General features: G+C 40.0%; 1 protein-coding gene across 1 annotated transcript; it reads right to left on the reverse strand.

Moving 5' to 3' along the window:
* Positions 1 to 5,914: 5,914 nt before the first annotated feature.
* On the reverse strand, positions 5,915 to 102,328 carry ALDH1A2 (aldehyde dehydrogenase 1 family member A2). The gene is made up of 13 exons (XM_067748219.1): positions 101,402 to 102,328; positions 65,604 to 65,708; positions 65,281 to 65,421; positions 62,281 to 62,410; positions 47,358 to 47,419; positions 45,240 to 45,368; positions 45,000 to 45,113; positions 19,577 to 19,679; positions 17,736 to 17,920; positions 15,627 to 15,791; positions 14,786 to 14,943; positions 14,400 to 14,474; positions 5,915 to 7,796 (listed from the first exon to the last, which is right to left on the reverse strand). The coding sequence occupies exons 1-13, from the start codon at positions 101,516 to 101,518 to the stop codon at positions 7,724 to 7,726; spliced, it is 1,557 nt and encodes a 518-aa protein (XP_067604320.1). The 5' UTR covers positions 101,519 to 102,328; the 3' UTR covers positions 5,915 to 7,723.
* Between the last annotated feature and the right edge of the window lie 41,851 nt (positions 102,329 to 144,179).

Here is a 144,179-nt window from a genome sequence, read left to right on the forward strand (position 1 = left end):
AACATTTCTGAACAATGTGTTGAATAGACAAGACTAAAACTGTGGTTGAGTTTCCTGAAAAGAATTCCTGACAAGCTTACTTATTACAAAGCCCTTGATGGCTCTGAGCGTTAAGTGGAAAAAAAAAAAAAAAGACAAGTGTTTCCAATATGGATGTGGCTTTGTGCATTAATTTATTTGTTATCTTTGAGAAGGAAAAGAAAAAAAAAGCCAAATCAGAATCCTGGGTCATCATGCCCCAAGCCCAGCCCTTGGGATTGAGTTTCCAGGGTGGTTTTATTTTCCCTAGGTTCTTTAAGGTTATTGATTCTTCTTGTGGGTAAGCCTTGTAACCAGTTTGTAAGAATAACAGTTTCTTGTGGGAATGAAACAGACAAACAGGCAGCAGAAGAATGTGTTCTGGGCGTTTTTCAGGTTTGCTCTCTGTGGCCCTTTAGGCTTAGCTGATTTGATCTAGGTCCCTGCTTGGGACAGGGTTCCTGTTTCCAACATCTGGGCCTGAGCTCCTCTGAAAGGGCCAAGAACTTGCAGAGAGTCATACTTTGTAGCTTCAGGGAAGAGATCTTTCAGATTGTCACTCTTCCATAGGGGTTACCATCCCCTTCCTGAGAATCACTGCTGGGCTTCAATTTATATATTCAAACCAGACAAGTGATTCCCCTCCCAGGCAAAAAAGCCACCATGTTCCTTGAATTAGAGAACAATGACAACAACAATTATAATTTAATAATATTCTATTATTTTGTTACTATATATAATAAAATAATGTCAATACAGCTGACATTTATTCAGCACAAGGTGGTAAAACCCTCTTCTAGGTTAACACTGGCCTCTCTCAACCCTGCTACCTGTGCTTTTAAACAAACGGGAGCCATGATATCCTCTGTGTTAAGAAATCCTTAGATCTAGGTGACTCAGCAAAACTGACTGCGCACCGATGTGATTTTAAATGGTGATTATCCTTCCAGCCTCCCAGCATTCACCAAGATTCCTAGTTCCAATCCCACCATCTAACACAGGTGTCCTCCTGCCTGGCTTCTGCACAAGAACCCAAAGCCCCAATGTGCTAGACCAAGGCCAAGGGAAAGTGAGATTTACACCTTCTTTGGGACTATAGCGCTAGTGAAAACTTACATATTTATTCATTTTTAATAGTTGCTAATTTTTTTTTTTTTTTTTTTTTGCGCTCTTACAATGGGAACTATTCAGCTCTTTACATGTAACTTTCTTTCTTTTTTTGTGGTACGCGGGCCTCTCACTGCTGCGGCCTCTCCCGTTGCGGAGCACAGGCTGCGGACGCGCAGGCTCAGCGGCCATGGCTCACGGGCCCAGCCGCTCCGCGGCATGTGGGATCTTCCCAGACCGGGGCACGAACCCGTGTCCCCTGCCTCGGCAGGCGGACTCTCAACCACTGCGCCACCAGGGAAGCCCCTACATGTACTTTCTTGTTCCACTCTTACAACAACTGTGTGAGGTAGATAATTTTATCACCCCATTTTCCATGTCAGGAAACTGAGGGTTGGGATGGCTAACTGATTTTCCAAGGGCACACAGCTGGTGAGCCGTGGAACACTTTAGGATTCTGCTCCTTTGGGCATTGGAGAAACTCTTCATGTTACTAACAGGCTTCCCTTTCCGGAATTAGTGTGTGAGATCTGAATTTAAAGACTAACACGAGGGCTTCCCTGGTGGCGCAGTGGTTGAGAGTCCGCCTGCCGATGCAGGGGACACGGGTTCGTGCCCCGGTCCGTGAGGATCCCACATGCTGCGCGGAGCGGCTGGGCCCGTGAGCCATGGCCGCTGAGCCTGAGCGTCCGGAGCCTGTGCTCCGCAACGGGAGAGGCCACAACAGTGAGGGGCCCGCGTACCGCAAAAAAAAAAAAATACTGAAGAGCAGGACAAAAGACAGAGGAGGGACTTGTCACCGGCAAAGCCCATTAACCATTCCCAGGAAATAAAAATAGAGTTTGGGTAATAAAATAAAGCCTAACCTTTTTTCTTTTTCTTGGTGTTTAGTCTGGTTGCTCTTGCTTAGACGGGGCCGCGTGCAGAGGCCTCTCACCCGGCCCTTCACACCAGCGCTCCTGGTGCAAAACGGCGGCGCCCCGCACCTCAGCTCAGGGGCGTGCGCTGAAGCGCGACGCGCAACACTGCAATTCAAGATGGCGGCGGCGGTGGGGGCGGGCTGTGCGTAGAGACGCTGCCCCAGGTGCTGAGATCTGGAGCCCTGAACTGCGCCTGCGCCTGCGCCTGCGCCCCACCCCCTCCCAGCTGATAGGATCCCTGTAAAGCAGCCCCAGCCCGCCCATGGCGTGTCGGGGGAGCGCTTGGACTCTAGAGTCGGAGCCCGCACCTTTCCCTTCTCTGATCAAAGAACAGAGTTCCCTTTGCTTCTAAACCGAACTCAGTCTCATTCTGTTGGTTCAGACAACACGGGGCAAGAAGATCCTTGTTGGGGACTGACTTGGGAGGGTCGGTAACAAAACCATGTAGTAAACGAAATTAGTCAACTCGAGCCGGCTTGGCAAATAACATATATTTCGTTTCACGAGAAGGAGGACAGGGACCTGCTCTTGAGAAACAAACCAAAAAAGCAGGGCTAAAAGACCTTGAAACCATTCAGAGGCGTTCTTGCTCCAGCAGTAATGGCGCCTGGGCCGTGCTGGTTTCAAGTTCCTCCTTGCTACATAAATGACCAAAGGAAACATTATCCAAGAGTTCCACATCAAAGGCTAAATGGCAGGCTGATTTTCCCTTTAATCTGTCCAATAACCAAATGAGGATTAGACAATGTACATGTTTAGGAAGAGGACTTCATGCCTTTCCAGAGTGGACTTCCCTGCATTCTCATTCCCAGCTGGTCCCCACTGAGGAGCGGTTGTTGTGTAAAACATTCACGGTGGCACAGACAGTCGGGCCAGAGCTTGGAGGTCTTGTAATCACGCTATAGAATGTCGGAACAATGTACTGAATATACACAACCAAAACCTGGGGAACAGCTGGAGCCGCATTCATCGCCTTACTCCCAGCTGGCTTGAGGAGTTCAGATGAGGTCCACCTTTGGGAAAGGAGGCCTCCTGGAAACCACAGGAAACCCATCCTAAAGAGTCAGGTTCTACATGATGGCCTCAACACTGGATGAGAAATGATGGATTCTAATGTCCTATGGACTGAGCAGCAAAGCAACAGAGTCATTTTGTTTGCACTTTTTGTAGTTGTTTAGAGTTGAATGTGTGCAGCATGACGTCTCAGACCAACAGAAGAGATACATCATCCATGATGTTGTTTAATCCTCACACAACGTTGTGAGGTAGGCAGGGCGGGAATGATCATCTGGATCCTACAGAGGAGGAAGTGGAGGCCCATGAAAGTCAAGTGACTTACGCAAAGACACACACTTGCAAATGGCCAATAAGGGACTTCAGGTGAGGACTTCTGATCACTTCCCTGACCCTCTGATGCTTTTCACTCTGCGATGTTGCTAATCGGCTGTTTCTGTGTGCAAAGTTGTCACTCTGGATTACCAAGAGGACCTGGAAAAGGTTCTACATTATCCTACCATAAATTGAATGTATGTGCCTGGCAAGGAGTAACAGCGAGATAGCAAAGCAAACTACCAACTCTTGGCTCTGAGTTGCCATATGAGACCATGAGCTTCACGAGGGCAGTAGCCATGCCTGGCCCGCTCTGCATCCCAGCACCTGTGTCAGCATCTGGCATAGTAAACATTTGTGGAGGTAGGGAAGGGGAGAGTACAGGAGGGAGGAAGGGAGGTTAATTTCTTAGGATCACTGGCCTGCGGTGTTGGCTCTTCTCTCACTAGATTATCAGATTCCCCTAAGACGAGTGATGATAGGACTTTGTAGAATGTGTATTTTCTGGTCTCATTTTGGCTGCATTCGTTTCTCACCGTGGTTTTGTTTTTTCCTTTACTCTTGCTTTTTAATTCATGTGATTTTGTTGTTTTCATTTTTTCTGTTATACTTTAAGCATTGTTGTTGCTGACTAAATATTTCTGGGATATTAGTCAACCAAAAAAAAAAACCAACAACAAAAAAAACCCCTAGAAAAGTGAATAAATAGCTATATAAACACATGTAAGTAACAATGGGCATTTCTGTTCTATTTGTGCCCCTCCCCCTGCCAAGAATGCAGCCCATGTGACATTAACAAATTCTGTGGGGAGATTTTTTTTCCCAGCAGTCTTGCTATCCCTCCTCTTCATACCTTTCCAAATTCTACTCACTCTTTAACATCTACTACACGGACAGTTTCCTCCTCCCTGACCTCAGCTAGCTAAATACAGCTCTAGTTTCTTCTAACTGAATGTAGCATGTGCTACTTGTGAGCTCCGAGGAGCTCTGAGGCTGGCAGGAGCATGGGGCAGGGCAGTGCCATGGAACTCTCTGGCCGACCCCCATCTGACCAAGTTATGGCACGTGGTACCTGCTCTTGCTGGTCCATCCCCTATCACAAAAGCATGCCTTGGCCTCCCTCACCTCTGTGCCTCTGCAGGTTACTCCTTTGAGCAGGATTGCCTTCTTCTTGCTCCCTTGCCTACTGAAATTACATTCCTTCCTCAAGCCTTGTTCAAAACCCACCTCTTCCATTCACTTGTCTCTGACTGTCCTCTTTTCTTGGGTGCCTTCCTGTTTTAACGACACACTCCAGTAGAGTCCCTGTTCCTTTCTGTTCTTTACTCCCTACATTGCAATATTTTTGTCTTTTATTATCTAAAATGTCATTTAAAAGAACGACACTGTCAATATGAATGCACTGAGGGTGTTTCGGAGGAAAAGGTACAATGAAGATCTCAGGGGTTAACAAAAAGACTGTAATTATGTAGGGCTGATGACAAATCACCAGTTGGTGTCTCCGTGTTGGTTTCATTAATGACACCTCTCTTCATTAATGCCCTCTCTCTTCATTTTCCTTTATGTCAGCATCATAAATGGATGAGGTCTGAGGGACTTTATGCTCTGAAGAACCATCAAATTATGCCTTACCTTATTCCGGATTCCTGCTATCTATAACATCTACTTGGCACCTAACAAAGGACTTTTACATGATTACTCTGTGTCCATCTTGTTCTCATTTTCTCTCCGATGCCCAAAATATTGAACACGAGGTAAATTCGCAGAAAGCCTACAGCCTACGTTTCAGAGTTCACCCCATGCCCCAGGGACAGCATTCTCCGACGCCCAGTTTGTTCCTCTGAGGAACAAGATACCAGCAGTCAGAGCAAGGAATCCCAGTCCAGAGCAACATGTCTCTCCCTGGGTCTCACTTCCTTTGTGTCTAAGTCATCAGTTTTTGTTTTTGCTTCGCTTGACCAGGACTTGGGTGGGGAAGCACGGTTGGAAGGAGGGGATGTGCAGGTCTAAAGGGTGGAAACCGCTCTCCAAAAGCACAACCCTGAGAACACACAGAAAGCAAACAAGCTCTGGCTGGTCCTATAGTCACCATTTACAGCTTCCTTTCTACAGCTGCAAAAATATTACATCAGGTTGTCAGTTTTTGACTTTGTTCCACTTCGGTAAATAAAAATAAAGCTACCGATAGATGCCATTAGCGAATGTGAGCTCTCATCACGTGGTCCATGTTTGTGAGAACAGGCCTGAAGACTCCTCTACATGTTAGCTTTCACAGAGGCTCCTTTGGATGAAAATTGTCATTTCATATGTTTCATACATGGTTATACTTGTTTGCCACACAGAACTGTATGTATGCCTGGATTTTAAACAGTGTCAGAAATAAGGGTCTTGTTTACCTTATGGCAAGAATACCCTCCAAATTCTGCTCAGTATCCAGAGGCAGCAACATACCTGAAAAGCCCAGCGGCTGAGAGAAGGACCTAGATGGACTCGGTGTGACACAAAGACACTGATAAACACAGCCAAATGATCCCGAGGAGTACACAATATAAATGCTTTATTGCTAGCACAGAGGTTTCTTTTTTAAGTAAATTAAACGAAATAAATCTTCATTTTCACATTCTATATTGCAGTTCAAAGGTAACTAGCTGGTTAATGGATATGTTCACTGGGACACAGGCTATAGGAGGAGAGCATGACATTCACACGAAAGAACTCAGAAATGTGGCATCTCTCAAGGCATCTGGCCACTGTCCTTTGTCAATAACAGCAAGGAGAGGTTTCTTTAAAACATCATGAATAGTCAAGGGTTATAAATAGAAAACCGGTATGGTTAGAAAGCAGAAAACCGTTAAATACAGAAGGCTATATATGTGTTGCCCATATTTCATATATTCTAGGTTATGTTTGGTACTTTTAAATAAATGATCTTCATCTAGGTTAGAGAACGAATTGGATTTGGCAGCTGGAAAGAGGGAAAAAGGAAAGGAAGCTGACACTGCCCATGTCAGAGATGGAGCCTTCAGTGGAAAGCAGAAGAGGAACGTGTGGCTGGAGGAAAGGGAGCCAGCCTGCTTCATGCTTCCCCCTTGGGAGGCCAAGAGCAAGAGTGGTGTGTGGACGAGCCACGGGCGTGACAAGTGGAGATCTGGTGCAGCGTGGCAGTCGTGGCACACCGGAACTCTACAAATGGAGAAGGAAACCTCTGAGCCTGGCCAGATTTTCCAAGGTTACTGCCAGTTGACCTAGGGCATGGGAAGCTGAAGTCACACCCACAGCACTGGGACTGGGAGGTGGCGTGCACCAGGGACAGGGACGGGGTGGGGGTGGGAGGCGGAAGAAGCTATAGATTCCAACTGCAGAGATAATTCATTTAGTATGAATTGTCAGCAGTATTGGAAATGGAATTATTTCTACAAGGCACCCAGCATTACCTTTTTCCAAATTCTCAAGCCTGCTCAGATCAGTTTTTGGTTGATTTTAAAGACAAGCTTTGGAAAAGATCAATCCATGAAAAACAACCCACCCCGACTTATTCCAGAATACTCAAGAAGGAATTAAATGCACAGATGCGCGCGCGAACGCGCACACACACACCCCCCCCGTCTCTCTTACCCCCTCAAACCATGCGGTGATGAGCTCCGAGGCTGTGAACTACACATGATGATCGCTGGAGCTCCATCTCCTGATCTTTCACTCCTGTTATATGTGGATGTAAGAAAGCCAGACTGGGTCAGGAATATCCCAAGTTCTTTCTCATTAGGACATCTGCAGTGTACCAGCTCCTGGCATTTTCAGTCTGGTCTGGCTCTAACTAAAACCATTTCATGTTTTGCTTTGAAGAAATGGATGACATGAAACGGTAATTTGGCTGCAAAACCTTGGAAAATTGTTCCCGGCCCAAACATCTGCCCCAGATGAGCTCAGCTGAGATCTCCTTGGAGGAGCGGGAGGGGTGCGTGAGCAGGGAGAGCCTGGAAGGGGGAAATGAAGACAATGGAAAGGCTACCTTTGCTCACAAGCAAAGTCCTTTGTGACAGAAGGCATCAAATAATACAGCTCCCTCACCCCAGAAAGAAATACTGGGTATGCCCCACAGCTACTCCTCGTGCCTTTGTCCCACGTTCCCCAATGTTTGGTACTGTTAAGGTGATCCCTCACAGGGTGCCAAGAAACCACGCCCAACTGGTTTGCTTTCTTTACGCAGCGAATGGCCTGGCCTACCTGCTGTCATTTAAATCTTAAGTAAGGACTGAGTATCAAGTTTGGGTTCCTGAGAGCTGGGCCCCACAGGGAAAGCAGAGGGGGAGAGTCGTGCAGGCTGGCCTTCACCTTCCTTCTTGGCCATCTTAAGAGTTCTTCTGGGGGATCTTTACTGTCACGGTCTTAACTTCGGAGTATTCTCGCAAACCAAATTCTCCCCTGAAAAACAGAAACGGGCTGTATCAGGTACCAGAGGCCCAGGCAGCTCAGCATGGGCTTTCCTCTTCAAAAACCCTGTTCCAACCACTGGACGCCCAGGATGTGCCTGTGCTCTAATGGCTCTCCTCGAGACCCAGTCCACTTTACCTGAAAGAAAACCACGAGGGTCCTCTCGGCTTGATGTTCTACATTCCTTCTCACTGGTCCTTCGGTTTAATAAGCGGCAACAATACCCAAAGGCCCACCACAGAAGAGTACAGATCACACGCAATGCCTTAAAGACAGAACCCTGAACAAATACCATCTGCGGCCTCCACAGAGTCAGGGGAAAGAGGAAATCAAAACCACGGACGGGAAAGGAATTGGGAAGTGTGAGTCAGCTGTCTCCCGCGACCTGCCCTCGGCCACTTCCCCTCCTGGCTCATGGCACCCTCTGGGGCCTTGATCAGGGATTTCTGTCATCAGGCAAACGAACGTTTATTGCACTGTTACTATGGGGCAGCACCGTGCTGGGCCGGGTGCAGGAGAAACCAGATAATCGGCCCGGCCTCTGAGGGGCCTGTAGGTGGCCGGGCCTGAGAGGGGGGAGGGGGAGCCAGGTCACCTGCCTCAGCGGCCCTAGGAGAAACAGCCCCTCCGACCACTGCCTGAAGGGCGCTGGCACGTGGAAAAGCCTCACTGCTACGGTGCAGTGAGGTGCTCCTTTCCTTCACGTCTCTTCTCTCGTTCCTTCTTATTCCTACCTCTCTTTGTCTTTCTTTCTTTTCTCGATTTCATTGTCACATCAAGCATGTTCCCTTAATTATTTTCTGCAAAATACTTGACATTTTCTTCTTCTTTTCTTTTCAAAGTCACTCCTCTGTGAAGCTTCTCCTCAAGTTCTCAGCAGAAGGAGTGCCCCTCCTGCTCTGTGTTCAGAGCACCTTGTACCCACCTCTACCACCTCTAGCCCTGTAATACCAGGAGGGAGGGCGGGGGTACTCTGTCTCGCCCACCGATCTGCATCTTCCTGATCTTGCTTTCTGTCCTCCCCCAAACCTAGCATGCGGCCCACAGCATCAGGCTGAAAGAAAGCACTTGATAACTGTGGGAGCGAGGAAGGGGGGGCAGGCTTCTTCCTACCCCCTCTTCCCCAGTTCTACCCTGCTGACTGACCATCTCTGCCAGAAAAAAACATGAAAGAACGCTTAGAGATATATTTGAATAAGAAAGGATTAAGACAGGCCGTTTTTAAAAACAGTCTTATATAAAAGGTATAAAGTTACTGCAACTGGGCTTTACAGCGAAGGCCCACTGTAAAGGATTCATTCTGCTTCCCTGGCCCGACACAGAGCTGCCCTTGCTGTGCCAGCAGCTCCTCTGAGCACCAGGGCACCTGAGTGGTCGCGCCCCCCTCCTCCCCCACAGCCCCCAGAACATCAGCGACTCAGGCAGCATGCTGCTCTCTCGTCTGCACTGGCCGTTCTGCTTGCAGGAATGGGAAGAATAAGCTTGGGATTGCCCCACTCAGTATGTGGCTCCCTCACCGGCTCTGTCCAGGCTGTCTCTTTATTACCAGCTCAGCTCTGGCTCTCGCTGGCCTTTCTCCTGCCCTTGGGCAGCTGTGCATGTGTCTCTTCATCACGGACATCATCTGCCTCCTGTGTGAAGTGTGGCTACTCCCTTCTTGTTCCCTCGCTTGTGCACACACGTGGGGCAGACCCTGAACCACTTTCCTCCCACTCAGATCTCTAACTAAGTTGTGAGGGATGTAAGAAAGTCTACAGAGCTAGAAACCTTGCTTTCGAGTGTGACTGCCGGATCCCAAATCTCTGGGTGCTCAAAGCAATGGAAAATTCTGGACTGGAGGTGCTCCTCTCTCGGGTCCCAGGCGGCCATCTGCTGCATGGCCGGCACACAGCCTGCTCCGAGATGTTGGAGTGGACTCACATCTGCCATGAAAGGAAAGACTGCCCATGGGCCCAGGCCTCAAGGAAAGCCAATGAGAAGTCTCAGGGCAGCGCGTGGAGCAGAACACTGAGGGTGGGGATCGGCAGACAGGAGTGCCAACTCAGCTCTGCATTAAACTGGCTGTATGACTCCAGCTGACTCTCTCCCTCCTCTTGGCACCCAGTCGTCTCTCTGACATCAGTTCCTGAACCTTATTATACACATACCACCCATGAAGCTTGCTTAAACTGTAGGTTCCTGACCATCTCCCACCAAAGATTCTGTTCCAGTAGGTCTAGGGAGGAGCCCAAGAGACCATGAGATGGGTGGCTACTGGACCCACTCTTTGAGCAACACTGCTATAAGGTCTCTGAATCCAATCCCTAACATGGGGATTCTTCAGCTATTTCGCCATCTCATTCTAGGGTCTTTCTCTCAAATCTACTAAAATTTTTCTCAATCCAGTTAAATTCTGTGGCACATAGTTCCATAGTTAAGGAAGAAGTCCACTACTGCACAAAAGGCAGACGTATTGTTATTGACATGCCCCAATCTCTTTGTATAGTCACCTCTCCAGCGGGGCCATGTGTCAGGGCACAGCACATTTAGAAGCCTGTATTCCTGCTTCTTGGCCAGACTAGGTTATATTCCCAAAGATGAACCAAACTCGGCATACGTAAAGGTAAGGTAAGACGTTAGATCTGGGTGTCTCTCAGCCAGCCATTTTAGGAAGTCACTCAGACTCACGCATAAAACAAATAGGGATTTCTGCTTAGGGTGTATATTTCCCTGCCCTTTTCTTTGACTTACAGCAGCATTTCTCAGAGCAGCATCCCCAGACCACCTGCACGAGAATCATTCCAGAAGCTTGTTAAGAATCTAGGTCCTGGGCCCTAGCCCAGATCTACTAAATCAGAATCTCTGAGAGTGGATCGCCAGATAGGCAGGGTTAGAAAGCCCCTCTCCCAGCCTACAGGTGACTTTCTGTGCATACGCAATGCTGTGCACACACACACTGACTCAGAGCATCTGAACAACACTTCTCGTCTTCAAAGCGTGTGTCCTTAGTTTTTAAAATGCTGAGGTTCACAGCGTTCTTTCCATCCCCTAGGTTTGTGATACATATTTTATAGCTTGGACTCTATGACCCCTTGTCTCAGGAGAGCTTAAATGAGACGGAAAAGGATGGGAAGGCTGAAATAGATGGAATTAGCTGGACAAGCAGAACGGAGAGAAACCCAGCCCAAGTCTCTGACCCTGGGAATTAGAGGCCAGCCCATCAGATAACCTGTAGAGGGCAGCCCTCTCCACAGCTCTCTGTGGGGTGGCACTCAGGGGCTCCAACAGCCTTCCTTGGAGCTCATTTCCAGAAAATGCTACTTCCCTTCCCTGTTCCTCTTAGAGGTAGGCAAAGAGATGTCAGGGACCAAAGCTGCATGGAGCCTGCAGGCCGTGAGATAAACAATTCTGTCCAAGTGGAAGGCTAAGCAGAGTTTCCAGGACTGTATTAAATGAGAAGAAGAGTGGGGAACCAGGACAGGGCAGGTTCTTTTATCTGAAGCATTTCCTACCACTCCAGGTCATTTAAGGAAGAGAAAACATGTTTTGGGGGCAAACAGGAACAAAGACTCATATAATTTAGATAAGATGAAGTGAGTCTCATCAAAGAGCACTGCTTCCTAATTATTTTTTAACTGCACTGGGAAGACCAAATCACTACTGTTCCCATGAGACGAGTCGAGAAAGGCCACTGTTCTGTGTGGTTCTGACACAGCCAAACTGTCTCTTGGACCTTCTTTCTAGGCGAGGGCAATGTTTCTGACAGGAAGAGACTGCGCCTGAACAATGTCCCAAGCCCGAATCCTGGTAGGAGGTTTGCCTGTGATGAGAGTCCAGGGCTAGCCTGAGATGAGAAACCATCAACCAGCAATTAGTTATTTCAAGTGTATTTTATGCCCATGATGCACCCTGTTAATGATCTGTAACAGTCAATGTGAGCAGCATTCCCAGAGCCGGCGATGGCCCCAACATTTCAGAGGCTGGGAGAGCACAAACACAGGGGCAGGAAATGAAAGAAGTTGAATGCATCTTCAAAAGTGGAAGCAGAAAGTTAAGGCCATGTGCAAGTTAAGAAGAGATACTTAGAGTACATGAAGACTTTATAAAAGCTGAAGGAATACTAATAACTTAGCAAATAGGATCCAGACTGGGTATGGGTTCTGGCTATAAAGCAAGTGGGAGGTACTGAAGGCCAGAAGCAAAGGTTCAAGCAAGAGCAGTTTCTCCCTTTCTTAATACATTTATTAAGAAAAAGAAGGACTGCCTACGTAACAGTCATCTACTTGATCAATAATGATGATAGTAGCTCACATTTTCTGAAGGTTTGCCAGATACCTTGCTGGATGTTTGGCATACATGATTCTAACATTTAATCCTAACAGCAACTCTGTAGGGTAAGTACTATCTATAATTATTCCCATTTTATAGATGAGGAAACTGAGGCTCGGTGAGATTAAATAGTTTGTCCAAGGCTGCACAGGTATTAAGCAGTAGAGCCAGGGTACATATCTGTGCAGTGTGATTCTAGAAACTCTGCTCTTAGCCTCAAAGCTGTATCTACTTCATGGTTTAATGGCTCGGGACTAGAGATTACCAGCTACAGTATCTGAAGATGTAAATCCCCTGTGCTAGTCATGGGTTCACTGCACTTCCCCCCAAATACCATACTTATTTCTCCCACAATGCCTCTGCTAACTCTTCCCCCACTGCTATCCTGTTTTGCCCACCAACCATGAAAAACTATTCCTCTCTCCTCATCTACTCAAATGTTCCTCTCCTTTAAAGGCCAATTCAAATCAGTATAAGAGATCACATCTAATGGTTTCCTGGACTTCTCCAGCTCACAACGATCTCTATCACCCCTGCATTCCTCTACCACTCCACAGGCTTTTCTGGAATTCTTTTGATTCTTTCAATGTTGTATATTTCATTTATCCAACAAAATTTCAAGTAATTTAATGAGCTGCACCTTCCCCTACAGACCAAGCATCATGCTTTGCACAAAGTATGAATGTGCTCAATACTTTTTAGCAGATTGATTGCGAACTAAGCATTTGTTCAAAAAAGTATGCATTCAGTAATGCCCGAGGGAACAGGCATGGAAGATGTTTCCTCTTATGAGTCACAGGATTTAGAAAACATGGATCTAGCTCCTTTCGAAATGAGGGAAAATGAAAGTTTTTTGGGACGAGGGGAGATGTCAGCTCAGGAAGACCCTAGCTACCATTCATTCTCCGAAAGCAATTCTAAAAATCCATTCGTATGTGAAGTTGCAAATGCAATCACTCTAGTTTTCCTCTGCCACAGTCCCATTTTTCAGGTCCTCAGCATCACAAGAGGGCAGCCCAGCTCTGATTCTGACCCGGAAGACTCCTTATACCTGGTTCCCATGCTTCCTTGGCCAGACATCACAGAAACTAAGCCACTAAAATTTAGGTTCAAAGCTCAGATCTGCCACTTACTGGCTGTGAGACTTGGGCAAGCTACTTAACCACTCCAACCCTTAGTTCCTCATCTGAACCATCCGTAAGATAAAGATAAATGTATCTATCCCATAGAATCACTGTGAAAAGCAAATGAGACAATGTTAGGTAAGAAGGCAGAATAAAGCCATATGCAGAGCAGGCATTTAATTAATACCTATTATTGCAAAATCCTTGTAATGGGTCATCTTCCTGTGATCTCTGCCAAAACATCCTCTATACACCAAGAATGTTGGCCATAAGAACGTTGGTATCCCCTCAGCTCCCACAGTATGCCCTTTAAAAACCCTTTGAGATTGGGTTTAAAGCAACCTCTCCACTTGTATCTTCAGCAAGTCTCCTCCATGCATCCTGTGCCCTAGGCTCTGCAGTCTCAGACTCAAAGATCCTATAGGCACTGAGCAGGTGACAGTGAGTGAATTGGGTATGTGTAAAACTAACACAGCCAATATTCAGTTCCCAGAAGCAGGCATGATGGGGAATAGGGAAAACTGCAGAGCTCACAGCTGCAGCAATTTTGCTTTGGGGAATGAAAATAAGCAAGAAATCTAGGTTTTTATGGAAAGTCTCCTCATTTTGAATGTCAGGTAAAGGTTTTTAAATGTTACAAGGAAAAAAAAAAAACAAAACATTTCTCTAAGCCAGATTTGTCCCTGGGTGGGCAGTTGGTGACGTCTGTTTTAAACATGCCAAACTCTGTTTTGTGTCTGGACTATTCTGTAGTTGCTATGCCTTCATGCCTTTGTTCTTGCTATTCCCTCTACCTGGAATGCCTGCTCCTAAGAAACTGAAATGTTATTTCCTCTGTAAAGTCTTCTGTGACCTCATCAGGCAAAATTGATTGATTTTTCCTCTCTACTTAACAAGATATTTGACATACTTGCATAATAGCACCTATTACATGGAATTATTGGTACATGAATTTTTCTCCATTCCCACTTAAGGTAAGGGTATTATTGTGTTTTATTCATCTTTGTAATGTGTGCTTTGCTTATACATTTATGTGTTCAACCAAGTGTTTGTTTAGTGAATGGATGAGAGTAAGAGAATTCACTGATGCTGTTGAGTGCCCCTCTATGCTGCTATTCGCAACCCTGTTTCTCTTCAGGCACCAGCAACTTTGGACACTTACATTTCTCTCCCATTTCCAGACATCTTGAATCCCCCAAAGGGACTCTGGGCATTTAAGGCATTGTAACAATTGATCCTGAAAGAAGAAAACATGGTACTGTTAGTGTGTATTCTGCTTACACAGAAACAATAGCACTGGCATGATATTTCTTTTATAAGTTCTATTTTTTAATTCCTTTTTCCCCACATGAAAGTTTTATAATTTAAGATTGACTTTGACTTCCTGATCTACCAATAGGAAGTATCCCTTCTCAGGGTGAAGTCTTCGGTCTCCCCCATCCTTCCAGAGCATATGCTTTTATTTCACGCAGGGTCTGGAGAATTACAAGCCCCCTCCCACCCTCATGGAATGTGTTATGGCCAGAACGAGACTGACTCTGGTCTTACCAAACAGTCCCAGCTTGCATTGCAGAAGACACCGTGAGGGCCTTGTTGATGTCATTAGTAAAGACAGCTGCTACAAGTCCAAAGTCTGAGTTATTGGCTCTTTCAATAACTTCATCCATAGTCTTAAACCTCAAAATTTCCTGAACGGGCCCAAAGATCTGCAATAAAATAGGTTGACCCAACATGGTTGCTTCGCCATCCTTTCACCTGTTTTCTATGTTTCAAGGCAAGTTTATTCTGCCTTCATCATTTAAATGATGTTTAAGTTTAGCGAAACCTAACTGTAAAAATATCCCAAACTTTCCCAGAATAAGATTACATAAGTCCACCCTTAGAGTGTAACTCCTCCGCTCCCCCACCCTGCCTGGCAGCACTTGATTCCACAGTGTGTTCTAAAGCTGTGTTCTCCATGATCCCCCAGGCACTGCTCCAGAACTGAGAACTACCGCTCAGGAGAGGTGGCTGATCTGCAACTGGTCCTCTCCTGCAGAAGCGCGAGGATGCTTGGGTGCTTTCTATTTCCTGATTAACAGCCTAATGACCCATATTTGGGGGAACTGAACTGTTGGCAATGTATCACTGAGACCAGTGATTGGCTTTTATGATGGTTCTGTTGGCTAATAACAATTGAGATCATAAAGCACATCACCTGGCCTCCGTCTAGCTTGCTTGCCTCTTTGTCTAACTTCTTTCTTGAAACTGGGGATTTTCATAGCCATGTTTATTGCTATTGTACAATGTATATAAAATACAAAGAACTAAACCTCTAATATTGTCTACTAGAAATGCCCTGGAAACCATCCCAAGGAAGATGTGGCTGCTGTTAAAATCTATGTGATACCTCCTCCTTGGCGATCCGCATGTCGTCAGTGACGTTGGAAAACACCGTGGGCTCGATGAAAAACCCCTTTCGGCCCAGCCCTTTGCCTCCACACTCCAGCTTGGCGCCTTCGGCCACACCACTCTGGATGAGTTCCAGGATCCTGTTGTACTGTTTCTTATCAATCTACAGAAGAAAGTGCCTGATGACTCCAAGTAAAATCTTCTATGAAAATGGAAATAAGCATGTGCTCAAGAATCTCTCTCATTTGTGATTTTTGGCCAAAGCTTCATTATACCTAGTCAAATCATATGGAACTGCTGTTAATTAACCATTTTTGACCTATGAAAAAGGGTAATTTTGTATGGTTCAACCTAATACATCAAGAATTCCAGTGAATGCACTGCTCTGATGATACTGACAAGTCATAAGTACCAGTTCAAGAGTTAAGCAATATTTCTAGATGATGGAGATACTGGCTAATTGATTATTCACTGTTTACATAAGTAAAAATTAACCTTATAGACAAATGAATATCGGGGTATATTTTTATGGAACTACTGTTATACCGTCAGAGGAAAGGATTAAGTTTAAAGAGTGAGAGCTAGCATCCTAGTCCATAAAATAAGGTCATTCTCGCCCCCCGCAAGCCCCCAAGTTATAGACTTATCACTCAATTATTATGGTAAATAAAAAAGAAACCTACATTCACCTGAGTTTGAACTGCTGTTACAACTTCAATCTTCTCTCAAATGGTCCCAAAACTAAGGAGATATTGCTTCTTATCAGGAAAACCCATGCTCTAGTGATCCAGATGAGATCTGGTCTACATATTCCTTTAAAAATTCTCAGTTCAAAACCAGAGTTCTAACTGGAAATATACCTTGATGACCACGGAGAACCTGCAGAGCTCAAGAGTGCAGCCAGCAGGGACCTTTGTGGCCCTCCTCATCCACCACAGTGCATGAAGCATTCAGAGTAAGAGAGAACTATATGGCAGAAGAGAGAGCAGACAGCTCTCCATTCCCTACACAATTACAAACCGCACGTGGTCATCCCAGAGTAGGTCAGGTTGGTGGAGAGAATCCTTGGCAGCTGGTAAAAGTATAAATGGGTTTCTGGGAATGAGAGATACCTGCCCTCCTTGACTGTGGCACCTGTGGGGATGTCTTGACTCCAGCAGTTAAGGACTGGGACTGGGTTCTAGTCAAGATCCATCTTGCCATGCCTGGGTCCTTTTTTGGAGCTGAGAGACTCCAACCTACCCCCAAAGTTCAAGATATCCTTAAGGCAATCCTAATCTCTCGGTTTTTCAAGGATAAAATTTAGAAACAGAAAGAGAAGCACAAGACGTAAGCAAGCAATGCCTCACTGGCTACATTTCCAGCCATGAAGGCAGATGAGGAAGAAGAGTAAGGGGTCAGCAGAAGAAGGAAGATGATGCTTTGTCGGGTTCCACCAGGGTGTCTGGTTTCTGTGTTCATAAGAGATTAAGTAAAGAAAGGGCATGTCCAGGACATGGAAGCAACCTAAGTGTCCATCGACAGATGAATGGATAAAGAAGATGTGGCACATACATGCAATGGAATATTACTCAGACATAAAAAGAAACGAAATTGAGTTATTTGTAGTGAGGTGGATGGACCTAGAGTCCATCATACAGAGTGAAGTAAGTCAGAAAGAGAAAAACAAATACCGTATGCTAACACATATGTATGGAATCTAAAGAAAGAAAACAGGTTCCGAAGAACCTAGGGGCAGGACAGGAATAAAGACACAGACGTAGAGAATGGACTTGAGGACACGGGGAGGGGGAAGGGTAAGCTGGGACGAACTGAGAGAGTGGCATGGACATATATACACTACCAAATGTAAAATAGATAGCTAGTGGGAAGTAGCCGCATGGCACAGGGAGATCAGATCGGTGCTTTGTGACCACCTAGAGGGGTGGGAAAGGGAAGGTGGGAGGGAGGGAGACACAAGAGGGAGGAGATATGGGGATATAAGTACATGTATAGCCGATTCACTTTGTTATACAGCAGAAACTAACACACCACTGTAAAGCAATGATACTCCAATAAAGATGTTTAAAAAAAAAAAAAAGAACGGGCATGTCTGTGATTTCTCTACCTGGGGTCCCTGCTCGGTGGTGGGGTCAAAGGGGCTGCCCACTATGCGCCTCTTAGCCCGCTCCACGCTTCTTCTCACAAACTCTTCATAGATGGACTCCTCCACAAAGATGCGAGATCCTGCAGTGCAGCACTGGCCTTGGTTGAAGAACACACCCTGGTGAGCCTGCTCCACGGCATAGTCCACTACAAGAGGAAACAGCCATGCTCTCAACACTGCTTTGCCTGTGGAGGGGCCTAAGGGACCGACCCTCTTCCCTCCCCAAAGCCCCAGGTGTAATGTCATGCTCACCACAGAGCAGAACTGTGAGCAGCCCAGTGAAAAGCACTGGATTGAGAACACAACTTGGTTCTAGTTCTAACCAGACCCTGACGTTATTGGCTGTGTTAACTTGGACGTCTTCACTTCTTGGAAAACCTTTCTTCTGTAAAAAGAGGGATTAGACCACGTTATCTATAACAGGAGTCTCAAACCCCAATAACCAAAGGGGCTGTGTAGATAATAGTAAAGCAATGTGACAGAGACTCAGAAGGAAAGTACTACCTTTGGCTGTTGCTATGCATAAACATAGCCCAGGGTTGCCAGATTGCCAGTTTTAAGAAAAAAACGGAAATCAATATTTTGTGTAATACTTAGAAGTAAACATAGCCATACCTTGCATCTGGCCTATAGACTGCCAATTTGCAATCCCTAATCTATAGGACCTTGCAGCTCTACTTTTAATTAGTATTTTGGCAAATTAAACTGTGACAGCAATGATCGTCTTTGAAGACGCTCAATTTCCTCTATATTTACATGGAATTGTATAGTAGCACATGGTAACTCGTCTTCATCTCATGTGAAAATGAGAGATACTAAATAATACTCAATATAGTATTAATAAATCTGGTGTCTGCTAGTTGCTAAATGACGCACTGACTGAATGAATCAATGTACTGTCAGTGGAGCGCCTACACCTTAATAGGAATTTAGGTACAGAATCCTGATCCTCTTGACAACTAGTACAAAGCTGAAGCTAAACTTGCAAATTCCAAGCTGGGGCTGAGATTCAGGCAATCTGCTTGCTGTTCTCTGATCTCTCTAGTAGTGAAATTGAGGAAGCAGTGCTGCCTGGCAGGATGTGAAGAAGAAAAAGGATGACTGAAAGAGGTTTTGTAATTTCATTCCCTGGCAAGTTTTTCCAAACATGAGGAGCACACCCGTGCAGAGTGGACTAGAGAGCATCCTGCCTGGAGACATGGGGTTTCTAGGTTATAGCTCTAGGCCTCTGTATAGTCCTACTGCCAAGGTGTAATCACCTCCAATTTAGGTCTATTCATACAGAACTGACCATAGTGTGTTGTCATCCTGACTAAAAGCCATGGGGGCAACAGAAAGGCATGGGGATGGCTAAACAGAGAAGGGGGTGTGGGTTTGGGACAACGTTGGTAGAGCTAGTGAACTAAAAATTTTTAATGATCTACAAAGCCACCAGGCATACATGAGACGTTTCAGGTTTCTCGAATCTAGGCAGAGGTTACATTTCCAGTGTTCAGAGGCTTAGACCACTGCTCTTTCCACTATACAATACCAACCAGGCCTTCACCTCTTCTACCCTATTTTACAACAACACAGAGTCAAAATGGCTTATTATGTCTAGAAAACAAACTCTGATTGTCAACTGATAAGTGGTCTTTACCAATATTATTTTGTCCTTAAAAGGAAGGGTCTAGATTTTTCTCCTTGAATGCCACTTAGCTTCAAAGACCTTTTTCTTAGTGTCCTGTTGAAAGTGGAGATAATAAAAGTGAGCACCGCAGGCCAGTATGCCAGGGCATGTAAGAGATCTGTGGTTGACTTACAATCAGCATCTGCAAAAATAATATTGGGACTTTTCCCTCCAAGTTCCAGAGTTACTCGTTTCAAATTACTTCTTCCAGCTGCTTCTTGGATAAGCTTTCCAACCTGAAAGAAGGGAAATGGAGAAAGGTTTTGCGCACCTTGCAGTTGAGACCGTCAGTGGCCAGAGCCAGCTGTGGGCAACAGTGGGACACAGCAGTAATGGATCCTGCAGGGCAAAGCACCCACCGGATACACAGGAACGAATCTGTGGTCAACTCGCGTGGACAAGAAATAAGTCAGTTGGGATGCAGGTTAATGTCTGTTCTGAAGTGAGCTGGAAGACTGCTTTAGTATCATGATGGAAGGAGCAAGGAAAAGGGAGTTAAACCTGGAATCTTAATCACTGAAAGATTTCTCTAAAAGACAACTAGCAAGTAAAATGTAACTAGAGATTTTCCATCACTGCATTGTGGCTTTTAGCTTTGGACTCTGGCCTCCAGAAAAAAGCCAACTGGCTCCACTTGAAAGACATGATGAGCGTAAAACAAACTCTTTAAGTGCCTCCAAAAATGCCAGGTATGACTTTAATCACATGGTCCAAATATATATATTGATGTGATACCTTTGCTTCTGCCTAGGGCTATAGTAAAAGGATTCCAGAAAGCTGAGGATCTGTCTTTATTTGTGCAGTGCCTATTTATCTAGAATCCAAGCAAATAGAGGCTGAGTTTGAAGAAAGCATTTCCCATTGTGTAGACTCACAATGCTAATAAAATTGAAAGCGTCAAGATGGAAACACGGATGCAGCGCCTAGAGCCCCCTTTCAAGGAAGAACGCGCTGCCTCAGTGCCAAGGAATGCTGTCAGCTCCTTCAGAGTCACCTCAGCTGAAAAGAGCTTCCTTGCCCAAGGGGACGCCCTCCTTCAGGTGTCCCACATCCACCGCCGGATGGTGGCGGTGGTACCACCAGGCAGCTCTGAGAGACCACGTCTGCTCCACCACAGCCAGGTGCTTGGCTGAGGCCATCAGGCCTGCACTGCAGCTCAACTTCCCGTCGTGTCAACTGCCCTTTGGCTGGGACCCCTAATAAATAACCTGCATGGCAAACTCCATCTCAGAAACCCCTTGCAGGGCACCTGGCCTGTGACAGGGTGCTGCCCTATTGGAGGGCAGAGGTCACTCTACGGAGAGTGCTGGGCCACCCTATAGCTCTTATAGGCAGTTTGCCCTTGTTGAGATGAAGACTGCTACTTATGCCTGGAATCCTACTGAAAATAAAGTATTTTAAAAAGCTGGGGAAGAAAAATGCTAAATACATGCTGGACCCCTCTGGTCCCTGCCTGCGATCCTCAGGAAGGACGGGTAACTCCTCAAGCAGTGTAGCAGAGCAGTGGTTAAGAGAAAAGGCTCTGGAGCCTGGGTGTTTTTTTTTTATTGATTATATCACTTAATGACTGTTTGACCTTGGGAAATTTTTTATCTTCTCTGAGCCTCCGTCCCCTCCTCTGTAAATGGAGCTAGAAACAGTATCCACCTCAGAACTTAGGTGTCCTGAGGATGAAGTGATTTAGGGTCGACGGCCCTCAGAACCCAGACTGGCTCGCAGTAAGCGCCTGCACCAGTTAGCCGCGCGCAGGTATGAGAGGCCAGGGCCCCTTCTTCCACGCTGGGCGCAGAGAAATGGAGGTGGCTGTAGGGGGCAGAACCTTCCAAAGCAGGTCTCCTCCCAGGGCCCCTCCACTCTCTGTGCGTGTCAATTACCTCAGGAAAACCCCGAGGAAGCCCTCTGACTTGCCACCAGTCTCTAGTATTGCTCATTAGCTGGGCTAAATGCTTTACATGTTTTTATTGTTACTCTACCTCGTGCCAAAACATTTTTAGAAAATATACTCTCGTTCTGAGGAAATCTAACTTTGGTGAAAAAGTAGTGATGTCTCTGAAAGAGGTAAAATTAGAGTCTCTTAGATGCAGAACACTGTTACTCATCAAAGGTTTAACAAACACCAACATCTGGCCCTAAGGATTAATGGGCAGACATCAGCCCACAGCCAGACGGCCCTTCCCCACCGGGCCGGCTTGTCTCTCTTCGACCTCAAGGTAAACCCCCTAGGAAGATGGGCTAATAAAGGCCCCGTTCTCAGGCAAACATGCTCTCCTGCAAGAGGAAAGTATGGATACACAAAGGAAACGAGAATCTGGCCCTCCATCCTGGCAAGAGAACAGCAGTCAGGTAAGATTAGGACTGAAGCCTGAGACCCTAGCAGAGGGGAACCCACACGAGGGCAGCAGGGCAGTAACACCATGGGGCGTCCCTGAGGAGGCTGTCGCCTGCAGCTGCCTGTTCTGAGCAATTCTACTGTGCTTGTCTCTCTCTGCCCTGAGGAATCCATATCAACTGAAGGGGACTCATTTCAAAGTCCAGGAAGATAAAGAGACAAGTGCTTTCTCAAAGAAGATAATCACTGGACATCATGAACATTATTATTAATTATATTTAAAAAACTAGCATTTATTGAGTTGGTTTATATCAGACATTTACATGTATTCATGCATTTAAGCCTCTCAAAAACCCTACGAAGTAGGTATTATCTCATTTTAAAGAATATTAAACTCAGGTTAGAAGTCAATGGATGTTACCAGGTTACCTGGCAGTTACACGCAGAGTCTGCTGGACTCTGTGCAGGTTGACTCCAGGGCCCAAGTGTGGATCACTTCCTCTCCTTCCCGTAACCTCCTCCCAGCACTCTGCCTTCCCTTCTATACTTACTGAGCACCTAATGCATGCCACATACCACCAAAACCTTATCCCTGAAACTCCAAATTAATTTAAAAGTGAGGAGGAATATCACTTTTTATAGACACAAATAATGATCACAGTTCATCAGTTACAAAAGGTATATTCTGCCTTCAGACTGACATTTGAAAAACAAACAAAAGCAAGGAGAAATCACGGATTTTACACATAGGAAGATGCTGAATAAACGTGTGGAGTTGGTAAAGAGAGTGCCGACTCACTAGCATTACATTTCTGTTAGCTCTGCTCCCTGACATTCATCAAAGTGCTCTATGGGTTAATATTTGTTGCATTAGGAATGTTGTCCAATGATTAGTATTTTCATGGCTACAGTAACTATACAAAAATCTTGCTCAGTCTATGGTCATCAGAGAAGAATACCTAAAGAATAATTTTTCCTGCATGAATGCTTTGCCATTTTTTCCTTAGAAACCAAATTCGTGCTAAACACCGAAAGGCAAATCTCAGATGAATAATGATTTTCCTTTTCATCTTTGGAAGAAGGTCAAGTTGCAGCCCAACCTCAAGAAAGAACTGGATGTGTTATGCTACAGGAGAACCACTTCCATCTGCAGTGGCCTCAGGACAGGATACTCTGAAAAACCCCAGTTGTTCACCAATCCCCTTCATTCAACACTTATTCCTGGTTCTCCTACTATGTGCCAAGTGCAATGCTAGGCACAGTTCCTCATCCACAAGGAGCTCACAGCTAAGAGGATTCCCATGTAAACCTAACAGGTGTTCAATAAGTACAGAAAAATCTGGGCCTGATTTAATATTAGATCTGAACAGTGAAATTATGGTTGTGCAGCATTTTGTTATAACCCAGAGTCAGGCTCCTCTGGGCCTCACCCACAGAAGTGGGCTAGGTGTAAAAATCTTCATTAATTATGTGATTGGGTATCATCATCTGCCTTCCCATAATACTCTCAGTTTGCAGGTCAGACTCTCTTTGGAGAACACATTACTACTCATGAATTCTCCCTGCGCGTGGAATGAGGTTAAGTGACCCTGAAGGGAGGCACTCCTCACTGTTATTACCATGAGGGGGAAAGAGACAATAGGAAGAATAGATGCAACTCCAAAGCAGGGAATTCTTAACAGGAAAGAGTAATGTTTAAAAATAAAGAGCTCATGTGAGAGCCAACTCTTACAAAATATGATAGGTCCTGTGCAAACCAACCTAAAATATTACTTGTACAAATCCCATGCAAAGGTTTCCAAAGTTAAAATCTATGGGGTAGGAAAGTCCAGGAAAGAATGAAGTACAGACATGAAAGAAAGGCCTGGGATTAAGTGACCCATCTTAGATAGAAAAGTAGTAAGTTCCGCGGGGATATGTATGTGCTACGCCAGTCATATTTATACACGACTACAAGGTGGGAGCATGCGGTGAGATAAATGAGGCTGCCAGGATGCACAGGTCTTCTGAGTGGTTCAAGTCAACAGGGGTGGACTTCGTAACACCAAGCCCTATTCTGATAAATAGGCAACCTGTGAGATAAAACAGAGAAATACACAGTTTGAGAAATTAAATCTTGTATGTGAACACAGATTAAATAGAATAAAGCACAGAGAACAAATTTTGACCAAGTTCATCATTATCTTTTTTTTCAAATCAGAAAAGATTTCACAATATACTCTTATTATATACATCCTGTCCTATCTCTGACAACCTAGCTAATTATAATCATAACCAGGTTTATGGATGACAGTTCGGCCCACAGGAGGGAGAAGACCTAGTTACTATAGGTTCTGGCTTGGCCTCTAACTAACCTTTGATTTGGGGAAGCCACTTCACCTCCTTGGGCCTCGGTTTCTCCAACTGATGAACGAAGACACAAACCAAGCAGTTACGCTGGCCCTTACTACCCCAGTTAGTTGGAAGAGTTAAAAAAGACTCAGGGCCCCTGCTCATTCTGAGAGTCTGTCCAGAAGAATCCAATTCTTCTGGATTCTTCTTGTCTTACTAAGCAGACCTCGCTTTTCATAGAGGCACCACAGCTGCACTGAATGGTAGATAAACCTGATCTTTTTCGGTTTCCCACAAAGAGCTCATTATGAAAGAGTAAGTGATAATGTTCCTATCATGGGGTGTCTTAACTTGGCACTCCCTGCAGAGTCTCTCAGCTGTATCTGTGTACCTCAAACAGGCAAGGGCGAGGAACCAGGGGCTCGCCCACACATAATGGAACTGGGCTAATTCTCAGCAGGAATGTTGGCACAAATCAACTCTGACTCCCATCCTCATTCTGAATAGTCTTCACGATTGATATCAGGAGTATCCCTGGAAGAGCCACAATGTACCAGAATCATGCTCACAGCAATGCAGCAGGGTAGGAAATGCAATTTGGAGCTTTGCATGGAAAATAATTAGTTATACAGGACAAAAAAGACCATGGAAGGCTTTCCGTGCCCTCTTTATTCAAGGCTGTTGCTCCCTGAATAGAGTTTCTAAAGTCTGGTAAAATTTTTCTTTTTATTCATTAGTTAATTACCCATATTTCTAGGATGGGCTTCTTCTCAGAGATATTTCTTTTTCTTGATCAGTTAAGTATACATATTGGGGTGGATTCCTTCTCAGAGATATGCCACCTTTTTTAAAAGATGGAAAACTCTCTAGTAGAGATCTCAGTAAACAGGTTGAAGATGAATGCTTTTTCCAATATATTTTCCTTTCTTAAACCCCAAACAGATTGACTCTGTGCTTCTTTCCTCCTCTCCTTTCTTGATTTTCATTGTGCTACTGGTTCTATGATAGAAATAGAAATGCCCAAAATATGTATAATTGGACATTTCTTGTCTTTCTGAAATATCCAGAAATAATAGACCAAATCAGTCTTCGCAGATCTGCACCAGAAAGTCACAGGACCAAGGCATCTAAGCAGTTCCTTTAATTTAAGGGATAATAGCAATTTCAAAACTTTGTGAAATTCAGATTGTGAAAAACAATGCAGCCTCTGACTATGCTTCCAGCCCCTCTCCTCCACCACCATCCTCACCACCACACACTCATCACTACAGCACATGAAACCACTTGACCTTCCTGGAATATGACCGTGTCTCTGTATTAGCTGTTTCCTCTGCCTGAAATGTCTTTCCTCTCCTTGCTTACTCATTTTTCAGCCCTACCTTTGCCACGTCCTCTGAGAAGCTAGCTTTCTAGATCCACCCTGGCTATAGGGTTTGGTTTTCCCACTTTTCTGATCCTACATAACTCTCATACTGCTCTTGCTTAATTAGCTGTCTTCCCTACCAGATTGACCGTCAGCAGAGGGACTCCTGTGCACGCACATGCACGCGCACACACACACACAGATTGTCAGCAACATTTGATGAGCCAATGGGCCAGAACAGGACACCTGCTCTTGAAGTCTCTGGAAATCAGAGACTATGAAGTCTTCAAGGAAACAGAGGTGAGTGATTAGAACACAGAATGCCTATGTCCAAGGCTTTTGCCTTGACACCACTGGCAGAATGATTTTGAGCTTTCCTCTTCTTACTTATCTTTGGCTGAAATTTCCACATCTTTAATGAAGGGGATGGCTTCATGGTTCTGACATGACTGCACGTTGGAGCTCCCGGAGCACTTAAAATCGTTTTCTTTGTCTGGGCTCTGCCCCCAGAGATTCCGATCATCTTCGTCTGCAGTGGAGCCCGTGGGCATGGGTAGTTTAATGTGCTGCTAGGGTTAAGAACCGTGGAATTAAAGAATCCTTAAGGGCGTTTCTCTCATACTGTCTCTAACCTTTCATCGTTGGTTCTGTTTTCCAATGGTCGAACATTATCATTTATTGAGCACCTATTTTGTGCTGCTTGTTCTCACAAACATTATTTAATCCTCATAGTGATCCTGTGAGGTAAGAATTATTACCCCATTTTAGAGTTGAAAAAAAGCATGACTCAGGTCAAGAAATGACTTGCTGACAGGCACCCACTGAGTGGCAGAGCCAGGACTGCTTCTCTTCTCCAGATGTTCTCCTGGGGTTATATACCCTCTGCTATGAGCAGAATTCTGATGGCTAAACACACCATCCACAGCTAACACATATTCCAGAGCGACTGCCCTGTACCCTTAGCCCTCCTTCTGTTACATAAGACTCTCCCTTTTAATCTCAAATAAATTTTAAAAAATCAAGATTTTGATTTTGGGGGAGGGGCTCTGCTTTGATGGGAAGAAGCCTGGAATCCTCAAGTCAAAGGTACTACATGTCCCACTAACCAGGTGGACTAAACGGATGGGCTTCTTAGGATCGGTTCATTCTCAGCCTGAGCTCTGAGGAGATAAATCTACTGCAGAATGAATCAAAGAATCTCAGCTAGCAGGCAAAGACTACAGCATACTGTTTCCTATTCTTCAGCACTCAAGGTTTTATTTAAGTATTAAACAAGAAAAGGAAGAAAGCACATAATTTAAAACCTGTAAACCACAACAAACTGGTATTTTTCATTCAAATGCTGGATAGTTTACTAATGGACTCATACAACCTTAGAAAGAGGCTTATAAGTTGTTTTAAAAAAAAATAACAGAAAAACTCTAGCAGGCCACTTCTCCCCACCTACAAAGAGGGGTGAGGCTACCCAGAGGGGAGAGCTGACCTGATTCATTACTCAAGCAGCAGAGAGGGTGTCTGTATCATGTAAGATGACATTCATCTCACTTAGGAAATGAAAGGAGAACCCTGGCTGCGTAAATTAGAATCAGTGATAATACAGCTGTTAGCTACAAACATTTGTTTGGCACAGATCAATCCGGACTCTCCTGTAGTTTGCTTTGATGGTCCCTCTACTATCTTGTTGACTAATGATGAAATCATGGTTTGTTAATTTAACTGAATAAAGAAAACATCATACCAAGCAAAATGCAAACTGTTTTCCTGTACTTTATTGAGGTTGTTTATTTACTCTGTGCTTATAAGAGCCCTTTTATATTCACTTATCAAATATTTACATTCATTGCTTATGTATTTAGCTGCATAAGGAGAAATTAATCCTATCTTTGAGTAACTTTGTTTTCTTTTTAAAGGTCTTTTGCTAAAGTAAAATGGAAAGCAGCCACCTCAAATAAGCTTCTTGTTGCTGACTGTTCCAGACATTTTGTGATGTATAAACAGGTCCCCTCTACTAGGATAATCATTACTGGAGCCACATTCAAATCCATATTTAAGTGGCATGTACCCTCTGGAAGAACCTATACGGTTTCCCAAGTAACCTACAAAATTAAGAGAGGGTAGATAAATAAAGAAGTAAAGAACTACAAGCTGTAAAGGGGTTTGGTGATTACATGATCATTAGATTTGCCTGTGAAAGTTCTCCACCTGCCACCATTAATATAATTATAAGGTGGCTTTTGTAGTCTAGTCAAATACTTCTCCCTCTGGTCCTCTGTTATCTGTCAATGCTATCATCCTAGAGAAGAAACTTGGAGATACTCAAGATGCCACAGGATTTGTTTCCCTCCTAGTGAACGTAAACCCCTCTAGAGAGAGAAATATCAATAGACTCCACCAGAAAACTTTAGGTGAAACTTGCTCTATGCACACTGCTATAAGCTATCTCACTGTGTGAATGTTCCTAACAGCAAAATACTTCATGGGGCCACCTTCCGTCTTATTCTCTTTCCCCAACTCTCCCTTCTCTCTCAGCTCCCCCATTGGATATCTGCATTGTTGAAGATAACATATTTAGTTGTTAATATTCTTCCTGTGAAGATAAAGAATTTCCTGTGTTATATAAAGCAACAGTGAGATAGCACTATACCCCTATTAGAATGGCTAAAATTATAAAGACTGACCATACCAAATGCTGCTGAGGATGTGAAGGAGCTAGAAGTCTAATACATTGCTGGTAAGATGATACACCCACCTTGGAAAACAATTTAGTAGTTTCTGAACCTAATAAGATCCAGCCATTCCACTGCTAGGCATTTACCCAAGAGAAAAAAAGAATCAATCAATCTATCTAACTATCCACCTACATGCGCACGCGCGCGCGCACACACACACACACACACACACACACACACACACACACACACACACGGACTGGAACATAAAATGTTCACAGGAGCTTTTATGTATAGTAGTTCCAAACTGGAAACAACCTAAATGTCCATCAACAGGCAGATGAACAAACTGTGATGTATCCATAAAATCGAACACTACTCAGCAATAAAGAGGAATTAATTTTTGATATATATGCAAAAATGTGCATGGATCTGAAAATAATTGTGCTGAGTAAAAACAGTCAGACAAAACAGTACATACTGTATGTTTCTATTTACATAAAATTCTAGAAAATGCAAATGACCTACAGTGGCATAAAGCAGATCAGTGCCTGGGAATGGGAATGGGGGGAGGAGCAGAGCGAAAGACGCAAGCGAGATTACAAAGGCGCAGTAGGAAACGTTTGAGGCTGATGGATGTATGTACTATGTGAACTGTGGTGATGGTTTCACAGGTGGATACATATGTCAAAACTTACCAAACTGTACACTTTATGTGAAATTTATTGTATATCAATTATACCTCAATAAAGCTGTTAATAAAGATATATTAAGCAATAAAAATGTTACTTTATTAGAGTAATTATGCCACACTTCTTTTTGTTGACCTTTGTGAATTATTGGTGGGGAAATGATATTGAATCCACATGACTATTTAAAATATGATTTAATGGTTTTAATTAAAGTTAAATGCATTAGAATAGGTTAATTAAATTTTAAAATAATTAAAGCCTGAAAGGGAAAGAGAACAAGTGAAGAGGAAAAAAAACTAAACTTAAGGGAAAGCAAAAGGTGGTGAAAACAAAGAACAGATTAGAAGCCAATAAAAGAAATTATTGGAAGTAAAAGGGTGGTACAATTTGAGATCATCAATCTAAATAAGAATAAAGCATCATACTCATTATAGAAATTGACCAGTTCTCAGTTATCTGCACAGATAGAACAAAATCGTTCAGCTAAGATCTCATTGGGTAGACAAGGGAAGGGTGGTCATTTTTGTCAGAAGAAATGACATGTGCAAAGTCACAGAACTGTGGGGACTTCCCTGGCATTGCAGTGGTTAAAAATCCACCTGCCAATTCAGGGGACACGGGTTCAATCCCTGGTCCGGGAAGATCCCACATGCCACGGAGCAACTCAGCCCGTGAGCCACACTACTGAGCCTGTGCTCTACAGCCCTCAAGCCACAACTACTGAGCCCATGTGCTGCAACTACTGAAGCCCACGTGCCCTAGGGCCCACGTGCCGCAACTACTGAGCCCACGTGCCCCAACTACTGAAGCCCATGCGTCTAGAGCCCATGCTCCGCAACGAGAGGCCACCACAATGAGAAGCCCATGCACCACAAGGAAGAGTAGCCCCACTCACCACAACCAGAGAAAGCCCATGCACAACAATGAAGACCCAATGCAGCCAAAAAAAAAAAATTAAAAATCAGTTTATTCAAGCAAGCACCCAGGCAATCTTCCAAAAAAGTGAAATAGAAAAGCAAAGCAAAACAAAAATAAACATTTATTAGAAGACAAAAATATTTGTAAAATATTTATAAAAGTCATAAAACAAAAGGAAAGTAAAATTTCTAGAGGAAAGCAGGAATTAGTTTTCAACAGACATAGCCTTTGCAAATAGATTCAACTAGAATCAATCAGATTCAACTAATATTCACTGAATTCTTACAATGTGACAGCAATAGGACTGGAACTTTCAAATACACTATCTCCATTAATCCACAAGTAAACATGTAAGCAGTTCTTCATAACCCCTCTTAACAGATGAAGAAATGAGAGATCAGAAAGACTAAATAATATGCCAAAGAGAGCTGGGATCTGATCCAAGCTTGGTTGAACCCAGCCCCCTTCTATATTACACCACATTTTCCCAAGACTACATTGTTATACAAATCTCATTTAACAATAAATAGAAAACAGTAACAGCTACTATTTATTGACACTTTGCTAAGGGCCAGGCCCTGTGCTGAATACTTTAGATACACTAGCTTACTTCCTCCTCACACTCGATGAGTCAGGTACAGTCATCCCTTATCTACAGACGGAATCTGAGGGTGGGAAAGATTACATATTAACATGTACTGTGAACAAATGCACACTACCACAAGAGAGGTTTAAATTATGTCTAGTTTTCTCATCTAGATCTGATATTTGATCTTGATTGCTTTTAGTATGATTTGAAGACTATGCTTGGCATTTCTTACTGAAAAAATACCTTCCTCTAGTTTTTTTAGAGGTAGTGTGATGCAGCATTCTTTCAAGCTTTCATTTTAGCAGAGCCATGAGGAGTACTTTATTTTTCTTTCAGAGACTCTAAATAAAGGATTGAAAGAAATAAACTCAAGGTGAACTTCATTAAAGCTCTAAACTCCCTAATATAAAATTCTGTGAGGAGGTCTTTGTTGATTGTGAGATGAATCAGATTGACTATTAACCCTTCAGCTCAGTTATTACCTTTGCTTACCATAAACCACTGGATAGTTTTGTAGATGGAAATTAACTTGGCCTGAATGTAGGTGAGAGTAATATAATCTGAGCATTAGAAAGATGATTTATGGAAAATGGGTATACGGGAAAACCTAATATTTTTCCTAGCTTTTGCACACTTGTGTGTCCCTTAAATATAAAAATACTTCCACCAGAACACTGGAGTTATGTGTTTAGCAGTCACTGACTGAACATCTGGTGTCCAGCACTAGATCACTCTACCAAGTGTTCGGGGCACGAGGAAATCAGACACCCACTAACTCCTCAACAAGTCCCATCTGTTGTGATTTAGATTCATAGGGCTATTTTTTCCCCCATCTCTATTAGGCTTTTCACTTTAGAAGAGATTTTAAGGATATACTGAATTAGTATAAAATCCACAGCTCTGGAGTTAAAATGCCTGTTAAAAGCAGAGCTGACTAAAATGCAAAAAACAAAAACTGCATTTGCTATTGAGAGGCAACAGTGAAACCTAACATCCCATTTTACATTCCAGCAAAATATGTATCAAGCCTTTTGAAAGTGCTGGACTATCAGGCATGGGAAATGATTCTGAGAATTGAATGATACCAGTGTTTGATGATTCTTCGCCAATATCAAGCAATACATTACTCACAAGGGTCCCCACAGCTGGGGTTCCTTTCCCACAAGTCCTTTTCGTACTTTGGCTCCCATACCATACCACCATAATTTCATTTTCTCCAAAGAGAAAAGGAAGATATTTCCCACAGTTGTGAGTACTAACAACTGTGGAATTAAGATGTAGAATTATCTTTTTCTTAAATGGTGTTACCTTTGAATGAAATAGCTTTTCGTTTGAATTTAAGCATCTTGAATAAATTATATTTCTCCTTAATGCACAGATATAGATACATTTGAAAACCATGTTGAGCAAAAGAATTTTAGTTCTAGCCTTGGTCTTAGAAGGCATCTTCAATAAGGAAGTATTAAGAGAAATGGTGCAGAATTCTTCTTCTCTTTCTCCATGCTCCCATACACATCACACTATACTAGTTACATATTCGCAGACTATCACTGGGTTAGACTGAATTGCACAATTTCTCTAAGGTCTAACATTGTAGCTGATATTTAGTAAGTGCTCAATAAATATTTGCGGAGTGGACAAGACAGCTTAGGTTTAAAACTGTAAGTTCTATGCCAGAGATCATCCACTGGAAGCCCTATAATGTATCGAATAAGATTTCAAGAGGCTAAAGATGCGATTTTAAAGTAAATTTTAGAAAAAAGGAAAAAAAGTTGAGCTAGCATAGTGTCTATGACCTTTCAGAATTACATACGTTTGACCATGCTTTGAACAGAATATGTTCCACTGATATTATCCTTCCTAAGTATCCCCTTTGATATGTCATTCCTGATTTTAATGGCTCCCTCCTTCTATGGTACCGAGTACAGCCCCTTAGCAGCATAGCACTGTCATTTGAAGTATAAGCTCTGGGTATGATTCTCAGACCCACAACTTACAAGCACGTGACTACGGGCAGGTAATTTAACCTCTCCTAGCCACACTTGCTCAACTGTGTATCTCCTAGAGCTACTGTAAAGATGTAGTGAGATGATATATGCAAAGCACTTAGCAGGTATCTGGCATACAGTAAGTGCTCAATCGATGTTGGCTATTAATATCCACAATTTTAAGCCTTATATACTTCTTTAAAAACATCCATTTTTAACAGCTTTATTGAGATATAATTCATATACCATAAAATCTACCTTTTGAACTTTAAAATTCAATTTTAGTATATTCAGACAATTGTGCAATCATCTCAATGATTACTAGTATCTAATTCCAGAACATTTCATATCTATTAGTAGTCATTCCCCATTCTCCCCTTTTTCCTGCCCCTGGAAACTACTAATCTACTTTCTGTCTATAGATCTGCCTATACTTGAGACTTCATAGAAATAGGATCGCATGACATGTGGCCTTTTGTGACTGGCTTCTTTCATTTAGCATGTTTTTAAGGTTCACCCATGTCGGCCTCTATTAGTACTTCCTTCTTTTCTGTGACTGAATAATATTCCACTGTATGGATATGGGTACACCCACATTTTGCTTATCAACTCATCATTTGATGGCTATCTTGATTGTTTCCACTTTTTGGGAATTAGGAATAATATTTCTGTATGTTTCTGTGTGGTGTTTGATTTTGTCAAATGCTTTTTTCCATGTCTATGGAGATGATGGTTTGGTTTTGTCCTTTATTCTATCCATATGGAATATTACATTGACTGATTTTTTGGATATTAAACTAACCTTCCATTCCTGGGATAAATCCCACTTGGTCATGGTATATAATCCTTTAAGTTGCTGATTTCTGTTTGCTAGTATTTTGTTGAGGATTCTTGCATCTATATTCATAAAGGATACTGGTGTAGAGTTTCCATGGGATGTCTTTGTCTGAAAGGTCTTCTACTATCTGGCCTCAATTTTTAAACTGAGAATTATTTTCAATGGCTTGATTTGCAGAATATTACTTTCTAGTTCATCTGCCTCCCAACCTTTCTCTCCAACCCCTTCCCTATCCCTGTTCTACTCCACTAAGACTTTCTGTACACTCCAGCTTCTAGTTGTTGACTAATTCTACTTCTTCTCCGTTCACTCTACTTACCCATATCTTACAAAACCTGTATCAAATCCCTCTTTCTCTTGAAGCCTTGACAGATCATCCAACTCACAGAGCTCTCTCATTTTTTAGAATGCTAATGACATATTACAAACTAACATTTGCTTGTTGCTTACAACTTATAAAACTCATTGTGCATTTAATTCTCACAACCCTGAGAAATGTGTGCTTACTATTAAGCAAATTTTGTACAGAATTAAGTGGTCCATAATTATATAGCTACAAAGTAAAAAACATTAAACCCTAAGCTATTAGTGACATTTTGAAGAAAGTGTTCCACTGATATATCACCTTCTAGCTCTGAGATTAAGCTTTTATTTCTCAAATTCAGTCTTTCCTCCTTCGTGTACCTAATAAATACTTATAATTCATGCTGACTACACATCAGATGCTACACGGGGTAGTGAGAAGAATGACTAAAGGATGGAGTCCAAAGAGAATGCAAACCACCACTACCCCAAAATCGGTATGTTTGACCAGAAACTGTAATCTTCAAAAATTAATGCTAAAAAATCACCACTAAACTGATAAGCAAATTATCTCACCCCAAAAGATTAGAAATTAGTGTTTTATAGGCAAATCTTGCATAGAAATGTTATCATTTGTATAATAAATAAAATTAAAATAATTTTTTTAAAAGATTAGAAATTAGTCATTTATGGGATTAAAATACTTTAAAAATATTCTACACTGAAGAAACCAATGACTTTTAAATCCAAACATCGTTAGGGTTGTATTCTTAAGACTTTAGTTGTATCAACAGAAGTATATAAATTTGTAACCTCATTGAGTATAATATATTCAATTTGAGACAATGATAAACTATGATAATCGGTGACCTACCTGACACCTACCTAACCAAAGGCAATTTAGAATATCAATGGTGATTATAGGAAACTTTTGAAATCCTCAAACTTACACAGCTCTAAAATTTCCCAAACTGAATGGAGCACCTATTTCAATTGGTAATTTGATGCTTCCAAACATTAACAGAGCTTACTTTCAGGAGACCCAAAGAGCTGTGGGAAATAGAGACTCCACTCTTAAAGGGCACACACAACACATGTTCTGAGACCAAAGGCAGCAGCAGTAATTTGAAAAGGAGCCTGGGTCATACCCACCTGCTGATCTTAGAGAGCCTACCAGAGAGGAAGGGGACAACTGGGGCTCACCCTGGGGACACCAACGCTGGCAACAACCATTTTGGGGAGCTCATTCTACCACGAGGGCACTGCTATTGGCAACTGTCATTTTGGAATTCACCCTCTAGCTTATTAGCACCAAGACCTGGCCCTGCCCATCAACCAGTAACCACCAGTCCTGGGACACCCCAGTCCTAGCACATAGTGGTGCAGGGACACAGTCCCACCTACTAGCAGGGCTGTTGCCATAGGACACCCTGAGCCCCAAGATGCCCTGGAACTGGCCCCAGCCACCAGAGGGCCCAGGGCCCTGCTATACCCACCAGTGGGCCAGCACTAGCCCCAGGCCCCCAGGACCTTGCAGCCAGCTGTCGGGACTGGCCCAATCCATCAGTGGGCTGGCACTAGCCCCAGGACCCAGCCTCACTCACCAGTGGGTGAGTACCAAGCTCTGGGATCCCTTGGGCCCAGCCACACCCAGCACTGGTCAAGACCCAGACCACTCACCAGCAGGCTGACACTAGCTCCGAGACTCCTGCCCCTGCAACCTGCCACCCCCTCCCCTGGGACCCAGCTCTGCCCACCAGTGGTCCAGCACTAGCCCCAGAACCTCTGAAGCTCTGCAACAAGGTGCCCTGTGACCCAGTCCTGCCCACCAATGGGCCAGCACCAGGACCACAAATCCCAGGCCCTGTGTAGCCAGTTATTCCAGGACCTCACCCTGCCCACCAGCAGCCAGCAGCCTCCACATTAGGCAGAGCCTATCAACCAATCAGGCCAGGGGCCAGCCATGCCTACAAGTAGGCTAGCAGTAGTCAGCTCGCCACAACAGAAGGGCCCACAAAACCCACACAGAGGGCCCCCTAGGGCAGGTAGCTCTGCTGAACAAAGGGGAATGTGCTGCTGGGTCCCATAGGATGTCTCCTACATAAGGCCACTTTGCCAAGATCAGGAAACATAACCAACATACCAAATACATAGAAATAGAAAATTAGGCAAAATGACGTGACAAAGGAATATGTTCCAAATGAAAGAACAAGATAAAACACCAGAAGAACTAAGTGAACTGGAGGTAAGCAATCTACCCAATAAAGAGTTCAAGGTAATAATCATAAAGATGCTCAAAGAACTTAGAAGAAGAACAGATGAACACAATGAGAATTTTGACAAAGAGTTAGAAAATATAAAGAGGAACCAAACAGAGCTGAAGAATACAATAACTGAAATAAAAAATACACTGGAAGGCATCAACAGTAGATTGTATGATACAGAGGAACAGATCAGTGAACTAGAAGACAGAGGAGGGGATATCACCCAAGCAAAAAAAGAAAAAAGACTTTTTAAAAATAAGGACAGTTTAAGAGACCTCTGGGACAACATCAAATGTGCCGGTGGTCCCAGAAAAATAAAGAGAGAAAGGGGCAGAGAACATATTTGAAGACGTAATAGCTGAAAACTCCCCTAACCTGGGAAAGGAAGCACAGAGAGTCTCATACAGGATTAATGCAAAGAGGAACATACCAAGGCACATTGTAATTAAAATGACAAAAATTGAAGATAAAGAGAGAATATTAAAAACAGCAAAGGAAAAACAACTAGTTATATACAAGGGAATTCCCGTAAGGCTATGAGCTGACTTTTCAGCACAAACTCTGCAGACCAGAAGGGAGTGGCATGATATGTTTAAAATGATGAAAGGAAAAAACCAAGAATACCCAGCAAGACTATCATTCATAGTTGAAGGGGAGATCAAGAGTCTTACCGACAAGTAAAAGCTAAAAGTGTTCAGTGGCACAAAACAGGCTTTATAAGAAATGTTAAAGGGACTTCTCTAAGCAGAAAAGAAAAGGCCACAATTGGAAATATGAAAAGTATGAGAGGGAAAAACCTCATTGGAAAAGACAAATATACGATAAAGAGAGCAGATCAACCACTTATAAAGCTAGTAGGAAAATTAAAAGACAAAAGTAGTAAAATCATCTATATCTACAATAAGTAGTTAAGGGATACACAAAACAAAACTTATCAACCTGGTTTCTCTGATTCATCTCTGCTAGTTCATATGCTTGCTGGTGACGGCTAGGCCCAGCATTGGAATGAAAGCTGCTAATTGGGAAAATCCTGAAAGGTCTCTAGAGTTAAAGCTAGAGACCAGCCCGCTAAGTTATGTGATCAGGCTCAGGCAACTGGTAGACAACTTCATCAAGCAATTCCTAGGACTTTCCAAAGCCTGTTGACTGGGACAAAATTCAAGCTTGCACGCAAATCTGATGAATCTGTTCATGACTATTACAATTAACTCCAGATTGTTAAGGAAAATTCTGGTCTTCCTTCAAATGTTGATCCCACCTGGGGAGCCTCTAATTTTATGTTTATCAATAGGCTGAACCGGGACCTTTCCCTTCTGGTAAAAAGGACCAGGATGGAATGGGAAACTATGTCCACTTCAGATTTAGGTAATCTGGTAAACCAGCTCTCTCGCACTCCAGAGCAGTCACCTAAAAGGAAGACCAACAAAATTCTTAATCTTCAACTCCAGCAAATGAAGGTCCCTAAATGAAACCAAAACGCTCCTAAGTTTCTGCTACCTTTGCAAAACAGCCGGGACACTGGAAAAGAGATTGTTATAAATTCGAGCACTTCCGGCACCTTGAGGCCTCTAACCAGTTTTTCCATTGCTCTCCCAGTCCTCAAGGAAGTGGCTCTGAGGAACTACAAGGGATCTTCCCAATCCTCCCTCTTAACCATCTTAGGGAAATGTTTCTCCAGATTGGGGCTGAATCTCCTCCAGTCCTAACTGACACCAAAGCCAACACACCCGGTGCTCAACTCTGCTACTATAAAGCAGCCCCTGCCTTGGAGTACTGAACAGTTCGAATATCAGGGATCTCTACTGAACCACAAGAGGTTCCTGTCTTTGAACCTATACCCTTTTCTTTAGACCCTTTGAGAAATACATACTCTTTTCTCCTTAGTTCCTCACCCCTATCCATTTTTAGCTAAGACTTCTTAGGGAAGTATCATGCCAGAATTTCTTTCTCCCAAAACAGGAGAAAAATTCATTACTGCCACTGCCCGTTTGGTGAAAGCCACCAAGAAAACTATTATGGGATCCCCTTTAACCATTTTTGTACCTCATGCAGTAAAAGCTCACCTGAATTCTCATCATATTCAACAATTCTCAGTCAGCTGCCTCACCTCCTCTGAAGTCTTTTTGTTAACTGCTCCTCACATCACTCTTTTACAGAGTGACGGTAACCCTGCTACTCTTCTCCCCTCTGTCACTGATGAAGTCCCTCATGACTGCTTAACGCTGATAGATCACCTCGCGACTCCTTGAGATGATCTGCAGGGAAATGCTTTGGGTAACACTGATTTCTCATGGTTCACTGATGGTTTCTATTTAAAAAGTGACAATGACAAATATTGTGCTGGACATGCTATTACAACTCCTTTTAATGTTGTTGAAGCAGCATCTTTACTTATGGCTACTTTGGCGTAACAGGCTGAATTATGTGCTCTTACACAGGCTTGTACTTCAGCCAAGGACAAAAGTGCCACTGATAGTAGATGTGCTTTCAGAGTAGCTCATACTTTTGGAATGTTGTGGAAGCAGTATGGCTTCCTTACTTGTAGTGGAAATAAAATTTAAAATGGCCCTTATATTCAGGAATTGCTAGATGCAATACTTTCATCTGCTGCTTTAGCTATTATTAAGATTCTAAAGTTGACTTTCTGGAAGCTAAAAGAAATCACCTTGTTGACATTTCCACAAGGAATGCTGTCCTTAAAGGAACCAACAACAGCCAAACCTCTGGCATGGTCCAAAGAGATATTTCCCCAAATTATAACTTAGAAAAACTGGTTAGAGAAGCTGAACACAATTGGCCTCAGAGAAGGAAAAACAAGACTGGAAGTTCAACAATTCTTGGTTTGACAAAAAGAGAAAGCTCTGGTTTGGACCAAATAACAACTCAGTCCTAGCAGTGATTCTAGAATTCCCAATCCTAACCACTGTACATACATTAAACCATTGGTCTACTGACATAATGATAGCATTCATGAATCAATATTGGTGAAGAAACATTAAGAAGGCTGCAAGAAGTTCCTACCTCACTTATCCCACGCGTCTGAAATATAACCCAGAGAAGCCTGTTTGCACTGCTCCCGGACATTTCAAACTGCCTAATAACCATTTGAGGTCTGGAAAAAGCATTTCATACAACTTCCTCTGTCTCATGAATATAAATATGTTTTAGTCCTGGTCTGTCTGTTTTCACACTGGGCTGAAGGCATCTCTTGCAGACAGGCTACTGCCTCTTCTGTGGCTGAAGTCCCTTTGAAAAAGATTATCCTTACCTGGGTAACTCCTCTTGAACTTCATAGTGATCAAGGAACTCATCTTACTAGTCAGTACTTTGACAACTGTGCACTGTTTGGCCAGTTTTACAACGCTTTCACCATGTGTACCACTGTTAACCCTCTAGTTTAGTCAAATGCACTAATGATATTATTAAGACTCAAACGGCAAATTTGTAGAGTCCCTAAAAACACCTTGGCCAAAAGCATTGCCATAGGTCCTTCTAAATCTTAGATCCATCCCTTTTGGAACTCATAAACTCTCATACTTTGAAACAGTCATAGAATACCCAATGAACTTGGCTCCTGCCCCTTTTGACTCACTGATAAGAGAGATACTGCAATATTGCAAAGGCCTAATTGCTTCTATTAAAAATAACCATGTTTTGTTAGAGCAATCTTTTTTACAGTGTGCTCTTGGGAGACAAAGACGTTCAGCATCACACCTTACACCCTGGAGATTTTATCTAATTGGAAAAGACCTCCAGAAAGACTTTCTCCAACCTTGCTGGAAAGATCCCCTATCTGGTACTGCTAACCAACCCCTGTGCCACTGAACTCCAGGGAATAGACTTTTGGATTCACGTGATACACTAAAAGAAAGCACCAAACCCTGACTGGACCTGCATATCATCTGGGGTCCTGAAAGTAAAAATTTTCTAGAATTGAAGCAGACAACACCTGATGAGATAGCTTTCTCAAGATAATCTGGACCAGCCCTGTTGGAAGCTTGCCTGCCAGACCTTTAATGATGACATAACACTTCAGAAGATCTCCTATGTCTACGATCTTGATAACACATGGATTTTACACAAAAAGTGCCTGAGAGTTCTCCCTCCTATCCCTCCTTGTTACTAGAATGCGACCTCAATAGGTTTTCAATCTGTGTACTTTCCCTCTGACATGGGAAACTACACCCAAGGTCCTTCCGTGCATTGAGAGACAAAAAGCTGCTGAAACCAGAAAACTGGACTCTTGATCAGCAATGCTTTCAGAGAAAGCTCTTGATCAAAAGGGGGAAGTGTAAAAATTAAGAAACAGAAACCTCAATTAAGATAGAGTTGGGAGACCAGAAAGGGGAGCTCTAACACCTATGACAAGAGTAGAGCCTAACAGGAAAAAGAAAGACTTCCTCTTCTTGCCTGGCAAGAGTTCATCCAATTAGAGGAGACTGTCACAACCTCAGCCAATGAAAAGCCACTATACTTCAAACTGTCAATTTCTCCAACGGACTCTGTTTACTATAGCCCTCAAATTTCCCTTTCCCTTCTTTAAGAGTCCTCTCCTTGCTGTGGAAGGACTTGCATGTGGTTTGCCATGGTTGCAGACCCCAAACTGCAATTCTTTGCTGATTCTGAATAAACCCATTTTGGCTGTAGGAATAACTGGCAGTCTATTTGTCAAAAACTGTCACTGGACTTGCCCTCTCATGGTAAACTAGAAAGGTACAAGGAATTGCTTTCTTTAAATGAGATATCAGGCAGTATGGGACTGTGATTCTAGAGATAAAAGAAACAAACAAGGGAAGACCTTTCTGCCAAAAGACTTTCTAGATTGCAGCATGGGATGGGGAGACCAAAGTAGAACACGGTGGTCTCACTGAATTGATGAAATAGATCAGAGTTTAGAGAGAATAAGGTGGTTAAAATGTGAGGGGCTTAGTACCAGAGGGAGACAATGCAGTCAAGAAACCTTATGGGGGTCCCACCAAGTCTTTGGCTGAAGGCTAAACTGGGTATACATATGGTGAAACTCCACAAGACTGGATAAAGAACAAAGACCAGGTAATTTGTATGCTGAATAATCCCCAGAGCTCATACAGAGTTGGGGACATTTGAGTTCTGACTAGCCAGAGTGGAAAGACCTAGCTGAACACTGAGAACATTCAGCAGAAACTCCAGAAGGATCCCAACTTAGTAATCTTAATAAAGTTTAGTATCTTAGTAAAAGATAAGCTAGTACTTAACAAAGCTTAAAATTAAGTGTCAAAAGGGTCAAGCTGTACTGCAAGCGACTTAACCACTTTACAGAAGAAAGTCCAGCACTCTTTAAAGAAAGAAAACAAAATCCACATGTTCAATAAGGTAATGGTCACAATGTTCAGCATTCTTTCAAAAATTAACAGACATGAAAAAAGCATATATATTTGAAAAATAACTGCCAAAGTTTTCCAAATTTGATGAAAATATAAACTCATAGATCCAAGAATTTCCAATGAACCTCAAATGGGAAGAAAAACAAAGAAAACTACACAGAAGCACATCATAATCAAATTGTTGAAAATCAGTAAAAAGAAAACATTTTTAAAGCCCCCAGAGAAAAAAAGTTATATACAGTAAAACAAAGATAAGAATGACTGCTAACTTCTTATCAGAAACAGAGCAAGTCATAAAAAAACAGAATGACATCTTTCAAGTGTTGAAAGTAAAATAAAATAAAATAAAAACTGTTGAATCAGAATTTTATATTCAGGAAAAAGTCATAAAAAATGAAAACAAAATAAAGACATTTTCAGACAAACAGAAGCTGAGAGAATTTTTCACTAACGGACCGGCACTATAAGAAATGCTAAAGAAAGATCTTTATATAGAAGGAAAATGATATCAGAAAGAAACATGGACCAAACCCCCCCCCAAAAAAAAAGAAGAGGGTCAGAAAAGGCAAGTATGTGAGTAAATGTAAAATAATTTTGTTTTCTCATTTAAAAATTTTTTTGAAAAGATAGTTGACTTTTTAAAACAGAAAGTGTAGCAATGTACTATGGGCTATATAACATACATCAGTAGTGAATTATAGAACAACAGTAGCATGAAGGATGGAATGAGAAATATAAGAATTCTGTTGTACTGTTATTACATTATATATGAAATAACATAATACTTTTAAATAATAGACTGTGATTAAGATGCATGTTGTAATTACTAAAGCAAGCACTTTAAAAAGAGGCTTAGCTGGGGCACCCCTGGTGGCGCAGTGGTTGGGAATCCGTCTGCCAATGCAGGGGACAGGTTCGAGCCCTGGTCCGGGGAGATTCCACATGCCGCAAAGCAACTAAGCCTGTGAGCCACAACTACTGAGCCTGCACTCTAGAGCCCACAAGCCACAACTACTGAGCCTATGCACCACAACTACTCAGCCTGTGCTCTGGAGCCCGTGAGCCACAACTACTGAGCCCGCATGCCACAACTACTGAGGTCCACACACCTAGAGCCTGTGCTCCACAACAAGAGAAGCTACTGCAATGAGAAGCCTGCGCACTGCAGCAAAGAGTGGCACCCACTCACCGCAACTAGAGAAAAGCCTGCACACAGCAACAAAGACACAACACAGCCAAAAATAAAACTAAATAAAATAAATAAATTTATATAAAAAAGAGGCTTAGCTAATAATCCAAAATAAAAGATAAAATGGAGTACTAAATTCATCCAAAATAAGGCAGAAAAAGAGGAGAAAAAGAACAAAAAGCAAATGGGACAAGTAGAAAATAAAATCAAAATGGGAGATTCAAACCCAATCATATCAAAAATTCGTTAAATACTGAACAACAACCCCCTCACCAAAAAAAAAAATCAGGCACAGGAGAGTACATATTGTATCAGTCCATTTATGTGAACTAATAGAATAAGAAAAATTAATAAAAAGGGTCAGTGGTTGCCTGGGGCCAAAGGTATGACAAAGCTTTTTAGGGTATGGAAATATTCTATATCTTAATTTGAGTGATGGTTACATGACTGTGTACATTTGGTACTTAAATGGGTGCATTTTACTGTGTGTAAATTATACTTCAATAAAGTCTTTTTAAAAGTTTAAAAAACTTTTTAAATGGCAAAACAGAGATTTAAACCCAGGCAACTTGGCAACAAGCACTTATGTTCTTATTGATTCACTATGTCACTTCTTGTCTGGCCTAAAAGATTAAGTCATCATTTCAATATAACTTTCCAATACATGGTACTGTGACTTAAAAAAAAAAGTGCTCAGTTTTTAAACTGAAATATCCTTGGAACAAAAAGTTAAATCCCCAGAAATTAATTTATCAAGAAAAGCCTAACACGTAAATGATGATATCAGTGATGAACATTATAGGACAAATAAATGAAGAGATTTATATTATGTTCCTAGATGAGAAGTCAATCTTCTAGAGAGAGCACTTATCCCTCAATTTAATATAGACAGGTAATATGACACCAATCAAAATTCCAATGAGAGTTTTGTAGAGGAAGGTAAGATACTTGGAAAACTAATTTGATATTTTATCTGAAAGAATGGGAAAGAATAGCCAAAAGGTTCTGAAAAATAAAGAGGGCATCTTGCCTACCATATTACAACACATCTTTTAAAACCTAATAATGAAAGCAACCTGGTACTAGTGAAAATACTGAGGACTGATGTTACAAAGATGGCAACATAGGTTGTTCCAGACTTTGCTTCCCTTCACGAGAAGCATAACTAACAACTATTAAAAACAACAAGACATCACTGAGAGAATCCTAGAACACAAGGTTAAGCCTGAAGCACTCCCCTGCACCATAGAGACCCAGACAGACTCCATTAGGAGGGTTATGAAAAGCGGCCTACACTGTGACCGCATTGCCCCTCCCCCAGGCCATTGCAGCACCATGTGAAGAGATCTCTCTTGACCCTCTGGTTCCTCCAGTGGGAAAAGAGAAGCCAGAATTGTGAGTTAATTTGTGGGAGCCACTACTCTGATCTCGTACCACAGGGATCGCAGGGGACTCTGCGGACCTCAAGCGCTGGGAACGTGACTGTGACAGTGAAGCGGGTAGGGGCTTGCAGCACACAAATCTTGGCAGGCTGAATTCCTACCTGCGGTGACCAGGCAGTAATCCCAACCAGTGGCTTTGCTCATCTGCAGAACCAAACTGGGGGCACACTCTGATCAGGGAACACAGAGGGTGGCAGATCTGCCTGATTCAGCTACTCAAATAAGGACTTTTGCTAGCCCTAGAGCCCAGTTTGCCCTGCCCAGACAAGGAGCTGAATCACGGCACCACCCACTGTAGAGTGTCTTCCGGCCCCATGTGACCAGAAGGGCTGATAACTCGTGAAAGCTGTGTGGCTCGGTAGTGCTTGAGCCAAGAGGCAGGCAAGCAGAGCTGACTGCCCCCAGAGCAAAGCCAGCACAGGACATGAAGTGCTGGCCTGTAGCCTTGTTCAGCTTATACATTACCTATGGCTACTTCGTGCTCCAGGGGCAGAGTTAAATAGTTGCAGCAGAGACCATATTGCCGGCAAAGTCTACAATATTTGCCATCTGGCCTTTTACAGAAAAAGTTTGCTGACCTCTACTCTATATCACCCCTTATGGCTCATGGCCATAGTAAGCTGCAAACTGCATCTACAGGATTTGGTGATATAATAAGACCAGAGATTAATTTAGATCTCCAGTTCTTTATATTTTTTTTAAAGATTTTTTTGATGTGGACCATTTTTAAAGTCTTTATTGAATTTGTTACAATTCTGCTTCTATTTTATGTCCGCGAGGCATGTGGGATCTCAGCTCCCCAACCAGGGATCAAACCCGCACCCCCCTGCATTGGAAGGTGAAGTCTTAACCACTGGACCGCCAGGGAAGTCCTTAGATCTCCAGTTCTTATCTTATGATCTTGATTTAAGAAAGTGTTCAGAATCCCAGATTCTGGGACACTTTTGTGGGACAGTTTGTTAGTTTGTTTTTGCCTCTGATATGTGTTCCTTTTATTTCAAAATATAATAGGGTTTTGTTTGTTTTTCTGGGACTGGTCTCAGTCCCACACATGGCATACCAAAAAACCTCAGAGATCTGTGGCATCAAATAGTCAACGTACACCTTTACTTTGACATTCATCAGTCTTCTAGCTATGATACCAACACTGCTCCTTGAGACCTTGGGCATTCACTGCTCTTTAGGTGTTCAGCCTATGGGTGACATTTTCAATTTTCTCTTAAACCCTCTACTCATTTGCAGAACTGTTCTTCAAGCTATGGTTTCTCAGGCACCTACCTCAGTAGACCCTGTGAACGCAATCTTGTCTATGCCAACGTGAGAAGCTATTGCTGCCCCGGCCGTTGGCCCGTATCCTGGCAAAATATTGATGACTCCCGGTGGAAAGCCAGCCTAACAAAACAGAATTGGAGGAAACGTGGCTTGTGAAAGCTGATGAAGCACGTTAAATCGGATATGCTCCAGTAGGCCCCAACTGTAAGGAGAGTGGGAGCCGCTCCTGAAGTCAGTTTCTCTTACCTCCTTGATGAGGGCTCCCATGTAGAGTGCGCTGAGTGGTGTTTGTTCTGCTGGTTTAATAACTACTGTATTGCCACAGCACAGAGCTGGAGCAATTTTCCAGGCAAACATCAGCAGGGGGAAGTTCCACTGAAAGGCAAAAACTCCAGGTTGATAGATGCACAATATTCCTCCATTACTTTGTTTTCAAGCTGTGACTTCTCAGATGTCTCAGACTAGTCCTCAACATCAATCTTGTCCCACCAGAGTATAGATGTTTGGATTTTTTAATTACTTCATTAAGAACAGAATAGGATTAACCGTGAAAATCTCTCCTGTTCTCTCTGGTCAGCAAATTACTATTTCCAGCTACCCACAAAAAGAAATCTCATGGTAAAAAGGGAGTCTTTGTTTTGTTTTGGTTTTTCATTCGTGTTACTTTATATGTTTTTAAAATTAGCCTTTGGTTCCAGTGAGTTCTTGTGTATGAAAACTTTTTCTTGCATTTGTGATTTTTACACCAGGATTTCAGGCTGGTATGAAAGCTCTTCAGTGAGGAAGAACTAGAAGTCAGTGTATATTTCCAGGCAGCACCTTTTTCTTTACCTACATGTATTGTCACAAAACAAATGATTACAAAAAATAAAGTGCATCTACTGATGAGTATGCAAAAGTTTTAGTTTGTCTCTTTGACACTGCAAAAAAAAGCTAATGGAGACTAAAAAATATATTGTGAGTATCTGAGTCTGCAGCCTAAAATGGTTTAAACTGATTTTAAAAGGATATTAAGCTTGTATTGTTATAAGTGCAGGCAAGAGCCTCAGTACTATCAGGTGTCGTTGATAATTTCATTAAGAAAGAAAACAAAAATCCTGGTCCCCTGGCTTCAGCCCCTGACCACAATGTGTTTCTGCCTGAAGCATCTCAGCTGCCATCCCTGAAAGATTCTCACTGGCCCTGGCAAGCTTGCAAAAATATACAAGTGTCTTGCCTTCACCAAACACCCAATTTCTTTTCCCCTTAGTTGTTTATAAACTTGGGAGTACACAGTGATGTTTTAATTCCATCTACAGTATATAAATCTTGGAGTGCAGTAATTGAGCCGAGCTGGCTGACAAGCGGCTCTTGTCCTGTCAGTGAAAGCTGTAGCTCCAAGAGTCTGGGGAAGGGCAGGAAAAGCAGGTTTGAGTTCCTGCAATTAAGGTGACAGACCTCAACCCTGCTCTGAGCTGAGTAGGATTTCCCTGGGTGGTTTAGGAGCAGAAGAAGTTAAACCAAATCTCTCATCTTCCCTTTTCATTCTCTAATAAATCTCACAGTAACCTAGAGCTTATGGACCACTAAAATAATATATTAATACTCCTCAAAAATCTGTGGTTTCCAAAGCCAAAGATTATCTTGAATTGTTCTCCTATATTTTGAGAAGAGAAAACTTCTTGTCTATACTGTAAGAATTTAAATTGAGCCTTCCCTGAAACCCTTGCCAGAACGATTAGCTAGAATCTTCTGTTGGCAGATTCGATGATGTTTTGTATAGTGCCAAGGCTGTGTATGAGACAGAGAGAAAAAAAAATGTTTAATGTTCCAATCCAAACACTAAGCACTACATATATTTCCCTGTACAAGATACACAACAGCCCGGCATGGTTTCAATTATGACTGTGACGTTAATTGTACTGCTGTGTCTTCTGTAGAGTCTTCTATCTAGATTCTTATGAAAAGAAACAGTGGGAAAGAATGGGATTAAAAGATCATATAAAACAATATGCCTGGAAAAATGGTGAGTCACAGTTCTAAAAAATAAACAAGCAAATATAACAAAGTATTAATTTTCCATAAGCAGAATGGACATCCATAACCAAGGGCAGGTTATTAATACACTAGACTTTGCTTTGCTTATTTTAATCATGAGAATTCCATGACTTGAGAACTCAACTCCTGGTAACAAAGCTGAAACCCTATTAACCTGTTCAAATAAGCATTTGCAGGGAGGCTGTTAAAGATATGTCAACAACATGAACTCAGTTTTTTTTTCCCCCAGTAATGGAAAACACACATTGCTGAGGTCCATGTTTTATGTATCTTTAAAAGAACTGGTTCAAATGAAAATAAATACGAGGCGTGAGGAGATACACTCACTGGGATGATCTGTCCACACACTCCAACAGGTTCGTGTCTTGTAAAGGTAAAATAGTCTCCATCTGAAAGAAATGAGCACCGTCACTACCACAGAGTTCAGACTAGAAGAAAAACTGCAGAGGGAGAACTTGGGTGGCAGCAAAAAAGCAGAAATAAAGTTGAGAAAACTTTTTTTTCCATGGTTCCTACTCAACTGTGTATGAAAGCTGGTAGAAGAGCTGTCACTTGGCAAAGGGTTTCTCCAGATATGGTCCCCAGACACCCAAACAGAGTACTGGTAAGAGGCCCTCAAAATAAAAGACAAGTTTATGACACTAGATGCAGTCCTGGGGGTGAAGGGTGGGGCAGGGACGGGGGCAGGCGGGCCAGGGAACTGGAAAATATTAAATATTATATTAAATATTAAAATGAAATTTATATATAGAACAGTTGAGTTAAAAACTGAGGTACCTCAAAATTTTAAATAGTTTTCTGAAAGTACTAAAAAAAAAGAAACTAAGTAAAATGCTATTGGATAAATTTAAAATGCTAGGTAACTGGAAAAGGTGAGGTGTAAAAGTAGGATCTATTTCATAACTCAATCCTGGTGTCCAAATGCACTTCCAGGCACTGGGGGAACCCAGGGACGTCTAGGTCTATTTCAAGAAGGCAAAAGTTCACTTCAAAGAAGATTACATCAGTAACCCAAAGCCTTCCCCCTCAAACCAGCCATGGAAATGAGGACAATTTAATAACCTTGTTTTCCCTATAGGAGCAATGGGAAATTGGAATAAATACCCAGGAAATCCAAACCAAATTCTTCTTTAGGAAAATACCATTATGTTTATCTGAATTATTTTAAGTGGCTAATTGAGCCACTTAAACAAGCCAAAGAATGGCTTGTTTTTCTTAGCGTAAAGCTTTTCATTTCTGATATTGGGTCTTTGTTTTTCCCTCAGTTGCCAACCCTTTTGGCTGCTTCACTGATACTTGTTTTCTCTCTCAAAAGCCATTCACTAGGGAAAGTGAAGACCCTCAGTTAATACTCAGGAAGAGCATTACTATTAGGGATGGGAATGAAAGTGGGGACAGGAGGAGATGCTAATTCTTCCTAGAATTAACAGCTATCTGTTGCTGGTACATCTTTTCAAAGAACTTTTTCTTCCCACATACATTAGCATCCTTTTATCCCCTCTCTTTTTTAAAAAAAAAATACAAATGGGGTCATATTATTCACAGTCTTCTATACTTTGGTTTTTCCCACTTTTTTCATATAAATCTAACACATTTTTTAAGCTGCTGAATGTTATTCCACTGGCTCAATAAATAATGGTACCACTGTACTGTCCTGAAGGACGACAGAGGTTGCTTTCAGTTCAAGCTATTATAAATAATGCTGTAACACTATCATTTTATATCTCTCCGTGTATCTGTGAAATTTCATGGTCAGAGTGTACATGCATTTCACATTTTGATCAATATTGCCAAATCACTCCAGAAAAATTACACAATTCATAATTCCAAAACAACATGTTTTTTCCCCTACCCTTTAACACTGGGGTTTCTCAAACATTTTAATTTTGGTCAACCTGATAGGTAAGAAAATGACAACCTATTTTGATGATATACGGATTGAATATTTTTTCATGTTTAATGGTCATTTAAAATTTTTTCTTCAGGTTTTTATCCTTTCTCATTTTTCTACTAGGTTATTCTTTTTTAATCATTTACAGAACTCTGTGTATATTAAGAAAATTAGGCCTTTGTCATGTGTATATGCGAAGTCTTACCCTAGTCTGCTACTTGTCTCCTAATTTTGTTTCATGTATATTACTTTAAATGGAAGAACTTAGGAAGTAGGTAAGCTCAGCAACTGTAGGAAGAAAATTATTTTAGAATGTATCTCCACTACAACAAAAAAAATAGCCAAAATGTGGAAACTGTCCACAGGATGACAATAAGAAGTCTGAGTAATATTTTAAAAATCAAGTTTAACTATCTCAGCTTTGTATGCAGACAATTCAAGAACTTTCATAGATATCTTTGTTTACAATAGTGCAAGTTACCACCCTTCTTCAATTTATAAATCTCTGAAAAAGTTTTTTCCTATTAATACGTTTTAATGTTTCACATTTTTTCCCCAGAAGATATAAATGCAATATTAGGCTCCTCTTCCTGGGAAGGTTTTTCACGGGGAGCAAAAACACTGATCAACAGGCTAGAGAGTTTCATTTGCAAGGAAATCCTTCTCAAGTAAACTCCGTAATCTGGCTAAGGTGATGGATTCGGGTATTAATCAAAGACCATAGAAAGAGAGTGTAATGTCAAGATGGAGTACAAATGACCTGAGAAAAAAAATGGGAATATGAACTGAAGAACCACACAGGTGTTTATTTTAGCAGCACTAGAATGGTTCAGAGAGAATTCACAGGGCACTTGCACAAGCACAGCATGAAGCGTTTCCCCCCTCTACATTCTAAATGCTGAAGAATTTAGTTGTATTACTTTTATAATTTTGAAAGTTACTGAAGGAATGAAAGAGAAGAAAAAATATAGGAAAATCTTAAAAAGCTGACCTCATAAGGAATTGAACTCGACTCCATAATTGATCCCAAGAGAAACTTGAGTTATGGGGAATGAAAACTTTCTTGGATAAACTGTTCACAGATTTGACAATGGCTGGCACAGTGAAAGAAATCGAAGAATCTTCCATCTAAGTTCCTCTAAGCAGTAGATAAATAAAGGGTATTTTGGTGCTTGAGCTCTTCCCAAAACACCACTGAGTGAAAGAGATAAAGAAAGGGTCCCAGACCTTGTACTCAGTCCGTATTCTCATCTGGTTAGTGGAAGAGGATTCTGAACACCCCTAGTCTGAACAGGGTGCCCTGAACACACGAGAACTATACCTCCTACGTGCACCCTTGGCCAGGACTGGAGGCACCTCAGAGGTCCCACACAGCTACTATGACCCTGCTCTGGATCTCACCAAGCTTCTAGGCTAAGGTTACCCAAAGGCCAATCACTCAAGAGCCACCTTCTTAATTTTTGCCATGTTCAAGTATCACTTACCCTATTACTTATAATTTCTTAAATTAACTCGTCTTTTAAAAGCTATTTGTCAGCTATTTGTTAGCCTCACCTTAGGGAAAATCTATGAAATAACAGATTTCATGAGCTAGCAATACTTTCTTCTAATATTCTTCAAACCTAATGATTAAAATAAAACATGCTTACTGCATTACTGTAAAGAATCATCTTTAATTTTTATTTTTTATTGAAGTATAGTTGATTTATGTTTCAGGTATACAGCAAAGTGATTCAGTTATAAATATATATATATTCTTTTTGAGATTCTTTCCCATTATAGGTTATTACAAGATATTGAATATAGTTCCCTGTGCTATACAGTAGATCCTTGTTGTTTGTCTATTTTATATATAGTAATCTGTATCTGTTAATCCCAAATTCCAAATTTATCCCTCCCCCACCTTTCCCCTTTGGTATGTTTTCTATGTCTGTGAGTCTATTTCTGTTTTGTAAATAAGTTCATTTGTATCATTTTTTTAAGATTCTACATATAAGTGATATCATATGATATTTGCCTTTCTCTGTCTGATTTACTTCACTTAGTATGATAATCTCTAGGCCCATCCACATTGGTGCAAATGGCATTCTTTCTTTCTTTATATGGCTGAGTAATATTCCATTGTGTATATACACACACACATGTGTGTATATGTGTGTGTGTGTGTGTATATATATATATATATATATATATATATCACATCTTCTTTATCCATTCATCTGTCGATGGACATTCAGATTGCTTACATATCTTGGCTATTGTGGATAGGGCTGCTATGAACACTGGGTGCATGATTCTTTCTGAGTTAGAGTTTCCTCCGGACCTATGCCCAGCAGTAAGATTGCTGGATCATATGATAGCTCTATTTTTAGTTTTCTGAGGAACCTCCATACTGTTCTCCATAGTGGCTGCACCAATTTACATTGCCACCAACAGTGCAGGAGGATTCCCTTTTCTCCACACCCTCTCCAGCATTTATTGTTTGTAGACTTTTTGATGATGGCCATTCTGACCGGGGTGAGGTGATACCTCATTGTGGTTCCGATTTGCATTTCTATAGAATCATCTTGCAGGCTACTGGTGCCACATGTTATGCCATATTGTGCTTCTCAAATTTAAATGTGTACACAAAGCACCTAGAGTTCTTGTTAAAATGCAGATTATGAATCTGTAAATCTAGGGTGGGACCTAAGAGTTGGCATTTCTATAAGCTCCCAGATTATGCCAATGCTTCTGATCCACAGACCACGCTCCAAGTAGTGAGGTTCAGAGGAACCAAGCAGGTAAAGGGTAGTCCATGTGTATTGTGATGACCTACAGCTGCTGACTTCATTTCTATTTACTTTTTGCCTCTCTGATAACTAATTTGCCCGAAAGGAGTTTGAAGTGTAGGAGAATCTAAACAATGTTTTTAACACTTTTAAAATAGGAAGATAAGAACAAAAACATATATACTTCTACAGAACCTTACAAAATATTTTTACATTCTTGCCTCATTTCATGGTCAAAACAACACTATGGAAAATTAGGGCAAGTACTATTATTAGAAATTTACAATTAGAGAAAATATGGTACAGAGAGGTTAAGTCTAAAGTGATATCACTGGTTAAGTTGTGGCTCCTGCACTTGAATCTGCATCATCAGACTTCAAATTCACTTCCCTTAGAAACATATTAAAGGCTCTTTTGTGAAAAAGGTATTGGATTTAGGTGGCTATCACAAACCATAGAATCAGAGTGTAACGTCAAGGAGTGCAAATGGGGGGAAAAAGACAACCCTTTTACGAAGGGTGAAGATGATTCTTTGAGGATGTGGTGTGTGCACAGAGAACTCACATAGACTCTTGTATCTAAAGTTATAAAGGGAACGCTACAGAGCAACAGCCCTCTCCTCAGGTGGGGAAGCCGAAGGCTGAGCACCTCTCTGCATCTGGGGTGAGTCGACTCCAAGAGGGTGTGGAGTGTTACTTCTCCCTCTCTTCTACACCTAAGATGATGTATAATGAGTACTGCTCTCTGCCTAGAAGAAAAATTGCAGCCCATTTTTTCCCATCTTTTACATTAATAACGCTCTCTAAATATGGCAAGATGATTAAAAAGATTGTTCCCTTCATTTCTCTACCTTTGTGCTATAAATCAGCCTGACACAGAAAAAAATCTCCATCCAAACTCTGATACTCCATTTGAGGTTATGATGATCTTAGGTCTTCTTACGAAATATGAGGCATTACACAGAGAGTTCAGACTCAGCAAGAAAGGACTGCATGTGATGAAAATACTAAATAAATGTTCTGAATATCACATTCTGAGACAACAAGTTAGCATATATAACTATGGTAGAGAAAACGAAAGAAGTGATGACACACCAAAACAGAGATACTAATTCACGTTTAGAACGTTTTATCTCTCAGCCTCTTTTCCATTTCACTCAAGTAAAATATACTGTTCTTAAAAGGAGTTTATTTTAAGACACACCCAGAGACAACTTCTCTTATGTGTTTTCATACCTGAATGTTATACCCTTTATGAAGAATATAAAAATCTTACAATTAAAAACTCTATTTTACCATGAATTTGGTTGAACTATGGATCAAATTTTACTGAGTATGTATAGATTGAGCCATTTCTAGAATTAAACTAAGAAGAGTCTTTGTCTCTAGAGATGAGTAATAGAAAAACCTCTTCCACATTTGTGAATGTCGAGGCACGATTCTATGTTCTTTGATGGGGGCTCATTAAATTACACAAGCAATATAGCAATTACTTAGTTATTTAGAACAATTTAAATATTTGGATTATTCCTTCAGGGTAAACATGACTTCTTAAAGCAGATTTTACAGTTGTTTGAAAAAAAAATTTGACAGAATTATTATTCTCATAAGAATATCTGGCATTGACATAATCTACCTATAAACTAGACAGAGTATGATAAGGTAATACCTATGGTCAATGAAATCAGAAGAATCTGAAATGTGCCAGAAATTGAGAAGAAATTTATCAAATATGGACCCCAAGAAATGGCTCCCAGGAATGCATGGATTCTTCAATATACGCAAATCAATCAATGTGATACACCATATTAACAAATTGAAGGATACCATATGATCATCTCAATAGATGCAGAAAAAGCTTTCAACAAAACTCAACACCAATTTATGATAAAAGCCCTCCAGAAAGTAGGCAAAGAGGGAACTTAACTCAACATAGTAATGGCCATATATGACAAACCCACAGCTAGCATCAGTCGCAGTGGTGAAACACTGAAACCATTTCCACTAAGATCAGGAATAAGACAAGGTTGCCCACTCTCACCACTCTTATTCAACACAGTTTTGCAAGTTTTACCCACAGCAATCAGAGAAGAAAAGGAAATAAAAGGATTCCAAATTGGAAAAGAAGAAGTAAAGCTGTCACTGATTGCAGATGACATGATACTATACATAGAGAATCCTAAAGATGCTACCGGAAAACTACTAGAGCTAATCAAAGAATTGGGTAAAGTAGCAGGATACAAAATTAATGCACAGAAATCTCTTGCATTCCTATACACAATGTTACTGTGCATTCCAGCTAGGCCAAGGAAAGGGGGTGGTTGTAATGGGGAAAAAAATTAAAGACAGAGACTTTTTTTTTTTTTCTATTTTACCAAGTTTTCCCTTTTTGGAGCTATTTACTTAGTCCTCTTCCCATTTTACTTCCTCATATCATTTACTCAGCAATGCAGAAGTATTTTCATAGAACTGATGAAATTTTGCCAAAGTTCTCATCAAAGTTTAGGGTTCACTTACTCTGAATTGCTATTTGATTTCTGATGCAAGCTCTCAGGACTTTGTTTGGGCCATCTAAATGTGAAATCTTTCATTTTTTAAATGAATGGCTCCAAGATAAAGGTAAACATTAACTATTAAATGCTACCAAATAGTTCTTCCATTAAGGATAATGTATTATGATCTATATAGTAAAACTCTGGCCAGCTAAAGTGAACACACTTAGGGCCATTTGTGGGCCTAATGATGGAAAATCTGAAAGAGAAATTAAGGAAACACTCCTATTTACCATTGCAACAAAAAGAATAAAATACCTAGGAATAAACCTACCTAAGGAGACAAAAGACCTGTATGCAGAAAACTATAAGACACTGATGAAGGAAATTAAAAGATGATACAAACAGATGGAGAGATATACCATGTTCTTGGATTGGAAGAATCAACATTGTGAAAATGACTATACTACCCAAAGCAATCTACAGATTCAATGCAATCCCTGTCAAACTACCAATGGCATTTTTCACAGAACTAGAACTAAAAATTTCACAATTTGTATGGAAACACAGAAGACCCCAAATAGCCAAAGCAATCTTGAGAAAGAAAAACGGAGTTGGAGGAATCAGGCTCCCAGACTTCAGACTATACTACAAATCTACAGTAATCAAGAGAGTATGGTACTGGCACAAAAAAAGAAATCTAGATCAATCGAACAGGATAGAAAGTGCAGAGATAAATCCACGCACTTATAGTCACCTTATCTTTGATTAAGGAGGCAATAATATACAATGGAGAAAAGACAGCCTTTTCAATAACTGGTGCTGGGAAAACTGGACAGCTACATGTAAAAGAATGAAGTTAGAACACTTCCTAACACCATACACAAAAATACACTCAAAATGGATTAAAGATCTAAATGTAAGGCCAGACACTATAAAACTCTTTAGAGGAAAACATAGGCAGAACACTCTATGACATAAATCAGCAAGATCCTTTTTGACCCACCTCCTAGAGAAATGGAAATTAAAACAAAAATAAACAATGGGACCTAATGAAACTTCAAAGCTTTTGCACAGGAAAGGAAACCATAATCAAGACGAAAAGACAGGCCTCAGAATGGCAGAAAATATTTGCAAACGAAGCAACTGACAAAGGATTAATCTCCAAAATATACAACTGGCTCATGCTGCTCAGTATCAAAAAAACAAACAACCCAATCCAAAAATGGGCGAAAGACCTAAATAGACATTTCTCCAAAGAAGATATACAGATTGCCAACAAACACATGAAAGGATGCTCAACATCACTAATCATTAGAGAAACGCAAATCAAAACTACAATGAGGTATCACTTCACACCGGTCAGAATGGCCATCATCAAAAAGTCTACACAAAACAAACAAACAAAAAACCCCCCAAAAAACCCCATAAAAAACCAATAGGGGCTTCCCTGATGGCGCGGTGGTTGAGAGTCCGCCTGCAGATGCAGGGGACACGGGTTCGTGCCCCGGTCCGGGAGGATCCCACATGCTGTGGAGCGGCTGGGCCTGTGAGCCATGGCCGCTGAGCCTGCGTGTCCGGAGCCTGTGCTCCACAACAGGAGAGGCCACAACAGTGAGAGGCCCACATACTGCAAAAAACAAACAAACAAAAAAAGTCTACAAACAATAAATGCTGGAGAAGGTGTGGAGAAAAGGGAACACTCTTGCACTGTTGGTGGGAATGTAAATTGATACAGTCACTATGGAGAACAGTATGGAGGTTCCTTAAAAAAACTAAAAATAGAACTACCATATGACCCAGCCATCCCACTACTGGGCATATACCCTGAGAAAATCATAATTCAAAAAGAGTCATATACCACAATGTTCATTGCAGCTCTATTTACAATAGCCAGGACATGGAAGCAACCTAAGTGTCCATCGACAGATGAATGGATAAAGAAGATGTGGCACATATATACAATGGAATATTACTCAGCTGTAAAAAGAAACGAAACTGAGTTATTTGTAGTGAGGTGGATGGATAGAGTCTGTCATACAGAGTCAAGTAACCGTATGCTAACACATATATATGGAATCTAAAAAAAAAAAAATGGTTCTGAAGAACCTGGGGGCAGGACAGGAATAAAGACGCAGATGTAGAGAATGGACTTGAGGACACAGGGAGGGGGAAAAGTAAGCTGGGACGAAGTGAGGGTGTGGCATGGACATATATACACTACCAAATGTGAAAGAGATAGCTAGTGGGAAGCACCCGCATGGCACAGGGAGATCAGCCTAGTGCTGTGTGTCCACCTAGAGGGGTGGGATAGGGAGGGTAGGAGGGAGACGCAAGAGGGAGGGGACATGGGGATATATGTATATGTACAGCTGATTCACTTTGTTATACAGCAGAAAGTAACACATTATTGTAAAGCAATTATACTCCAATAAAGATGTTAAAAAAAAAACAAAGAAATGGCTCCTAACTACAATATGAAGAATATTTCAAGAATTGCTACAAATCTTATGTATCGGGTAACACTAAAAATGAGTTTACTTAACAGCATCAAAATCTGTTACAGAATTCAATGAACGGATGGCCATCTTCTAATCTCTAATTTGTATACAGAATTACCTTTCAAGGAGCTAGCAACCCTTTTGGTGACCCCAGTATTAAACAATTAGACCAACTACATTGAACTAGTTCATTTTGTCCTCTAGCAGATTCCTATGTATTCTGAGACTGAACAGACCTCACTGAACATTTTACAGCTATAAGGATAAACTCTATAAATGCTTATACAGACACGGGAGACGACATTAGCATACAGTGGTGCTAACACTATTTCTCCCAAGAGGCTGCTGGTAGCATCTCAGAAGTTAAACTACATGCTCCTGAGTCAATTATGAAGATATCTTAGCTCTACTACTACTCCATTACATCATCTTGGAAAGTTACTTTACTTCTCCGGACCTCAGTTTCTCTCTCTGAAAAATGAGGAGACTGGTCTTAGTGATCCCTGAGTTCTTCTTCAGCCTTAACCTCTCAAAGAGGTTACATGTGAAGCAGACTTTGCGATCTCCTGTCACCACCAATTCAGGTAACCACCTACCCTGGGTTCTTAGGTGGGCACAGCAAATAGCTCCTCATTCTCATTCTGAGTGAACAGTAAGATCTCACCATATGGGTTATCTGCTGACAACGCTAAATTAGATCGAGCTGTTAAAGGCAAAACCTTAGGATATGAGTCAATTTCCGCACATTTTTAGCCTATTTAGTTCAACAGGTGAAACTGAAAGGAGGTGAAGTAGATAAATAATTACAGATGGCCTGAGTAGCTTTTTAAACTTTTCTATACGCTAATGTATCATAAGGTCATTTTTATGTCAGAATTCAGCTTAAAGCTGGATCACATTTTCTCTGCTTACGTATCACAAAATAAATAAAATCAATACTGTTAAAGAGAAAAATCTAAGTAATGTAAATCAATTATCCTCTATTTTTCCTTCAGTGAACTAAAAACAATCTTTGTTTGTGGCCATGAGAGGTTAAAAATAATCAAAATGGGGATAAAACTACTTCCCCTGGAGGGCTTCTATGAGATTAGAGATATTGTAATGGGCACAAAGAAGGTGTACAATAGATCATAATAGTAATTATTTATCATCATAATTAGCAGATGTTATTACAGAAGGGTCAAAGCACAGGATTTATGGTCAGAAAGAATGGCTCCATCGAGTACCATGGCAGGAAATAATAGACAATGTTGTAAAGGGAAGAACGTCAAGACCCTTGTGAATCCAACTAATACTGCATGATTCTGTGATAACATCCAACTGTGGGCCTTGAGGGGGATGTGACAGAAAGAGATGGCAGGATCTTTCAATTCAGAGGGAGAAACAGCTGTCCAGTGGATGGCTCAAAAGTGGTCAGGCCATAACCCTTTTCTCCTCCTCCCAAATATTCTAGAGGGAGGCTACCCTTCAGGGGGAGGGGAAAAAGTAGATACTTGCTCTCTCCAACTGATTATCCATTATGTAATCAAAATCTCTTTCTAAAACATAATTCTGATCAATGCATTCATTTACTTAAAATAATTCAGTGACTCACCATTACTGTGGCATAAAACTTGCAGCACGGTTTCCCCAGGCCCAGAGCCCCTCTGTCTTGTAAATCTGGCTATACTTTCAGATCCACTAGCACACTGTACTCTCCTCTCTCCATACGTCGCACAGGTTATTATCACTGCTGGTGATGGCCCTATCTCCATCTTCACTTACCTGCCCTTGTACAGGCATCACCTTGTACATCCCACTTCCTTCTCCAGGTAGCCTTAATACTGGGTGAGATGCCTTTTCTATGGAGTACCATTGTACTTTGTACTTCCATATGTGAATAAGCCACTCTGTATTGCATTTGGCTGTCTACCTGTTTGTTTTCTTTACTATACTATGGACATCTTACTTGTCCACCTTTGCAACTCCAGTGCTTAACACAGGTGCTCAAAAAAAAAAAACTCTGCTGAATGAATGAATGTATGAAGGAATGAGGGGATGCCTGAGAGACCGAGGTTGAAGCCTGGTAGAGCAGGTGAAGGAAGAGCTCTTCCCATTACAAGGCAGAACGCCCAGGCTTCCTAAATGGGAAGGGGTCCAAGAGACAATAGCATAATTCTTCCCACTCTTTCTGGTTCTTATCCTTTAGTGTCAGGGATACTAAGCTGGATGAACTATGGAGTACGATTCAATGTAACAAAGCAGCCTTATATTAAAAAAAAACCTTTCAGGTTTATTTTTATGGGTGACCAGGCAGAACTGTGCTTTCCGTCCTTGTATTTCTCCTAGGAGCAATGGTTCAGTATTTACTAACCCAGTGTCCACACCAACTTCATAGAACATAACTACCATGAATAATGAGAATCAACTGGATGTTAATCTAAAAATCGGAAGAGGGTGACTGGCCTCTTCCTTTTTCCGCCCTGCTGTACAGGTCTCCACAAGAGGGTCTACAATGGCTTAGGCAGAAAGAGACTTGGGTTTAAATCTCAGGCCTGCCACTTACTCACATGTGACCTTGTTCAAGACACTAAACCCTCGCCGTCTCATTTTCTCACCTGCAAAATGGGTACAATACCTTTTAAAATCTGACCCGTTTCACAGGATCATACACAGAATCACATAGATCCTGTATGTGAAGGAAACTTTTACATGCTCAAGTGCTTTGCAAACATAAAGTACATTATCCCTTTATATTATAATTTCAAACAAAATTAGGGTGCTTCACAGGGAAATGTATGTAACACAATAAAGACCTCATGGTTAAAGGCTAACGGCTTTCCTATATTCCAGATTTCATTGAAAAAAGCCAAGAACACAGAGACAAAAATCAAGCTGATGTTAAATTATAAAGTTACAAATGACAAATAAAGCACAAATGGATTGACTGAACAAATTTGAGAGTAAATAAGTAAATAATAATGACGCTCCCTTTCCCTGATCCTCACTATCACCCCTCTGGCTTAGCCAACTAGATTCCCTAAGCACTGAACTAGCCAAAGGGGTTGTGAGATGAATTCTCAGGAACCTACAGGTATGTCCAAATGTATCTAAAACTGCAACAGAAGGGAAAGCGGCCAAGTTCACGTTTGCTGTCATCCTTCCTTTCAACTGCTTGAGACACCACAGCAAAAAGGTCTTACATCCCAGACCCTCAGCTTTCTAGGAGCTCTGCTTAATGACCTGAATCCCTGGAGAGTCCCTCATCCTGGTATCCCTCTAAACGCACTTTAGGAAAAACTGGGGAAACAAAAATTACTTGCCATTTAAGGGAATTCCTCACTTTTTTTCCTTCACAGGCTGGACACCAGTTTATGAGTAAAGGTGGGAGAGACTACTGTGAAAGACTTTTCTAAGCCCTGTATTTCTAACTCAGAATCCCCAAAGAGCATCAGATGAAAACAGTGAGACTTATAGACCAACCACCTCTGCCAGATAAAGTTACAGTGAAGTATCAAACATTATCAGGAACTCTAATAAATCTTTATCTAATCAATCAAGGTCTTCTCTCCTAAGGAGGCAAAAGAAAACCAAGATACTGTTAGGTGAAATACCAGGTCAAATGTGTACAGCCTTCTGTTTCGCCTTATTTCTGAGATATCTCTAAATCATTTGAAAAGATGTTTAAATACCTGAAACATATTTGTTGTCTTAGTGAAATGGCAGGTGGGGTGGGGTGCAAAACAACCAGGGCCTTTGATCCTGATAATTTCCTTTCTGCACTGAAACAGAAGAGGTCAACCTGAAAAGGCTGGCGCATGTCCTGCTCTTGACAACGGTTTTCGTTCCCAGGCCCTCCCACAGGTATGCTTATGCCAGGCAATGACTCTGCCTCACTTAGGCCATTCCTCATTCCTACAAATGAGGCCAGAGAACAGTGGTCTGCAATATCCCAGAGGCAGGAGTGAAGTAAGATTCTGATGTTCCTTAAGAACAGTCTTCTCCATCCTTCTGAGTCTGCTGAACGTGGGAAACTTCTGGACGGCAGGGAAGAGTCCCTATAGCCAGAAACACGTTTTCTAAAGACTAACATTCCACGTGTCACCATCATTCACGGAGGTAATTTTAAAATAGTCCTTTGAAGCCTCATCTCTGTCCCTTCTCCCGTCTCACTGTGACTTCTTCTCTTCTTGCTAAATGAGGCATCGCAATGGCCACATGGTTGGTGCTGGTCTCTGTATTGTCTCCTCACTACGCAAGGCAGAGAACCCGGCAGCATAGGCATCACCAGGCAGCTTGTTAGGAATACAGAATCTCAGGCCCTGTCCTAGACCTGCACTTGAAGAAGATTCCAGGTGACACATATGCACATTCAAGTTTGAGAAGCACTGCTCTAAGTCAGCTACAGTATCAGCCAATCACCCCCTTGTCTGGTAAACCAATCCTTCTGAGCCTAGGAAGGCCCGAACTGGGCACTCCAGAGCCCCCAGCATCACCTTCCACTCTTCCTAGTGTGTACATGGAAAGCAGGCTGTTTTCCAGAGAACACAGGTAGAGTACCTGGCACGTGACTCAGCAGCATCCAGAAGCCACTCAAAGACATGTATTTTCTTTCTTTATATGTATTCACCACTGCCAATATCATCCTATCTCTTCCAGTTGGTCCCTTTCCTGTCGTGATATCTCTTCTACCCAGTATCTAAAATGGATCTTCTAGTGAAGTGATTCACCAGGCTCTAACGTCAAAGTTTCAGCTCTACAATTTATTTGCTGGGTGAATCAGGAAAACTCACCTTTCTAGGCCTCAGTTTTCTCCTCTGTCAATGAAGATGTTAATAATAACAGTGCCTTCCCCTTGGGGCTGCTGTGAAAGCATTTCATTTGACCTTAGCTACAGCTCGTATTCATGCTCAGACCGAGACCTTTCCCCCAACGTAGTTTGGATACTTTCCCTCTCCTTTAAAGGGCTACAGCACTGACGGGCCAAGCCACACGACTTAGCGCCTAACTGTAACTCTCCTGTAGAGATCTTTGTTTTGTGTTACTGGTTTTGTCTCCAAACCTGGATCTTAAAACAAAGTGTCAGGATGGTGGTTGTTTTTACAGACTGTGAAAGTAACTTATAGGAAATACAGAAAATATAGAAAAATATGAATAATAAATAATCCATAATCTCATCACTAAGAAAAAACAACTGTTAACATTTTAGAGGATTTCCTTCCAAACAAGATCTTAGTTTCAGGAGAGCAAGGGCCAAGTCTTAATCTTCTCAGAATCCTCCCTGGCTTCCCCACACCTAGCGCCTCTCCACACTCCCAGCACCTAACCTACCACAGTGCTAAGCACTTTGCAGCTGAAAAACACAGGCCTGTTCCTTAGCTGAGAGACGTACTGATGTGGCTTGCCCCCACACCTGTGTGTGGACTGTCTGCATACTGAAATAAGGACACTGTCAGAATTAGTGACATAATCTGTTTAGTTCTTTGTTCGGTTCAAGCTGCTGTAAAAGTGTGCTCAGATCTGTACTCCATGTGACTGCTGTTTGTGTTTGGTGGTGAAAGTGTGTTTCTGGTGAAGCCTCATGTTTCCCTTTTCAACATACTCAGATTACACATACCTACAGGAATGGTCATCCCGTGAATTTTATCAGCCCAGCCTGCGTAATACCGAAGGGTTTTGATGACTCCTTGCAAATCGACGTAAAAAGCTTGCATGAACGGTTTGCCACCATTTAGGGATTCCATGGTCTGTAGGAAAAGAAATGGAGAGAACTTTCCAATGATACACTAAGTAACTTCTACAGCAGAAGAAAACAGGAATAGAGAGAATACAAATGAATCTGAACAATGATGCATACCTGGTCAACTCTGATTTCCCAAATGAAAAGATTTTTAGGACCATCTGTTTAGTTTAGTTTCCAGTAAAAACCACAATGAACTTATATGTGTGTGTTCTTGTGCCTGTGTGTTTCCAGTAACCACTATCCCAATATATAAACACAACTGGTGATAAAGAAGTGTTCTGCTTGTCAAACCAGCTTCTGTTGTATTAATGATCAGAGCTGCGTGGGGATTTTTCGGAGTCTACACCAGTATTCTCAATCCAAAATGAGGGGCAGGGACATGGGCTTTTATGCAGTTGATGAGACTATAAAACGTTCTCCACACTGCCAAGACCCCTGCTGAGAAATGGAATAGCCACGGTGTACAGCGAGTTTATTTATTACCACCAAGTAAACAAGATCTCCTCTAGGGAAGCTCATACTATAACAACTTGAGGGCTGTTTTTTCATAAATATTTATGTTAATAACCATTATCTATTAAGAGAGAAGTATCTGGTCCATTTAATAAAAATAGAGTTAGAGTTATTAAGCAGTTTTAGATGATAAATGTTATTATTTTAATGACACATTCCTAAATAGGGTAAATCTGTAACATAAAAAATTACAAATGAACACAATGAAATGAGAAGAGTATTTCGACCTGAGAAATAGTAAAGGTGTTACATATTTAACAAATAAAATAAAAAAAACATGTTTGTAATCTCATGTCCTTCTCTTCAAGGACATTTTACAACACATACTGGTACGAAAATTATTTGAGTGCTGACAAAACTAAAATTGAAATATTTTCCATTCAATGACATGAAAATATTATCTACAGTGCAATTTTTCCACTTACCATGTGTATAAGATGGAACTCATTTTAAAATATCATGTGACCTATTCAGTGTATATTGGCTCACCTTTATTAAAGGAAATCAAGTTATTTCCCAGTTCTTGTTAGAATATTTATACGTCTGTGAGATGAGCATTACATTCTCCACACAGCAGGCAGAGAGCCAAGGTCCTGACAGCATAGACTGAAGTAGAGTCAATAACCAGAACTGGGCCACCTAAATGGTCCATCCCTATGAGTTGTTGACACCAGCTAAACTTACCTGAGAGTTGCCAGCCCTAAGTTTATTTTCAATTGTGTTTACCTGGGTGCAGTATTAACTTCAGTATTCTGGTCAGGAGCTCCCCCAATATTCGAGAGGCTACCTCTTAACAAAAGTCACTCCCCTCATGGCTTGGGAGTGTTTAAAAGTAGAAATCACATTTAAGTGTGATGGGAAAAAGGACTTGACCACAGTGAGACATATGTCAGAAACAGGATGGCATATGAATTTTATGACATGAAAATATAACAGCAGAAATTAACTATATCATCATCTAGTAAGTACTGCTAATCTAATGTTATAAATATTGTATGGATTTAACTCAATTAAACAGATACTTACAGACCACCAATGTGCCCCCATTCACCGTTTATGTGTCACAAACTATGCTAGGATTACAAAAAATGGAGTAAAATATAATTTTCACTCTCAAAGAAATCATAATCCAGCAAAGAGGCAGCATATAGACCAGCATTCCCCCAAGGTACTCCAAAGAATTCTGTTTTGTACGATATTGACAGGTTAGCCAGAAAAATAGTGTTGAGGCTCCGACAGGTTTGAGAAACACTGAGTAGGGCTTGTCAGAATCTTTAATATGCTAAGTGTCTTATGAATTTCCATGGAACACCTTTTCCCAATATATATAAACACCTCATTGGAAACAGTATTCCTTGAAGTACCAAACTAGAAAGTATTTTTATAGATAAATAAATGTTATATATAGCAAGAGTTCTAAACCATCTCCATAAAGGATTCATTTTTGTTTCCACACTATGAACAGACGCATGAAAGGGACGGTAGGAGGGAGAGCCATGGTAGAAACGACACTGAGGAAGAGTACTAATGCTTCCCTCTCCCAAAGCGAACCCAATAGTGATCTGATTTCCCAAGCAGAGGGTAGAATATAGTATTCATGGCTTTAATGCCCTGACTCAACGAGGATGCCCTAAATATTAAACGATCAACTATGGGTCATGCAGGTGGAGATCCCTGAAAGACAGGTATACTGCACAGGCATTCCTAAATGGTTCCAATTTCCAAAAAAGTTGGTATTCTCTAAGAAACTGACTTTTATTTTTAAAATAGCAACAACAATAACAACAATAAACCACTAGGAGAGGGGACATTCCTTATGTGAGAAAATGATTGTTTTAGTGAAAGAAAGTTGCTGTCTCCTTCTGTCTCTCCTATTAGTTCTAAAAGAACAAAGGGAGCAGAAGGATATGAGAGGTCCATATCATGCTCTCTGCTTCTGAAGGATTCTCTTTAGCCAAGAGGGGCTAACTCTGGAGAGGTAAAACTCTTTTGACTGTCAACAGTAATTTGGTATTGGTTTCCTGCAAGGAGCATGGTGACTCTCCTGTTGCTTGACTGTTTTTGTTCTTTTTGTTGAGGGTGGGAGGAAGGGGGACGAGGAAAGCAGGAAGGTCCTTACCAGTCATGGGAAGCTATGGTTTTGTTCTTCAAAATTCAATAAGAAGAGACACTCAGCTGGTCCTCCACTTCCCCATCTGATCCCAAAAGCCAAACCTCTCCCATTTTTCATGTGTATTACGTACTCCTTAGCTTGTTCCCCAGGTCTGCTTCACATCATACTTTCAGAAAGACTGAGGAATCTAACTTTCAATGGAATGGTAAATTTGGGGTAAAGACGTGATGCTTTCTTAGGTCACTTACTGCAAGGACTGCCCTGTCTCGTTCCACCAAGTCTGCAAGCTTATCCAACAGACGTCCTCTTTCTGAAGCATCCATCCTTCTCCACACTGAGCCAAGAGAGAAAGCCAGGCGGGCTGCCTGCACTGCTTTGTCTATATCTGCCTGTTAGAGAGGAAGAGGCACAAGTGAAGAGAGGGATCGCTACAAATAAAGGAAGAACCATCTGCTTTCATAAAAAAGGTGATGAATGAATGTCAGTGGTGATGTCTGGAGAGCATAAGTTTATTGCTTTGTTGCCTGAAGGTAGTTATTTCATACGAAATTTTTTTCTAAGACAAACATACCTTGTCTGCTTCTTGAACTTCACACACCTGTTCTCCTGTGGCTGGATTATAGACAGGGAACACTCTCCCACTCTCCGAGTTCTGCCACTCGTTGTTAATAAAAATCTAAGGGAGTAGACAACAGAATGGGATCCATGAGACAGGTGACAGGAAGTCAGTCAATGGTGCCGTATTATATGGAAGTACCATAGTAGTAATACTGGCTCTGTGTGCTTGCTGCTATATAATTAAAGTATAGAATTTGAAGTGTTACAAGAAACCCTAGACCATTATGCAGTCCAGCCTCACCCCCAATTCAGAAATTTCCTTTGTGATATTTTTAACTCAACATCAGCCAAAGATTAAATATAATTCTTACCTTTAGTGAACCTGTCAACTACTCAGAGAGTCAAACAAGGAAGGAAGGATAGACCGTCTCACATACCTACAAACCACACACTGAGATTGAGAAAGTATTTATTATAATCCAAGCTCTGGCCAATATCCCAAAAGGGTAGATTGTGGATCAAACTGACAGTCATCTGGCCTTAGCTACTAGTTTCTCTGTCAGAGAAATAAGTGACTTCACAGGGAAATCTGAAGGGTGCTGGAATAAGCATTTGCCTAATTTATAGTCAGATCCTGAACTGAGCAATGACTCTGACCAAACCAACTGGTGAGTTAAACAACTTACATGTGTAAATCCAAGTTAGATTTCTTTCCTTTTGCTGGGTAGGCTATGTGGCTCAGCAAAGGGAAAAGGCCTATAACTTTCAAATGGGTCTCTCTAGGATTTCTTAAGAGCCTTGGTTTCTTTATATAGAAAATAAAGATTATATTAAAATGGCAGAGAAATGGTTTAAGAAATTATTCAAGTCAATTTCTCAGAAGATTTGTAAGATATGCATTAACAAAGGAGGGAAAATATAGGCAAAAACATTTAAAAAATTTTATTGATATTAAGAGAGAAATCCAAACTAATATTTTTGGACTATGAAAGCCCAAAGAATACACAAAGATATTTTACCCTATAAAATTTATGGGGCTTCCCTGGTGGCACAGTGGTTGAGAGTCCGCCTGCCAATGCAGGGGACACGGGTTCGTGCCCCGGTCCGGGAAGATCCCACATGCTGCGGAGCGGCTGGGCCCGGGAGCCATGACCGCTGAGCCTGAGCGTCCGGAGCCTGTGCTCCGCAACAGGAGAAGCCACAACAGTGAGAGGCCCGCGTACCGCAAAAATAATAATAATAATAAAATAAAAAATAAAAAAATTATGGCACAACAGTGAAAATTTCTGAACCTATGAACCATTCAGTAGTCAGTCAGTTTAGAACAAACACAATGATAAACTGATTTGCTACTGCCTGGCATTTTAATAATCACAGACGAGGCTGAGTGTAGATCTACAATTTTAAAAATTAAGTTCTAGATTATGCCAAAGCTTTGCTTATTCCTTGATTTGATAAAACAATGAGTCTGTGTTGAAGGAGTCTTCTTTTCCTGAAGGCTTTTTAAGATAAAGGCGGGGCGGGGGGGAAGACCTTAAACCTGTAAAAGCACTTAATACAAATGTATTGAGCACAAACACAGTGACCTTGTAATTGAGTAACGATTTTTTAAAGTTTTTACTATGAATGTCTAAACATGCTTAACATACTGTATTCATTTGTATAATGTATTCAATAAATGCATAGATATTTCTAGACACAGGAGAGGCAAAGATGATTAAGAGTTCCAGCCTTCCAGGGTCAACAGTCTCTAGTAGTTCATTAAATACTCACAACAACCCTAATGGCAGGATTTTATTATCTCAACTGAAGATGAAAAAATTGAGAGGTTAAAAGTCCTAAGAAGCAGGTTCTCATCGTGGCTCTGATTCAAAGTCTGCTGCTCTTTCCACTACACCGTGGTTTCCAGGACTGCTCAGCCCAAAGAAACACAACTAGTTATGTCCAAGCCTAAATTAGATCTATAGTTCTTGGACTCCTGATCTAGTTCTCTTTTCACTCCATTTAACAAATTTCCTATCATTTCACAGCTCATCAAATCTGCACACTCCTTTGAAATACAATATGATCTCAAAGGTAGCAAAAGAAAAAAATTAAGAGGTTAGTTTCATTAAAGATTCACTTCTAGAGATTATCAGGTTTAAAGGAGAATGGGTCTTGCCAATATTCCTTATTCCTTTTATTCACTATTTGACTGAAACTTCTTAACCCTTGGAACATCATCAGATCCAATTATAGTTTTAAGCTTCTTTGTTGAACAGTTCTAAATGTATGTAAGGATTGATATTTCATGACTTTTATTGTTTCTTAGAGGTCTTCCAAAGATCAAAGAGAAAAATTACTTATTTTTTAATAGAATAAAATTCATTCTCTTACTGTTATCATTTAAGTACACTGATCATTTTATCAATCTAAAATACCTTATGGGATCTTAGTGAGCTTTTCCTGTGTCTTGAAACATATTGCTAATTTCATCATTCTCGGAATTATTTCATCACTCATCAATTATTTCCAAGTATGCTTAAAAAAACCCTAAAATAATAAGGAAACAAAAACATTATGGAACTGTCTAGAAATGAAAAAATAAACACATCCCCACTATTTCATCATCCTTTGGTTTTATTATTGTACTATCCAAAATAATGCATTATGTCTCAAAAGGGTATAAATAAAGAAGTGTGGAGACACCATCTTTGTCATATTCTTTTTACCTTTCACTGAACACAGTTAAGAATTCAGAATTTTTCATTTCTGTCCATAATGAGAAAGAGAAGAAAACTAATAGAAAAAGACATTTCATAACCGTTAGATGAGTCAGAAGCTGAAGGCAAAGAGACAGAAACACTAGAGACTGCTGATGAGGGTGAAATTGACTGTATAAGCAAAATCTTGGACTATGAGTCTTTAGGATAAATAAATGCATTTTCTCCAAATTAATAATCAGAGAGCAAACAAGATACTTATCAACACAAAAAGGAAATATGACAGTCTAATCCAACTAGTCATTAATAGGAAGGACTTAATAATTTAAAACCATCCTGTTTTGATAAGAGAACATGTAAGAATTCTTTTATCTTTCATGATATTTGTGGGTAAAAATTTACTTGATGTGATTCAAAAATGGACAAATGCTGAAGGTAGGTGTATACACCAAGGTGACTGGAGTACAGACATTATGTAGAAATAAAAAAGTTCATTGGATTGATCAATCTAATTTACATTTATAAAACTAAAAATGAAAATGCTTTTGTAATTATGGAGCAAAAATGGCCATGCTCCCTTTACAAAATTATGAGCCTTCAAACTTTTCAACAGTATTACATTATGATAATGCAAATGCAAGAAGAACCAGAGGTAACAGTAAGATATAACCTATAAGAGATGTGTTTAAAATCTGCAATCAGTATTTATGGCATAAATATTTCCAGTTTCAAACATGATGGCTGATGAGTAGTTAGTTGTATTCAAAGGCCATTGCTCACTTCATGTACATATACCTCCAATACCAGGAAAATATGGAAGAAAAATTGGTTTTGTTATGTTTAAATTCTTGTTCTGTTGTTTTCACTGTCTCTTTACTTTTACTTTTCTAAATTTTTCATAAAATAACTTAATTTTAAAACTTTATAGCCTCCATTGGACCCAGATGGTAAATGTGATGACTATTTTTCCTGGTATGCCAAACATTAAAATATTTGATAGTTTTACTATACTATTATTTCTTAAAGACCTAGCCTTATGACACTTAAAAAACAAAGGAAAGCAAATTCCTCCAAAATACTTGAAGGTTTTCATCTTCTCTGAGCAATTTCAAAAGTTTTGAATGCTGTCTAAAGTGTTCTTCTCTGACCAGGGCTCCTTAAAAAACAATATATCTCAAGGCTCTAGAGGGAAAGGACAAGATGATCCTGGAATACTTTGGTGCCAGAAATCAAGTACATGCTCAGAAACTGATGGGGACATATCAAAAGGACACAGGAGCCAACATGAAGGGGCTCCCAATGGCCAATACTGGGACAATTTAAGCAACAAAACAAATAGTGATAGTAATGGATTATTACCCAAAGAATAAAAAAGGCATCCAAGAGTCCAAAATGATATAAATTTTTTATGAATAAATAAATGGGGGATAAGGAAAAGCTGTTCTTAACAGTAGAATTCAAACTAATAGCTGACAAAGAATGATGGAATTAGATTACCACCAATGTGTCAAACCCCACAATTGTAATTGCTTCAGGCAAATATCATCAATGGATGGTAAAATTAGTGGGTAAAAGTATAATGAAAAACTGGATGTTTTTGTAGTCTCGAAGTATCTCCCCTCAAGATGCTTACTAATGACAAAGTAGAAAATAGTAACTTACCATTGGAGAAACTTGGCAGGCAGCACCTTAATCAAGTGATCAAAGCTAACATCACCAGTAATGGGAGAAATTGATCTTTCTTAACATTTCATCTGCTTGTCCTACTGATAATTAGAAAGCTGTGTTGAAATCTCCCACTTTGGTGGTAGATTTGTCAATAGATCCCTTAGCTCTATCATTTTTATACTTATAAATTTTAGGTTATTTTATTAGTGAATTTAAATGGAACTATTAAGATTCTCTGATAAAACAAAACCATTTATCAATATGAAGTGACCCTCTTTATTACTAATGAAGCTTTGTGTCTTAAAGACTATTTTGTTTAATATTAGTAAAGCCACGTAAGCTTTTCTTTAGTATTTTCCTGATAGATCTTTTCCCATCATATTACTCTCTCTCAATTACATCTTTATTATTTTCATGTGTCCCTTTAAATGATGTATGGCTATGTTTTATTTTATTCAATATGAAAATCTCTGTCTTTTAACTGGCAAGTTTAATACATTTGTATTTATTGTGATCATATTTTGTGTTAAATAATGTACCGTGTGATATTTGGACTTAATGCTTTTTATTTGTCTTGCTTTACTTTACTTCCTGTCTTCTCCCATCTTGCCTCTTTTTTCAACTTGATTAATGTTTGTTGTTTGTTTTATAATTTCCCTCTTTTATTGGTTTGGAAATTGTACATGATCTTTCATGTACATGAACACGTACATCTTTCAAGAACATGAACATCTTTCATGTTCTTTCACTGATTATCCATGATATTTTATCATGCATATCTAAGAAAATTAAGTATAAAGTTAATATATATCTTAACATTCCTCCCAAACAATTACAAGGGCCTTAGAACACAAAATCTAATCACCCTTCTCCAGGGGCATGTTATAAAATTATTATTTTATACAGAGAAGGATTTCTTATATTTAATAAGATTTAAAAATTTTTACCCTCATGATTTCTTAGAATATCATTTAGTAAATATTTGTTGGGGGTAAAGACTCAATTCTGAACATATATTTATTGCACCCTCATACTCAAAAGATACTCCCAGAAGGTTACTCAATTCTAGGAAGACAATCATTTTCTCACAATACTTATTATTGTGATATAATAAGTATTATTATAATAAGTATATTATTCCAATATTTTCTATCTTGCAATGGTGTTTACAAGAAATCTCTGCTGTAAGTCTCTGGTTATCATTTCTTTGCTGATGATTTGCCTCTTCTGTCTGGTTGCTTTTCAGATCTTGTCTTTGTCTCAGTGTTTTAAGATTCATCACAATATGTCTATGTATCAATTTCTTTTTTATTTTGATAGTTAAGCATTGTGCTTGCAGCATCTCTGAGTTTTTGTCTCTTATAATTTCTGGATATTCTTAATCACTATCATCATTTCCTTGAATATCACTCTTTCTATTCTCTGCTCTGGAACTCCAAGTGTTATACCTTTTTAGTCCATCCTCAGTGTCTTTAACCATTCATATTTTCCATCTCTTTTTAAAAATATTTTCTGTAAACATAGCTTTGTTGTGTTTGTAAATGTGTGAAAATATACTCTTCTAAACAATTCAAACTATAAAGGAAAGCAAAGAGAAGGTAAAAAATCACCTCAAATTTCATCATCCAGAAATAACTAAAGTTCACATATTCATGACCATCCTTCTAGACATGTCTTTAGGCAGATATACACACACACACAATTTTACGAAACAAGATCAATTGTACATGAGCTTTAGAATTTGCTTTTTTAAAAGTTAACAATACGCTATAGACGTTTTTAATGGTTTCTTTGGACTCCAATGCGTATTTCTGTGTGTATGTATATAGGTGCGTGTGTGCACGCATGCATGTGTGTGCATGGGTGTAGCTTAATGTATTCAATCAGCCCTCTACTGAAAGACATTTAAGTTGTTTCTGTTCTCCTTTTTCCTCTGTGCGGCAGTTGAATAATTTATTCAGATCTATCATTCAGCTCTCTTTACTAGGGTCTAATCTGCTAATTTCAATGTTTATATTTTTATTTCTAAAAGTTCTGCTTTGTTCTTTTTCAAATCTGCGTGGTCTTTTTGTTTTTGTATTAAAACTTAATACTTTAATTTTTAAAACAGTTTTAGGTTTACAGAAAACTGAGCAGACAGTACAGAGAGGTTCCATATACCTGCTATTCCCCTCCTCAGTTTCTTCTGTTTTTAATATCTTGCTTTAGTGTTGTACATTTGTTACAACTGATGGACCAGTATTGATAAAGTCCATATATTATATCAGGCTTCACTCTTTGTGTTATACAGTTCTATGGGTTTTTAAAAATGCATAATGTCATGTATCCACCATCACTTAGCACAGAATAGTTTCTTCACTGCCCTAAATATCCTGTGCTCCACCAATTTATCCCTCCCTGTTCCCCCTAAACTCCTGACAAACACTGATCTTTTTACTGTCTCCTTCATTTTGCCTTTTCCAGAACATCATATAGCTAGAATCATATAGGAGGTAGCCTTTTCAGACTGGTTTCTTTCACTTAGTAATTTGCATTAAGGATGCAATGCATAAAAAATATTGCATCCTTCATGTTTTTTCATGGCTTACTAGCTCATTATTTCTTAATGCTGAATAATATTCCATTTATGGATGTGCCACAGTCTGTTTATCCATTCACTTTTTAAAGGACATCTTGGTTGCTTCCAGTTTGGAGGAATTAAGAATAAATTTGCTATTAACAGCCATATGCAGGTTTTTGTGTGAACATAAATTATCAACCCATTTGGGTAAATGCCTAGGAGAGTGCTGGATCACACAGCAAGACTATTCTTAGCTTTGTTAGAAAGTGCCAAACTGTCTTCCAAAGTGACTGTACCATTTTGCATTCCTACCAGCAATGAATGAGAGCTCTTGTTGCTTCACATCCTTGTCAGCATTTGGTGTTGTCAGGTTTGTTTTGTTTCGCTTTGTTTGGATCTTAGTCATTTTAATAGATGTTCAATGGCACCTCATTTTAGTTTGAAATTCCCCAATGACATATGGTGTTAAGAATTTTTTCATATGCTTATTTGCTGTCTGTGTATATTCCTGGGTGAGGAATCTTAGATCTTTTGCCCATTATTTAATTGAGTTGTTTTCTTAGTGCTGAATTTTAGAGTTCTTGATATAATTCGGACACAAGTCCTTCATCTAACATGTGATTTGCAAATATTTTCTGTCAGCTTGTGGCTTGTCTTTTCTCTTTTGCAGTACATTTTGCAGATCAGTTTTTCATTTTAAGGAAGTCCAACATATCATTTTTTCCTTCCATGGATCATGCTTTTAGTGTTGTATCTAAAAACTCATTGCCAAACCCAAGGTCATCTATATTTTCTCCTACACTATCTTCTAAGATTTTTATAGTTTTGCATTTTACATTAGGTCTATGATCCATTTTGAGCTAATTTTTGTGAAAGGTGCAAGGTCAGTGTCTCGATTCATTTTTGCATGTGGATGTCTAGTTCTAGCACCATGTCAAAAAGACTATCCTTTCTCAATTACTGCCTTTACTCCTTTGTTAAAGATCATTGACTATATTTGTGTGGATTTACTTCTGGGCTCTCTATTCTATTCCATTGACCTATTTGTCTGTTCTTTTACCAATAGTACATTGTCTTGATTACTGTAGCTTCACAGTGAGTCTTGAAGTTGGGTACTGTCGATTCTACAACTTTTTTCTTCTGCTTCTATATTATTGGCTCTTCTGCCTTTCCATATAAACCTTAGAATCTGTTTATTGATATCTACAAAATAACTTATCAGGATTGTGATTGGGATTGCATTTAATCTACAGATCAAGTTGGAAAGAACTGACATCTTGACAATACTGAGTTGTCCTATCCATGGGATATCTCCCCATTTATCTAGATTTCCTTTAATTAATTCCATCAGAGTTCTACATTTTTCCTCATAAAGATCTTGTACATATTTTGTTAGGTTTGTACCTAAGTATTTCTCATTTTTGTGGCAATACAAATGGCACTGTTTTTCTTATTTCAAATTCCAAGTATTCATTGTTGGTGTATAGGAAAGCAAATGACTTTTGTATATTAACTTTGTGTCATGCAACCTTGTTATAATCACTTATTAATTCCAGAGGCTATTTTTGTTTTTCTGGGGTTTTTTTTTTTTTTTGGTCAATTCTAGGGATTTTCTACATAGAAACCATGTCATAAGCAAAGACAGTTTTATTTCTTCCTTCCCAATCTGTATACCTTTTATTTCTTTTTCTTATCTTAACTGTATTAGCTAGGACTTCCGGTACAATGTTGAATAGGAACTCAACATTGAAGAGAGAATATTTTGCCTTGTTCCCAGTCATAGAGGGAAAGCATCTAGTTCCTCACCATTAAGTATGATATTAGCTATAGGTTTCATATAGATGTTCTTCATCAAGTTAAGGAGTTCCCTTCTATTCCTGGTTTACTGAGAGGTTTTAACATGAATGGTTGTTGGATTTTGTCAAATGCTATTTTTGTATGTATAGATATTACCACATGATTTTTCTTCATTCGCCTGTTGATGTGACAGATTACAGTAATTGATTTTTGACTACTGAACCAGTCTTGTACACATGGAATGAATTCCAGTTGGCTGTGGTACATAATACTTTTTAAACATTGTTAGATTTTATTTTTGAGGATTTTGTATTTATGTTAACGAGAGACATCAGTTTGTTGTTTTCCTTTCCTGTAATGTCTTTCTGGTTTTAGTATTAGAGTAATGCCGGCCTTATAAAATGAATTAGGAAGTGTTTCTTCTGCTTCTATTTTCTGGAAGAGATTATAGGGATTGGTATGCTTGGTAGAAGTCACCACTGAAACCATGTGGACTGATGGATGTTTAATGGGGGATGATTCAATTTCTTAAACAGGTATAGGTCTATCCAGGCTTAGCCAGCATGAGTCTCCATCCTCAGCTCTCACCATCAACTATTCCTTCCTTTTGTGTCTCTTAGGTCAATCTCAGGAGAACGGCAGTTGATTGGGTTCCAGTACATCTTTTCAAGCCAGTCTTCAGATGTAAATTAAATGACTGCCCTTGGGTCCAAACACCTGGAACCAGGAAGCAGAAAGTCATGCAGTACGGTTTGAGGCCATTTAAACTCTAAGTCCTGGGTCAGGATAACTTACAATCAAAAGAACCATGGAGGGGCAGGCAAGAAGTGATGACTATTTCAGGACTGGGTGCCAATTTGGTAGATGTTGGGGTTTTAAATATATATTGGTAATGTCTTTGGTTTTGGTGTCAGGGTAATGCTGGTCTCAAAGAATAAGCTGGGAAGTATTCTCTCCTCTTTAATTTTCTGGAAGAGTTTATGTAGTAGTGGCATTATTTTTTCCTTAAACATTTGGTAGAATTCACCAGCAAAGGCATCTGGGCCTGGAGTTTTCTTTGTGAGAAAGTTTTTTAGCAACAAACTCTATTTCTTTAATAAATACGGAGCTATTCAAATTATCTATTTCTTCTTGTGTGAGTTTTAGTAGAATGTCTTTTAAAAAATTTGTCCATTAGTTATCAAATTTGTGAGCATGGAGTTGCTCATAATATTCCTCTGTTATCCTTTTAACGTCCATGATGACTTCTCTCTCATTTCTGATATTAGTAATTTGTGTCTTCTCTCTTTTTCTCTTTATTAGCCAGGCTAGATGTTTATCAATTTTATTGATCTTTTCAAAGAACCAGCCTATGGTTTCATTTATTTTCTCTATTGTTTTCCTGTTTTCAATTTCACTGATTCCTGGTATAATTTATTATTATTTTTCTTCTGCTTGACTTAGGTTTATATTGCTCTTCTTTTTCTCGTTTGTTAAGGTAGAAGCTTAGAATATTTATTTTCTAATATATGTACTCAGTGCTATAATTTCCCCTCTAAATACTTCTGTCATTGCATCTCACCAATTTTGATAAGTTGTATTTTCATTTATTTCAAAATATTTTTAATTTATCTTGAGACTTATTCCTTGATCCATGTGTTATTTAGAAATGTGTTGTTTAATCTCCAAATATTTTGGGATTTTTCCAGGTTATCCTTCTGTTATTAATTTATGGCTTAATTTCACTGTAATCTGAGAGTATATTTTTTATATGATTTCTATGCTTTCAATTTTGCCAAAGTGTGCTTTATGGCCCAGAATGTGATCTAACTTGGTTGAATGCTTCATGTGAACTTGAGAAAAATGTGTATTCTGCTGTTGCTGGATGGAGGTTTAGTTTACTATTCCTAGAACTTGTATTGGCATTTTGCTTCTAGAGAAAACTCAGCCTTTGCATTTTCCTTCAGCCCCTTGATTTGTTTTCAGATCACTGTTCTTTTAAGTAAGCAATACATTAAAAATAATATATGCAAGGATAGCTGCTCCCACTATTTCTATTTAATATTGTAATAATATTTGATGTTATGAGGCCAAAAGATTGAAAATAAAATAAGTTTTTATTTTCAGACGACATGATTGTGTAGGAATTCCTAAGAAATCTACCAAAAAAGTACTAGAAGTATAATTTAGCAAAGTCCCAGGATACAAGATCAGTATACTATCAACAAATCATTGGAAACTGAAATTCAAGTACATGTATTTACTCACACACGTTAATTCATACAAGAGCTAGTTGCATTGAGATTGAAGGATCCTTTAGAGTATGATAGTTTAATGCCCAAGGTGGAAATCCTGGGCAGCAACTATTAATCTTTTAAATGATGTAAATTAAAAAATAATAATCTAAAGAAGAGTCTAAAAAAGAGTTAATGGCTCTAAGTTGCAATGCAACCACTTCATAAAATTGAGGGAGCTGCTAAACCCTATCAATCCTCCTCTGTGAAGCAGGTTTGATAGAACAAAAACAGCCTGAGTTCAAATTAAGTGGGAAAGGAATAGCTGAGCAGAAATTTGATTTCACAGAAAACAACTGCAAAATGTTCATTAAAGGCCTATTCTAAACAGGGAGCTGTTTATAGGTACCACTGAAAATCTACAGAAGATGTGTACTCTGCTGTCCTTGAGCTTATAATCATGCTTCAAAGACAAGATTACTTTCAGGAAAGTTAAATAATGTTAAGACACTCTATGATTTAGTGCCAAGATGAATGGTAGAGATAAGCACTGCAGGAGTTTGCTTCAGAGAAGGGAGATATTGGTGTGGGCTGACATGTTAGAAGAACACTTCAGGGAAACAAGAAATAATGAGGGAGTATGACCTGGGGTAGGGAACGGATAAGGTAGAAGAAAGAAACTCTATCCCTAATAAAATTATTCAGCTGGCCTCATCAGTCCCTCCTCCTTGACTTCAGCTCCTCTCAAAGATTATCTGATACCCGGGTTGAAGATGTGTGACAGAGAAGGAAGAAATACAAGTGTAGCTTCTCTCCTTCCCACCTAAAGTCCCCGGACGCTACAAGTAGCTCCAGTGGCTGAGGACCCCAGCACGCTCAGTACTGGCCTCTACCACAGCACTGTCTTCAGAGTGAGCAGGGTACCTTCAGGCAAGCAGGGCCAAAAAAGCCATGAAAACTCACAGTCAGAGTAAATAGGTCAGAAAAACATAAACCTAGTCAAACAGAGTCATATAAAGAAGGAAGACACGAGAAAAGAGGGAAGAATTTTTAAAATATAAACTAATCACATTTAATAGCAGCAATTAAAGGCGTGAAAAATACTGTAGAGGAGACGAGGAGACTTTTAAAAGATAAGGAAATGAATATTGAAAAATAGTGTTAGAAAACATATTTATTTTTAAAAATACAGTTCTGTTTGAATAGAAGAGACTAAGAAAAATAAGCCTTATTGATTTCATACTGAGAAACAATGAACTGAGAAGGGAACCAAGGATGAAAGGAGGTGGGGATGGAGGAAAAGGAAGAGGGTACGACAGGGAAAATAGACAGAGGTAGAGCTCACCTGTCATGAAAGTTCAGGTATTCAATATTTTGAACTATTCAGTGCTGAATGACTAGCTTTCTTTTCTTTTTGCACCATGAAAATACTGTTAGAAAAAGCATTTAAGGCAAGACCAGCTAGAAAACATGCATAGTCTGTGTCATAAGATCAATTTCATAGCCATATACTTGCATCATCAGAATCCTACTATTTGCAGACATATACCGTGCTCGTGGTTCTGGTCAATTTCTGCATTTCGCTAGTATCCCACGCAATGGAAAAGGAATTATACTGTAGGGGAAGTGTGGTATTCCTTGGGTAGCATAATCCAGATATTAGTAAGTATGCGTACGTGGGCCAAAAGGTTCTCAGAAGCCACGCAAAGAAACGCAGAAATAAAGACAAGGAGTCCCTGGCGATCAGTAGGGACTTTTTTGTTTTAAAAAGTCGATTCTAAACACAGCTGAACTCATGAGGATATGTCTCTTAAAATATGGGTTTCCATGGTCTCTTCCTATTGAACACCCTCCCTTCCCTTCTTCCCTTCTTTTCTTATCTCCTTCAACAATGTTTATTGAGTGCCTACTCCCTTCTAGGCACTGTGCTCACTAACACCTCCTTAGATTTCTATACTTTCTTTCTTTTCCAGGCTGAGCAAATTATGTCTTTCAGGCTAAATATATCTGTCTGTCTCCAGTATATGATCTCAAGAGTACGAGAGGGCTAAAGGGGTTCCTGTGCCAGTCATCCCAAAAGACAAAGGCCAATGCTTCCATGTACAGCACCAAAACACACCCAAATAATTTGTTTAGGAGAAAATAAATGACTCACATTACTGATTTGCTTGTAGAAAACAGACCTGGCTAAAATAAACTCAATTGTGTATAGCCAGGGTACCTACCTACTCTACTGTCCCATGATTCCCGTATCTGGGAATGCTTTTCACATCTGTTCTAGGAAAAATAGTAAGGCAACAGTCAACTGGTCTGAGCAGCCTTATCAGAGCCACAGTGGATTACAGCATTTGTTACTCTGTTACATGTTGAAGCAACACGGCGTTAAAGCCAAGTACACACCAATGTCAGTTGTGACATATTCTCAAATCGGAAGAAACTTTGCTTGCCATCAGTGATATGGCAGAAGGCAACGGGAATTGCTACTGGTAATGGTTAATGTTCATTTCTTCCTGTTCCACTTTCTATAAACAAGGTAATGCCTATACAAGCTCATTACTGTAAACTGAGCACATTTAAATTGGCAGTAAAACCAGAGTATTTACTCTAGTGCACATATAAAGTGCCTCATCCAATGTTTTGGAAATGTTTCAAGTTTTGAAACCAAGCAGCTGGCAGCTTTACAAGCCAAACCTTACACTTAAATCACTCACTCTGGAAAGTTTTTTGGTGTCCCGTGTCAGGTAGTACCATTCAGCAGACATTCATTCCCCACCCCTTGGATTCTTTTGCAATAAATTTGCATTCATGGGGCTCTTACAACTGTTCCAGCACCACAGACTCCAATGGCTGTTGATTAAATGTATATATCCTGTGCGTTTAATCTGACTTTCATTATGGTCACTTCATAAAAATGCCACAGACTGGACAAGCGATGACACATAGCAAGAACCTGGAATCCCTGCAAAGCCTCAGATTAGGTTTTTTTCTCCTCCTTTATTAATAGTGACCATTTTGTGGCCTAGCTCTAAATCAGCAAAAGTATTTGACAGCAAATGTTCCTATCTATGGATTATATATAACCCGTCCTAAACACTAGATGAAAAAGGGATAACCCCAGGAAAGGAAGGGCTGGCTTCCATGTAAATCATGTTACAAATTGGACAACACCCAGAGAGTTCATTGTTCAGCCTCAATTGTGAAGGCCATTCCCATTTACTATTCCCCTAGAATCGATGTTAATTAAGGCAGACTGAGACCATAAATCAGCCTGGGAGTTTACAATGTAATACAGCATTAAACATATATATTTAAATTAAAAGTAACTGATTAACCACAGAGTTTTTCCAGAATTGGCCGAGGCCATTTCCTTATATGAAGACATGTCACCTTTCACTTTTGTGAAAAGGGGAAATGAAGGAAATATTATCTTCTAAAAAGGTGAATTAAGGCTAGTAAATGACTCATGACACTAGTTACTGGGAGGAAGGGAGGAGCTGAAAAGAGAGGGAAAAGAAGAAAAAGGACAGTCCTGTGTGAAAGGGAGTGTCTTTGTCCTGTCTCCCGTAAAGCTATTAATTTTTCTGTTATTCACAATCACTATATGGTAGGCACTATGCAAGGCACTAGGGATACAGAAATAAATAGGGTCAGCCCCTGCCCTTGAACTAAGTGTTCAGCACTGTAGTGGGGAAAGACCAACATAGGAACAGCTCCAATGGTATGATGGGGTAACAACATTCAAAAGTATTACTGAATACCTACTATGAATATGCTTTAAGGATAACAGATTTTAAATTCTAATTTTATCAAACACTAGACAAGTAATTTGTGTGCCTCGGAGAAATCCAACCAAAGAACCACACCTGCCTGATAGAAGCCAAGAGAATATCCTTCTGAGGAGAGGACTTGGGGTTCATCAAAGAAAGCACCAGATCTCTGAACCCACAGATGAAAAAACAGAATTGTTTGATAAGTAAGTCCTTCTCCAAGAGCTGTGCTAACAGAGCACACCTACACAGGCCCAACTATACCATGAAGACCAAATTCGTTTTAACCCCAAGTATATGGATAATACACATTCAAAAAATAATTCTGATTATTAACATTATTAGGTACCCACCATTTACTGAGCATTTTCACTATTTCACTTAATCTATATAACAAATCTGTGATGTAGGTATTTTCCTTCCAGATGAGTAAACTAAGATTTATGTTACAAGTCCAAATTTACACTGCAAATAACTTACAGAGCAAAAGTTTGAGCCTAGGTTTCCCAAAGTTAAGTGTAGAGCTTTTCCATTCCTCTTAACATTACTGGTTTCCCCCCCTCTTCTCTGCTGAACTATAACAGTAAGTTAAAGATCTGTGTTCAGTTAGGCCAAAGGCAGTAGAAAGAACATAATTAGGAAATTTACTGTAAAGTCAGAATTGAAAACCAAATGGATCAAGAGAATAATGATGAAAGTTAACATGTGAGTGCTTACTATGTTCCAGGCACTGTTCCAGACACTTTACATGTATTAACTCGTTTAATCCTCAAAATTACCACATGAGGTAGGCACTGTCATCATTTCCACGTCATAGGCGAGGAAGTGGAAGCTCAGCTATGTAAAGGAACTGGAGCATGGCAGTGGTCCTTCTTTGACCACTACCAATGATGTAGTTTGGCCATTTTATAGTTCATTATTTAGGCTGATTATGCCTGGGGGTTTATTTATAAGAGGATACCACTTTAACAGTTCTATTTTCTTCCACGGCGAAAGGAGGAGGAGGAGGTGAAGTGCTTGTGTTCCGGTCTTGGTTTCACACTAAATGTTCGGCAAGTCTCCCACCGTCCCTCTTTCATCTATAACAATACCAGACTTGGCAACTGAAGACAGGCTCATCGATGGCACCTGTGATACAAATCTTCCTTCCAGTCCCTTGACAGACATTGATAATTGATCATGACACTTTCCAGTTAAACTCTTGAATACTTCTCAACATGGCACGTTAGAAAGCTACTACCAATTGAATGGAAGATGGCATCTCTAAGGACTTCCTAGTTCTAATACTCTGCCTGTCTGAGGTACTGGGTATAGAACACATGTGACCACCAGTGGGCGCTCAATAAGAGAGTTTATCAGAGGTTCTGTGACACTGTAGATTTGTTTTGTTCCTTTTCTAAGTGCAGGTTGATGTTTCATAACTACTTGAATCATATTATCTCCATGCCCATAGCCTACTCCATCCTCCAGGTTCAAAAGTTACTGCCTCCTTTTCCAATTATGTCTTATACTTGAACATGCAACTAATGTGCTAGAAATATACCATTTGAAAAAAGTGAAATTTAGGTGGAAAAAAGTCCTAGAACAAACATGTTTAAACTTATGCAAAGTGATCACCAAGAACAACTGGAAACAGCTCACCTCCCCCCAAATTGGTTTTAGTTTCTTATTCTGAAACTATGCAGGATGCCAAGCTCATACTTTAACAGCTAAGCCTTATTAAAGTACTATTTTTAAATGCACTAATGAATGAATAACTTTTTTCTTGGTCTAAATATAGTAAAGGCTGCTTTAATCAAGAAGAGCTAGATTCAAAGAGCTGGAAAGGGCTTTAGATACAATCTATGCAGAAGTAAAGTGTTATATAAATAAACTTGTCAAAAGAAGTCCAATGACTTGCCCATGGTCATACAGCCCATTAGTGGCTGAATAGGGACTGGAACCCAATATCCTGATTCCCATCCCAGGGCTTTTTCTAAATTTAAATTTTGTTGATGTTTCTTTAGAAAGAAGATTTGATGGTCGACCAGGAAATATGAGCACCTCTTTCACAATGTCTCTTTAAAATTATTCAGCACAAGGAATTCTGTTTGAGTCCTTTTTTCCTTCAGCACAATCAAGATGGGTGACAGCAAAATACTTTTTCATTTTCTTTCTAGAAGGCAAAATGTGTTATGGAAACAGTAGTGATTTACATTCCTAGTGGATTCCACTCAGAGGTGAGGTCCTGGGACATTTTCTGCATTCTCCTCACATGCAGAAGCAAGAACTTCTGCCAGAGGACAGCAGCCACAATATTGTGATCCTCAGAGAGAAAATTATTTTCCTAGGCTTATTAAAGAAAAGTTTTGTGCTCTTACAACCACAGGGCTATATTTGAGGGTCCAGGAAGGGGACTTCAAAACCAATCCCTATCCTAACGACCTTCCACAGAAGGGTTGGTTTTGGATGCGCAGAAGAAAAAGGGAATGGCCAACCTTGCCTGATTTAGGAGCTGGTTACAAATTCACTGCATCAAAGTGCTTCCTTTTTCATATGTTCCTTTCTCTGAAGAATCTAGTTACCAAAACAGGCATCAAATGCCAGTCTTTATGAAACGATCACAGCTACCTGGCCCTCAGTTACCTCACCCAGCTAAGGGAATTAAAATTAAAATTCATAATGGCAGTTAATTAGGGACATGCCACACAGGCATTTGGAAAAAATCTGTAAGTACAATTTCCTTCTGTAATTACTTCATAGCATCCTAGAATTCTGAGAACCTGGTCAGGAAATGTCATCTATTTCCCCATCTCACAAATTTTATTCCCTTCCTGGTGGAATGCTTTTAAGAACTCTAACAAGGACAATACTCCACATGCCTTCTGCCAAACAGAAGTGTCCCTTCCCGAACCTGAAAGGAACAGACATCTCATAGCAGCCAAGAGAGGTGGCCTGAAGTATGAATGAAATATATGGTTGTGTCCCTGGCTTTAAACAGTAAAGATGATAAAGGCAGGCTTTTTGAAAGCCAATTCAAGATGACTAGGTTGGTTTATACAATTTTTTTCAAAACATACCACCAGGATAACAAAGTAACATGCAAGTCTGTTCTCCCCAAGACAACTAGAGAGACTGAAGTTGCTTAATTATTCAACAGTCATGGTAAGATGTCATGAGGGTCATGTCTATGTATGTAAAACGAAGTAGGAAATTCATTGAGCACTGAGGTGATTAATCTTGCATGTACTTCTTCATCTTCCTTATAGAACAAACTAGAATGGAAGTACTAGAGTTGAATCTCCATTTAAAATCAGTCTTCCTTTTACCACTTGTGTAAATCCTGAGCCATCTAAAATAGACTTTGAAACTCTTTGAGCTTTGTTTCCTTTTCTATAAAAGCAGAAATAAGGCCTGTTCCTTGCGGGGCTATTGTACAATTAGGTGAGATAAAATGTGAATGTGCGTAAGGCTTAGTTGGCTAAAACAGAAGTTTCTGCCTTTTCTAAGTTCCTTGAAGAAAGGTCTCCCGGCATCATTTGGATTCCCCCCACATTCTAACACAGCACTTAACATGCAGAGAGTTTTCAAAAGATTTAATAAATCATGTTACTGGGGAAAGAAGCGAAGGTGGGATAAGGAATTCAGACTGGCTGTCAACAGGAATTTGATTCTTCTAAAAATTGCTTTAATTTGTTTTATAAATCTCAGCAGTTACTTGGATAAAGATTCAAAACAGTGAAGCTTAGCCATGCAAGCCAAGCCACATCACTTGGCCACTTCTGCAGCAGGAAAACAGTCAAGGACAAATCAGGCTCACCACACTTCCAGCCCACAGCAAAGTGGCTGTGACAATACAGAGAGGCTGCCATGAATTTTCTAATTGGAGAATCTAAACCCCTGAGGAGTTCTCAAAGCAGCAGGCATTAATAGGAGTTAGGTGTAAATAACTTCCTATCCTCAATGAATCTTTGACATAAAGCTGCCATGTTTTATTTCAGTAATAAAATGTTTTGTTTTTTTAATAGTAAATGCTTCAAATGATTTGTATTAAATCCTGCAGTAGATTATGCCTTGGAGAGTTGAATTTTACTCGGCTTGCCGCTAAACTGCTTTTGGTTCATCAAAGGAGAGTACCAGACAGCAAATCAATAACCAGACTGATCTATTTATAGGAAAAAGTTCAATTACTTTTAATTAAGAAAGGAAAGAAGTAGTTTGAGGACTTGTCATACGTTAGTTATATCCTTTTACATGACTGTTCCATCGTTTCTGCTGATGTACTTTAAAGAGATTTACAGACAACAAAGTACAAACAGCACTATCATCTACCTATATAAAATTAAATTTCTACTGTTATAAAAAATTATATTGATGATCACCTCAGTATGCTACCTTGTAAAGCTGGTAGCCTTTAAATATTATAATCAAAGGCAATAAAGGTATTTTTAACTTTAATGAACAAAAATCCCCACCTTATTTTACTTCTAATTAAGAGACCACCTATATAAAATAAAACAAAGAAGCAAATGTCCAGATCACTTATGGGGTGAGAGGAGAAGCTTCCTATTGAAATATCTAAGGTAGTGAGAGCAACAGTGGTTCTGTTGCCTTCCATTCTGCGCTTTGCTTCACGCCAAAACATCTGGCTAAAAAGTGAAAAAACACCCAAATGGCATTGTATAGGAAAACACCTAGATGATTGATCGCATTTTTCGCTTTAAAGTCAATGTTTTGATATTATCGAGACGTGGCCTTTGTTCAATAGGTGTAATTGTTTCCTGGCAAAAAGCATGGTTTTACAAAGCCTGCTTTGACAAGGACTAGTTTATCAATCTTAATTTTAATCAATTAACAGTTTTAAATAATAGACTCAATATTGTATGCCTTGAATCCCACTCATCCTGAGTCTTAGGCTGAAAGGCAGGAGAAAGGAAAAGCCTTCAACAGAAAAGACTGCAAACTAGACTTTGAAAGTATGTAAAATAGCACAAAGTCAAAGAAATGAGAAACTAGAGGCAACATTTTAAAATAGCTTTAAAATATTAATCTAAATTGATTGTGCCAGAGTATTTTACAATAAATGCTGTATGCCCAACAAATTACACTAACATGCCATGATTACACAAATTGTGTTAACGCTGTAAACAGAAATAAGTTAGGATATTAGCAGTTAGGTAGCCAAGATCCACCCAGCTTCTCACATATCCATCTAACCTCAAGGTCTGTTTCTGAAAGTGAAAGGACACTGATGAGAGTACAGAGACAAAAGATCATTAGTCACGTCCCCCAGAGGACAGTTCAGTTTGGCCAGACTTCAGGGGACGAGGCTCCATCCAAATGAACTAGGAGGCGAAGTATGGGGGGTAGGGGGCTGCCTTCTTTCCCAGAATGAGGCAGCTAGGATTACTGAGATTAAAGGGCTCTGGGGGTAATTCCAAGAACCTGTGACACAGATTAGAGCAGACCTAGTGATTCAGGATCCCAAGGGTTACGGCAGGTATCTCTACCACAGACCTAAACTGTGTGACTTTCCCAGCCTCAGTCATATCACCAGGTTTGACTAGCACCTATGTTGAATATCATGGAGGTCTTTTTGGTCTTCTTAGGTGTCCTAAGATCAAATTCTGCCTCCCCATTGCTCTCAAACTATTTCTTTACGGATCAGATTTCTACATGTATAAAGATTACTAAATGGTGTGACTTAGGTGTGTCATTTAATCTTTCTGTGGCTCAATTTTCTCAACTCTAAAATAAGAAAATCACCTCATCCAGTGGTTGTAAGGATTAAAGTATTGGATTACTGAAAAGTCTGGTATAGTGTGCACTCAAACTCTTAATTGATTCTGATTCTGAATGTAAACCATCAATTCAAGGCAATTTATTAGTGCTCTTAAAAAGCTAGACACTCCTTGTTCTGTGTTTATTTGTTCCATTTATTCTTCTCTCTATTGCCAGTAAGACCCCTTTGCCAAACCACGAGAGACACACAGGGCAAAAGGATGGGAGAAGAAGGTAAAGATGGTGAAGGTCATCCCACACTCTGACTAAGTCTCTCAGAATTTCTGATTGTGACCCCTGCCTGATTCGGCCATGAAGACAGACTAATGCGGGTCGGTTCAAACACACTACTGTAGCCTGGCCCTGAGAGGGTCTGAGCAGTGGTGTGGGAAATACGCTTGGAGAAGAAGGAACTTCAGGAAGGACTTTAAGGCCCTCCTGTCAGTCTTGAGAAAGCAGAATGTGACTTGATTTCTTTTTGACTTCTGCTTGGAAACAAATGTTCCTTTGCCTATCTTTCCCAGGTTTAATTAGTCTTCTTGCTCAGAATTCAGCCTGTTCATTTGCAAATGGAAGACATCAGAAAGGCTAGTGAGTGTGGGTGTGGGCGTTGGTGGTGGGGAGGAGACTGAAGTGTTTATTTTCAAAGCCACAGGGGTCCCCATTTGAAAAAGCACCCAGCTTATCTCAATGTTTTTGTTTGTATGATTTTGAATTAAAAGGTTGGGGCAATTCATTTAGGAGATTAAGCTGTCTTACAATGGGCCTAGTTGCCCTATTTATTTACTAGTACTGATAGGGTTAAAAAAAAAAATCTTTCTACGACATGCCTTTTCATTATTCAAGTGCAATAATTTTAAAGGATTCCTTTGGTCTTTGATTTTATTGCCAATTAATTTTCCATTAAAATGATGTTTATTTGCTGGTCACAGATAAAAATCACAAACCATGTGTGTAACAGTTTAGGGTTGCCAGTTTTAGCAAGTAAGAATACAGGATGCCAGTTAAATATGAATTTCAGAAAAACAGCTAATTAAATTTCAGAATAAGTATGTCCTAAATCACTGGCAAATCATGGGGCATACTTATATTTAAAAAGTATTCATTATTCACCTAAAATTCAAGTTTAACCAGGCACCCTATGTTTTACCTGGCAACCCTACCAGGTTTTTGTGGATATTGTACACACTCCAAGGATGCCAAGGATGAAAACTGGGAGAAAGTCCATTTTATTACTATATTTAAACTTGCTTCCTGCAGATTTGAAGTACTTCATCAGTCAGAATAATAATTCCCAGTTAATAAACACATATACTGACACCTCAGGAAATCAAGTGAATTTTGACTACTGGATGAGACCCAGTTCTAACTACCGAAGCCCATTCCATTTATAGTAATTTTTTTCATTAAGAAAAAGTAAAACACAAAAGGGACAACTGATATCTTCAGTTGAATTAGAAGTTAATGTCATGAACTACTACATTTAAAGGCCAATATCATCTTTCATTGATGTTACAAAGCAAATATCCTGTGCAAAGAGGGGCTGAAACACCCCAGTGCATATCCTAAGGTTGAAGAGGCCTTTGAACCAATAAATGAGTGATTTCTCCACAGGAGACTAAACATTTCCTTGTGACAGTAAACAAACAACAAGCTGAATTTTATGTTGCACAACTATTTTCATGTATCTGTTGATATAAATAGTTAAAAGAACAGGGGGATTATTGAATTTTTTCTATCAATTAAAATTAAAATTTTTGTCCTTGACTTAAATGTTAGCAAATACTTTCAAACATAATTATACCTATTTTGTACTTAAATAATTAAATCCTTCCTCTTTGCTCTTGGCCATTACAAATATACAGAAAGGTCTACGTGATACCTTCCTTACCCCAGGAATTGGACTGTAATATTCGTAGTCATTCATTCCTAAAGCCCTGAGTTAATAAAATGTGATGAACTAATGAGCCTATTTAAGCATAGCGTATAGAGTCAATTTCATTACCTTAAAGTCACATCTAATATTTAGGAAGAAAGTGTTTTTTTGTAGACCTCAAATCACCTTAATTTTTCTTTTCCTTTCTTTCTTTCTTCTTTTTCTTTTGTTTTTTAATAGTTACCTTCCCAGAAAAGGGAAAAAAAGGAGACATCAAATGAAAAGCTCAAATTAACCTTCAAATATTTGGTTAAGAAATCCTTTTTTGCTATTTACATAAACCATAAGAAAATATCTTGCTAGGACGTGATTTTGAAGTAAACCTCATGTTGGGGGTAAGGCTTGCTAAGAAATGCCACTGAAAGCTGCCACTTGACCCGGAATTCCTCTACAAGAAAAACTAGCCATAACTACATGTGAGACTTATAAGAGAAACTGCCGGAATGTCAACTTCATTTGCAGCAGCCCCATATGGCCTGATCACTCTCCTTGGCATGATAAATCACTGGCAGAATCCTTACCTTCCTACGTTTGATCTCTGCTCAGCAAGATGTGGTTTTGATGTGAAGAACTCCAGATCTCTTGGGTCAGAGACAAATAGCAGTGGCACTGACCTGCAAAGTGCTAAGTCTCTATTAGACTCAAGTGAAAAGCCGTAGCTTCTGACAAGTTCCCTCTCCACAGAGTTTACCCGACCCACCGTGGTTTTCATGAGCTTAGGTTGACAAAGAAGCTGCCAAAATGGTTTGGAGGAAAAGTGCCAACAAACCTTTTCTTTCTACCACTATCACCAAGTATTAAAATCAATGTTCCCTAAGACTTAAAGGAGGAATTCTCTTGGGAGTCACTGCTCTAATTTCTAGTACTCTAAGTGTTCAGCGAACACAAAAATTTTTATTTCCAGTGGGTCTTTATGACACTGCTAATCACTCATTTACATAAGGAGAATCATTAACAGAGATTTCTGTGGACTACTTTTTGGTAATTATAAGGACATCCTTGGGAAAATATTTTTAAAAAACACTGTTCTGAGTGAAAATTTTGGGTCCCAGAAAGACTGTAACTAGATATACAAACAAGTTTGGTATTGTCCTTCTGATCTCATGATCCCAGGTCGGGACCCAGGAAATTAAAGAGTTCTGCCGAGTCAGGGTGGGATAAAGAAATCTTACAACTCTTCTAATCCAGTCATTTTTATAAGTACTAGGTGGGTTAGTAAATAAGCAACTCGCTCTGTCCTATCACTTTATAAGTAATAAAAGTGACGTCTAAGGAATTTAAGTAAGTTACCCAATATCACAAAGCATTTTCACATCCTGAGAGCCTAGCGTACGAGGAAGTACTAAATAAGCAATCGAGTAATTTGTTCATTCACTAATTCAGTGACTATTTATCGTGTGCCTACATGTACAAGGAACTGGTAAATGAGCATACATCCCTGGCAGAGCTGGGACCAGAACACAGGTCTTCTAATGCACAGGCCACTGCCTTGTTCACTACTCTACAATGTACCCTGAGGGCTTCTATTTCAAAGGAAGGAGTAAGTGGGAGTGGAGGAAGGGAGTTCTCCTTGAGAGAGACAGAGAATATGCATGCGCTTTCTTTAAAGAGAGAAAGCTATTTATTTCAAAACACTTTACCCTGGAATTCACTTTCTAGTCCCAGCATTCTGTCTATTAGTAACTCTGCAAATGGATCAGACAATATTATTTTCTAGTATTCATCCATTTACTCATTTATCCAAACACAAAAATGTGCGGACCACACTTTGTGCCAAAGGTGCGATGATACCAGCTTTCATGAAAATTTGAATCCAGGAAGATAAGTAGCCCAGGCATTAAGCAATAATTGAATCCCTTGATGTGACATTATCAAAACACACAAGTTATTTAGCAGTAATAATAAAGACCTTAGATAAACCTAAAAAAACATATTTGAAAGATTTCTCACAAGACAGTTGGTTTGTTCAGAAGTCATTAGTGACTATAAAAATAACAGCAGAATCACTCCAAAAATTGTAAGACAAAAAATAATGTGAAATTTTAATTGGCTGTAATGATAAGGAGTTCTGAGAAAGCAAAAAGTGTGCTATCATGTTAACAGCTGCATTATTTCAATAGCCGTCCCACTACACCCTCACAATTAAAGACACTCATAAATAAGCCCTTCATTAGCTCTCTATAGAACTAAGTCACTGACTTTGCCAGTGTTCATAAAAGCAGAATGTTTGGTTTCTGTTTCAGCTAAATGTAGTTTACGTACTCATGTTTATACATACGTGACTATACTTAATGTTGAGCAATCATCTCTCTCCTTAATTTGGATCATCAGGAGTTCCAAAAATCACTCTGAAAAAAACTTCTTTTCTTTCTTTCTTCTCTTTTTCTCTGTTGGAATTCCTGGTAATGATACCAGAATGTGGGCAAACCTCATTAGTCTCCCTGCTGTTTACAAGACAGGATTTATGCTCAATGTGCTGAACACAATGACACACATCACTAAATGGCTACAACTACCACCCAGGCTTTAATCTGAGAAATTTTTCACTCGGTACAAATACCTATCAGCATGGAGAAACATGGAAGAGCAATTACAGCCAACACATGTAGTCTTTTAAGAGTACCCAATAAATACCCATTTGTGAAGGTTAATTTAATGCAACCTAGGCTGTTATCTGGAATAGTATATGTCACCAATTCAATCCATTAAGTAATTACTAAATTCTCAAGAGGGCTCACAGAAGTCAAATGTGGTTATTCCAGGTTCATTGCTTCTGGTCTCCCTAGGGACCATTCGGGCCAACAGCTGGAAGAGCTGACTACAAAGGTTCCCAGGCACAGCTAAGCACTTTATGAAAACAGGTAAATGAGTCTAACCAAGGAATGAGGGTCATCAAGGGCCTGTCTGAGAGAAATACTTAGGGAAGGGGAAGAGAAGCACAAGTGCGTAAAAATTTTAAAGGAGATGGGAAAGGTGAGAAGAAGGGATGTTTGACTGGGAAGTAGAGGAGGAAGAGCAATGTGTTCTCTCTAAAAGTGAAGACAGAAATCTGGAGATTATAAAATCTGGCTTAAAGGCAATAACCTGACAGTAGTTTCTTTAGACAGGATTTTTGAGCCATTTACAATGAAACATTAATTGTGCATCCCAATCACCACCACGCTCTGTCACTTTAACTCTGTTAAAGTTTGGTTATTGCCTGAACTCCTGCGGACCACTGTTTCTCTATTCTGCATCCCCGCTGAGGTTACCTGTAATAGATGGACCTAACAGTAGTTAAGCCTTAGTGAGAAACGGTTGCTCATAAAGGCAAGATAGAACATATCCACCCAACTCTTTCTGGCAAGTGCCTCTCCCACACAATTTATAGTCAAATAACACAAAATGATGGCCTATGGGGAGAGAGGAAGATTTGAAAGACTATGAAATATATTCGCTTTCAACAGTCTCATTAATCCTCACTCCCAAGTGAATCTGAATAACCATACCAAAGAAAAGCACTTTTTGACTGAAAAAACAAACAAGCAGGTGTTATTAAGGGCCATGTGTGACTACCCAACCAGTGAGAATCCAAAAATACAGTTCTTTCCCATAGCCTAAAGAATCACACCTACCCAGGTGATTCATACCTAAAGTGTTGATTATATCAACTTTTTTTTTTTGTTTGAACACACACTCTCATCTTTATGTCAGGCTGAAATTGTTGCTAATGATAGCTACAATACCAACTGGACTTAAGGTTGGGATTTGTAGTCAGAGAACTGGGTTTGGGATTATCCTGCAAAACATTTAGCAGAGCTTTAGGCTAATAATCCAAAATGTTTTGTCTTTGTTGTGGTTTTTGTGCTTGTTCTTATTGTTATGAGGAGAGAAGGAAAAGGATTATTTGAGTCTTGGAATTGTCACCTATAGCTACTGATCCTGGAAAAATTAATTAACTTTAATATGCTTGATTGTATCACTTATAAAATGGGGATATTAATATAATATTCACATAATAGGACTGCCACAATTATTAAAAGCAATCATATGTGAAAAGTACTTTGGAAACCATAGCATTAATAATGAAAGGATAATATATTAATTAATAAAGTATTAATAAAAAGATAATTCACTGCTATTAGTAGCTATTAATGATAAAATATAACAAGTATTCATTCAACAAATATGCCCTAAGCATTTACACTGTAAGACACTGAACTAGATGCTTCCAAAATACTAACATGAATGAAAGTTTATAATCTAGTACAGTTTAGGAGTAGAAGGTTACGCAGAAAAATATAATACAAGGCAAAAATTGCACATTTTAGTAGTAGTGCAAACAAGTAACAAGGGCTTTCAGAGAATATGTTCATCTGTTAGGTATTACATAAGTAACATCCACAGAAGGGCTAGATTCAGTTTTAAGGTTGGAGAATTTCATTCTTCGGTAGGTTCTTTAGAATTAGAGGCACACATGCACATATCAAATAACTTACGAAATCCAAATACGAAGGTGAATGTATAACATCAGCTTTGAGTTTAAAACACAATAAGTTCAAATATTAACAAAAAACAAAGTAATGCTATTTTCAAGCCTGGTGCTAAGGAATAATTTAAATTCTCTAAACTAACAGGATGAAGTATAGTACTGAATTAGTTAGCCAAGATATAAATGGTACCATTTATATTAAAAGGTTTAGCATGCGAGACAATAACATATATCATTGCTAACACATATATATGGAATCTAAGGAAAAAAAAAAAGGTCATGAAGAACCTAGGGGTAAGATGGGAATAAAGACACAGACCTACTAGAGCATGGACTTGAGGATATGGGGAGGGGGAAGGGTAAGCTGTGACAAAGCAAGAGAGTGGCATGGACATATATACACTACCAAATGTAAGGTAGATAGCTAGTGGGAAGCAGCCGCATAGCACAGGGAGATCAGCTCGGTGCTTTGTGACCACCTAGAGGGGTGGGATGGGGGGTGGGAAGGAGACGCAAGAGGGAAGAGATATGGGAACATATGTATATGTATGACTAATTCACTTTGTTATAAAGTGGAAACTAGCACACCATTGTAAAGCAATTATACTCCAATAAAGATGTTAAAAAAGAAACACATAGAAACTCGAAAAAAAACAAAAACAAAAAACTGAGTAATATAGCATATTTAGTATTGTTTTAAAAGAGTGTTTTATTTCTGGAATAATAATATTGATAGTTGCACTAGTAGTAATAATAATAACTTATTGAGGCATTACCGTCTGGTACTTTTCTAAGTGCTTTCCATGTATTAAATCATTTAATCTTCACAACACCTTCCTTATCTCACAGATAGTAAACGTGAGGCACACTTTTGCTCGCCCACGGTTACACAGTTAGGCAAGTGACAGAGTCAATGTTGAAGTCCAGGCTGCCTGGCTGCTGGACTCATTATTTTGCCAGGAAATATGTGATTATTAAGTACAAATTGTTTAAATGGTTATTTTATTTATTAATGGGATCCAGCAGAATAACCTCCGTGGACAATATAAGAAAGCATGAATTAATTCAATAAATATTTACTAAGTAAAAATAAATAAATAACATATATCATTTATGAATGCATATACATGTATGAATACGTACACCAATGGGAAAGATAAATGCCAAATACCTCTGAGAAAGGAAGGAGAGAAGAGAGGGGAACTGGAGAAGTTCATAGGGGAAGTGACAGTGTATTTCTTTAAAAAGATTAGAAGCAAATAGGGCAAACAGTTAAGAACAAACAAATCTGGGTATATGTATGCATGCTTGTTATATTGTCTATACTCTGCTGTATGATTGAAATATTTGATTTCGTCTCAAGTATGTCTAACAATACAATGTGCTGTTGCTGTGCTGAGGCTGAAACATCTCTTTACCTTCTGAATCATCATGGTGCTTTAAGTGCATTCATGTCAAGAATTTAGCATCTTCTATCATGCACCATAGTTATCTGTGTGTATGTTCTCATCCCACACCCAAATAGGAATCCTCTCCAGCCTCTTCAGGACAGGGTACACATCTATGTATCTTTTTGTGCCAGACAGTGATTAACAATGCTTTGTACACAAGAGGCTCTAATAAACATCAGATGAAGAAACAAGCAAATAAATTCAGGGGAGCAAAAGGGTAGCTCTGACTGAAGTTAAAGATAAAAATAACCCTGAGATAATACAATTAGATAACCTTCCCTGTGAAAATCAAGTTATATTGGTATGCTGGTTATCAGACTCTAAAATATAGATAAGGCAGAATTCACTGGTTTCATGTTCAACCAATCAGTCTCATACTATTTCCTAATTTCCTCCCAAAAAGGATTCAGTGAGAGAGTCCAATTTTCACACCTGGGGAAATAAGACTTTAAGTTATCCTCTGCAGATCTGTAGAGACATTTCATCATTTTGTCTTCCCAGGGAAGGTCTTCTTATTTCCCCTCTTCCTTCACCCTACACCCTCCATCATTACACACACCTCAATCCATATATTTGGTGTGTGTCAATGGTGGGGGTTGGAGGAGGAGGGAAATAGGTGATTTCTGCCTGTTAGTGGGTTTACTAAATTCACACTACTTTGGTAGATCCACTTACCTGGAGGTAGGCTCCATTCTTACTGAGGGAAGAACCATACATCTTATACCATTTTCTGACTCAGCTTAATCTCTTAGAAATCCCTAGAAATGACCCAGGGCAAAATATCCTAAGAGTCATTGGACTTGAAATCTGAAGACAGGCTAGACAAATTAAAATTATGTGTAAGAAAATATATAAAAATATAATCTTTAATTATTTTGAATTTCCCCCCGATAATCAATATTGGAAAGTGTTTTGGTACCCATGATATCCTAAATTCTGTCTAAATAAGGTGTTTCCAGTTTCAACTGGACAATAGGTTTTATCTTTCCAGAGATCTAGGGATAAAGAAACTGCTACTTTGGCTCTCCAAAGGTCAGATTGTGGTAAGGAAAGGAAATAGAGCAGGTATCTACTTCTGGAGGTAACAGAGCTGAACTGCAGTAAAAGGAAAGATTCCTTCTATAATAAAAATTAGAATGTTCACTCACAGACATTCTAATTTTTAACCACATTCTACAAAAGTCAATAAATCCCCATGTTTAGCCCCAGGGAAGTTTCGTTGAGAGCCCCGAAAAAGTCTAGATGGTGAAAGCACTCAATTATTATTCCAACTGGAATTTTCAAAGGCTGGAAGTGTTTTCAGATCATGTGACAAAACAGAGACTTACTGTAAATAAACTCATTAAGATTTTGAAGGGAAACAACTTACACATAACTCCATCATCTTACAAGCAGACAGACTAGCAATAGAGAAATGCCAGAGATAAGAAATTCCCAATTTGGGTTATCTCATATATCTGAAAGGTAAAATGGAATAAAGCTCAAAGACATGTCTGAAAAGGCAATTAAAAATTAACCAAGGTGACACTATGGCAATCATTTCTCTGCAATGGTTTGGTGTTTGAGGGGAAAGGACTGGCTTTGAAATTACCTGTCACAGCAAACAAAGAAATTAAAGAAACGCTAGGAGAACTTTCAAAATAGTCACTACGTGCGTGCTTTTACTTTTTGGAGGGTGAAGTGCCCCCAGATTGGGCACTGAAAGACTCTTCAATTTTCAATTTCATAAACTAAGATACCTTCCCATTTCCAAAAGGTATCTTCTGAAAATGTCCTCCTGTGCTGCCATACTTCCCAGATTTTTGCACCAATGACTTGGCAAGATCTTTCTTCAAACTACTTAAAATACCAGAAATGACTCTTTGCCATCTGACATTTAGGCCCAGCCAATTGGGTATACTGAGGCAAATGGATGCACAATTTTGGCACAAGTGTCAGACATCTAATTTGATTATTAAAATACTGGCTGGGAAATTGTTTTAGTAACTTTTTAGTAAAGAGAAGTCCTTGGTAGGGAAACCTCCAAGGGATCGCATTTGAAGAAAATCCAGTGTAAACATATAAGGATTCCACAGCTACCCAGAATATTAAACTCTTATACTTAATTAAAATGGTAAACAATGGCCTGTTTCAGAAAACTTTATGGGTCATACATTTCTGATCTTTCTTAAAATGGGCATCCATTAATTTGAAACAAAAGATGTATTCATCACTTCCTAAAAATGAAATGGATCTAGCCCTTAGCTGATTATCATTATATGCCACTTACTTTCACACACCTGCTCGCCTAGTCCTGACAATAACCATCATGTAAGGTAGGTACTACTATTACCTTCGATTTTGACAGATGTAGAAACTGATACTCAGTGAAGAAACTCCCTGAGAAGAGACACTGTCCATACCTTACTTACTATTGCATCTCCAGAATCTGGCACCATACCTGGCATTGTGTGGTGAATAAATGTTACCTGCACACACAGCTAATAAGTACAAATCTGACCAAGATTTGAACAAAGGCCTATTTTTATTCAGAGCCTTTCTTTTTTCTAAGTAAGTCAAGGGCTTATAAACTTTTTCTGAAATGTGGGTCATACAGTCCTGTTGTAACTACCTGACTCTGCCACTGTAGTAACAGCTACAGACAATATGTAAGTGAATTGGTGTGGCTGTGTTACAATAAAGCTTTATTTACAAAATCAAAGAGACAGTCTGTAGTTTGCTGACTCCTACAAGCTGTCACTAAGATAACTAAAAAGATAAAAATAGACATTAGTATTTGTATTTTATTATCCAACTGAGAAAGACTGGAGACAGAACTATGTTGATATTTGAGATGTTTTTGTTTTGGTCATGGTTTGATCATCACGCTAATCATCGTCTAATGCAACAGAGAACTTGTGCATGCCTGGCTTCTCTTAAGCCAGGCTGCAAGGAAATCAGACCTCACAGAACACGCACCTCAGAGAATCTTCTACTCTTACATAGAGAAACTATAATTCCTCATTTTATAGAAATAAAGGACAAAAGCACCTCAGCAAATGATGATTCCATATGATTCCTGCCTGTATAGTAGAAGGCATCAGGCAGGACCCCCGAAAAGTTATCTAATTCAAATCCTACAATGAAGTTGTTTAGCTTTCCTGGGTTAAATGGAGATGATACAAACATCAAAAAGCTGTCCAATTATGAAAAAGTATAGTTTTGAAAACCTGAGGTTCCCATTAAACGTGAAATTTGATTAACAACTAATGATCAAGCAGACAATCTTGATTAGAGCTTTGGAAGTAACCAAACCTGTACCATCTTTTAAGAAATAATCCCTGGTATAGGCAAGAATCTTGCCTCAGATCTATAAACCGCCCCCCACTAACTCATAGAAATAGCAAATATAGTAATTTAAAGCCAGGGAATCAGAAGTCACAAAACGTAGCTCCTTCTTAAAAGAAGTAGACCAGTTCATATTCTCTCCATGTTTGCAACAGAAACAATATACAAAAATAAAGATTTAAAACTCTTTCTCTCTCAAAAAAAAGTATGTGACTGTTAGGAAAAGCAAAGTGTATGGTGAGGAAAGCTCTTATCAATTTTTTATAAGTCAAGGCCAAGGTCTTCCTTATCAATTATTCTTACTTCTTCCTACTCTGTCTCCTTCAAAAGGTTTTGCAAGGATCAAATAAGATACATATGAAAGTGCTAGGTAAGCCATTAGGTCCCATACACAATGTAAGTGGCATTATAAGTATTATCATTATTGTTATTATTACATTGATCAACTGAATTACTGCCATACTGGTAACCAAATTTTGGCATTCCATCTTTCTAAAAAGACCTTAAGCTCCTAGGAGGCCCATGCTTCCTCAGCCCAACCAGCTTAACGAAAAGCGCTGTTGTTAGGAAGATGCCACTTAAAAATCCTTCGAACTGAACTGAAATTGATCCCAGAAAACAGTAGGTGTTCAATAAAAGGTTGTTAAATGAATAAATAAAAGAATAAATAGTAGTTACCCAATGCACATTAGCTCTAATTTTCAGTTAATTGCCTTTTATTTTTTTCTCTTCTAGTTTAGTGGGTCAGCTCTCCATAACCCCCTTCTTCCCTATGTCTTAGCTCCTCACAGTATCAAATGCTAGAGGAAAACAAAACCCTTTATGTTAGTGTTAGTTATGGGCATAAACTAACAGAGAGATCAACAGAGTGATCAACAGAGAGACAGCACAATGCATGTGTGTATAGTGGGTGGGGGGAGGAGGGACTAGTAGAGTCAGAAAAGATGATAGAGACAATAGAGAAGGTAGGGGTGGGATAAAGTCGGTAGTTTTCAAAGATCTTCTGGGAATCTGGAAGAGATCTCCCCTGTAGTTAGGGGCAGTCAGCAAAGAGCAAGCCTTGATTTTATAATATGTGTACTCCTATAATATATTCAGATATACAAAAATTTAAAAACCAGACTGATAAAATAGGAACAACTCAGAAAATCTTTAATTCATAAAAGCACAGCTAAAAACAATAACACTCCTATGCTAGCTGTTAAGCAGTCTCCTTAGGATACAAGGAGGAGAGTGCACATTCTCCCGGCCCCAAAGTGGTCCCCTGGCTACTTGATGTTGGTGGAGTTATCAGTCTTTCTTGACTAAGGCAGTCTGCAGTTTTTTGTTTTGTTTTGTTTAAACATATTACTTAAAAAAAGAATCATTTTTAAAACTTGGGGTCTAGCTTGCTGTATTAGGAAAATAAAAATAGATATATTCCAAAAAATGATATTGCTGTTGATGATCAGTTCTAAATGGGTGTTGGAACTTCAGAGAGGAAGGCTTATTTGAAAAACTAAATGTAATTGCCCGAGAGTCAATACAAAACCACGAGTTCAGCCCTTTCAGCGTTCTTTGGGATTGAACTTTAATTTTGGAGCATTTCCATGGACGGACAATAGCAGTAACTTTTATTTCTTATGATCTCCCCTATTCCCCTTTTATAAAAAATGTAAAATACTTTTAGAAGAAGAAAGAAAATGGTGAAAAAATACAGAAAAATACAACATCACAAGTGCAAAGTTTTCTGAATGCATGCTACTTGAAATACTCAAAGTATCACCACTTACATAAAAGTAGTGACTTTATACTGGTCCTCAAGTCATATTTTAAAGTTCTGTCATTATATATCCTTCACTAAAGAGTTTTTATTTAACAAGACAAAAATTATTAAGGATCCATCTATATTTGTCTTGTACCATTTTCTGACACAAATACTGTATTTCTTTCCTACATGTTATTCAACAATCATGCTAGCATAATAATGTTTTAGCTATTACCCTTTTTAAAATTCCTAATGAATGTGGTATCACTGCTCTAAAGGACTGTGCACTGTACCTTCTTCACTCTTCTGCTTAAACTCACTAATATAATTTCATGATCATAAGTGAATTTTTTTAACTCTCCATTAATCTTACTTTCCTTTTAAGTAAAAAAAAAATCATTACCCATTACCCTCAGCTACCAAAAAAGCAGCTTCTGCTCTTCATGTTAAAGATGCTGCTTGCCCATGCCGCTTGTCTCAGAAAATTCAGAAGTCTCACTAAAGAGCTGAGGAGGAAAGCTGCTGGGAATGTTCGCAGATACCTGATTTTACAAGGTTTTGTGAAAAGAGCTTGCCTTTAGATTAGTAATACTCAGTGTTTATGAGGGTTGTTTGCCAAGCCTAAAATAAGGTGCCTCCTCCCCACAAATTAAAGAATCAAGTTACAATCCATTATTTCATTTTTGATTGTTTTTCTTTGTAATAAGTGGGAAAGTGGATACTGGATAAAAGTCTCCCCTGAGCTAAAAGACTCCACATTAAAGGCTTCAATTAGCTATAAATCAGTTGTCTTTCCTACTGGGGGAGAACAAGAGAAAAAAAGAGAGCGAGGGTTGTCAGAGTAAAAGAGAACTGGAAGAGTTTCAAAATTAAATTCCTAGATACCTAAAACTCCTTTCAGGGGCTGTGAGGAAAATCCAATCCAAAGTAAGACTAAAATCAAACCCTCCCAAATCTGAAGTCCTCTCTCCAGCATAGCTCTTGCCTCCTAAGACCTTTAAAGAGAGCCTGAAGAGGTTAGGGACTCTCATAAAACAAAACTCTTTTGCTGCATGCTTTCCCTGCTTGTTCCTAAACCCGGAGAATTGCCACACATTGGCACCATTGTTATGCAAACAATGCCTAAATGGTTGTAACCATTAACGACCTCTCCTTAAAATGGCTTTCAAGAATTTGTCACACCATCTAAAAAGCTAACAGGTACATTAAATCCATCTAAGTTGGCATTCAAAACACAAGTCACCCTGATTTTTATCCTAAAACTTAGCAGGTAAAATTTCAATATTCTGATGGATTTTTTATAAATTTCACTTTCAACCCTTAAGCCAAAACCAAACTATTTACTTCTGGACAAAATTTAGTTTATCTCGTAATAAGCATGATGGAAAACAACTTTAACCGTGTGTGTGCAGTATGTGTTTAAGTTGATTGGGTGATGTCTGTAGTAGAAATCAACTAAAAGGAATAGAAAATCAAACAGGACAACTGTAAAAGGAACTCCAAGAAACATTATTTTAAATCGCATCTATTTCTCTCTCTCTCCCACCCCAATGCCATAACATAACCGCACCCCCCCACCGTGTGTGTAATCAATGCATTTTTTTCCATGTCGAATTTGTGGGAAGTAAATTCTATTTACATTAAGGTAGCGAACTCATTTCCTTTTTATGTTGTGGTGCAACAAAAAATTCCTGCTTGGTCAACCCGAGATGTCAGAGTTCATCATAAAAAATTTTTTTTTTCAGTTCAAAAGCGAACCCGTTAATTTGCACGAATTTAAAGACTTCTCAAGTTTTCCAGGAAAACTGTCACTGCCTACAGAATTCGAATGAAATGCTGACATCGGATCTACTGTACTCAGCAGCCAGGTTTCCATGAAATCTGCAAAGGCGGCCAGAGTGCTGCGTGCCGGACGATCCTACGCGAAAGCCACTCGCGGCGCACCGTGCGGACTGCCGAGGACCCGAGCGCGGCCAGCAGCCCTGCGGGCCCCTGAAGGTGGACGGCCAAGAAGAGACGGCCAGGCTGCGTAGCCGACCTGGCAGGGAACCCTTCTTACCCCTTTGAGGAGTGGAAGCGGTGCCGACGCCTTCCCCGCAGCAGTCGGGACGCTGAGAATCCGACCAGAAGGCAGCGGCAAATGCGGTTTGGGAAGGAGCCGTTGACGGCGACCCTCAGCGCCGCGCGGCAGGCTGGGGCGAGTCCCCGACGCGTCCCAGTATCCCAGCAGGACTTCAGAAACCCCAACGCCGAGGATGGGGTGTTGTCCCTCTGCTGCGCGGGGACGACACACTGGCCCGGGAAACCCGGGCCCCAGACCCCGTCACGCCACCCTCTCCCCCTAACAGACCATGGAGAGGAAGGAAGGTTCTAGAAAGTCTCCGTGGACGGCAGGCCCTCTCGGCGCCTTACCTTGGTGTACTTGATCTCGAGGTTGGGCGTGGGCGACGGCAGGAGGTGCAGGGACGCCATGAGGGCGGCGGGGTCGGCCTTCACCTCGCCGGGCATCTCGATCTTACTGGAAGTCATGAAGGCGGGCCGAGGTCTCGCTCGCCCGCGGCGTGGTTTGTGCGGGATGTGCGCTCGGTCCGCGAGCCAGGGGCGCGCTCGCCTGTATATAGGCAGGTGTCAAGCTGGGGCTCTTCTTATTGGACGTGAGGGCCGAGGCGCGGGGGGCTGGTCCATCCTACCTAGGACGCCCCGGCTCAGCCCCGATTTACATAAAGCCCGCCGCCGGAGCAGCGCGGCTCGGACGCTTGGGGCCCACGGTCAAGTGCGCCTGCCGTAGCCCTGTCCCCCCTGGCCGCAGGGACCGGCCCACGCCCACGCGGCCGCCGCAGTCCTCGACGGCGGGAGCGCAAACGTGCGCCGCGGCCGCGCGGGTCTCAGCTGGGTGGACTGGCCTCGCTCCGGCCGGGGCAGTGTCAGCGGAAAGCACACCTTGGTGGATATGGGGCGCGGGTCCCGGAAGCAGAGCGGGGGCTGGCGGGGGACCCGAGCGGCCCGGTGCGGACGCGGCCCCGAGAGCGGGTCGCGGTGTCGGCGGGAGAAGCCTGGGGCGCTGAGGGGGCCCGGCAGAGGATGGGGCGAGCGACGCTGCAGCGGACGCGGAGATCCCCTACCGCCCGGCGCCCGCGGAAGCCCGTCTCCCCTTTTCTCCCGGGGACCCGCGGGACACCCTCCGCTCTCCTTCCCCGGGCATGTGCGCCCGGCCCTCCGCAGCGACCCCAGTCCCCGCGCACACGCACTTCCCGAAACGCGGGCTGAAGCGCGCAGTGGCCACAGGGTAGGGTACGAGTAGTGATGGGCGCGAGTCTCTCGCCCCACACTCAAAATGAGTATCCCCGCGAGCCTGTCGACGCCGCGCGGCCCTCGCCAGGACTCTCCTGCCCAGCTGCTGCCCTCTGCTGGCCGGGACCACCCCGGGCGGTTTGGGCTGCGCTGGGAGGATGGAGCCTTGGCCCTGGTACGCTCTGGGGAATTGCAAGTTGCACTGACCCCTCTGGTCTTTCTCGCATCCCTCTTTCCAGCCCGTACTCTCCTCGCCCCCAAACACATAAGGATACACCAGTTTTGCTTTTCTGTTGTTCTTCACGCTAACAGCTATCATCCCGCCAGACACTGGGCTTCTCACTTAATTGCCCCTTTGGGGTTGAGCTCCCATACCTATACCCCCCCTAATTTAAGCGTTTCTGTGGCTCTAACAGGTCTTCTAGTTTGTGGGACGCTAGAGGTCAGTATGTAGGTCTACGTCAAGAACAGACACCCCATGTCAGAATGGGCTTTGGGCTCCATGCGCTAAATCTGGGGTCCAGATAAAAAGACCCTTATAGGTCGCTTCCCTTCCTAACTCTCAATGTAAGCCTGGCGGAGGCCTACTGATTCTTTGGATGTTAAGTGTCAGCCAGAAAAGATCCTGCCTTAGATACTTTCAGTAACTAAAACTGCCCTATGCTCATTGCTTGGATACTAAACAACAGTAGAAATAGACCTCAATATTTCATTTTAGTATTAAGTCTAAAGAAATAACTTCCAGCCTCTCAGAACCCAGAGTTATCTACACAAGGTTACCAGAGTGAATTGGGTTTTTGTTTTGTTTTGGTTTGGTTTTTCTTGAGAAACTAGGAACCTTAGCTTAGGCAGTTACAAGATTTCAATTCACAGGGGATCTCTATGGCCAAAAATTATGCCTTAATATGTTCATGAAATAGATGAAAACCTTACAGGGTTAGAGATACAACTGAGAGATAAAAAGTAAGGTTAGGTGAGGAGAGGGAGAAGTCTATAGCAAGGGAAATCAGTGATGCTTGTGGAACAATTCTACAAACATGCTTGCACCTTCTAATGCAAGGCAAGGTGCTAGAGACTTGTTTACCAACAAGATGGACAGCCCTGGACGTTAGTGAGCTTAAGCCCTTCCCCATGGAGAGGGAGATCACTGACTATGAGAGGCTGTGGGGAAAAGTTACAAAAGAGCATCAACAACATGATCTGGGTGCCCCATCAAGGAAGAGGCCAGCTCTCTGGGGACGCTGATCTTTGAGCTAGGCCTTAAAAGGTCAGGCTTCAACAAGGGAGAGAAGGACAGTATAGGAAGAAGAGTCCACAAAAGCAAAGGTGCAGAGATGTGAGAATGCTTTTTACAGGACATCAGTGGTGCTGGGGGAGCAGCAGATGAGGCTGGCAAGGCAGATGACTCAAGGTTGTAAGGGCCTTTATTCTTGAGGCACTGAGAAGGACAAGTCATCAAAAGATTCTGAGGAAGAGAAAAGGAAAACCTGTATAAATTAAACTGATAAATGAATATTGTCAAGAAAGACTATCACAGGGACTTCCCTGGTGGCGCAGTGGTTAAGAATCCGCCTGCCAATGCAGGGGACGTGAGTTCGAGCCCTGGTATGGGAAGATCCCACATGGCACAGAGCAACTAAGCTTGTGTAGCACAACTACTGAGCCTGTGTGCCACAACTACTGAAGCCCGTGCGCCTAGAGCCCTTGCTCCACAGCAAGAGAAGCCACCGCAATGAGAAGGCCACGCACTGCAGCAAAGAGTAACCCCCATTCACCACAACTAGAGAAAGCCTGTGCACAGCAACGAAGACCCAACGCAGTCATAAATAAATAAATTTATAGAATAAAGTTTAAAAAAAACTAAAAAAAAAAAAGAAAGACTATCACAAACCAGAAACCATTGATTTATATTCTCCACAAAGTATATGACAGGGTGTGTTCACCCTTGACCTAACTCTGGTGTGCTAACTCCAGTTCCATCACCATGGCTGGAAGGAATAGGATGATAGAATTATTAGCGTTTTTTACACAGTGAGGAAGAATAATAAGAGATTCCCTTCTTGTTCAGGCAAGAAAGTGAGGATCTTTTGGCTTCTTCTCCTAAACATATCCAAAACATTTCTTCTCCTAAACATTTCCATTTCTGCTGACTACTTCAACCATAAATGAATGTAACTTTCCTAAGCTCTCTGATTGAGGGACATTTTCTCTTCCTGATCTTAAGTTTTGTTTCACTTTTCCCCATCTTTTACTATAAGCTTTTCTGTTCATAGATTTCTAAGATTTTTTTTCTTTGCATGATCATTCTCTTTTCCCCCTATCTTCAGCTCATGATTGTGGCCATTTTTTGGTCCAAACTCTAATTCAAGATGCAGGACAAGATTTAGCAGAAAAGAATAGTGAATTATAACTACTTCAGTCTTCTTGGTTTCTATTAGTAGAATTTATTCTGCTGTTACTTTCAAAGCTGCCTTAAAATCTCTTCTCACATTCTTCTTTCCTTTTCTCTCTCTTTTATCATCTTGTTTTGTTGTCCTCTCATTTCCTCCATAGATTTCAACAATGGTTGAAGTAGCAGTCTTTATCTTCAGGTTTCTAACATTTTGAATTTCAGTCTTTTCCGTGATTTGGCTAAGAAACGTATTTTTTGCCCACCCTTATAATGTTTCCTTCTCCCACCCTCCCCCACTTGTAATTATCTATTTTTTAGGATACATTTGTTTAAAACCCCCTGCACAAGGGAACATAAGCTACAGCATGCTCTATTTATTTCCTTGTGAAAACATTTTATTAGGCCTGGTGGAGCCAATATCTTGGGGTTGTAGGGAGAAAAATAAATTCTTGCTTCATATTTCCTCACCTAAATAGTAGAATTGCAAAGCTGTAATTTTCAGGCATCAGCTTTATGTGATGAAGCTTGACTTTAGGTATGAAACCATAGCAATTTAGGCTTCTCTTCAGATTACAGTTAAAGGGGAAAAGTATTTGTTAAACTGAGGAACATGTTTTAGAAGTCAATGAGGGAAACTAAGTAGAGCACAACGAAGGAACACTTTTGGTTTTGACAATAACTGAATGTCCAGCTTGAACTTCAATCTTTCGTGTTTAGGGGCTATTTCAGCCTCAGGTGGCCCTGCTTAATTGCCATCCTGTTCCCATCACTAACCATGATGACAGCCTACCTTTTCTAACAGATACACTTGCATTTTAATTTATCTGCAAAAATAAATCACACATTATAGCATTGCCTTCTTCTGAGTTAATTGAACCAGTTCCTTAAATGTCTCTAAGTCTAATGATTTGAAAGAGGCATGGTGTTTGACATATTTTAAAAATTAGGGCCCTTGGGTTGTATGCAGAATGATCTCAGTGCTTATTTCAGATGTAAGTGTTTCCTAACGATCTCATTCATCTCAAATGGGATACGCCTGGCTACTTTATTTGAAATGTTTCCTGAAAACTCTAACAGGAAAGCTTAATGTAAGGTATATTTATAGAGAAATGGTATTTAATATATTAACAAAAGCTTATAAGAGCTTTACATATTTTTATCCAGAAATGCTTAACGAAGTATTTTCGACCCATTATGAAAACTTCTATAAAATAAATTCACTTATATTTTTAATTTAATGTGAATGTTAACTTTTTATTGGGATCTAAATGCTCACTTAATTATTCTTTTCCTTCCAATATCTAGAAGAAAAGAGGCTGAGATTGTGGCATTTATTAACCATAAAAATTCTCTACATATTAAGTACCCATGCCCAATGTGGCCTCTGGTCACTATATTCTATGAAAAAGAGTATTTATGGTTGCAGGGAGTAGATTCCTAATTGGTCATGACTCCAAAAATCATGTTTTGTTACAAAACACAATTCTTTCCTTTTAAAATATATCCTCCATCTTTTCAGAGCCTCAGGAGACTATTTTAAAAGTGGAAACTAGATTCCTCTTTGTTGTAAAGCCCAGTTCCACCTGATATATGTTTTAGAGGCTTAATTTTGGGTGCAGAGATGAGCTCAGTACATTATCAATAATCACGCTTAACAGGCGTAGGGAGAAATTAAAATCCCAGCTCTGCAGCCTTTTCTTATGAGCCTGAGGAAAAAGGCATTAGCTCCCTCTGCAGTTGATGGTATGTATGTGCAAGTGAATATTGTCATTTAAAAAGCAACAGCTTGGATTCAATGTACATGTCTAATACTGATAAATCTTTGTTAGATGTTACAGTTTTAGTCTGAATTACTTTAGAGGAAAAAAAACCCCTCAAGATCCAGACAAATTTTACACTGCAGTTAGTTTAGGAGAGGGACTTTCATTAAAAGACTTTGTGATTTTTAAGAAAAGATAGGGTTCATTAGCCAAATTTACCATAAAAGGTGCAGTATTTAGAACCCTACAGTCCCGTTCACATTATAGTTAAGAGAAGGTAATATCACAGAGCAAGTCACATGGGTGTGTCTCAGATTGGAAACAACTATTTTTATCATCATGAGTGAGGAAGAGTTACTAATAGGCAAGCCCCAGAATTTATTTTTTTCCTCACCCAGATAAGTGGTTGGCATGTAACTAAGTTTGCTCTTCTGTTTTTCTTTTGTGTTCCTTAGCTTACATTTTTCTTTTTACTTTAAAAATTCTTCAAGTCTACACATAACTAATTCTTAACCATTACTACTACTCACTTTAAGACTCTCCCGTTCTAAAATATAAACTTCTTCCCCAACTCTTTCTGCCCTTACACAGTCATTTACACAGAGGGTCTTTGGGCATAAGTAATCCTCATATGACCTTTGGTGATATTTGGGGCAGGGATCCATGTTCAGGTTCATTAGAAAACGAGCCTAAATGAACAGTCATTGTTCTCCTTTACTTGCTGGAATGAGCCATTGAAAAGATAATGAGGAATACTTTAGATGTCTTGACAATAGAGGGGGAATGCCAGCATCTTTCTTCTCAACCCCACAGTTCAATCTGTGAAAGGCACAGGGCAAGAATGGGAGGCATTCAGAGCTAGGATATAGACATCCAATTTGGACATGGAGCCCCAGACTACAAAGGAAGGGTCTCTTGCTTCAGATATACATACTCCCCCTTTCAGAGCATCTGTGACTCCTTGACTACATTGCTAAACCAGGACTTTTTTTCTCCCCCTATCAATCAAATAGCTTCAATTGAACAAATATTCATTGATGATACATTATGAGCCAAGCACTGACATAGAGTCTGTGAAGAACAACAAAGAAGTGTGTGGAATGACAGTAACTGCATATGTGAAATAATTCAAGGGCCATATGAGACAGGAAAGAAGTGAGAATATGCAGTGCAGAATGAGAATGAAAGAAAGTGATATCAGAAAGGAGACAACCTATTACAAATAATTTTGTTGGGGCTTTCCATAGGCCTAATACTCTTCCAGGTGCTATGAGGGACATAAGACACAAGTGATAAAGGTAACATTTTCCAAAACATGGCCCAACAAAGAACTCCTTTGACATTTTTTAGTGTGAAGATAACTAATGTTATCCAGTAAGTAACTACTTGTAGAACTGGAACTCCCAAAAGCAAATACCTGGATTGCCTCCCACTTCCCAAATCCTAGTTATATGTTCTCAAGTAAGAGACTGGCACAGGCCTAGCCAGAAGAGAAAACACACTAGGGACTAAGGGCAGTTTATTTTTTTCCCCACTTAAGAACAAAAGAGAGCATTAAGTTTGACACTACTAATGCTTACATACCTGCCATCGACCTGCCACTTTACTCCTGCTATTACATTCATGGAACAGTCCAATGGTTTTCAGCCCAGTTTCCAATTACAATAATTTAGGGAGCTTTTAAAAATACGAATGCCCGGTCCAATCTCCAGAGATTTCAATTAGTCTGAGGTGGGGCCCAAGGCATTGATATCTTTAACAAAGCTTTCTGGTGTCTATAAGACACAGCCCAGCTAGAGAACCACTGGTTAACCCACAGAATGTTAACTCTGTGGGGTTACTTGAGTCCACTCTGCAGCCCCTGGATTGGAAAAGTGGACTCCATGCTTCTCACTTTGTAGTGCTCTTTGATTTGCTATTTTTAATTTACTATTTGAAAAACACATCAAGCCTCAAATGGATTGACCTTTCTGCTAATGTAATTCACCTAAATTAACAGAGGCAATTAACTAATTTATATTGGAACTGTGCACTTTCCAGTTCACATTTATCAACCCTTAAATGCTTGATCTGGTGTTGCAGTTTAAATTTTTTATTACTACCCTTTAAATCTGAAGAAATGTCTTACATCTAATTAGCCAAACTTACATATTCAATTAATAGATTCATTACAGGCTAATGAATATGGAGGCAGCACCAGGGTAACATCTGCTTGCCAGTTGAAAAGATGCAAACTTTTCTACTACGAAAAAAGAAAAGTGTCTGTTATATAACTAAAACAGCTTGAGCTTTCAGTTTTAACATTTCTGCCTACTATAATGCTCTTAAGGAGTTTTATGGGCCTGCTAACCTACCAAAAGCAATATGCTGTCCAGAGATAGCTGCCTTTCCAGAGAAATATGGAAATCAGAATTGCAAAAGAAATACATATCCAAATATACGTTTCAATATGAAAATTACATGTCTAGATTGTAATCTCAAATTATTGTTTTTCTAACCTGTGTTTTTCATTAAAAATGCCTAAGATAATGAACTCAATGAGAAAATTAATATTGCAAATTAAACAAAACCTTTAATTTACTATAATATACTTTAGGATCATCCCAAACTCATGTGATTTTATATATTTAAAGATATGGCCAGACATTGTTTTGGGAACTAGATGTTCCAATAGTCAGTTATATTTGTTGTTGTAATTGTTGCTTTTGATATGGACCTTTTTTTTTGTCTTTATTGAATTTGTTATGATATTGCTTCTTTTTTTTTTTTTTTTTTTTATGTTTTGGTTTTTTGGCTGCAAGGCATGTGGGATCTTAGCTCCCTGACCAGGGATTGAACTCACATCCCCCGCATTGGAAGGCGAAGTCTTAACCACTGGACCGCCAGGGAAGTCCCTGTCAGTTATATTTGGATTCTAGATAATTCAGAAATCTAAAATGAATTTCCACAATATTTCCAGTTATTAAAATTCGGTTTTTACTTCTCTGGCTATGCAGGAATAGGTATTTTTAGTAATTTTAAAAAAAACCGTGAGTTTCAGGAAAGGTGGGTGAGAGCTAGAATTCACTTGAATTAGAGGTGGCAAGAATGTGAGGAAAATAATCAGAAATCACTTCTAAAGCATGTGATATCTTCCATGTCAAAGCAAGAATTAAACAAGTGACTTTGGACCTATGTCTGCAGGTAAGAGTATTTCAAGACATGTGTGTGCTACTCTACTGGAGCCTTAAAAGTCTTTTTTTTTTTCTTCCATTTTACTCCTTATATTCAAGCTGACACTTGGACTATTAAAAGACCATATTTCTTACTTTCAATTATACAAATGCAAAGTCCCGATATCCCTGTTAGAGTATCAAGTGCACACTAATCAAATATTCTAAAAATGAGCCACTGCAATATTCGCATGTCTAATATTGATGGCCTTTTATGTACCTAGCACTGGTAAGACTCCCTGGGAGTATGAAAAAGAAAACTATAAGGTCACACCTCAAGAAATTCACAACTTGATCCTTGTAAGGAAAATCTTCAAAACTGACAACAAATGTACTTAGGTCCACAAGATTTAATGTGTTGCAAGGGCAGTTAACACTTTTCAGTATCTGAAAAACAGTGCCAATGTGAGTAACTCTTCCCTACACTATTCTCAGTGATGTAAGGAGCACAAAAAAAGACAAAAGGGGGAAAAAGTTCACCTCATGTGCTCAGCGGGACTGAGAGGAGACCATATAAGCAATATCTGAGTAAGAGGAATGTCTTCCCTGGTACTCATGCTGTAGAGGGGCCACAGTTACAAATACACAAAAAACAAATTCAGTAAAGAATACACGAGCAGCTCTGTCATTCAGGATCTGACTCTCAATGTTCATAAACCTAAATACCCACAATCACAACTAACACCATTCAGGTCCCGAGGAAATGCTCTTCCTCATCTCTTACAAAAGACAGCATTCGCATGCTGGAAGATTAGTGTGTTAAGTGGCTGTCATCATTAGAGTGCAGGCAGATTTGATCAGTGCAACACAGAGATGAGAGGAAAGACAAATGAATTCACTTACCAGATCCTTTCTCTCAGAGAGCATGAACGCAGTAGATTCTTTGAAAGTGAAAGTATTGTTTCCCAAGAGTGCCAAGTGTCCGTTTTCTTGCTTCTCTTTGTGTTCCAATTGTTGGTTTTTAAGGTTGTCACAAATGAACATGGTAGGTATTCTTAACAGTTCTATGAACTGAGGAATATTTTTCAACGTTAAATAATTTATAATACTCTAAAATTTGTATAATATGTAGGTCTAGACATAACATGCATTAAGTATGATAGTGCTGCTTTAACTTGGCAACTAGACGGACATTATACTCTAGAATTTCTAATAGTTTTATTTCTATAAAAATATTTTATGAGATATAATTATATATTTTAAAACAATAATTTTACTCTTTGATACTCATTAATTTTAATTTCTATTTTGCCTTTTAATTTTAATTAAACATTTTAAATATTTTAGAAAAAATAACTTTTTTGAAAATATAAGAAATACTTTAATGTTTCTATTTTCATTTAATTAACATTTTTGATGAAATATATTCAAATGTGTAGACTTCAAATTCTTTTTTAAAAGAAACTTTTAAATTATTTCTGTCAACATCACCAAATTACGTGAAAATCTTGGTTATAACAATATAGTGATTTTGATGAAATAAAGGCAAAAGGTGCATTTTTGTGGAATAAATATATAATTATGAGTCATGTATGTCTTTATTGTATTACTTACCCAAACACTGCTGGCACATCAACAGAACACTAAGACATACCCAATAATAATGAAATTCAGCAGTCTTGATATTTTGCTGACTTTCAGTCAAATAAAAAGTGTAACTTTACATATTTAAACAATTTTGCCATCATGAAGGTCTATTGGTTAAAGCAGAAGAGAACCTTATATTTAAGGATTTATAAGTCTAGTTAAAAATTGTAAAATATTTAAATGTACAGTGGTTGGGTCTTCATTTCTCTTCTTTATATGGACCCCACAAATGTTAGGGGTGGGTCCAGATACAGGGAGCTGCCTTTCTCTATGGGCTTATGAGATCACTGTTTCTTTCTGTTCTGATTCTATGGGACTTTGCAGAGACACTTGGTTGGTTTGCACTGCTCTCTTATTGTTCATTGTGCTATGATAATCCTCCTGCATATTTTTAAAGTTTTCTCTGAAAAAGGCATGTAAATTATTTCCAGAAACACTGTTTTAATTGGAACTCAATACATTAATTGGCTGTTCATTGTAAAGTGGTTTTCATGTACTGTTAACAGGTTGAGTCGAGGTTGTTAGAGTTTTCTCTATACTGTAATAATTTTCTGTTTGGTTACCTTATTTCAATATGGAAAAGGCACTGGATCCGGATTCAGGAAACCCAAATTCTAGTCCTGATTATTCCCTTACTCACTGTGTTGAGCCACTGAAATGTCCCCTACTTCCTCCAATAGAAAATGTCCATGCTAATGTGACTGTATCCTCATGAAAAGTGCCAAACTTCGAATTAGGAGATCTGCATTGTTATTTTTTTAACTACAAAAGGAAAACAATTCCAATTTTTAATCTATGCTACAAAGCTATTCTCACAACTGTGGAATAAAGAACTAGGGCACGGTTGAGCTAAACAAGTTGTGGTTTCAGTAAAATGTGGTCATTACATCTTCATAATCCAACAAAAATAAGCATAGAACTCCTAGGAACTGAGGACTATAAAAGTACATAAACCAGTGTCTCACAACAAGGAGCTCTGTGTTCAGGCCAGCAGGGAGCATAGTTGAGGCATTATGCGCTAACAGGTGTACAGAGCTATAGAGATCAGAAGAGAGAGTGGTTATGTCTCCATGGGAATCAGAAGGATGGCATTTGAGCTGTACCTAGACTAGCATGGTGGCAGGAAGAATGAAGTAAATCGTGGAAAAGAAAGGCTAACGTGCCTGTAAAGCAAGGCTTAGGACATAGCCTAGATGATAAGCTAAGAAATTGATTTAGTAGAATGGGGAGCTAGAACAAACCAGCTTTCTATCTCGCCTTTTTACTGTGGGATATTATACGGGTTAGGTGGTAGCAAGCCCTAGAGAAACGTGATATGCAAGTTATTGCTATTCAACATTGTAAATAGCCAGGAAAAAGCAGAGAAAGGTCCAAAAGGTCTATGCATGAATCAAAGGATTCCCAGGAATGGGAGAAATTCCTAGGGCCATCGCAGGAGGAAACAAGATGATGAAAAAGAAAGAGTGGTGAGATGCCTGAAGGTGCTACTAAAAAAGAGGTAAGCTCTCACTCTCACTCCACTGGCTACAATACCTTACAAGGCACAGACTGGTCTCTGTGTTAATCCTTTCTTCACCAAGTTCTATATCTTCTATCTCACTGTCCTGCCCCTTCTTTCCACCTCTAGTGCTGCTGCTTTGGTCCCAGTCCTCCCCATCTCTTGAATAGCATATGTAGCTGTGCATGATAACAAAGAATTTCAGTTAAAATTAAGTGATACCAGATGAGTTCCTGTGGTATAAGGGAAGCAGGATTGCTCCAAGCCACTAATTGGAAAAGAGGATTTCTGGACTATTGTAATGCTTTTGTCCTTACTGCTTCTCCTTTTGTAACACCCTTTACATTACATAGAGTGGCCTTTCCACATCTTAAGTCTGATCATAGTACTCTTCTCATAGTGACTTCCCGATGCCTACAGGATGAAGCCCAAACTCCTTGATCAGAGCTGTGACTTTGGAGGGTTAATCGTATAACCATGTGTTACAGAAGAGATAATTTAGATGAAGACCATTTATTGAAGCCCAACAAGGGAATTGGCGGTCATCTAGTCTAGGCTTTTCTAAACTCTTCTCATCAGTTGTAAATATAAGAGATTCCTAGTTTCCTCCCAGGCTTGCTGGATTGTCTCCCAAGGAAGGGTCCAGAGTCTGTGTGATTAAAAACTTGGGCTTCCCCAGAGCATTATCGTGTTCAGGTGGTTTGGGGGCCTGATGAAGAAACTTAAGTCCAAAGAGACACATTGGTTGCAGAAGCCCAGAAAATGAGGGCCAGGACCAGAATGGAGGGACCAGAAAGGAAGGTAGCTGTGAATGGGACTGCAGACCTCATCGCAATCTCATGCTAGAGCCAGATATTAAGGGCCACCTGGGGGCTCCTGGGGGTAAGTGATCATGCAGGGAGGGCCTCCCCCCCACCCTCATCAGCCCTGTGGGCACAACAGCAGGGCTGGAGGGGGCAGTGGAAGGGCGAGAGAGGGTGAAAAGTCCTGGGCTATGTTCCTGCTGAGGAACCAGGCAGAACATGGAGTACTTTTGCCCCAGGCTTCTAGTCCTCCAGAAACAGCTGAAGAAGAGCAAGATTTGCTTGACGGCAAAATTGTGAGTGAAGCAGAATTTGCTGTGGTGTTCACGGCCTTTCTTTTTTGCTTTCTTGCCCTCCTTGTTGGTGTCCTCACTCCTTCATCCTGCCAGTGTGTTCTTGTTCTAAACTCTTTCTTCCCTAGATGCATAGAAATGGCTTTGTTGTCTTCATTCACACTTTGACTGAGACAGTGTTTTGCCTCGAACAGCATTCTCTACTTTCTACTCAGCTTTCTCTCTCCCCCTCCTCTCTCCCCCTCCTCTCTCTCTCTCTCTCTCTCTCTCTCTCTCTCTCGTTCATAAATGTAAAGCTTAAAAAAGTAAACTATTTCATCACTAGGCAACTTTTAACAACTTTGTGACTTTTTCTCTTATAAGCCCCTAATTCTTTCTCTTCCCCCAAACACTCCTTTGGGGTTTCCCAAATCTGTGTCTTCCCAATTGGAATTCTTAAGATCCCATGAATAAACTCTTTTGTTATTGAAAAAAAAAAAAGTAAACTATTTCAGGCAATAGTAGAAATGGAAAAAAATATTTGCAATAGAAGTTCAAGGGAGCCACCTTGCCCTTGAAATGGCAATTTTCTAAAGTTTGCCTTAAAGTTTTGTTCTGCCATTCAAGTCACATTTAATGAGCGAGGACCTTGTGTTAAGCACCGCGTTAAATATCTGGCATTCAGGAGAGAACAAGGGAAATGTGAAAAAAAAAAAAAGAACAACAAAAGGAAAAGAACAAGTCTTGGTCCTTTTCTTTGAGTTGCTCATAGTCTGTTGAGGATAAAAATTCAACCAGATAATACTGTAAGACAGAGAGGTACATACCATATATAGAAGCCTAGGGAAGAGAACAGTTAACCTTCTTTGGGTGGAACAAGAAGGCTTTACAGGGATACAGCTTGAACTTGGACTTGAATCATGAGAAGGTTTTCACTAGGGAGTTAACAGGGAGAAGGAAGGACATTCCAAGCATAAGGAGTACCATATACAAGGGTTCAGAGGCATGGAAAAGTTTGTCATCGTCAAAGAAAAAAACTAAACAAAATAGATCAGTATGGAAAGTGTAGGGTGAGTGGCAAGGAGTAGAGGGAAATGAGGCTGGAAAGGTAAGCTGGAGACGAAGGGTCAGGTTAAGCCATATGGCAGATTGTATTTTTCAAAGGTGACCTCACAATTATATATCCCATTCCACAGGATCTTGCTTTCCTCCATCTGGAAGCAGGGTCTCTGTTCCCTCTCTGTGAACCTGGGCTGCCTCTATAACCTCTTGACCAATAGGACATGGCAGGAGTGATGCTGCATGACTCCCAAGGCTGGGTCATAAAAGACAATATGGCTTCTGTCCAGTGTGCTGCTTCTTCTTCTTCCTCCTCCTCCCCTTCTCCTCCTGCCTCTCTCCCTCTCTCTCTGGACCCTTGTCTTTAGAAGTCAGCATGTTGTGAGGAAGGCCAGGTCAAAAGGAGAGGCCTGGTGTAGATGTTCTGGCTCCTGGCCCCAGCATCAGCCATCAGACGTGGGATGAACAGGACTTCAGATGATTTTAGCCAGTGAGTCTCTTTGCAGGGCCCTGGATACTGCAGAACAGACCACTCTTGCTATATTCTGCCTGAATTTATACCCACAGTAACCATGAGAGACAATTAGTGATTATTGTTGTTTTAAGCCACTAGGTTTGGGAGTAATTTTTTATGCAGCAGTAGATAACGGATACAGTCATGCCAAGGAATTGCATTCTATCTTAAAAACACGAGGGAATAAGAAAACCATAATTCAAAAAGAGTCATGTACCAAAATGTTCATTGCAGCTCTATTTACAATAGCCAGGACATGGAAGCAACCTAAGTGTCCATCAACGGATGGATGAAGAGGATGTGGCACATATATGCAATGGAATGTTGCTCAGCCATGGAAAGAGGCAACGTTGAGTTGTTTGTGGTGAGGTGGATGGACCTAGAGTCTGTCGTGCAGAGTGAGGTGGGTCAGAGAGGGAAAGACAGGTACCGTATGCTGGCACGTGTGTGTGGAATCTAAAAAGGGATGGTCGTGAAGAGCCTAGGGGCAGGATGGGAGTGGGGACGCAGACCTATTAGGGAATGGACTTGGGGATGCGGGGAGGGGGAGGGGTGGGCTGGGATGGAGTGGGGGAGTGGCATGGACGTGTGCACACTACCAAACGTGGGGTGGATAGCTGGTGGGAGGCAGCCGCGTGGCGCAGGGAGATTGGCTCAGGGGTGGGATGGTGGGGAGACGCAGGAGGGAGATGTGGGGATGTGTGTATATGTATAGCTGATTCACTTTGTTGTGGAGCGGGGGCCAACTCGCCATTGTGGGGCAGTTATACTCCAGTGAAGATGTTTAAAAAAACAAAACAAAACACCACCAGGGAACCAGTGAAGGTATGTCATCAGGGAAGTGGCAAAAGAATTTCGAATTAGAAAGATAGCCCTGGTGTCAATATGGAAATAGGACGGTGGGGGAAGGGTGGCTTAGAGGCTGGGAAAACAAGGCTATGCCAGTTGTCCAGGCCAGTGGGAACCATAGGGCAGGAGAGTATCTGTGATTTCTTAGGAAAACTCTGAGTTTGGTTTATGAACTCTTTTACTTTTACGTACCCAAAAGGTGACAGCCAGTAAGAACAGCAAAATTCTTGAGCTGATTCTTTCCCACCCTCCCTTACCACAACCTTTTCCTCTGCTCCCTTATCTCCAGGCCCTGGACTTTTAGAGTCAGTTTTCATGGTGCCCTCATCCTTCCCTATTGATGTCCACTGGCTAACAGTACACTCCTAGCTGGAGTCTTCTCCTTGCCTTCTCTCCAAGTATGAAGGTCCTGGTGCCAGTCTCATAACCTAGAGTTTCTTTTGCCTCTAGCTCATCAGTATTTAGGGTCTTACAGGGGGTGTGGGAGGAGATGTTTGAGGAAAAGATGATCTCAACCGTTGGGGAGGTAGATCCTGGCCTTTTTAACATAGGTAAGTGAAATAATCATGAGATTTATATGACTTATACTATTTCATACTATTTTGCCACCAAAGATGATTGTAAATACTGAAGGAGTAACAACATGTTTATTAATACAGATGGTTTGATTGTATAGTGTTAAATGCATAATATCATTCACCACTTAGAGCAAGACTCCCTGTTATCCACTGTCTAGCATATATAGTAGAATGTAAAAGTCTAAGAGATATTTAGGAAAGCAATGTAAGCTAAAAATAAAGTGAATTAAAGTTCTTCCTTCACTTCATCTCTGCTTCATTCTTCCTACTAAATATTAGGCTCACCTCTAGATCTATCTAGGAGGAGTTGGCAATGATATCTTACACGTACTGTCATGGATTTTTATTCACCTTGGTAAGATTTTTGACTCAGCTTTTTCAGAATTACTTTATTGAGCAATTTGTTTCTATCAGGATCTTTTATATTCATTGTCTTACTCAATCCTCACATAAATCCACAAAGTAGTATTTTACCTCTATTTTAGTTAGGAAAACTTTTCTGATTTGACATGCTGAAGGTTAAATAGCTCACAGTGATAAAGTGGGACCTTGAAGTTAGGTATTCTGATACTCAAATTCAGAATTCTTTTCACTGTGGGCCAGAAAGTATGGAGGACTCAGGCCGTATCTTTACAACAGCAGTAACTGAAGGCAAACTGCATTTGTTGGTTATAGCCATATAACTTTTTTTTATCCACACAGTGACAAACTGACAGATGATACTCACAAGGGTGGGTGGATGCTCCAATCTTAACTGCTAAGCCTTTTCATGTGTAGAAGTTTTCACTAGCCTTGTATGAACATCTTCCCTAGCATCTCCATCATTCTCTATCACATTGTCAGAATCTGGCAGGCAGTCATGGTGCTTAAAAATCTCAGATTCTGGAGCAAGCTATTTGGATTCAGATCCTAAATCGGCCTCTTGTGAGTTCTGTGATCCTGATCAATTATTCTTCCTCCCTGGGCCTTAGTTCCTTCACCTTTGAAATACAGATAATAACAGTGTCTATCTTGTGAGTTTGTTGTTAGGATTAAATGAGTTAATATAGACAAAGTACTTAAAACATTACCTGAAACATGCTAAATGCTATGTAAGCATTAGCCATTATTTTTATCACTATCGTTATTATTATTACCACAATTCCAGGAACCTAAAGGCAATCGATAAATAATTATGAAATCAGTATGGCAGTTTAACAATACACATTTGTGTGTATATGTATGTGGGGATGTGTGTATAGCTGCTTTTTTTCCCTAATTTTCCAACCAAGATTTAAGGGTTCCCATTGTCTGGTACTTGAAAAATCCCTTTCTCTCTTTGATCATAATGATAACTTATCAAAATAAGTGCTGTCTTGTATTAGTTTGCTACAGCTGCCATAGCAAAATATCACAGACTGAGGAGCTTACACACAGAAATTTACTTTTCTCACACTTTTGGATGCTAGAAGTTCAAGATCAAGGTGTCAGTTTTAACTTAATAACCTCATTTAAAGGCCTTATCTCCAAATATTGGCTACATTCTGAGGGAGGTGGGTTAGGTTTAAAACTTTAATATGTGGGGGACACAATTCAGCCCTTAATGTGATTATTTAGATTATATTTACATGTCTACTGCGTAGGAGCTGTGGTCCCCTCACTAGAGTTATGTAAATCCCAACAATTTCCAAGGATATTGTCCCAGGTAGTAGGAGACATATATAGACATGTGGTTTAAATATGGTAGCTTATAAAATCCTCTTGGGCTTTCAGTTGGATTGCCGAGTTCTAAACGAAAATACATGAGACGAAAGCCACCTCTGAGGGCCCCATGTGCAACCAGTCATCAACCTGCCAGGGGCTGCTGTGCATATTTGCAACACAGAACCCTGTGGGACCCAGAAAGTGGATCTGCTGAAAAATGCTAATGTTGATCAGAACATTTTCTGTGGGTTAACTTCAAAAGTTTTTGATAAACTTGAAAATAAAGTTAAAACTTAAAAATAGCTATACTTGGCCTTTTCCAGGAAGTCAATAGAGGACCTGAACAGAAAGAAAAGGGAGGAGATTGGCCAGCAGGATGGCAGAGTAGAAGGATGTGAACTCACTCCTTCCTTCTTACAAAAACACTAAAATCATAACTAATTGCTGAACAACCATCGACCAAAATAAATGCTGGAAGCTACCAAAAAGATACCCTACACCCAAAGACAAAGAAGAAGCCACAACAAGATGGTAGGAGGGGCACAACTGTGATAAAATCAAATCCCATACACACCAGGTGGGCAACCCACAAAATGGAAAATATTTATACCACATTAGTTTTCCCACAGTAGTGAAAGTCCTGAGGCCCACATCAGGCTTCCCAGCCTTGGGGTCTGGCAACAGGAGGAGGAACCCCCAGGGAATATGGCTGTAAAGGCCAGTGGAGTTTGATCACAGGAATTCCACAGGACTAGGGGAAACAGAAACTCCACCTTGGAGGGCGCACACAAGGTCCCATTCACACTAGGACCTAGGGAAGAAAGCAATGACCTCATAAGAGACTGGGCCAGATCTACCTGTTAGTACTGGAGGGTCTCCTGTGTAGGTGGGGCATGGCTGTGGCTCACTGCAGGGACAAAGACACTGGCAGCAGCAGTTCTGGTGAATACTCAGTAGTGTGAGCTCTCCCAGAGGTTGCCATTCCCTGCCCCCCCCCCCACCAAGACCTAATCCCACCCAACAGCCTGTAGGCTTCAGTGCTGGGACGCCTCAAGCCAAACAAACAATAGGGCAAGAACACAGCTCCACCCATCAGCAGACAGGCTACTTAAAGTCTTCCTGAGCATGGCCCTGCCCACCAGAGGGACAAGACCCACTCCACCCACCACTGGGCAGGAACTCTCCCACCAGGAAGCCTGCACAAGCCTCTGAGACAGACTCATCCACCAGAGAGCAGAAGCTAGAAGAACTACAATCCTGCAGCCTGCAGAACAGAAACCACAATCATAGAAATTTAGACAAAATGAGATGGCAGACGAATATGTCCCAGATGAAGGAACAAGATAAAATCCCAGAAGAACAACTAAGTGAAGTGGAGATAGGCAATCTACCAGAAAAAGAATTCATAGTAATGACAGTGAAGATGATCTAAGATCTCGGAAAAAGAATGGAGACACAGATCAAGAAGATGCAAGAAATGTTTAACAAAGACCTGGAAGAACTAAAGAACAAACAAACAGAGATGAACAATAAAACAACTGAAATGAAAAAATACACTAGAAGGAATCAATAGAAGAGTAACTGAGGCAGAAGAATGGATAAGTGAGCTGGAAGACAAAATGGTGGAAATCACTGCCATGGAACAGAATAAAGAAAAAAGAACAAATAGAAATGAAGACAGTCTAAGAGACCTCTAGGACAACATTAAATGCACCAACATTCACATTATAGGGGTCCCAGAAGAAGAAGAGAGAGAAAAGACCTGAGAAAATATTTGAAGAGATATTGGCTGAAAACTTCCCTAACATGGGAAAGGAAAGAGTCACCCTAGTCCAGGAAGCACAGAGAGTTCCAGATATAATAAAGCCAAGGAGGAAAATGCCAAGACATATAGTAATCAAACTGACAAAAATTAAAGACAAAGAAAAAATATTAAAAGCAACAAGGAAAAAGCAAAAAATAATATACAAGGGAATTCTCATAAGGTTATCAGCTGATTTCTCAGAAGAAACTCTATAGGCCAGAAGGTAGTGGCATGATATATTTAAAGTGATGAAAGGGAAGAACCTACAGTGAAGAATACTCTACCCAGCAAGGCTCTCATTCAGATTCAACAGCAAAATCAAAAGCTTTACAGACAAAAATAAGCTAAGGAAATTTAGCACCACCAGACCAGCTTTGCACCAAATGCTAAAGGAACTTCTCTAAGCAGAAAAGAAAAGGCCACTACTAGAAACAAGGAAATTATGAACGGAAAAGCTCACAGGTAAAGGCAAACATAAAGTAAAGGTAGAAAATCATCTGCACACAAGTATGATATCAAAATGAGCAACTGTGAGAAGAGGTGAGCACAAATGGAGGATACTGTAAATGCATTTGAAATTAAGACACCAGCAACTTAAAACAACCTTGTGTATATATAGACTGCTACATCAAAACCTCATGGTAACTGCAAACCTAAAATCTACAGTAAATACACACACACACACACACAAAGAAAAAGGAATTCAAACACAACACTAAAGTTAGTCATCAAATCACAAGAGAAGAGAACAAAAGAGGAAGGGAAGAAAAAAGACCTACAAAAACAAATCCAAAACAATTAAAGTGGCAATAGGAACATACATATTGATAATTACCTTAAATGTAAATGGATTAAATGCTCCAGCCAAAAGACATAGATTGGGTGAATGGATACAAAAGCAAGACCCATATGTATGCTGTCTACAAGAGACCCACTTCAGATCTAGGGACACATACAGACTGAAAATGAGGGGATGGAAAAAGGTACTCCATGCAAATGGAAATCAAAAGAAAGCTGGAGTAGCAATACTTATATCAAATAAAATAGAATTTGAAATAAAAACTGTTACAAGAGACAAAGAAGGACACTACATAATGATCAAGGAAAGAAGATATAATAACTGTAAATTTATACACACCCAAACTAGGAGCACCTCAATATATAAGGCAAATACTAACAGTCATAAAAGGAGAAATAGACAGTAACACAATAATATTGGGGTCTTTTACACCCCACTTTCATCAATGGAAAGATCATCCAGACGGAAGATCAATAAGGAAACACAGGCTTTAAATGACAGATTAGACCAGATAGACTTAATTGATATTTATAGAGCATTCCATCCAAAAGCAGCAGAATATAAATTCTTCTCAAGTGCACAAGGAACATTCTCCAGGATTGATCACAAGCTGGGCCACAAAGCTAGCCTCAGTAAATTTTTAAAAACTGAAATCACATCAAGCATCTTTTCTGACCACAATGCTACGAGATTAGAAATCAACTACAAGAAAAAAACTGTAAAAACTGCAAACACATGGAGGCTAAACAATATGATACTAAGCAACCAATGGATCACTGAAGAAATCAAAGAGGAAATCAAAAAATACGTAGGGACAAATGAAAATGAAAGCACAACAATCCAAAACCTATGGGATGCAGCAAAAGCAGTTCTAAGAGGGACGTTTATAGTGATACAAGTTTACCTCAGGAAACAAGGAAAATCTCAAACAACCTAACCTTACACCTAAAGCAACTACAGAAAGAAGAACAAACAAAGCCCAAAGTTAGTAGAAGGAAAGAACATAAAGATCAGAGCAGAAATAAGTGAAATAGAAAACAAAGAAAACAGTAGAAAAGATCAATGAAACTGAAAGCTGGTTCTTTGAAAGGATAAACAAAATTGATAAACCTTTAGCCAGAACTCATCAAGAAAAAAAGGGCGAGTTTTCCACTAGGAAGCCCCCACACTTGCAGGGATGGGGGTAGATTTGGAGCCTCAGAGGAGAGCGCAGCAACAGGTGTGCGTACAGCAAAGCAGAGAGTCCCGCACAGAGGGTCGGTACTGACTGGCACTTCCCAGCCTGAGATACTTGTCTGCTCGCCTGCCGGGGCAGGTGGGGGTTGGGTGCTGAGGCTTGGGCTTTGGAGGTCAGACCCCAGGGAGAGGACTGGGTTTGGCTGCTTGAAGACAGCCTGAGGGGGCTAGTGTGTCACAGCTGAGGGAGTCCAGGAAGAAGCCTGGGCTCACCAGAGAGACAAGGGACCATTGTTGGGGGGTGCACAAGGAGAGGGGCGGGCCCACTATAAGAGCTTCTTTCTCCGTGTGTTCACAGGCAACTAGGCACTGCTTATATGAGATGCAGAGGTGGGCGCAGACCACTACCACTGCTGCCACTACCACCAAGGGTCCTGTGAACAAGTGCAGGTAACTGCCCACACATTCCTGGGAGTCTGCGCAGCCCGCCACTGCCGAGGGTCCCGCGATCTGGGCCCAACTACCCCGGGAGATTGCATGGCGCACCTCAGGCTGTTGCAACTTCCTGCTGAGCTCTGCCACCTCAGGCACTCCCTGCACATCACATTTGTGGCTGCCACATCCATCCTTCTCCCCAGCCTGAGAGAGCAAGTGAGCCCTAATCAGTCACTGCTTTTGCCCCCTCTCTCCTGGGTGGGGAACAGATGCCTGAGGGTGGCCCACATGCAGAGGTGGGGTCAAAACCAAAGCTGAGCCCCAGGGGCGCTGTGACAAAAGAAGAGGAACGGAAATCTCTCTGTGCAGCTGCAGGAGCAGAGGATTAACTCCTGGCAGTTGGCTTGGTAAACCCTGCATCTGTGGAGTATCTGAATAGTCAATGAGTGTTCCCACAATTGAGGCTAGTCTAGCCTTAACAACTGTAGACATTGGGGGAAAGTACATGAGGGAACTTGGGCCAGGTCAGAGTCTGAGCTGGCCCCACAGTGCCAACATCAAGTCCAGAGACCTACCTAGAGGTATTGGAGGACTTCCTGGGGAGGCGGGGATTGGCTGTGGCTCACTGTGGGGGCAAGGACACTGACACCTGAGGCCCCAGGAAAATATTATTATTACTATAATTTTTTTGTTTCATTTTGTTCCATTGTTGTTCTTTTTAAATTAGTCTTTTGTTATTTTTATTTGTTTTTTATGCTTTTATTTTTAATATATTTTTAATTTTATTCTTTTTCTATTTTTACTTTACTGTTTTGTGTTTTTTCCTTATTTTTGTTTTCTCTTTTGTTTTGCTTTGTTTCTATCGCTTTTTAAACTAAATTTTCTATTTTTACATTATTTTTTTGCTGTTTCATGCTTTTTTCTTCTTTCTTTTGTTTTTATCTTTTTTTGTATCACTTTTGTGTGTTTTATGCTTTCTTTGCCTTTTTTTGTAGTTTGCTTTCTGCTTTTGATTTGTTTTTTTGTTTTTGTTAGTTTAGTTTTTATTGTTTGTTCTGTTTTTGGATTCATTTATTTGTTTGGTTGCTCTCTTCTCTTTTGTTTTCTCTTTGTGTGTGTGTGTGTGTTTCTTTGTGGGTTTTTCTCTGTTTGATTTTGCTGTTACCATTTGTCTTGGGAGTTTTGTTTGTCTGTTTTCCTTTTTTAAAAAAATTCCATGCCATGCAGCTTGCGGGCTCTTGGTTTTCTAACCAGGGATCAGGCCTGAGCCTCTGAGGTGGGAGAGCAAATTCCAGGATGTTGGACCAGCAGAGAACTCCTGGCCCCACGGAATATTAATCAGCAAGAGCTCTCCCAGAGGTCTCCGTCTCAACACAAAGACCCAGTTCCACCTAATAGCCAGCAAGCTCCACTGCTGGACACCTCATGCCAAACAACTAGCAAGAGTAACCCAGCCCCACCCATTAGCAGACAAGCTGCCTAAAGTCATACTAAGCTCACAGACATCCCAAAACACACCAACTGATGTGGGCCTGCCCATCAGAAGAACAAGATCCAGCTCTATCCACCAGAATGCAGGCACTAGTCCCCCCATCAGGAAGGTTACACAGCCATTGGACCAACCTGACCCATTGGGGGCAGACACCAGAAGCAAGAGGAACTATGACATGGCAGCCTGCAGAAAGGAGACCCCAAATACAGTAAGTTAAACAAAATGAGAAGACAGAGAACTATGTTACAGATGAAGGAGCAAGGTAAAAACCCACAAGACCAAATAAATGAAGAGGAAATAGGCAATCTACCTGAAAAAGAATTCAGAGTAATAATAATAAAGATGATCCAAAATATTGGAAATAGAATGGAGACTATACAAGAAACATTTAACAAGGACCTAGAAGAACTAAAGAACAAACAAACAATGATGAACAACACAATAACTGAAATTAAAAATATACTAGAAGAAATCAATAGCAGAATAACTGAGGCAGAAGAACGGATAATTGAGCTGGAAGACAGAACAGTGGAAATAACTGCCATGGAGCAGAATAAAGAAAAAAGAATGAAAAGAATTGAGCACAGTTTCAGAGACCTCTGGGACAACATCAAATGCACCAACATTCGAATTATAGGGGTCTCAGAAGAAGAGAAAGGCAAAGAGTCTGAGAAAATATTTGAAGAGATTATAGTCAAAAACTTCCCTAAAATGGAAAAGGAAATAGTCAATCAAGTCCAGGAAGCACAGAGACTCCCATACCGGAAAAACCCAAGTAGAAACACACAGAGACACAAATTAATCACACTAACTAAAATTAAATACAAAGAAAAATATTAAAAGCAGCAAGAGAAAAGCAACAAATAACATACAAGGGAATCTCCATAAGGTTATCACTTGATTTTTCAACAGAAATTCTGCATGCCAGAAGGGAGTGGCAGGATACATTTAAAATGATGGAAGGGAAAAACCTACAACCAAGATTATTCTACCTAGCAAGGATCTCATTCAGATTCGATAGCAAAATCAAAAGCTTTACAGACAAGCAAATGCTAACAGAATTCAGCACCCCCAAACCAGCTTTATGACAAATGCTAAAGGAACTTCTCTAGGCAGGAAACACAGGAGAAGGAAAAGACCTACAATAACAAACCCAAAACAATTAAGGAAATGGTAATATGGATTAAATGCTCCAAACAAAAGATACAAGCTGGCAGAATGGATACAAAAACAAAACCTGTATATATGCTGTCTACAAGAGACCCACTTCAGACCTAGGGAAACATACAGACTGAAAGTGAGGGGATGGAAAAAGATATTCCATGAAAATGGAAATCAAAAGAAAGCTGGAGTAGCAATACTTATATCAGATAAAATAGACTTTAAAATAAAGACTGTCACAAGAGACAAGGAAGGACACTACATAATGATCAAGGGATCAATCCAGGAAGAAGATATAACAATTGTAAATATTCATGAACCCAGCACAGGAGTACCTCAATACATAAAGCAAATGCTAACAGCTATAAAGGAGGAAATCGACAGTAACACTATAATAGTGGGGGACTTTAACACTCCACTTAAACCAATGGACAGATCTTCCAGACAGAAAATTAATAAGGAAACACAAGCCTTAAATGACACATTAGACCAGATAGACTTAATTGGTATTTATAGGACATTCCACCCTAAAGCAGCAGAATACACTTGCTTCTCAAGTGCATACGGAACATTCTCCAGGATAGATCACATCTTGGGTCACAAATCAAGCCTCAATAAATTCAAGAAAATTGAAATCATATCAAGCAACTCTTCTGACACTATGAGATTAGGAATCAATTACAGCAAAAAAAAAAAACAAACATAAAAAACACAAACACACGGAGGCTAAACAATATGCTACTAAGTAGCCCAGAGAAATCAAAGAGGAAATAAAAACAAATAAATAGAAACAGGGCTTCCCTGGTGGTGCAGTGGTTGAGAGTCCGCCTGCCGATGCAGGGGATGCGGGTTTGTGCCCCAGTACGGGAGGATCCCACATGCCACGGAGCAGCTGGGCCTGTGAGCCGTGGCCACTGGGCCTGTGTGTACGGAGCCTGTACTCTGCAGCGGGAGAGGTCACAGCAGCGAGAGGCCCACGTACCGCAAAAAAAACCCAAACAAACCAAAAACAAAAAACCCATAGAAATAAATGACAATGAAAACAGGACGATCCAAAATCTATGGGATGCAGCAAAAGCAGTTCTAAAAGGGAAGTTTATAGCAATACAAACCTACCTCAAGAACAATCCCCAATAAACAATCTAACCTTACACCTAAAGGAGCTAGAGAAAGAAGAACAACAACAACAACAAAAAAAAAAACCTAAAGTTAACAGAAGGAAAGAAATCATAAAGATCAGGACAGAAGTCAATGAAATAGAAACAAAGAAAACAATAGCAAAGATCAATAAAACTAAAAGCTGGTTCTTCGAGAAGATAAACAAAATTGACAAACCTTTAGCCTGACTCATCAAGAAAAAGAGGGAGAGGGCTCAAATCAATAAAATTACAAATGATAAAGGAGAAGTTACAATGGACACTACAGAAATACAAGAGATCATAAGAGACTACTACAAGCAGCTATATGCCAATAAAATAGACAATGTGGAAGAAATGGACAAATTCTTGGAAAGGTACAACTTTCCAAGACTGATCCAGGAAGTATTAGACAATATAAACAGATCAATCACAAGTAATAAAGTTGAAACTGTAATTAAAAATCTTCCAACAAACAAAAGTGCAAGATCAGAAGGCGTCAGAGGTGAATTCTATCAAACATTTAGAGAAGAGTTAACACCTATCCTTCTGAAACTATTCTAAAAGTGCACAGGAAGGCACACTCTCAAACACATTCTATGAGGCCACCATCACCCTGATACCAAAACCAGACAAGGATACCACACACAAAAAGAATTACAGACCAATATAGTGATATGAACTATAGATGCAAAAATCCTCAACAACACACTAGCAAACTGAATCCAACAACACATTAAAAAGATCATACACCACGATCAAGTGGGATTTATCCTGGGAATGCACGGATTCTTCAATATACGCAAATCAATCAATGTGATACACCATATTAACAAGCTGAAGAATATAAACTAAATGATCATCTCAATAGATGCAGAACACACTTTTGACAAAATTCAACATCCATTTATGATAAAAATTATCATAAGTGGGCACAGAGTGAACCTACCTCAAAATAATAAAGGCCATATATGACAGACCTAGAGCAGACATCATTCTCAATGGTGAAAAACTGAAAGTATTTCCTCTAAGATCAGGAACAAGACAAGGATGTCCATTCTCGCCACTATTATTCAACATAGTTTTGGAAGTCCTAGCTACAGCAGTCAGAAAAGAAAAAGAACTAAAAGGAATACAAATTGGAAAAGAAGAAGTAAAACTGTCACAGTTTGCAGATGACATGACACTCTACATAGAGAATCCTAAAGATGCTACCAGAAAACTACTAGAGCTAATCAATGAATCTGGTAAATTTGCAGGATACAAAATTAATGCACCAAAATCTCTTGCATTCCTATACATTAATAACGAAAGATCAGAAAGAGAAATTAAGGAAACAATCCCATTCACCATTGCAACAAAAAGAATAAAATACCTCGGAATAAACCTATCTAAGGAGTTAAAAGACCTGTACTCAGAAAAGTACAAGACACTGATGAAAGAAATCAAAGATGCCACAAACAGATGGAGAGACATACCATGTTCTTGGATTGGAAGAATCAATACTATGAAAATGACTATACTGCCCAAAGCAATCTACAGATTCAATACAATCCCTATCAAATTACCATTGACATTTTTCACAGAACTAGAGCAAAAAATCTTAAAATTTGTATGGAAACACAAAAGACCCCAAAGAGTCAAAGCAATCTTGAGAAAGAAAAATGGAGCTGGATGAATCAGGCTCCCTGACTTCAGACTATACTACAAAGCTACCGTAATCAAGACAATATGGTACTGGCACAAAAACAGAAATAGAGATCAATGTTAAAGGATAGAAAGTCCAGAGATAAACCCATGTACCTATGGTCACCTAATCTATGACAAAGGAGACAAAAATATACAATGGACAAAAGACAGTCTCTTCAATAAATGGTGCTGGGAAAACTAGACAGCTACATGTAAAAGAATGAAATTAGAACACTCCCTAACACCATGCACAAAAATAAACTCAAAATGGATTAAAGACCTGAATGTAAGGCCAGACACTATAAAACTCTTAGAGGAAAACGTAGGCAGAACACTTTTTGACATAAATTGCAGCAAGATCTTTTGTGACCCACCTCCTAGCCCAATGGAAATAAAAACAAAAATAAACAAATGAGACCTAATTAAACTCAAAAGCTTTTGCACAGCAAAGGAAACAATAACGAAAACAAAAAGACAACCCACAGAATGGGAGAAAATATTTTCAAATGATGCAATCGACAAGGGATTAGTCTCCAAAATTTACAAAGAGCTCATGTGGCTCAGTATCAAAAAATAAACAATGCAATAAAAAAAAATGGGCAGAAGACCTAAATAGGCATTTCTCCAAAGAAGACATAACGGATGGCCAAGACGCACATGAAAAGCTGCTCAACATCACTAATTATTAGAGAAATGCAAATCAAAACTACAATGAAGTATCACCTAACACCAGTCAGAATGGCCATCATCAAAAACTCTACAAATAATAAATGCTGGAGAGAGTGTGGAGAAAAGGGAACCCTTTTGCACTGTTGGTGGGAATGTAAATTGATACAGCCACTATGGAAAACAGTACGGACGTTCCTTAAAAAACTGAAAATAGAACTACCATATGACCCAAAAATCCCACTACTGGGCATATACCCAGAGAAAATCATAATTCAAAAAAAACACAGGCACCCTAATGTTCATAGCTTCACTATTTACAATAGCCAGGACATGGAAGCAACCTAAATGTCTGTCAGCAGAGGAATGGATAAAGAAGATGTGCTACATATATACACTAGAATATTACTCAGCCATAAAAGGGAATGAAATTGGGTCATTTGTAGAGACATGGACGGACCTAGAGAGTGTCATACGGAGTGAAATAAGTCAGAAAGAGAAAAGGAAATATCTTACGATAATGCATATATGTGGAAACTAGAAAAATGGTATAGATGATCTTATTTGCAAAGCAGAAATAGACACAGATGTAGAGAACAAATGTATGGATACCAAGGGGAAAGGGGTGGGGTGGGAGGAATTGGGAGATGGGGATTGACACATATACATTATTGATACTACGTATAAAATACGCAACTGATGGGAACATACTGTATAGCACAGGGAACTCTACCTAATGCACTGTGGTAACCTAAATGGGAGGGAAGTCCAAAAGGGAGGGGATATCTGTATGTGTATGGCTGATTCACTTTGTTGTGCAGTGGAGACTAACACAACATTGTAAAGCAACCATACTCCAATAAAAGTTAATTAAAAGAGAAAAAAGAAAAACAAAAACCGAATGAACTTTTTGGCCAACCCAATGTATATATCGTGTTGAATTACAAAAGTCCGAGGTTCAGAACATTTTTTTCCTAGAATTTCTTTTTTTTGCACAAATCCCAAAATATGGTCAATTTCCACAACATGGTTTCCAGGCCCAAATCTGATTTTTTTTTTTTTTTTTTTTGGTAGAAAGCAGCAAATGAAGGAAAAATAGGAAATGGCAACACAGATGGTCCAGTCAGGTAGCCATTTCTCCTTCTCAGCCACACCTGGTGATTCACTTCTCCTTCTCCTAAGGACCAGGGCAGTATTGAGTGGATGTCTGTACCTTTCCTTTCCCCTGATCATCCTTCCTCTTCACCCCCACTCCTCAGGCTTTTGTTTAAACCTCCTCCTCCAACAAATCTGTAGTGACTGTGACTTGTCAGTGTTATATTCTCCCACAATCTTAATTACAACCGTGGGAAGATGTTTTTCCCTTTTTGTTTAAAAGAATTTTGGCATCACTGAGCAGGCAAACTATATATTTGAGATAGAAAGACTTTTAGATACCCCTGAAATCCTATAATAAGGACCTGCCTACTCACAAGATGGGCTTTTCAGTCACCATCAGAAAGGAGAGGTCAGACATAGGAGAAAACATTATCTATGAAAGCCAAGCATAAGTAAATGAGTCTGTGAAAAGTGCTTGAGCTTTGGTGAGACAATTTATCTGAATTTCTAAAAAGACTAGAATCCCCATTATTACGGTGGCATAAGGTGGGGGAAATGTTCCATTACAGTGAAAAATATGCTCTAAAATACTGAGAAAAAAAATTCTGTCTTAAGCAGAACTGAACTGGTGATTAAGCATGATGCTTAAAAAAAATTATCCAAAATTATCTTTTTAAAAATAAGAAGGAAATTTTTTCATAAGAAAAATGTGCTCCTATTACACAAAGTGTTTTTAATTTTTTTAAAAGCAAAATCTTTTCATATGCCTGATGATTTTATTTTGATTGTTTTCTATCTACTTATTTTTAAAGATGCCTATATTGGTCCAAACAATTAAGATGAGATATGTTGGGCAGAGATTGGTATAGGATCTCCAAGCAAATGTTCAAGGCCCAGATAAAGGAAGAATAAAGAATTTTAAATGTTCATAGTTTCTATTTATTACTCTAAATATACAGCAGCCTGGGGAAGAGAGGAAGAGACCCGGTGCCTGATGCACTGCAGAAGAAAGCTTTGCTAGGGCAACCAGGAGTTAACCAGGCCAGGGCCTCTGTTTGGAAGGTAAGTTAAGAAAAAGTGCTGACACCTACCCCTCCCAATGTTTCCTTGTAGCAGGAGGTAGACTATCTTATGTTTCTCAAGCTGATCCCTAATATACCCTCACCTACAGCTCTTGCTGCTGAATAAGTATTTTATGGATTTCCATCAAAGTGCCCTTTTTAGTCTAGTAATTTATCCTTCTGAGAAACTTAGAAGTTCACTGCACCTTTAAGATTGAGTGGAATTTCCACAAAAACAGGCATGAAGCAATGAGAAACAATGAAAAGTGAGTACCCACAATAATTTTCATTTCTTCTCTTCCTGTTAACTCCTCAAATTTACTTACAAACATCATTCATTCATTCATTCACTCATTCATTTATTCATTCAACATTTATAGGCCTAAGAGCCTGGCTTTATGCTGGGCAAAAGTAATATGAAGATAAGAAAAATGAACTCCTGGTAACATGCTGATTGGATCATCAATGGGATATAAACGTTAAAAAATAAATCTGATTCAGCACTAGAAACTTGTAAAGGGTGATGTTCAGATATTAGTTATTGTAGAAGAATTTCTCCTGATCATAGTTTATATAGTACTGGATTAAAGCAGGGGCCAAACTCTGACTTTCCTCATGTAAAACAGCCGTGAACTCTCTGGTCATTCAAAGGTTTGACAGTCTAAAATTGGTCAAAAGAGTTGTAATCGCTTGGTGGGGACAGTTCTACTCTAGCTCAGAGAAGCGGAGTCCCCATGAAATGTCTACATTGACAGCAGTGGCAGCAGCAAGGAGACAGGTCTTTTATATTCAGTATAAAGCAGAAGCTAATAAAATTAGGTTCTTGATTAGTAGTTGAACAATTTTTTGTGTGTTGCTAATTAAATGCTTTCTATTTGCTTCTTCTAATTAGAAAACTGGTTTCATTTGCTTTTTACTTATTAGTGGTCCACAGTTAATAAATCAGTAGATTCCATTTTTAAAAAATCTCGATGGGATATGTATATACAATGGCATATTACTCGGCCATCAAAAACAATGAAATAATGCCATTTGCAGCAACATGGATGGACCTAGATATTATAAGTAAGTCAGAAAGAGAAAGACAAATACCATATGATATCACTTATATGTGGGATCTAAAATATGATACAAATCAACATATCTACAGAACAAAAACAGACTCACAGATACAGAGAACAGACTTGTTCTTGCCAAAGGGGGAGGGGGGCAGGGGAGGGAAGGATTGGGAGTTTGGGATTAGCAGAAGAAAACTAGTATATATAGGATGGATAAACAACAAGGTCCTACTGTATAGCACAGGAGACTATATTCAATATCCTATGACAAACCATAATGGAAAAAGAATATATATATATGTATAACTGAGTCACTTTGCTGTATAGAAGAAATTAACACAACATTGTAAATCAACAATACTTCAATAAAATGTTTAAAAATTTAAATTTAAAAATTAAAAAAATTTTGAAAAACTCCTAAAGCAATCAGAAGTCTTATCTAGGTGCTGGGCAAAATGGATCAAAGCCTAAGTAAATCATGCTAATATTTACTATCCAAGTAGCATTACAAAATACAAGGTTCAAAATTAAACAGAGGGGCAAAAGGACAATTTATGCATTTACCTGTCCAGTTGAATATTTTTTCCATAGAGAAACAGCTAGTGGAACCAAAAGTAGTATCTTGTTGCTATTAAAGTCACCCTGTCTAATACAAAACTTACTTCAAAACTTTGTATCTGTGAACCTGGGTAAAGAATAAAATTATTAGATATTTTTTAAAGTGAAAAGTTTAGCCCTGGTCTAATTTGACATACTTAACAGCAATTACATGTCAGCCCAGTTAATAAGAATGGATTATTTAATGAAAACAGTAAACAGTTAAAGCTTACGATGTGCCAGGCATTATGCTAAGCACTTTACTTAATCATCACAACATCCCTCTGAGGTAGATACCATAATTACCTCCATTTTACAGACAAAGAAACTGAGGCATAGCAAGTATAAATTATTTGCCCGAAGTCATGCAATTGCTAAGTGGTGAAGATGGGATTTGAACTCACAAGATCAATCTCTAGAATCTGATCTCTTAACCATTTCACTTTGATAGCTAGGAAGAATACCTTATTTCAGAAACAACTACCACTATCACAGCATCTCAGCATAGCAAGGTAAGTTTGGGGATCTGGTGGCCCTGAATTCAAGCCAATTACCAGCAGTGTGTCTTTGGGCAAGTTACATACTCTCTAAGCCTTGGCTCTTATGAAGATTCAGTGACAACATATGTAAGGCAGTTAGCACTTGGTAAGTAATCAAGAGATGTCTGCTATTAGAAGCATTAGCTATTAGCGTGACAACTGGAAGGGCCTCAAGTTTATTGTTTAAGCAGTTCATTTCACAAATCTGCGAACCAAAGCTCAAAGAAATGAAAGCTATTCTTAGGGCCTCATAGCTTGTTAGACTTCTCATCTCTTCATTCATGCAGGCATTCTTACACTTACTCATTGAAATGAACACGTTAAACATTTATTTTTTAACAATTTACAAAAACCCACACAGATACAGAACACAAAACCACACAAAGTGCAGAACACTTCTTAAACCATTACCCAGATCAAGATAGAGAACCTTTGTAGCTACCCTAGAAGCCCCTCCAGGTGCCCATCCTGATGACAACCTGTCCCTCTCTGTGTCTTGACTTTTACAAGTAATCTCTTCCTTGTGTTTGCTTTTGATTTTGTGACTTGAGTGTGTGTTCCTAGATAGTACCATGTAATCTTGCTCATTTTTAAAATTTGATATGTACTTTAGGTCTCTTTTAATCTACAAATTCTCCCTTAATGCCTTTCTTTTCCTTATAATTTATCTTTTAAAGAACCTGGGTCATTCAACCTGCAGTTTCGCAAAATCTGGGTATTGCTAACCTCATCCTCACAGTGCAGTTCAGTTTGTTTCTGTCCTCTGTGTTTTCTGCAAATTGCTGGATCCAGAAACTGGACCAGATCCAAGTTGAATCTCTTTGGCAAAGTTACATGTGACATTGTGTTCTTTCATTAAGAGGCACATAATGTCTAGTTTTTACTCTTTCTTTTTTTTTTCATGTTAGCAGCCATTGTTCCTCTATGCCTAGATCCATTAATTCACTGGGGGTTGCAGAGTGGTGATAGTCTAATTCTATCACTTTATTTTCATGTATTAACTGGATTAAACTTATAGGGAGACACTCACGTCATATATTATCTACCCTGTGGTGTAGTTCATATTGGTGAGAAGGAGAAATTCTTGAATTTTTTTTCTTTTATTTAACCAGGTTTAAAGATAATGAACAAATTCGGAAGATGGTAAATTAGTTTTTTTAAAGTTGTTTTGCATTCATGGATTTAAACGTATTTGATAGAGTTCAATCCATTACAATTCTTATCTTCGCTGAGGCTCAACTTTTCCAATCTTTGCTGATGGGAACCTTTTCAAGTTTACGCCTAAGTCCTTCTGATAAATTCTAGAACTCTTTGATAGCATCCTTGCTATCTGGTGTGTCAAGATGTTCTATGCTTCTCTGGTACAGTTCCTGTTCCAGATCTGGAATCAGCCACTTCTCCAAGAAGTGGTCATTATTTCTAGGCCTTTTCAGTGAGTAGAGAGTATACATATATATACACATGCACATACACACATTCATACTGGTGTTTCCAATTCAGATTCAAGACTACAGAATTTTTACTTAACCCCTTTCTATTTAATCTGTATCCCCTTTCTTTCACACTGAGAATTTTGGTTTTCAAGGACACAGGCGATGATAGAATTAAAGTTACAATATCCTATAACCACTCATTTACTTTATCCTGATTTACAACTCTATAGTCTGATACTACCACTACTAATTATGATTACTGAAAATAGTTACCAAAGGAATGGTGGGCATATGCTATCACCATTCTTTCCCCATGTTTATGGTTTTATATATATATATATGTCGTACACTGAAATATATATCTGTTATATACCATCATCTCTTCCTCTTAATCTTAGTTCTATAAGAACTATATATTTAATGCTTACCACCAGTCCTTATGCTGATGTCTCCATAATTACTCTGGTTGTCTGAAGTTTGTTCTTGAGTACATTCCTTAAGAAGGGCTCATGGGAACAATATTACCTGAGTTCTTGCATATTATCATGTGTTCTTTATATTTTAAGGTGAGTTTTAATAAGGATATAAAATCCTTGGTTCATATTTGTTTTCCTTCAGTATCTTAAATGTTACTCCATTTCTTCCTGGCATTAAGCATCATTGTTGCAAAAGTCTGTGATAATTGCATTTTATTTCCCTTATAAGTAACATGCAATTTTTTAATTGAAGGATAGCTGATCTACAATATTATATAAGTTACAGGTATACAATGTAGTGATTCACAATTTTAAAGGTTATATGCCATTTATAGTTATTATAAAATATTGGCTATATTCCCTCTGTTGTACAATATACCCTTGTAGCTTATTTTACACATAATAGTTTGTACCTTTTAATCCACTACCCCTGTGTTGCCCCTTCCCCTTTCCCTCTCTCCACTGGAATAACATACAATTTTTTTTTTACATCTTTATTGGAGTATAACTGCTTTACAATGGTGTGTTAGTTTCTGCTTTATAACAAAGTGAATCAGTTATACATATACATATGTTCCCATATCTCTTCCCTCTTGCGTCTCCCTCCCTCCCACCCTCCCTATCCCACCCCTCTAGGTGGTCACAAAGCACCGAGCGTTGAACATTTTGGTACATGACTCTTTTTGAATTATGGTTTTCTCAGGGTATATGCCCAGTAGTGGGATTGCTGGGTCATATGGTAGTTCTATTTGTAGTTTTTTAAGGAACCTCCATACTGTTCTCCATAGTGGCTGTACCAATTCACATTCCCACCAGCAGTGCAAGAGTGTTCCCTTTTCTACACACCCTCTCCAGCATTTATTGTTTCTAGATTTTTTGATGATGCCCATTCTGACTGGTGAGAGATGATATCTCATTGTAGTTTTGACTTGCATTTCTCTAATGATTAATGATGTTGACCATTCTTCCATGTGTTTGTTGGCAATCTGTATATCTTCTTTGGAGAAATGTGTATTTAGGTCTTCTGCCCATTTTTGGATTGGGTTGTTTGTTTTTTTGTTATTGAGCTGCATGAGCTGCTTGTAAATTTTGGAGATTAATCCTTTGTCAGTTGTTTCATTTGCAAATATTTTCTCCCATTCTGAGGGTTGTCTTTTGGTCTTGTTTATGGTTTCCTTTGCTGTGCAAAAGCTTTTAAGTTTCATTAGGTTCCATTTGTTTATTTTTGTTTTTACTTCCATTTCTCTAGGAGGTGGGTCAAAAAGGACCTTGCGGGGCTTCCCTGGTGGTGCAGTGGTTAAGAATCCTCCTGCCAATGCAGGGGACACAGGTTCGAGCCCTGACCGGGAAGATCCCACATGCCACGGAGCAACTAAGTCCGTGAGCCACAACTACTGAGCCTGTGTGCCACAACTACTGAAGCCCTTGTGCCTAGATCCCGTTCTCCACAACAAGGGAAGCCACCACATTGAGAAGCCCGCACACCGCAACTAAGAGTAGCCCGCCCTCTCTGCAACTAGAGAAAGCCCACGCGCAGCAACGAAGACCCAACACAGCCAAAAACAAATAAATAAAATAAATTTATTTTAAAAAAAAAAGGATATTGCTGTGATTTAAGTCATAGAGTGTTCTGCCTATATTTTCCTCTAAGAGTTTGATAGTGTCTGGCCTTACATTTAGGTCTTTAATCCATTTTGAGCTTATTTTTGTGTATGGTGTTAGGGAGTGTTCTAATCTCATACTTTTACATGTACTTGCCCAGTTTTCCCAGCACCACTTACTGAAGAGGCTGTCCATTCTCCACTGTACATTCCTGCCTCCTTTTTGAAAGATAAGGTGACCATATGTGCATGGGTTTATCTCTGGACTTCCTATCCTGTTCCACTGATCTATATTTCTGTTTTTGTGCCAGTACCATACTGTCTTGATTACTGTAGCTTTGTAGTATAGTCTGAAGTCAGGGAGCCTGATTCCTCCAGTTCCATTTTTCATTCTCAAGATTGCTTTGGCTATTCAGGGTCTTTTGAGTTTCCATACAAATTGTGAAATTTTTAGTTCTAGTTCTGTGAAAAATGTCAGTGGTAGTTTGATAGGGATTGCATTGAATCTGTGGATTGCTTTGGGTAGTAGAGTCATTTTCACAATGTTGATTCTTCCAATCCAAGAACATGGTATATCTCTCCATCTATTTGTATCATCTTTAATTTCTTTCAACAGTGTCTAATAATTTTCTGCATACAGGTCTTTTGTCTCTTTAGGTAGGTTTATTCCTAGATATTTTATTCTTTTTGTTGCAATGGTAAATGGGAGTGTTTTCTTGATTTCACTTTCAGATTTTTCACCATTAGTGTACAGGAATGCCAGAGATTTCTGTGCATTAATTTTGTATCCTGCTACTTTACGGAATTCATTGATTAGCTCTAGGAGTTTTCTGGTAGCATCCTTAGGATTCTCTATGTATAGTATCATGTCATCCGCAAACAGTGACAGCTTTACTTCTTCTTTTCCGATTTGGATTCCTTGTATTTCTTTTTCTTCTTTGATTGCTGTGGCTAAAACTTCCAGATGTATGCTGAATAACAGTGGTGAGAGTGAGCAACCTTATCTTGTTCCTGATCTTAGCAGAAATGCTTTCAGTTTTTCACCATTGAGGACGATGTTGGCTGTGGGTTTGTCTTATATGGCCTTTATTATGTGGAGGAAAGTTCCCTCTATTCCTACTTTCTGGAGGGTTTTTATCATAAATAGGTGTTGAATTTTGTCAAAAGCTTTCTCTGCATCTATTGAGATGACCATATGGTTTTTCTCCTTCAGTTTGTTAATATGGTGTATCACAATGATTGATTTGCATATATTGAAGAATCCTTGCAATCCTGGGATAAACCCCACTTGATCATGGTGTATGATCCTTTTAATGTGCTGTTGGATTCTCTTTGCTAGTATTTTGTTGAGGATGTTTGCATCTATGTTCATTAGTGATATCGGCCTGTAGTTTTCTTTCTTTGTGACATCCTTGTCTGGTTTTGGTATCAGGGTGATGGTGGCCTCCTAGAATGAGTTTGGGAGTGTTCCCCCCCCTGCTATATTTTGGAAGGGTTTGAGAAGGATAGGTGTTAGCTCTTCTCTAAATGTTTGAAAGAATTCGCCTGTGAAGCCATCTGGTCCTGGGCTTTTGTTTGTTGGAAGATTTTTAATCACAGTTTCAATTTCAGTGCTTGTGACTGGTCTGTTCATATTTTCTATTTCTTCCTGCTTCAGTCTTGGAAGGTTGTGCATTTCTAAGAATTTGTCCATTTCTTCCAGGTTGTCCATGTTATTGGCATAGAGTTGCTTGTAGTAATCTCTCATGATCTTTTGTATTTCTTCAGTGTCATTTGTTACTTCTCCTTTTTCATTTCTAATTCTATTGATTTGAGTCTTCTCCCTTTTTTTCTTGATGAGTGTGGCTAACAGCTTATAAATTTTGTTTATCTTCTCAGAGAACCAGTTTTTAGTTTTATTGATCTTTGCTATCGTTTCCTTCATTTCTTTTTCATTTGTTTCTGATCCAATCTTTATGATTTCTTTCCTTCTGCTAACTTTGGGGGGTTTTTTGTTCTTCTTTCTCTAATTGCTTTAGGTGCAAGGTTAGGTTGTTTATTCGAGATGTTTCCTGTTTCTTAAGGTAGGATTGTATTGCAATAAACTTCACTCTTAGAACTGCTTTTGCTGCATCCCATAGGTTTTGGGTCGTCGTGTCTCCATTGTCATTTGTTTCCAGATATTTTTTGATTTCCTCTTTGATTTCTTCAGTGATCACTTCATTATTAAGTAGTGTATTGTTTAGCCTCCATGTGTTTGTATTTTTTACAGATCTTTTCCTGTAAGTGAAAAGGAAAGGCACCGATTGGAAAGGCACAGGCACCGATCCTCTGTGCAGGAATCTCTCCGCTTTGCCCTCCGCACCCCTGTTGGCGTGTTCTCCTACGGCTCCAAAGCTTCCCCCCTCCGCCACCCACAGTCTCCGCCCACAAAGGAGCTTCCTAGCGTGTGGAAACGTTTCCTCCTTCACAGCTCCCTCCCACTGGTGCAGGTCCCATCCCTATTCTTTTGTCTCTGCTTTTTCTTTTGCCCTACCCAGGTACGTGTGGGGTTTCTTGCCTTTTGGGTTGTCTGAGGTCTTCTGCCAGCATTCAGTATGTGTTCTATAGGAGTTGTTCCACATGTAGATGTATTTCTGATGTATCTGTGGGGAGGGAGGTGATCTCCACGTCTTACTCTTCTGCCATCTTCCCCCTCTCCTAACATACAATTTTTAAAAACTTTTTTTGGGAAACAGTATTAGACTTGCAGAAAAGTTACAAGAGTAGTACAGAGAGTTCCCGTATACACTTCACTCACCTTTCTCTGATGCTAACATCTTACAAACCATAGTATTACTATAGAAACTAGGAAATTGACACTAGTGCAATATTATTAACCAGTAATACAGACCTCATTCAAATTCTGCTAGCTTCCTCTCTAATGCCTTTTTCTGGTCCAAGATCCAGTTCATGACCCCACATTGCATTTAGTTGTCTTCTCTCCTTTGTCTCCTCTTTCACTCTTTCACATTTTTCATGACCTTGACACTTTTGAAGAGATAGGTATTTTGTATTTTCCCTCAATTTGGGTTAGCCTGATGTTCTTTCAGCTTAAACTAAGGTTATGCATTTTTGGTAAGAATATCAGAGAAGTGATGTTGTGTCCTTCTTAGTGCATCATATCAGGGAATATGTGCTGTTGATATGTCTTATTACTGGTTATGTTAACTTTGATCACTTGATTCAAAGTAGATTTCTCCAATGCAGAGCTACTGTCTTCTCCTTTGTAATAAACAGGCATCTCTTTTTCTTATAGTAATTTTGTGTAAAATTTGACCTTGATAGTTTTCTGTTACTAATTCTCATATGAGAATGCAGTTTTCCAATTTTGTTTTCCTGAATTTTTAGAAGGAAGCTTGATTCAGATGTTCAAGTAGCTCTTCAAACTCCACAGAGCTCCCTCTTCTGTTGTTTTCAGTTGGTGTTAAAAGATAAGGAGATTTGCTTTCTGAAATACTGACTCAGTTCCCCTCCCCCATTTTTAGCTGTACCTTCTCTTCCCTTCATCTCCATTTTGATTTCACTCCTGGGAGTCTGACCTTGAACAGAAACGGAGCTCTGGTGGGTCGGTTTGGAGAGTTTATGAGGGGCTACACTCCTCTAGTCCCTTTGGGCTGGACCACTCCCCCCTTGCACTCACTTGCTATTAGAGATAGCCAGAGTTCTCCTAGTGTTAGCAGCTGTTTTCACATTGCCCACCCCTCCCCCTGCCCCATGCTTTCCAGTGATTGAATACTTATTGGCTGTTTCAGGGTTTTCCTGTTCTCAGATCTGTTAGACATCTTCTTGCTTCTTTCTGCTACTCCCTTTGCAGAAGCCTAAAAAACTCAGGTTTTACAGCTGTCAGTGGTTTGTTCTCAGCTGTTTGTATTTTGGAAGTCATGGTGGGACTGTGTCACTTACTTCTGTCATAACCGTTGATCATGGATTTTGGGTTTTGCTATCTAGTCACTCTGTTTTTATAGGGTGAATTGGGGAGATAAAAACTATGCTGCCAGAGCTACTTTAAATGTGCTAGATTTTGTGCCAGGGTCCCAAGATAGGGGTGGGACTCGAGAGGAGTAAGTTGCAGCTTCTACACTCAAAGAGCTCACAGTTCAAAGAAGTAGACAAAGGAGCCAACACAACCAGTATGTGTGGTGTTGATGGCTCTGTGCACACGTATCATGTGTGCAAGAAGAATCACCTAGCTTTGTGGAGTAGTGGGAAGTAGATCAAGGACAATCTTCGGAAGAGGTAACATTAGAACTGAGCTTGGAAGGACAAATGGAAGTTAACTAGGATGATGGAGTCAGAGAAGCTGTTCTACATCAAGGAAATTATACATGCAAAGGTGTGGAAGCTGGAGATGATATAGTATAGTTGGGTATCACATGTTAAATTACAGATGTGTAGAAATAGAGAGCATGGTTCTCAGGGGAAATAATGAAATCTGAGCCTAGAACAGTAAATGGGGCCAGTTTATGAAGGCTGAGGTTGTAAGCTGTGGGAGAGGATTAAGCTGTAATTGTCTCATAGCATGCCCAGCTCTGCCTTTTTGCTCAGAGAAATCACTCCAACTCTGATCCCCACCCCTGACTCCTACCCACCACTTCCAGGTCTAAATAAATAAGCCCCTGTGGTCCCTCTTAGTCATGGGCTATCAAACTAGTTTATGGGTTCATTTTTCAGATTTTGCCCTGACTTCTGCACACCCTCTGACCCCAGCCTTTTTATGATCACTGCTTCCATTTGGGACAACTCTGCTCACTTCCCACTGTCCCATCCCTGCTCATCAGCCCTGACTCTAGGACAACTTCCCACCTGGCCAGTGGAATCATTACAGCTCTTACTAATTTATTCCTTTGTTCATATATTAAACTTGTTAAGCACTTAAAATGTGCCCAAAAGATGAATAAGAAATTCTGTTAGTTTGAAATCCTCTCCTAACGTAGATGCTGAGATAAGGATTAGGGTGCAGCTGGTTAATTAGGGGGGTGATCCCAGGAAGTTAAAGGGGAGGAATGGGGAAAGCATGACAGGGAAGGGATAAAAGCCAGTAAAGTGTGCATTAATGAGTGAGTCATAACTCTGGACAATTGAGGCCCAATCCTTCTGGGGATTCTCTTTGGAACCCTGTAGAACATGTGTCAGAATTGTTCTATCAAGGGCCACAAAGCTTGGTCATTCATCCACAGATTTCTGTCCCTCATTGGTTGAAGTTTGCCCCAGAAGCATTACATCTTTGGCACTTCTGAGCTGCTTTGCAGCCATGCAGAGCAAATGGCATAGAAGAAAGCTCTCAGGTAGCAAAGTAGATCGACGTAACATGTGAGCTAAGAAGGTAACAGTATGTACAAGAGCTGTCAGCTGCAGCTGCAGGGGAGCTCAAAGTCAGCAAAGGGGACATGTGGCAAGGCATTAACATCATCTGCTGTGCAGTCCTGGCTTTCAAGAGAGTTTCTTTGCATAGGAAGAGATATAGGCATGTGAACAAACTGTACGTGCCAGCGTTATGGGTGCTATGGCACAAACATACACAGGGTATATGTGAGAAGACATATACCGGAGGAAGTGATACATTCCACCTGGAAAGGGCTGGAAAAGTCACCCAGAGATTCCATTCCTACCTACTTGGCCTGATCCCTCAACTGAGACACAGCCTGATTCAACCAGTGGAAGGCTGGCAATAGGAGAATTATATGACCCAGTCTGCATTTTCGGAAGCCACTCTTGCAGCAATGTGGAGGATGGGCTGGAGCAGAATAAGACAAGAGGAAAAGCAGGATCCATTAGAAAACTCTTGGGTAACCCAGACAAGAAAGTATGACAGCCTGGATTAAATCTGTGTCAGTGGGGCTGGAGAGAAGAGAACAAATTCTAGAAGAATAAAAGAGATAGGATTCAGTGAATATGATGATGGATTACAACTAGGATTTTCAGGAGAGAGAGAGTTGAAGGATGTTTCTGGATGAAGTGACTGGGTAGATGGTAATACCATTCATAGACATAGGGACACAGGAGGAAGAAAAGACTTTACAGCGAAGAGACTGAACTCAGTTTGGGGCATGGAGAGTTTCACACACTCTTGGGGCATGCAAGTACGGATGTGACCAAAGGATGACAAAAACAAATAAAAAAACAAGGGGGGGGAGATTCAAGATGGTGGAAGAGTAAGATGTGGAGATCACCTTTCTCCCCACAAATACATCAGAAATACATCTACATGTGGAACAACCCCTACAGAACACCTACTGAACGCTGGCAGAAGACCTCAGACATCCCAAAAGGCAAGAAACTCCCCACATACCTGGGTAGGGCAAAAGAAAAACAGAGACAAAAGAATAGGGACAGGACCTGCACCAGTGGGAGGGAGCTGTGAAGAAGTAAAGGTTTCCATACACTAGGAAGCCCCTTCTTGGGCAGAGATTGCGGGTGGCGGAAGGGGGAAGCTTCAGAGCCACAGAGGAGAGCACAGCAACAGGGGTGCGGAAGGCAAAGCAGAGAGATTCCCGCACAGAGGATCGGTGCCGACCAGCCCGAGAGGCTTGTCTGCTCACCCGCTGGGGCGGGCGGGGCTGGGAGCTGAGGCTCCAGCTTCGGAGGAGGTCAGATCCCAGGGAGAGTACTAGGGTTGGCTGCGTGAACACAGCCTGAAGGGGGCTAGTGGGTCAGAGCTAGCTGGGAGTGTGCCTGGGAAAAGGTCTGGACCTGACTAAGAGGCAAGAGACCATTGTTTTGTGGTATGCGAGGAGAGGGGATTAAGAGCACCGCCTAAACAAGCTCCAGAGATGGGCACAAGCCGCGGCTATCAGCGTGGACCCCAGAGACAGGCATGAATCACTAAGGCAGCTGCTGCAGCCAGCAAGAAGCCTGTGTGGAAGCACAGGTCACTCTCCACACCTCCCCTCCCGAGAGCCTGTGCAACTCGCCACTGCCAGGGTCCCGTGATCCAGGGATAAACTCGCCAAGAGAACACACAGTGCCACAGGCTGTTGCAACATCACGCAGGCTTCTGCTGCCGCAGACTCACCCCGCTATCGGTACCCCTCCCTCCCCCCGGCCAGAGTGAGCCAGAGCCCCCGAATCAGCTGCTCCTTTAACCCCGTCCTGTCCGAGCAGGAACAGAGATGCCCTCAGGTGACCCTCATGCAGAGGCGGGGCCAAATCCAAAGCTGAACCCCAGGAGCTGTGCGAACAAAGAAGAGAAAGGGAAATCTCTCCCAGCAGCCTCAGGAGCAGCGGATTAAATCTCCACAATCAACTTGATGTACCCTGCATCTGTGGAATACTTGAAGAGGCAACGAATCGTCCTAAATTGAGGTGGTGGATTTTGGGAGCAATGACATATATATATTTTTTCCCCTCTTTCACTTTTGTGAGTGTGTATGTGTCAGCTTCTGTGTGCGATTTCATCCGTATAGGTTTGCTTTTACCATTTGTCCTAAGGTTCTGTCTGTCCGTTTTTTGT

This window comes from Pseudorca crassidens, chromosome 1 (assembly GCF_039906515.1).
Source record: "Pseudorca crassidens isolate mPseCra1 chromosome 1, mPseCra1.hap1, whole genome shotgun sequence".
Classification (NCBI taxonomy): domain Eukaryota; kingdom Metazoa; phylum Chordata; class Mammalia; order Artiodactyla; family Delphinidae; genus Pseudorca; species Pseudorca crassidens.

Bases quoted from the DNA above. Each gene is read 5' to 3' on its own strand.
- ALDH1A2 (XM_067748219.1), bottom strand. From the start codon at position 101,518: ATGACTTCCAGTAAGATCGAGATGCCCGGCGAGGTGAAGGCCGACCCC. The intron at 17,921-19,576 runs GTAAGTCAACCA...TTCCTCTTGTAG, and splicing joins TATTTTTGCAGATGCTGATT to TGGACTATGCCGTGGAGCAG. The intron at 14,475-14,785 runs GTAAGACCAGAG...TTCTTCTTTCAG, and splicing joins ATGCAAGCTGGGACTGTTTG to GATCAATTGTTACAATGCCT.